Here is a 144,179-nt window from a genome sequence, read left to right as displayed (position 1 = left end):
TTATTTTTTATGAGATGTGCATATTTTCAGTCGCTATTAAGGAAAAGTTGAGGGAGAAAAACCCCCACATAATGTGTTCATCAAGAACAGAAATAGATTGCATGCACAAATTGGATAGTGTGAGACAGATCAGACTTATCCTGTTAAAAAGGGAGTAGCTCAATTAAAATGAGAGGAGTAACACTGCTGAAAACATCATGATCAAGACCAGAAACCCAAATTTTCCTGTCTGAATGTCATTTACTTGCAACTTCCTCTTTTTTTTTTTTCACTCTGCATCGATCATGTTTCCAATTAGTTTTTCTTCATAATACTCCTATGCTCCAGCTCCTTGCTGCTATCCATTAACTGTCATCTGCCTAGATTTTAAATCCAAGATTTCCTTCTTTTTCTTCAACCCAAAATTTCAGTAGTCTTTTTCTATTTATTCATGAACTCAAATTGAGCACCCTGGCTAAATCAAACTCAAAATTCTGCACCTACTCCTAATACAACACATTAACACAAAGCAACCATTGCTCTGTTTGAATCAGGAAAAAAGGTTTTACTAGAAAGTAATGAAACAAAATGCCAACTATGTTTTGATGCCGCACTTTGAAGAGATAATTATACTTATTTCTGATCATTTCAGAGTTAAGCAGCTAGCGCATTCAATCAAAGAGCAATGCAATGCATCTATATTTAGGTTGCAAAAAAAAAAAAAAAAGGATTAAAGAAAGTTACCCATATTGTTTTCATTTGAACAAACCTATGATTAAGTAGATGCACATTATCAATTTTATTCCCACCCACGAGGGATAAGTAGATCAGAAGAAGTGTTTCTTGAAATATTCAGTTTCCAGGTACAAACTGACCTCTCCGCTTTCGAACTCGCCTTGGATTCCCTCCAGACTATCTCACAAATCTTCCCTCCCTCTCCAGTCCCCTTCCCACTCTATCTGCTCATGTAGCACCAGTCTCGTTCAGTCCCTTCCTTTCCCAAAATGTCACCACTACTGGTGCCAAAGCCTTCTCCTCTTTCGCTCTTACCATCTGGCACAATCTTCTTGTAGCTCTCTGTCTAAACAATGCTCCATCCCTTTTCAAAATGTGTCTTAACATATGTCCTTCCTCCCATGCTTTTAGTTCTTAATGTCTCTCCCACTCACTTATTGGCTTGATGAAGACACATTTTAATGGGTTCAAACAGTAGTGCATGAGTTTCCTTTCTCACATTATTCTGATTCAGTGGAGTTACACCTCACACGAACAGAAGTGAGAAGAAAATGCATCGCAGAGCCTTCGTACCACCAGTTTGGTAAATCAATAACAGAGCTTCGTTTGTCTTCACGTTGGAAATGTATTAGCTGCAATGAATCACTGCTCCGAAACGCGTTTCCAAACAGGAATTTTGCTTACTGCAAAATGAGAAATAAACCCTAGAAGCTCAGAAGACCCGTCAGTGTGCTCAGGGGGTTGCAAGAGTGAAAGCTAAGGTTATACTTAATCACATTCCAAGCGAAAAAACTGAAGATTGACAGCGAAACCAAAATATTTATTCTAAAAATACCTAGGAAATGACAAAGCCCCAAGTGTTGTCTCAAGACAACCTGAAAGATGTGGGGGGTATAGAAGCATAAGTCTCCCTGTCTTGGAAAAGAGGAATATTTCTAAATATTGCATATGCTTTAGATAGATGTCTAGAAAAATAAACCTTGAAAAAGCCTCTGTAACACCCAGTTGACCCAAAGAGGTTTCTTTTCAAGAAGCCATGTACAGGCCCTTAGGGGGTTTTTATGTGTAGTGTTTTTTTTTTCTTCAAGCCCAGATCCAGACACAGTTGGTTCCTCCAGCATGTTTCATTGGTGATGATGCCAAAGGACTCTCTGGTAACTAACAGGATCTTGACCCTGACATGTTCCTTTCTGAGTATTTCCCTCCTTTATTGCTTGTATTGTTAAACATTTTAAATGTTAGAACTCTGAGAAACAACTCGGCTCATAGAGAATAATATTTTGATGTGGCTTGATGCAACATTTAGTGAAACAGAAAAATACAACAAATCCTTTCTACTGATATTCATGGGAGCTGGATTATGTCCAAAACCTGAAGATGTTGCAATAAACTATTTTAGCCCCTAGATCCTGGAATGTTAACCTTGCAGTAATGCTTTTCCCCTCCTTTCATCTTCTTGGGCCTTGATCCTCCCTTTCAATTCAATGGGATTTGGATGAAGGAATTAAATAATATTATTTTCCATCAATGAAGAATAGTCCTGTGAGAAATACATGTCCTTCTCTTCTGGCTCTTTTAAAATCCTCCCCTCCCCTCACAGAAGTGAACCTGGGTCATCACCGTCTGAGGACCCTGAGCAGCAATAAAAATAAACAGAGTAACCGCACTGCGTTGGAGCCGTGCTTGTATAAGCAGTTTGAAGAAGTTGTGTTTATGGAAGTCCTTTAGGTCAAGATTCTAGGCCTGAACCCAAAGCAATTACCTACTAAGTTTTAAAAACAAATTGAATATAGAGCATTAATCAATAAATCAACAGGTTCTCAAGTGTTTAGGAGACTCAGTCATCAGAAATCCTTCTCTTAGAAAAATAGTAAACTGATGCTGGATAAAGTGTTACACTGCTGTACTGGTAAGAAAAATGCTGTATTAAATCAGGCTCTAGTTATTAAAACCAAGGAAATAAAACCTACCTCTTCACAGAGTTCAGACTTAAATGAGCAGTGGAATGCTTTGCCTCTTACCTGAAAGACATTCTTTCTGCTGGATTTCTCTGAGGTCCACTCAATGCGAGCACCACACAAATCCACACACTCAGGTTTATATCCCGGTTTCTGGAAAGGAAAAAGAAAAAAAATCAACATGAATATGGCCTGACTTTTCACAAATAGAGACAGTTATCAGATAAAACAAGAATAAATCAAGTTAAGGTGACAGATTGTTGTAGCACAGCTGCTGATATTACTGAAAAGAACTCATTATATACCCTGGTACTGTTAAATAACCACTCTTGGGGTGTCTTAGTAAGAAATAAGGTTCTGAGATCAGAACATAATTTTAAAAAACTAAATGCTTTAAAAAACAGTCTAGTGTAACATATAGTAGATCAAAACACAAATGCAGACACATGGACCAGCTATTTTCAATGCTTACTTTGCCAAACCTCTTGAAGAGTCATTGAGTTTAAAGGAAAAATTTTGTGGGTTTTCCAAATGCAAATTTAAACTGATGCAACTGGAAAGGACAGAAATTAGACAAGAACACATATCGTATCTCTGAGACAAGCTATCTCCTTTCTCCAAACAAATTATCATTTCTTGCTCCTAAAAAAAAAAAAGAAGAAAAGGCTTTGAGGGCATGTGTGACACCCAGAAAGAGCTCAACACGAGGGGTGATACTTCTCTGTGTCAGTCCACGCATCCTGGAGTGACACAGCTCTGCCTCCCCTGCTCCTCCATATGGATGCATGTAATTCAAAGAGCAGATTTGTTTGCCTGTATCATTTACGTTGCTGGGAGTTGGTGTAAAGCACAATAATCCTCATTTGCCATTGAAGCTCCTTCTCCAGGGACTCTCCCTGTGCAGCAGTTCTGGCAAAGCACATGTAGTTCAGAGGAGGCTTTGTAGATTGGGTTGCTGCACATCCCACTCAACAGGAAAAATACTGCTGTTAACAGTACAAAGCACCACTAACTCCCTTTTGGGGAAGAAGTGGAGCGATAGCCACATAATTTAATTAATCAGCTTGATGCAACTATTTTCTCTGCTGCTCTTAAGCCATAGTTACCTTAAAAATATTGCTAGCGATACAGAAAAGAGACTTTGTAGTGTTAAGAGCAGCCAGTCCAGCATCAGCCACAGATTCAGCTTTCCAAAGTCTGTTCACTGAATGTCTCTGATATCGTTATTAAAGGCTAAAGTATGTGTGTTCTCCAGGATGCCTTTGAGATGGGAGGAAAAGAACCTATTTAGGTTAAAAGAAGCAAAGATATCCTGGTCAAGTGATTTGCAGGCATAGTGTCCAGAAGTTTTCAGTACTGGAGTTGTAATTATGTTCTCCATTTGCCAAACCATAAAACCACGATGGCTAAGCTCCACTAAACTGACAGTTCTGTGTGTCTTTGTTCCTTTTTTTTATTATTATTATTAATTTTTTTAATAGAAGAAATGTACTCTTCAAAACAGAAGGATGTTCTTGTGGTTAAACCACTGGAAGAAAAGAGCTTGGATTTCTTTTTCCCCACCTCTGCCTCAAATTTCCTGCCTGGCCTCTGACAGGAGCTTAGTCTTTCCAATTTTTTAATAACGGATCAAAACTGCAGCATTGAGACTTGATTTTACAAAGATGTTGTGAAATTTAGTCAGCTAATATTTGCATGGCAAAAATTAAAACATTGGGAAAAAAACCCATCACTGATATATTAATGTAAAAAATAATTCAAATTGTGGAGGAAATGAATGAGTTTTCAATATTCCAATACTTTGATAGATAGGGCTATGGGGCCTAGATCCTCTCCAGGACTCCATGCAACACCCAGATCTGCACCACACAGGCAGCTCTGCAACCCATCAGGAACACACAACACGGGCTTCTCAAAGTGGGTAATCTGGCTTTCTTTGAAAAAAAATTACCCACAAGGATAGTTTGAGTCTGAAAACACTTTAACAAAGAAGGGAAGCTTTATTCCGCCAGCAGAAAGAGTTGAGAAATTTTGGAAACACATGATGAGATTAAAAGAACATGTAGACAAAGAAACAGAAATAGTTTTTTGATAGAGAACATTACTGGGCTACAGAATATTTTCCTCAGGAAAAGTGTCATGGAACACTGAAGGGAGAAAAAACAATGAAAAGCCTAGAGAGGCTTTGCAGGAAGATGGAATAGTGAACTCTACAGGATTTTACCATTTCTAATTTCTATGACTGTACAAAAATATATGCAACAGCAGAACCTGGACCATTCTGTGCACCCAGTGAGCACACAGTATAATTCTGTTGCTGTTGCAGTACTTTGGAGTTTGTTTACAGCTCTGATTTTGTAATAAGCAGGAGAAAAGTACAAGCATGAGCATCTCCCTCTCCAGAAAGGATGGGATGCTTGTGGTGTTGGAAAGATGAACACATTTCTGCTATGTGCAATAATTATTTGAGTCAGTCTCTTTTTCTCTGGGGGAAATAAATATGAATTGAGCAACCTGGTCTATTGGAAGGTCTCCCTGCTCATTGCAGGGGAGTGGAACAAAATAATCTTTAAGATCCCTTCCAACCTAAACCACTCTATGATTCTATGAAAACTTATCCCTTGGAGAATTTCAGTTCTGATGACAGTGTGTCTACGAACTCACGGGTATGGCATAGAATGTGAAGCTTCTCATGAAAATTCCATGCTAAATCATTCAGATCCATCGAGCCTGAATCTGCCCATCACTCTTCTGCTGCACACCTGGAGAGCACCCACTGAAATCCATCAGAACTCCAGGAAATCTACAGGGGAAATTCATTCTGGCCTAAACATTTCCCTCCTACATAGTTGGCTTTCCAGCTTATGCAACACCCAGAGACACTGGGAGAGAGTAAGTTAAGGTGACTGGGAAGCCTGAGCTCTCCACGTCCTTGCTTTGTGTTTTGCAGTCAGAGCAATTACGTTATATCAATGTTGTTGGAGGGGGTTATGCTGTAAATTGATACAAGTGTCTGCTAAGATGAAGTCTTCCTAAACATGAATATGGATTTCAGCAGCGTTTTCACTCACTAAATTACTTTGCAGATGGGCTAATAACCTGAGGTTAAAATAACCTCTGTTGAATAAACTATCTGAGGGAATAAACTGACTACATTTTCTTGGTCAGAAAGACCAGCTGATAATAGAATTTAATGTTGGCAAGGAAGAACGGAGCTGTGATTCATTTAGATCACAATGTCCTTAATTTAAAATAAAGAGTTAGTCGAATTCATAAGGATAGTGTAAAAAGAAAAGTGTATTAGAGCCAGAACCACGAATGATCAAGGCAGCAGCAAAAGCTAATAATTTAGCTACATGGGATGCAAACCTGCATTTTCAGTAGTATTTGTAAACAATCTCATTTTCTGAATCTCTCCTTGGTGTGCTTTAATTGCTGTGCTCTATTACTTCCAATAACTCCAGATTTTGTCACCAACTTCACCAGAAAGCAAAACAATGGATCCCAGCCCTCTCCATGCAAAGCAACAGCAAAGTTGCCACAGTGAGTCCTGCAACTACAGTCGTACACAGGAACAGCAAAACCTCCTTTTAGCTATTGCCAGTTCTTTGATTAAAACATTATTAAAGATTTAGGCCAATATAATTTTAAATCACTCTAAATGCTGTCCTATAGTCATGAAAAGAGGTGTGATTAGAGGGGCTCTCATTTCCCTCTCTCATGTTGCCTTTGTTTTGTGAAATATCATTCCTCTTATAACGATGCTGTCTTAGTCTAAATTTTTGCTCCAAGTACAGTATTTAATAATTAATAATTAATGAATCAATGTCTTTAGAATACAAAGGAACATTAATCTTTTTGTTAAGTCACATCATTTTCCTGCTAACAATAAAAATGCTTTGTTATAATTCATACTATCTTATACGAACGTCACTTCTCTTACATTATTTAATTAATGGGTGAGTTCCCCCTTTTCCAAAGTAAACTAAAACTGGAAAAATAAAATCAGTAAACAAACAGCTTCTAATGAATCATTTTTTGTATTAGTCCTTTTCCACTACCAAAATTATATCTGGTTAAGTGGTTTACAGAGGAAGTAAGCATTGCATTTACTTTATCAGATGAGATAAACATGCCAGTTTAGCTTTTTTTGATGTGCAAAATTTGGGTTTAGGAAATTGGATTATAGGATTTTGAAAACCGACAGTGCTTGTTGTTTTCAAGCTTTACTCAATTTGTTTATTTACTGTTGCGTTTAAGTTTCATGCAACAGACAGAAAATGTAAGTTTAACAAATTTTTCTCACCTAGTGAACATTGAGTTCACACCTCCCACTGTTCAAATCCAGCATGGAATAAAATAAAAAAACACCACACTTTTATTTTTTTCGCCGATAATGAGGAAAATACGGGTTCAATTTGTCTGTGCTCTTTCAAACACAGGAGGCAGATTTCACCTGACTGATTGTGGGCACTGGTGATCATTGAGGCTTCAGGGATAGGGACTGACCTCTCAGAAGGTCCTGTTTCATAACACACCACTATTTTTTTTAGTTAACCAGTTTGAGAGCTGGGCCGAAATCCCATTCTCCAGGCAGGTCTAGTTTAGTATCCAAAACCCTAAAGAGGATTTTAACCATGTGGAGGAGTCTCAGAACAGAATCTAGCCTCCTGTGCATTAGATTTCCACTAGTTCATTTATCTCCTGGAATTCGAGTGAGAGCTTGCAAAGAGAGGGAAGAGGTAGCAAGGAGAAGTGTAAGACACCTAGTAAATTATAAGACTAGTTCTCATAAGTTCACCTTAGACATTTTTCTTTTTTCTAATAACATATAATTCAACTTTAAGGAAAACAGATGATTCTGAAAAAAATAATAATTCAAGTTTCTCTGTTTTCATGACTGCAGAGTTGTATTTTCCAGCTGGACTAGTGCAAACACAAGCAGAAAGACCCTTTACTTATTTTTATTGTTTCATTTATTAGTTCTGGGGTTCTTTTTCTACAAAGCTCACTTTCTTTCAAAAAATGTAAGGCATGAAAAGGTGCTCCTCAAGGCTGATTTTATGACAGGTGGCATTGATAGATCTAGGATTTATAGAAGAACAGTTTGCATCACCTGCCACAGGAAAAATAACTTATTGTTTGTGACTCCTGCCAAAGAGAGCACCTTTGTGGCCACCCATCACGCCAATGGGATTTGGCAGGTTCGATCAGGCCTTGAGAGCCTTTCACAACAGGGCTTTGTCAAACCTGTCCCTTCACTGCCCACAGTGTCACAGAGCCACCAAATTTCCCTTTTGTTGCCCACGCTGAGGCTCGGCAGTGCCCAGCTCTGAAGGGACACGTGCCGCTACCGCTCGTGCAACAGAGCTGTCACATCTCCCGAGACGAAGATCAGTGGCCTTTCCTTGGGGCACAATAAAAAGGTACTGCAAATTTCACTTTGTAGTAACTACAGGCTACAGAAATTGCATTAGCTGCATTAGATGGAGTCATAGAAATATTCAGGAAGGTTAGCAGGATATGGTGGATGTCACATTTATACTGCGATAAAAAATCACTTTGCTAACTTATAATGTTTTCTGCTTTGGTAACACCCTATATTAAGGTGCCATTTATAAATAATTTATTATTATTTATTAATGTATAAGCCACTTTATAGGATGGTAGATAACAACTTAAATTCATGTATTAAAGATGCACATGCATGGTTTAATACAATTTACGCCTCACAATATCCTTTGCAACAGATTCTCATCGCATCATCTGTTCAGCATTTATTACTAATGCATTTTATAACACACTTTATAATACGTTATTTGAGGAAGTAGCTGCATTTAGCGATCATTTTCATAAATAAGAATAAAGCATTTATAAGTGGCACCTTAATTTAAAGTGTTACCTTCACATTACTGGGTAGTCACTCACCATTTGTCTCACTTTGCAATTACTCTCGAAATGCATCTCTTAATAAAGGACATGCTGTGTCCTATTTCTTCTCATACACTACATCTGATTAAGAGTTTATCAAGGCATTTTTCCTTCAGCTGCTCTCAAACCTTTGAAGTTGCCAGCTCAGTCTAAATTTGTCTTCTCTAAACACCAAACATTTTATATTGAAATAATAGTTGCCAGGAGGCTGAGGATATTGGATGGTTGATTGCCTACCAGGTTGGCCAACGCCGGCTGCTTGGATTCTTTGTAGAATTCCATTTTCCGAGCAGTAAGAACAACCCAGGAGGTGGACCAGTTTTTCCTTATAAATAAGATTAAAAAAAAAAAAGAAAAAGGGAAAAATCTGTGAGGCATTCAAGCAGGAGGTAAAAGATGTTTCATTTGTAGGCTTGACTTTTAATTATGAAAACATAATATATATTAATATATATCTGTCAGAAACAAAAATGGTCTAAAGTCAACATTGTCAATGATCTTCCATCAACACTGATGGCATTGCACCATCCTAATTATATCTGAAATGTAGCCTATCAAAGTTTGAAGGGCTTCTTTCTCCTCATTCATATTTTGAAGCCCATTTGTATTTCTTTTTTGCCATGGTGTCAAATGAAAACTGTGAGATTATTCACACATGCTCAAAGTTCACATGTAGAGGACTCTGAATTAGTTGGTGCCCTTCTGGTACCTAATACTTAAAATAAAGCTGAGAAAGAAAAATGTTGATCTGACTATACTCAGAGCTCAGTAACAGGTCTATTTTGAAAGGTCTCAAATGCTTTATGCTTTTGCTAAATTAAAATTTCACAGGAGAGCAAGGAAGATACGAACAATATCTGAGCAAGGTTTAAGTAACCACTAAACATCAGGAGTTCATGGTACAACCCTAGAGAACTGACAAACTGCTGGGGCTAGGGAGAAGTAAAAATACACATGGACATGTGAAAGAATGTCCCCTGATAGCAGAAGAACACAACATTCAACTCAAGAAAATGCTATTATATATGTTACCTATAACCAGTTTCAAAGCACTACATTATCATAAATCTGATCTGATAAAAAACTATTTTTAGATCAACAGATCAAATCTGACTGTCCAATTTAAGGGTCATAACATCTGATATTTACAGAAATACTCATAACCCCACTATTGACCTGCTTCATATGGTGAATACGAATTGTCTGCTGGTAAGCACAACTTCAGTTCTTTGTTATTTTTCTCTATTTTTTCTTTCCATTTAAAAGAGGTCTTGCAAGTGCACAAAGGTGTAAGTGGTCAAGTGTGCTATGTGCAGATTTAAACATATTTTCCTATGAGTCGGATATGCTGGATGAATACGGATTACCAAAGAATTAAACAGTAATACATCTTGGAATATATCCTAAATCCAGTACCCGATTCATACTAAATGCCATCAGTTGTGGATAGACTGAGGCAGCCACAGCTTCTCTGGGCACTCTGTGCCGGGGCCCACCACCCTCACAGTTCTTCCTAATATCCAATCCAACCCTGCCCTCGGTCAGTTTGAAGCCATTCCCCCTTTTCCTGTCACTCCAGGCCCTTGTCCAAAGTCCCTCTCCAGCTCTCTTGGAGCCCCTTTAGGCTCTGTCACATTCACGTGTTATACCTCAATTTCTTGCCGCCATCTGCTATTTTTGCTTTGAGAAGATAACCTTCTTTCTCCACTACCTGCAAGAAAGAAAAATTAAGGTCATAACCATATTATATATTCAGATGAATAAAACCACTTAGTACATGCAAAGGAGTCTTCATCCAGCTATTCTAGTGTGGGGAATTTTACCACTAATTCCCAGCTTAATCACCTATTTTTTCTGATATACTCAGTTCTTTTAAATATTTGAAAACAACATTTAAAGTCAACTACTATACAAAATTAACCACAATAAAAATTGAATTAAGTTTTATTTTACTTTATTTTATTCTATTTATTTAGAAGAAATTTATTTTAATGCAGGCAAAGTTTCTCGCTACAAGCAAATGAGAATTTTAAATACATTGCAGGTAAATTATGTTAAAATATCATTTTATATATTGAGTTTCATTACTAGCTGTGAGGGACACACCACACTGAGGACTCTGTATGGGAATGTGACACTGGATTGCAGGGTCCCAACACTGTGCTTGAGTTTTGGTGTATTAGAAGCAAGGCCTAGGCTTGCTTTTTTTTTTTTTTTTTTTGCATTGCAGTTTGTGCTCCTACACCTCTCTGAACACCTTCCTTAAGCCAGAGTCCCTTGCAGACACTTGGCTCTCTGATCTGCTGAAATATCCTATTGTACAGCTGGGATACAGCTGGGATAGGGGTTATTTTTGTCTATGTAAATTTATATTAAAAAGCTAAGAAACAAACAAAGCAAGATGACTGTTTTTCAGCCAAACCTTCCATCTCATCAGGTCTCATTTACTAAGGAGGTCTCGACTGTGTCAGTAATGGGAAAAAGAAACAAAACTGTGATTAGGGGTGAGTCTGGTTTCGCTTTCAAGCACTACCAAGCCAGTGCCCAACTTGGATATTAGAAACTCCACGTGGCCTTTGTAGTAAATTGCATCACAAGGAGATTTCATTACAATTTCAATAGAATTTTGCTGTCTGCAAAGCCATTAAATAGCAATAAAACACGCTTTAAGAGGCAATATAAGGATTTTTAAATCAAACATGTCTGTTATTTTGATTGTACAAAATAGCATTATTTTAACCATGTAATATGTTTCACTATTTCCTCAGATTTTGTCTGAGGTTGATATACAACATATAATGAAATATATACTGTGAATACATCTGTTTGTACCTATGGAAAGGCCTGTAGGCCTGTGGACAGTGATTTAGGTGACATTATCAAATGGGTACATGAGGATCAGCGTGTGCTTCATCTGTAATTTGTACTTATCTCATGTAAATTCCTGTCATGCATATCATTGCCATAGTAAACCCAGAGAGAAAGTGTGCAGGGATTATTGTGCAGAGTCATGTCACTATTTATCTAGTGATGGATGGGTGAACTAGAAGAGCTAAAATAAGGTTTAATCCCCATCTCCACTTATTTTTTTTTCCCCTTACTTTACTTTTTTAAATTTTTTTTTCTCCTTCTAATCCTTTATTTTCGTATCATAAAGCTTCTGGTGGTTGACCAGGGCCAGAGATGCCAAATAACATATGAGAAAAGTTATTATTTTTAATATTTCTATCCATCTGGAAACAGAAATTGGGAGGAGCATTGGCTAAGCATTCAAGCTGTTGATTGCTTCTCTGAATCAGACCCTAAATCTCATGCTTTCAAAGTTTACCAACCACTTTCCCAAACTGCTATCTTGACCAATCCAGAACTAAAGGAAAATATTATTTTCCAACATCAGATCTGTATCACCTTTGTTGTCACATTTTGGGAAGTTAAAAACTGGATGTGTTTCCAGGTGAAAATGTTGCTGTTTAGTCATATTCTCCTTATAATTGTCTTCAGCTAGGATATCAAATCCACTAACAAATAGTGGGTATATAAAATATCCTGACTTAAATTACATAGCTCAAATCCACCATTTGCTATAAATTAAGTGGCTCGAAACTGAACAGTAAAAAACTACAAGAGCTGCAGTTAATATGAGCCCTCTCAGTGCTGAGAAAACTCCTTTCATATATATTGCTTTAATTGAATTAGTACAGGTGCTGTCCTTAATTAAAATTAGCATGGCCTCTTCTAATTGATAATGTGCACAGTTTTCTCTGCAATTAATATAAAGGGCATGCACGGAATTATGAAAAAACTACCACAAAGTCAAATAAAAATATATCTAGGATGACCACAATATTTTTATAATTTCTGTTTGAGGTGCTGCATTCCCCTTGCTTAGCTTCTGTTTATAGCCCCTTTTCTATTCTACTTTTTTTCTAAGAAAACACTTCTAGGACAGCTCAGGATCAACTTACAATACTTCTGCAAATGGATGATATTGGATTGAAAAGAATTCCAAATATATCCCAATGATATGTTCTGTTGTTTCTGTCTCAATAAATATCATCATTTGTTGTTAAGCTGCTGCCCTTCCTGCACCTTTCCAACATGTGAAAGGTTGAGAAAATGACCCAAAATGCCCTGAAGAGTTAGCATAGAAATAGAAAAATGGAAGTATTTTGTGGAGTTTATGTTGATTTGTTTTCTAAATTGTTTTTAGAAGAATAGTAAAGATGAGAGCACGTAGTGTAAATATTTGCATTTCTGAATAAGAATCAAAAAAAAAAAAGACTCATTCTCATGAGTTAATATCGTTAGAAACTATGAGGAAACATCACTGTGTCACATACAGGTTTTATAATTTTCTTGAGTAGAACTCAAACGTTCTGAACATACCTAATCCTGAAAAGTTTGTGTAACAGTACTGCTGATACCAAACTTTCTTTAATGAATCTGTATTTGCATATTCATTTTATTTTAGCTGAAAAAACATCTGTTTCTCATTCCCCCTAGATTCTCTTAATGTCAAGAATTTTTTTTTAATTTCATGATAATATTTCTTATACTAATTAATACTGTTATTAAAAACACCTTAATAAGGGCAAAGAGAGGACAAAGACTTCCTTTATACCAAGTATTAATACTGACGAAACTTCAGTTGAGTGCAACAGAACTAACAACAAAGTCAAGCTGTATAAATGACTTTGTAGCTTCTAAAATTATTCCTTTTTTGATTAATCAAAATCCCTTACGTCCCTTAACATCTTGAGGCATCCAAATACTCTCATATTCATTCTTTAGTAAAGCAAGTGCAACGTTTACATTATAAACCTTTAAAATAACCAGAGTGATTTATCAGATCTGTAGAGCAATTTCTCACCGTGGGGTCCTGAGTACTGATGATGTCTGCAAACGTCAGGTTGTGTTGGGAAAGATTTCTTCTGTGACGATTTATCTGAAAAAGAAGAAGAAATATTTGTATTCAGAGAGGGATCAAATAGATGCAGGTAAAGATGGACCAACAAATTTAATTACAGGGCACACACAGCATGAACTGGGTGGGGGTTTGGGGTTTCTTTCTGATGTTCCTCTGAGCCCTGGGTATTTGAAATGTACAGCTGATATACTGTGGTATAAAACTCTGGTATAAATGTGTCTCTTTGTGATGTCACATTGGCAAATTTACCTAAAAATTATTCAACCGATAGTAATAACCTAAATTACGATTATATTTTTTTTCCCCCATTAGGAATCTCGAAAATAGGTTAACTGGTTAGGTGCTCTTAAATCCATTTTAGAGAAATAAGAAAGCTGCTGATTATAACCTCAAGGTCACAATAAGCAAGTCAATGAAGAAACCAGAAAACAATTAGGCACAAGTACAAAACAACCCAGCAAGTTTAAACTGCTTTAAAGGCTGTTTCTAAAGTCTCCATGACTGAAAGGTTACAGCAGTACTGGATTCTGAATCTACAATTGCTCCCAAATCGCAAGTCCTTGATTTCCTCCAATTCTCCCTTTTCTTTGGGGAAGACAATGTAATCATCTGTGACTTAATTCTGAAAAATTATTGCTTTACACCAGAAACTATTAAAACTAAATGAAAGTTGCTTCACAAATCAAACATTTGGCAGAGCTCAATAGCGTTTTACTTCCTTAAAAATCTACCGCAAAGAACAGATCGCTCAAAAGTGTGTGCAAGTGTGTGTATATGTATATACATATAAGTGTGTGTATATATATACATATATATAAAACTTTTACTGTTTAAATTAAATATCAATCAAAAAAATATAATTACGAGTTGAGATCCTGTAAAACTCAGTGATTATTTCTTCTTTTAGCTGAAGCCACAAAGCAAACAACAAAATATAGTCTCAACTAGTTTCCACTGTATTCATCATAATGCATTCTCTTTTCCTCTATTAAAAGAGACTTAACCAAAAGTCATAATATATTCTGTTTATATTCAAGTGTCTGAATATAGAAAATGTTCTTAATTAATCCAGAGGGCCACGCTCAAAAAACAGTTAAACATATTATGATCCCATATTTTTTCTCCACACATTGCTTTCATGTTTATTTGTAAGCACTAAGGTTTTTAAGCCTTGAAATCTATATCCTAGATATTGCTCTACTCTCCTAGTCAGAGCTAATGAGCTTAATGAATTACCAGTTCTAAATTTAATACAAACATTTCAAAGAAAGAGATAAAACATTCTTCACAATTCAAAAGTTTCACTGACCTATTTATGAAGAATATCACTTAACAATTTCATTAAGGGTGAGTAACAGCTGGTGACATGGCTGTGTCCTAAAGTGTTTTTCTCTCTTAATATTCTGCATCTTAAGCAATCGAGCTTTCATAAGAAATACTTTAGTTAGTGGCAGTCCCTCCTTTGGGGAGAAAAAAAATGTCAGACCACATTTTCTGTATTTTGCAATCTTGTTTTCAGGAGTGTCATGTTCCTGTTTTATTAGCATGTAGGGTAAACAAGAATGATTTGCTGATGCTATTGAGAGAACTTCTAAGATTACAGTCTTTCTATTTAGATTTTGGATGGAGCTTAATATTAATGCAGGCAGAGGCATGTATATAAATTCAAAATAAATTAATTCAATTTATCTCTTTCTTTATCTTTACTGTTAGACAACTCTGAAGGTTCTACAGTGCCCAAGACATATAGCTAAACTATTCAGGTCTAGATCACAGAAATTCTTTCTTACCCAGATCCCCCCCATTCTAATTATTCCTTAACATACAACAGAGTGCATTGCCTGGCGATGCTTTCTCAAATATATTCTTCACTCATCCAAATTAAATAACAAGACACACTACCACTCCACAGTGCCTGCTTTAACATTCTGCTGCTCTCTCCAGGAGCCCCATGTGCATGTTGGGGGCCCTGTGTGCAACTTTGTGAAGTGTGGAGCACTGAGCAGAACTCTTGGCTGCTCTTTGGTTCAGTGATCAGAGCATTAGCAAAAGAAATGCTCATGTTTGATACTTGTTAAAAAGAATTTATCCAGAGCCCTAAATCCATCCACAACCCAATGAAGAAATGAGTAAAAAGTCCTGTTTTTGTAGGCTTAGCAAATTATTGGGGTAGTGTAATTAAAAGACAACAGTAAGATTTCCAGGATATATGAAAGGATTAAGGAAAATTAAATTTCAGGTGTGGATGATATTATGTCCTTTAAGAAACTCATTTGTGTATGCAAAGCAAAAATGCTGAGGAAATCTTCATGAAGACAAGGGAAAGAATAGACCTCTTACACAATTATTTAATTGATGTGTTTGCACATTGGTGGGCTACAAAAAAGAAACACCTTTTAAGCAATCTCACACAGAAAAAGTCCTGAAGCTCCGAAGTCTGAACCTAGTTACAGAAATACAACCAAAATCCACAATTATGTAAGCCAAGATCCAGCTCTTCCGGAAAAACCCCCCAAATATTTGGGTCACAAATGGAATTAATGGAAACTTCAATAAATTTCTTTCTGATTTCTACCAGCCTTTTGGTTTAGAAATAGAACTTTAAAGAAAATTAATCAAAACAACTTAAAAAAAAACCCCAAAACCAGTAACAGCAGAGGAAATACATTCTTTTAGACTGATTTGATAAAATTCCAGCAGGTCTGATAGAAATTTGGTCTTAAATATATTTTGCAAATACCATTGAATGAGTTAGTTATATCCCTTAAGATAAATCCAGTTCAAAGTTAAATGTTCTCAGCAGAACCTGGGTGACAGCAGTCAAGATGTCCATGTTTCAATATACTCACAATTCTCAGTGGAGTACCAAAATATTCAAAGGGAGGTGTAGGCTCTGCTATTTTCATTCTTTCATTCAGCTTTTAATAGATAGACCATAAAGGAGAGGGGTTGAGATTTTTTTTTCCTCCATAGCTCCATTTGATTACCCTAATAAACTCCAGAAAAATCTAAATAATATCTGTCACTAGTCCTCTACCTCACCTCCCAGGGTATGATGAAGGCAGAGATGTACAGAAGTTCGTGAGATCCCTTTTTGGGAAAGGCAGCTTATCAGCAGTTTTCTGATTTGATGAACATTCTTCAGTCAGCAACAATGTCACCTGCAGCACTAAAAATCCACTCTGCGAGTGCTTGCAACTCTGTGGGCAAGTCTAGTTTTGTTAAATTCAGCCTGAGCAGCCCCCCCTTCCCTTAGCTAAAGGGGATCCATCTCCTACCAGAGTTATTTCAGCATCTAAGCACTAATCCGTCATCATCCTTCCCACAAAGGCAAAGCCTCCATTCCGTGTGCCTGGTACCCCGGTGTGAAGGGACAACCATCTGACAACTGCTGTTTTAACAGGGAGGTAAAACACAGCAACCTGATCTTTCATTTAATTTCTCTCTGTGTTCCCGTTTGTTCTTTAAATTCTCCCTCTTTTTCTGGGGATTCATCATGGCTAAGTCAGCACTATTCTCTTCACACAGTGTGGCATTGATTTAAAAAGAAACTTGGAGGATCCATTTGTTTTTTATTTCCCATTACAGGCATATTTCTAACCTAATTCATCTCGTCAACGAGAAGCAGCAGTCTTCTTTCTGATTTCAACCAAACCTAAGAAAACCAACCAGCATTACTCAAAATGCTGCTCCAGTGCAAAATACAGACAATTAATTATTTCCTGAAATGCCATTCTGAATTCACTTGTATCCCTAAGTAATTAAGATAATTGTATGACCTTTCTAGGTGGCTTTCAAGATTGTCAAATAAGTTATTCACCACAGATTATTTATCCACAAACACCACCTACAAGTAGCCTGGGAAAACCATGGTTTTCTCTAACGAGCAGCACCTGGTCAAACAGAGCTCTGCTTTGGATGGGAAACCCTAAACTGGCATCTACCTGCTGTTTTCTCCATCATTCACAGTATTGCTCTGCCAAGGAGAAGGTTCTCATGGAGGGTTTGATAGATTTCTACCAAAAACCTTTCATGCTGTTCATGGTTTGACCTTTTTAGAGCTCCAAGTATTGCTTTTTTCATCCTGCCGACACTGCAATCATGTATGTGGAGATTCCTTTATAAATAACCAAAAAAAAAAAGAGAGAAATCCCCTACTGTTGAGCCCCTACTACTGCCTGATGCTCTGTTCTGGATCCAACCCAGCAAAGCACTCTGCAATGGGCTTAAGTGTTTTTCTGGATCAGGGCCAGAACACTCCATTCTTTACAGGATCGAACTTACTGGTGGCAGCTTGAAAGTTTGCAATAAAAGTACAAACTAGTCACATAAACTTTTGTGGAAACTATTCCCTCAACAGAGAGGGAGGGGTGACACCTGATTTAGTGATGTCTGCGGTCATTTCGTTCCCAGTCACTCCCATACTGCAGTGACAGCTCATAATTGCTTAGATAAAGAAACTTAACAAAAATGTATTGTAACATTTCTTAATGGCCGCGTCCCTTGACAGACACCTATGCAATGGCAATGGCAAGGAGAATCCTGTAACATTTCACTCACTGCCATGCTCGAAGTGACTTGTTTTAAAGATCCAGTCTTGGGCAGTATGGCAAGTCCATGGTTATCTGCAGAAATTATTTGGAAACAGCTGAGCTATGGATATGATTTCATGTCAGCTGTGAAAGGCACTGAGAAAATCCCACAGGCCTCCCCACTCAGAAATACCCCTTTGTCATTTACAAGGGCATTTCATTACATGAAAATTGGGAGAGCCTTCAAAGTGACAGAGGGCAGGGTTAGATTAGATATATGGAAGAAATCCTTTGCTCACCCAAGGGTGGTGAGGCCGTGGCACAGGTTGCCCAGAGAAGCTGTGGCTGCTCCATCCCTGGAAGTGTCGAAGGCCAGGTTGGATGGGGTTTGGAGCAACCTGGGATAGTGGAAGGTGTCCCTGCCCATGGGTGGAGGTGGCACTGGATGACATATAAGGTACCTTCCAAGCCACATGCTATTCTATGATTCTATCAAATTCTATTCATTTCATTTCAGCAGATAAGGCACTTTTGTCCATTCTCAAGATACAGAGGACATCAAGAAACAGCAGGAACTATCCCATTTCTCCCCCACACTGCTGCGGATTCTCCCAGTGCATTTGAGCTGTGCCATCACTCAGCAGAAGATCCCTTTCAGCCCTGGGGAAAGCTCCATGTCCCAGTGGGCTACCTGCCCACAGCCACTGGCACTCCTGACTTGCTCTGGAGCCCTCCTAACTCCATCCTCCTGAGGGTTACATTAGAACCACATGGTTTATATTTTCTTTTTCCCCTTTCCTTGTCTCAAAGAGATTTCTTCAGAAAAAAGGTAATGAGACTAAAGGCAGTATAGTATGGTGCTATATCTCTCTGCCTTTTTTCTAAGGCTTGCAGGAGAGAGAGGCATAAAGTGCAGTTTCAGTCCTGCCCCCACCAGCCCACATTTGCTCCTCACCCTCCATCCCCAGGCTCCTGAAAACTCATTACCACGCAGGTGACCCAACACTTTGCTCAGGAATAGGAACTTGCATGGATGGAGCTTTTGTGCGCTGGCTACAGACCAGATAATCTCTCCATGCATCATTTAATAAGAAAACCACTTCACAGTCCTCACAGGCCTATGTTACATATGACATACTCTCAGCAGAATCTGCAGCCTGAAATCGGTGGGGGGAAGAGAAAAAGCAGCAAGCAGGATTGTGTTGCCTTCGCCCTGCATGCCTCCCTTTGAGCACACTGCCCTCTACACTCAGCTCACATCTCCAGAGCCTCTGAAAATAATGATAATGGTTTTGCTTCCCTTGACCTCTTGCTCCCTTATAAATCAGAATCCTATAGACCTTTCCCACAGTGCGAGGGTCCTCCTTTTTATCCGAGCCTGTGAAGGTGGGTATTTTTTATCAAGGCAATATAACCACGTGGGCGTGCCGCTCCCTGGCTTCAGGACTCGCTGTAGACGAGCACTGCGGTGCCTCTGCTGGGGGAGTATCTCCATTTATCTTCATTCATGAAAGAAGAGCAAAATAATTACTCAGATCCTAGTTTAAATTTCAGCCCAGTGTTAAGATGAGCTCATTCTCTGTGATCAGAGAAACATTAATCATGAGTTTTATTACAAAGCAGAGTCTGTTTGAAACTATGTCGCCTTCTTTCCCCAAATTCTTGGAGGGGTGTTCTGAATTTGGGGTATCCAGTTTGGGCTAATATTTTAAGTCCAAGAATTAGCCTTCACTGGTACTTTTCTCCATTAATGGCTTGCTGTTTCCCAGGAGCAGATTTTTCCCTAGAGTGGGAGCCCTTTTGTTCCTCTCTAGTCACTCAAATGGCCTTTGAAATTTGTCCAATTGATCCTTGCTTTGAGGGAGTCCCAGCTGATGTAGTTGGCTTCATTTTTAACATTTTCAGGAGTAGGAGAAGTGCCAAAAGCCCATGTAGAAGAAGAGACAGCTACAAAAGGTTCTTACCACCCATATGTGTTCAAGAAATCCTAGGGCTGCTCTGAATTTGACTGTGGGTCGCTCGGATTCGTGTACCTGGGGATCCAACTATCACAAAGGAACCAACAGCTGTGCTGCCTCTAATCCGTAGGATTTCCAACTGGAAATCAAACTGGAACCCAGTCCCTAAGCTTCAATATGCTTTAATTGCATTAAATACAATCCTCATTGATTCCAGGAAAGAACATTAAAAGTGGGACTTTTGCTGTATTTCTATTTGCCTTTTCTGTTCCAGCCTGTAATATACAACAAAATGCAGCAACGCACATTGTGACAACATTCATCCAGCCATACATAAAAAGGTATATCATGAAATATATTGATGTTTCCTATTCTGATCTTTCTATTCATCATGCAGTCATTGCTTTTGCTTCACTGTGATATTTGAATATATTTATCTAAAGTATTGCAGGTGATTTGGCAAAATTACAGATGAGTAGTGCAGCAATGGTAGAGGAAATATGGAGTAAGAGCAGCAGGAATAAAAATGCAATAACTATCAGTGCTTTACTGTTCTTTGCCTCTGACATGTATGTCTGCAAAACTGCTCTTTGATGTTATGTCTAAAAAAGTTAAAAATCAAAGTTAATACAGACAGAGAGTAATGATAGATTGTCTTTCCATGTTCCCTTTGGATCTTAGAAAAATAGAGACAATAAATGTGAGAACTCAGCTGTGACTGCAGACTGTGTCAGCAACTCTGACCCGAAATTGCACCCCAGAACTGTAGTCTCAGGGTAAGGGGAAAGCAAAAAAATATCATTAAAACTTACTAAGTAAATGTGCAAAAACCTCTACAAGAATTGCCTTTAAAAATCACATCCAGCACACACACTACAATCAAAATGCTCTCAAAAGCTCTCTCCTGAAAGGACTGTCTTACAGAAAAGCATAATTAACATTGATGTCACACTCCTGCAAGTCATCCGTTGCTGTTTGCCATATAAACACCCTTGTAGAAAATAATATTAATATTCCTAGACAAATGCTCGATCCTCTCTAGCGGGCCCCACGTTAGCACATTGCTTTATCCTGCCTACCTGACTCCTTCTCTCAGATTTAGACAAGCCAAAAACTCACCTTATGCTACTGCAGAAGCAATTTTTATTTTTGAAGGTTAATCCAACTCAGCAGGATTTAGGGATGGCACTTTTGCTTGGTCGTAGGCATGTTGGCTCAGGCCAGACAGCTGTTTGGACATTCTCCACTGGGAATCTTGCCCTCAACACCCACAGTTGATGCACATACATGGTCTACTGGCTGCCTACTTCCATGCCCATCTGTTCAGATGGCATGGTGCCCACTCACAAGTTCGCTGGATCCTTGCCCTTAGTGTGTAGGTGCCAGGCAATGATGGGCTTAGATGGGCAGCCTGCAAAATACTGAAAGTGATCATTTTTTTCCTGTAGGAAGTCCTTCCTCTGCAATAGCACTGAAGCATGGGCACCACATGCTACCCTACACTTAATAGCACCTGTGGACATATACGTGCCAGGAATGGAAAGGGAGGGGGGGAATGTACTCGGGGGGGGGGAATACAAAATGGAATGATACAAAAAATTTGCAAGGATTCCTGTGACACTCTCCATTGCCCATGGCAGTGGAAGAACACCCAGGTTAACTGGACACAAAGTGGCTTAAGCATCAGAGCAGCAGAGCCATGGCCACGTTGGCCAGAGCACTGCCTGGTTTACCCTGATTCCCTCTTCTGATACCCAACTTCCTTTAAAACTACCTTGGGCAATGCACATCACTCAGTGGCCAAAGTGCATAAAAACCCAAACCAAACCGTACCAAAACCAGTGTGAACTAAATTCAGACCTGTCCAAACTTCAATGCACTTTCCATATACACCAGGCAGCACAAAGTATTCCATGGTAAGCCATGGCACCAGTCAAGGTAGATAGTTAACAAGTCATTTTAACAAAGGTCCATTTTAACTTGTGTCATTGCCCTTTGAAACAATAACTGAGAAAACTCTACTTGGTAACAAGAGATTATTTCAGATAATTTAGCGGATAAGACAAGTTTCTCTATTTATTTTTTTTTTTTCCCCAAGTCCAAAAATCAACCTTATTGCAGCTATACTAGGACAAAGCAGCAATTTAAAATTAAAATATAGTTTTCTTCCCTAGTTCGATTAACAGTAAATCAACATGCAGCAATAATTTTATTGATTGAAATAAGCTACTTAAAAAATGAATACTTTGTTAACTATCCCAAAAAGATATATTTTTTTTACACTTTAATCACAATTATTTGAAATTTGTGCCTATAAATCCCAAGGTATTTTCACATGCCATCCATTCTTTAGTTGTTCTTCATACATTGCATGGGAGTCATTAGAAAAGTCACAGAGTTTCTACTTTTTGATTAGATGAGCTAAACTTTTAGAAGAAGGAGGGAGGGGGAACTCAGAGTGATCAAGCAGAGAGTAAACACTTCACTTCCAGTGAAGTCTTTCAGGAATCTTCCCTCCACCAACACTGTTGTGAGCAAACTATTACTCTTACAAACATGCATAGAAAATTAAGAAGCTGAGTTGCGAATACCTATGAAACATATTGATAAAATTATTCCAACAAGTGTTTTTTCTCTTTTTTTCTTCCCCTTCCCTTCACTGAGTGCACCCCAACAATGCTCCAACAATTTCGGACGTGTACGAGCAGGCTGGAAAGAGAGATAAATCCTCAAGGCTGGATCTGCAGCCTGGCTCGGGGCTCTCATCGAGTCAGCAGTGAAAACCAGTGCTTGGAGGCACATTTAAGCTGTGTCTAACTTAGTGTTTACTCTGGGGTGACTGGATTTGAGCACGCTGTCCCTACCCCAGAGAATTGTTTGCTGTGTGGAGACATCAGTCTTGTCTTTGAGCATGCTCCACCGAATCACTCATGTGTGGCTGCTTGATCTGTTTGGGTCTGGACATATTGTCAGATCCTTGTGTCCAAGTTTCACGGGAGCAGTGCCGAAAAAGTCCTGGCTCCAGAATGAAATTAGATTTACACAGAACACAAGCCAAAATAGTCACTATGAACATCCGGTGACAAAAAAATCAAAGAATCGGAATAAAAAGTAGTTTGCTCTGGCTCTCAAGCTTAGTTCAACTTCTTTAATCTGAACGGAAAAGAAACTGCTAAGACCACCTCCTTTCTAGCTTTTAGACTGTTGATATCAGGCAAAGCAGAGGTGAAACATTGGCTTTTACAGTGGAAAGTCCTTTGTTTTTCTCAGTGCAGAAATTTCACAAAGAACCTTTTTGTGCGATTGAAAGGAGTATCTTCTAACACAGGTCACGGCTGAAAACCCCATAGCTAAATCTTATTAAAAACTATCCAGAGACCAAAATTAGAGACTGTAATACAGAACCACTTGGATACCTGTCAGATTGATAATATCTAGATGACCATCTAACTTGCCACCTGCTCTCCCTTCCCTTTGCACTAATAACCTGAATAAGCTTGTGAATACTTTTTCCCCAGTCCTGTTGGCTCATATTAGTCTTTCATACCACCAAGACCTACAATCTCTTAAAAAAAAAGTCAGTTTTGCTTATTAGCATTGTTCAGAGGACCAAATTACAGATGCAGCACAAGAAAGAAGCAAAGTTTTCAAACAGATTTTCCCAGGTGCCATTATAAACATTATTAACATGAAAGAAAGAGTAATCAAGATAATAACTGATCTACTTCAAGTAGCTTTTTAAGCAAATGGGTAATTTTTCAAAGGTCAATTAGCAGGACAACTCCTTCCTATTAGATTTGACACCACGATATTCAGCTAGAAAAAAATGAAAATATTTAAAACCTAATTTTTTTCCTCTCTTCCTTAGAGATTTCTCAGTTTTATATTTAAGCACAACCTTGCAGCAAAGCAGGTAGGACAGCAGTGATTGCTAATGCTGCTACCCAGCTCAGGGATTCTCCACTTACAATTTGCCTTCATTTCACACAAAATTAATATCCCAGCACTTTCATCACAACCTGCTGACACAGTAAAACTATGGTGATGTAAAGGTTAGGGCTTGTTCGGGGTTTTTTTTAAATACCAAAGCTAGTTCTTCAAATTTGTATTGGGCTCTTGATGAGATTCTTTGTCATACACATTAAAAAAAAAAAAAAAAAAGAGAACTTCAATCTATTTGTGTCTTGGCAAAATTAGAACTACAATTGCAAAATGTTATTCTTCATATTGCTTAAGTGCTATTTCATTATTTGCCCTTCAGAGACATAGAAACATTTTAAAAAAATCTACTTCACATGTTGGGCCATGTCCTGAAGAGAACACTGGGGAGAGGGAAGGGCATATTCCTGATCCAAGCACACTGGACCTCCTCGTACAACTGCTGTGGTATTACGCTGACAGCAAACCACATAATGCTAACACAGCAGATAAAGAAAAGAAGAAATGGAATTATCCTGTTTGAAACTTCTGAAGCGTCTAGACAGACTGAAAATTGCCCCCGATTTGATTTTCCTAATTCTGTTCTGATAGAAAAAAGTCACTTATTTTTCAAAACGTTAAAAAATACTCTCAGCAACGCAAAGATCATCCACTGCCATCCAAGATGTGGGCAGTGTATAAAGGCAGCACTTACTCCAGAGAAGTAATTTACCTTATTAAAAACCCCAAATTATATACCTATATAATTCATTAAAAAAAACCCCAATCAACCATCCAACAACTCAAGAAAACAAATGAGCCAAACTTTGTTAGAAGCTTTGGTGGCACGTGAAAACAGGACTTTAACTGCATATTTCAGTCCATATATCATGTTGTACATATATATATACCACACTCTCAGAAAGGCCCAAATATACATCATGTAATGCAGGGAAAAATGTTTTGATTTATCACTTTTGTGCTTGGTTTCTTCCTCTTTCACCCCCAGTTCAACAAAGCCTTTCAAATAGCACCTGCCACTGGATTGCTTTGCTTCTCCACCCCATGACATGGATGAGGAATCAAGATGGCACCATTTATGAAAATATTTATATAAATACTTTACCCAAACTACTCTGGACCTAGCATATGCTGGATATTTCTCTCTAATACCTCCCTGGAAGGGAAATATTTCATGTTTGAAGGCATGAAAACATGATGAATTTACCAATTCTCTTGGTAGTTTCCCACTAGTCTTTTGCAAAATGTGCTGTAATTCTCATTTTATTTTGGGAGGGGTTCCAGCTTCCTGACATTTCATCTTGTATACCCTTTTCCCAGAACATTAAAGAACTCTTCGGTGCCCAATGTTGTCCCATAATGTAGGAAAGAGGGAAATAATTTGCCTTTCAACTTTTTTCAATAATTTAAAAGTGCTGAGGTCTGTAGGTCCTTCATTGTCAAGACAATTTTCCTAACCTCATTTTTTCTTTTTTTTTTGTTTTGCCTCTTCCTTGCATAATCTTCATTATTTTAGAATCACTATTCTGACTTTCTACTCATCAGTGCCATTGATGGCACAAACCTTTGCCATCTCCCTACTTCATTATCACTCACAATGGTCAGCTCAAACTTCTTGACCCCAAAACACCCACAAAAGCTACGTTTTGTAGCAAAATCTCAGAACACAGTTCCAAATTCTGGGTACAGCACAGCCTGTTTCCCATATATACATTTGGATAATTTAAAATGCACTTTCAGCCATTAAGCCATCCGGATCACTCTCCACAAGTGCCTTTACCCAGACCTATTTGCCAGTCCATCAATCTTTGCTTTATTTTCAAATGTTATTAGAACAGTTCTATTTACTTCCATATCATGGATAAAAAGAGTGATTAGTGTCAAGCTTAATACTAGTCCCTGGAGAACAACTCTAAAAATTCACCCAGTTGATGATGATTCCCCAGGGACTACTTTCCAAAATGTGTAAATTAATCAGTTCTTAATCCATTTAATGTGTGCTTCACTGATACAGCACATAACTAATATTTAATCAGAGTGTCATGTACTATTAAGTCAAGTGACTTAAAAACTTTCACTGTGCTTCACAAATATGGCTCTTTTTCCAACCAGACTTACATCAAAAAATAATCCATTTGGTTGCATTTTTGAATATTTGTTGTTTGTTCCATTATGATGATTGACATCAGCAGTATTCCTAACTTTTTTTATAATTGAACCCTGGAACATTTTCCCCTTAATTGACCCAATACTCTTATAGGATAAATTGACTGTAAAATTTTCCAAGTCATACCATCTTCCCTTTCTGAATACTGCATAATGACTGTCCCTTTTTAAATTTTGTAATTTTCCATGACAACGAAATATTTACAATTTAAATGAACAGTCATGGACCACCTCTGAAAACTCTGTAAGGTCCTAGTCAGACATTTATTTAGGTTTTCTAAAATTCTGCCAGATTTTGGTAATTTCTTCTGAAATTAACATTCAACATGTTTTTAGTCATTAATAGGATGGAAAGTTCATCATCAGTTTCTCACAAGTAAGCCAGGTGATTTTAAGAAAACACCAAACAAACCACAAACACAAAACCCCACAAATATTGATTCATTATTCTGTTCTTTCCTGCATCACTGTTATAAGCCTCATCGTCTTAGCAGTGATCCTGTAACAGCACAGAATTAGGCTCTTAAAATTAGAGATAAAACAAGTTTCTTGAAATTGTTCCTGTGCACAGAGTTCAGAACTTAAAGAATTTGGAAACCTTCAGGACACAGGGAATTCATCCCTTTTGTCCAGCACTGCAAGGCTTGCAGGATTCCCCTCAGGGTACAATATCTGGGGTGCAGTTGGTTATAAGGAAGGTTTTATACACACTTTAGCATTTGTCTGCTTTTTACTGTGTAAAGGACCTGTCTATGCCTTAACGAGCGTGGTTACAAAAAACAGTCAATTGGCCAATATAGCCCAATTTGTCAGTACCTGGATTCAGTGACTATAGATTTATAAACTGCTGAACGTACAGTACACCTTATAGATAGAACAAAACTATCTGCACTCTACAGTTTCCACATGCTAAAATAAAGAAGTTGATTTGCAGCGCCCTGCATTTTATACAATCACCTCTTTATCTGTGAGGAAAGTCACCAAATCAAAAATAGGATATTTTCCCTCATTTTATACAAGTGCACATACAACCAGGAAGGCAGAGGCAGGCTGGTGTATTGTGTCATGCTGATTTTTTAAATACCTTGCAGGTTTAAGCATGTGTGTGTGTGTTACAGTGGAGCACAAGGGAAGATTAATCCACCTAAATTATAATTCCTTCAGTCACTTAGTACACATTGCCATAGAAACAAATTCACAAACTATTTTCCATGTGGCTCTAAAAATATCAAAATTTATCTTAAAATGTTCTCCCATTAGTATACAAAGGGCCATTCACTTCCCAGCTCAAATATCCAAAATACTGTAAATGGAGTCTGACCTAAATAAACCCTACTCCAGATTTGAAGATCATCAGATCCATTACGCAAAGCCATTCAGGCACAGATAGAGTGGTGGTTGCAAATGTTCAGGAAAATTAGCATAAAGGCACATGTATCTCTAATAGGTTAATAAGTACAACCAGTGGGAAGTGAAAATGGTTGTTTGCGTATAGACTACTGTGAGAGTTCATCTATTTATGGGGGGAATGCACACAGAAACATGTGATAGTGATTCCTTTTCTCCCCTAAACTTCATTATTTTAATAATTACTGAAAGATTAGGAGGTAGTCAAACGGTGTAGATGGAATTCTCTTGAAATGGTTTGGATCTGCTTTGCAAGTGATATTTTTCCAAGCCTAACACCCCCTGTTTTGTAGGTCACACGGATATCCACAGACTGTGTGGATACTGAAGGCGCTTGTCCTTCAGCCTTCTGCCTCACCACATGATTGAACATCCATATACCTTACAACCATACACCCTGTCGAGTGTTATTCTCTTACATATCACAATTTACCTCGCTTCCTCCACTCAAACATGCAACCAAGCTGAGCAACAAGCTGCTTCAGCTGCCATGTCATTTCAGTTTTTACACATCTTCTCTTTTTATGTGTGCTCTACATCTCCGTGATGTCTCATCTCCCCGTTCCACTGCCATAGGCTACGAGTCAGGAACAAAGCTCAGGCTCAATGTCAAACAGAGTGAAAATGGGAAAATATCATAGAAGAGAAAATTAATGGGCACAAACACAGCTCTGAAACTTCCATCCTTGTGGGCTTTGCAACTTTCCGTCATTTCTTGGCAAAATATGAAGGAGAAAGGAGTAATAGCATTTCTACAGAAAATGCCTCAAAAAGGTATTTAGCTAAGGAAAATACAAGTCCAAAATTTAAAAGTGGAAGAATTGTGCTTGCATATTAAAAAATAAATAATCTTTTAAATGTGGAATCAGCCCCTTTAATTTGAAGAATTAATTTATTTCCATTCTCCACCAGTTTCCTCCTGTCCCTCTTTCCTTGCCTGACCACCATGGTTTACAGAGGCTCATGCTTCCAAAAACGCCTGAGTAATAAATAGTCCCAAGTCTGACACACAGGAACAGACCCTGAGGCTGGAGTCATGGCTCTTATGCATGAACTGAGGTCTTTCTCTCATTTCAAACAGGGAAATTTCAAGGTGAAACACACATGAAATCTCTCTTGTCAACAGATTCGTTAGTTGTGTCATTAAAACAAAAATGTTGCTTTTCATCCCTTCTTATTGATTATTTTCCTGTAATAAAAATGTTGGGGTTCAAGGAAATTATGATGTTTACAACCCACATCATGAAAAACCAAAATTAACCACACAGCCCCCTAAACCCAGTACTTTAAAAAGGGTTGATCCTACCCACACAGACATGGCTGACAAATTCCATTGTACAGAATCAAGGTCTTGAATATCATTAGACATTTGGTGACTGTAAAATCTAACTCATGGCCTAAGAATTTTTTAAAAAATAGGGATTGTATTTTTCTGCAAAAAGTAGGAATCCCAGGGCACAATACTGTAAAGGAAAAAGGGGATGCTTCAGTTTTATTCTTATATTGTAAGATATATAATTCTTATATTATATATAACCTTGTTCTAGAAAATATAATATTGGTCAGAAACCTGTGTCTCTCATTCCCAATTGAGTTTATTTTTTTAAAAGTAACATTCCTCTTTTTGTCAATCCCCAAAATCAAATATTAGTATGTCAAATATTAACATTGGTATTTATTTGGATCCAGGTACTTGATTTATCAGCCAAATTATATATTCAAGTAATAGCACCATAGTTCATGTAACCCCATGTCTTATTGTGTGCAAACCTTACCTGAATATATTACGTGAAAGCTTAATAAACCTTTTCATTTTTCAATTTCAGTCCTTCATCTTTTCACTCTTTGAAACATATAATTATTTTTTGTACTAACATGCTATAACTGAGCTCAATGCAAACTGTATACACAATTTTTAATATATTTCAGATGAGCAAACTAGAGTAAAAAATAAAATATCTTCTTTTTTTTTTGGTGGGGGGTGAATTCATTCATGATGCATTTTCAGTCTGTTTATTAAGTAATCATATCTGGGTACAAGTGTCAACACAATTTACGTTTTGAATAATGTGAAGCAGATAACCTCAATTAACAAGTAATTAGAGTCATTTTCCTATTAAGCAGTTTCCCTAATTGTTTTTGAAACCTGGAACTAAAATTGCAATAAATAATAAGCGGCCAAAACATGTCCCTGCATTAGTTTAATCCAGGCTTTTCCACTAGAGCCTGGGAAAAACCAGCAGAAATAAGGGCTGACTCTCCATGAGATACTGAAAGAGGGAAATATTTTGTAGCTGTGGAGTCTTTATAGTGTACTCTTCTGCTGTTTTGGGGTTTTTATTGGTATTATACCCTTTCCTTTCCCTCTCTCTTTTCACCCCCATGATTCCATATATGAACTTTTAACATACGGAATATTTGATTTAATCATTACTGTGGATTGACTAGATCTTATCAGGGAAGTGCCATCCCTCAGTGAACACAGAGGGGGTGATCTCAGCTGAATTAAATTTTATAGTAATACAAATTAATTTGACCCCTTACATTCTACCTTGTCAGTGCACCATGCCTCTGTTTATGTAAAATAATAAATACCAACCTGTTTTTCCCAAATAGAACAATTTGTGTGTTTGTTGCTGGTCATCAAAAAAAAATGTCCTTCACTTGAATATCAGTCTTTAAATAGATACCTGTCATAGCTCAAGTATATTAAATGAGCTCAGAGAATATAAAAATTTCACGTGTATTTCTCTGCTCATACTGTGTGGTCTCATGGAAAGCACCTAGGTTCCACTCTGTCTGCCACAGCCAAAAATGGGGGAAAATAATTTTCTAGCTGAAAACAAGGAAAGATCCAGCAGCTGCTCCTCACCCTAAGCCAAAACAAACAAGTGAACTAAAAACTAACAGAAAAGCTACAAAAATTCCCAAGGAAAAAAAAAAAAGAGAGAGAGAGAGGAAAAGGAAAAGAGCAAGTGCAACAATGTGCGGCTGCCCCATTCCTGGATGCATCCAGGGCCAGGTTGGATGGAGCTCTGATGGAAGGTGTCCCTGTCCGTGGCTGGGGGTGGAACTGGATGAGCTTTATGGTCCCATCCAACCCAAACCTTTCGCTGGTTTTATGATTCTATTCTTTTCACCCACAAACTCCAGCCTAAGCCAAAGCCTCCTGACCTGCAGTTACATTTATCACAATTTCAGCTGGTAGGAGATACCATTTTCACCTGAAGGTGAGGAAGGAGAAGGAATTTTTATAGGTCATGAAGGAACCAAGGTACCTGAGCCTACTCAAAAAGGCTCTAGGTACATATCTAAAAACTTCAGCCTCCACCCCACAAACACTTGGCTGTTGTCTTTATGTCTACAGGAAATTTTGCCAGCCTTGGAAGAGTACAAGACTTCTATTTACTCCATTTTTTACAAAATTTCAATAAGGCAGTAAATCAAAACCAGACCTCTGAAAATAAAAATTAAAAACCCTAGGAAGATAGCCTGAGAAATTCCAGGAAAAACTGGCAGCTACAGGAGGACATGATCTGTCCAGAAGGAATACAAACATTTAAATAACTTGCTGGAAATTAGACTTTGTGAAAAATACCATTGATTCCTTTTAAGTCATTTTATTAAAAGGTCTATTAACGCTTGGCTTGCACTTTGTGGCCATGAGAGATGTTGGAGCGGAGAGCTATCAAAGGTGGCTATCAAAGTTGGGTTTTTTCCATTTAACTTTTTCTAACTATTAAGCTGCTCATTTTGTGGAGACAATCATTAGTGTCTTTAATGTGAAACAAAGCTTCTGGATAAGAGCTGCTAGCTGAAGATCAATATGAAAGATATCATTTCAGTTACAGCTTTAATAACTGTAACAATAGGGAGCCTGGCATTGCAGGCTTTATGCATTAATGTAATTTAGAATCTACCAGGTACAAATCTTATCAAACATTAGCAGTGGCTGCGTTGGGATTTTCTAGGTAAGAAAACTGTGTGATCAACTGGAAATACTTGAAAGGTAAATTTCATGTAATCAGGCTCATCTGCCATAAAAACATGAAAGAACTTACATGAAGAAAATGAAATAAATAAACCAAAGGAGATTCTGGGAAAAGGGTGGATATTTTTAAGGAACTAGTGGTGCATCTTCTCAGAGCACACTAGGATGTCTCTCTTGTTTATATCAACAAAAAAATGACCCAAAAACTGGAGGATAAGAATTTCAGCCAAATGCAGTACAACTAAAGATTTTCTGCAAACCATCATACATAGAAAAACAAACTTACCTGGACGTGCAGTTAACTAAATCCCAAATAAATAAGAAGCTTTTTTCCTGGCTTCCAACAAAGCACCAGCACTAGAGACCAGGAGCACAACCCTTCCCCCAGCCACAGTTCACAACTGTAGCCAGGTGCAGCAAATTTACCTTTCCCACCCCATTTCTTCCCACCCACCTGTCTCCAAATCCCTCTGCTCCCTACTTGATCCATGCTTTTCACAATGGGCCCCATTGCCCCAGCCTTTTCCAAGCTTTTGAGATTTGCATGATGGTGTCAACCTTATTCTTCTGCAACAGTTTATCTACAATTGAGTTCTTTCTTTTGCTAGCTCTCCAATTTCTTGATTAAAATAAAATTTAAAAAAACCCAAACCACAAAACTTTCCCCACCTCTAAGTTAAAAAAAAAAAAAAAAAAAATCAGGCCTGAAAATGTTAAAACACAAATTTTGAATCTTTCCTGCAAAGTTATTCTTAAAATCTGATGCAACCAACTGGCAGTTCTTTAAACAATTTGTTTAACTTGTGTCCAAATGTCTTCAGGTTTTAGTGCTTACAGGTGGCTACTTTAGATTTACACTTTAATTTTGAGAAAGATCTAAACTGGGAACACTGAATTTTCATTTTATAATTTGCTGATAAAAAATGGAAAGCTCAAAGTTAAAGTAGCCAACTACTGGAAAGAGTTGGCACCTGGCATTTTAATTTTTAAACATTGGGGGGTTTTGTGTAATGAGGTTATAAAGTAAGAGTCTGACTTCAGGATCACAATCAAGAAGAATGAGCTCTTAAGGATGACAGAATCACTGATGGGAAGCTCAGTTGGTCCAAAATCCAGGTTTGGTCCAAATAAACAAACAAAAGTTTGGATGCTCATCTGGGTTTTCTACCTGCCTTGGGGCTAGAGATGTCATGAGAACAGATTCTCTCATCACAGCTGCAGCACTTTCCAGTCCTGGCCATGGATGAAATATCCAGGAGAACAATCTTTCTTACAGAGCTCTGGGGCAGGGGAGGGAAGTAAGGGAAAATGGGATGGGGATTTCACAGTCTTTCAAATTGGATTCCAAAGCTGGGGGAAGATTCAGAGATTAGAAAGGAAAGTACATTTTTTAGTCTACTTGGGTTTTGGCTGTAGTCTTCAATGCTACTTTTTACTGCAACTGGCAGAATATGTGGCAGCTCAGAGAGTCAATAATCACAAAAAGAAAGGTGTAACTGCTTCTAAAGTTTAGACATATTCAGTACTATCCAAAAATAACAAACATGACTTAGTTGCATTGGCTTACGAAACATAAAGTTTAAAAAATTGATTTTTTTTTTTTTTTACATAGGTTGTATATTGAAAAATGAAACTCCTTCTTGCTCTCAAGGTGTTGGGTCCTGGGCCCTTTGGAGGGGGAGGTTTCAATCCAACTGTGCCACAGCTGTGTGTCTATGCAGGCACACCCTTAACTACAAAATCGTGGATGATATGGATGATAAAGACCTATTTCCATTAAGGCTATGAATCTCACCAAACAGAAAATCAAACAGAAAATAAAATATTACCATGTTAACATGACAGGATTGGATTCTGAGAAAAAAAAAATAGGGGTGACTTCAAAGGAAATTTGGTCTGATTTAGGGCAGGAGAATGCTGCCGTCAACTATTTGTCTAAGAATAGGCACATTGCCTAACAACACTCTCTTGTCTGTTTTAAAACCCCTTCTCAGTGCATTAAACAACATTTATTAAGCGTGTGCATACACAGTGCAACAGCACGTGTATTTAGGGCATGCACAAAATAGTTTGATCCCCATTTCATCTCATTGGTACTGCAAATATTTCACGGCAGTAATAAAACAAACAAAAACACCCTGGTTCTTTACCTCTCCTGTCATGTTGCATTGGGTCACTCTGTGCCACATGATGTGATATCATGTAGCTCAATGCAAGGAGACACATGTCCCTTCTCATTGGAAATTTAAGGAAATGGAGCTCAGTTTTCCCCTGTGGGAAACTATGCATGTCAGGTGCCCAAGACTAGCTATGGGAAGTTTGATATAATCTCAGTTTCAGTACCTACATATTTCAAATCTGACGGCATTTTTGAAAGGAAATGTGTTAGATGCCACAATTCAGCTGTAACACAGTACTTAATAAAGATAGCGTAAGAGGAATATAATTCCACAGCTTATGTTCCCTGTCACGGTGTGCACTGACACAGATTGCCAGAGAGACTCCTTTAAACAACACTTTTTAAGCATACTTTTTGAAATATACAGTGTAGAACACGAAGGCCCTCAGAGAAACCTAATGCCGCTGAAAGCACAGGGGTATAGAATCAAGGGAACAGAACTGATTAATGATGAAGCCAAAATAAGGCTTTTTTGGATGAAAAATAGTGAAACAGTTAAGCACAGAGAATATAGATAAGGAAAATGTACAGGACCTGGGGCCAAGTTCTCCTCTCAGTTACACTAGCATAATTGTGGAATAATTCTGTTTCAATTAATAGAGTTAATATGATGAGAATAGAATTATCTACATAGAGAGCATGATTGAAACAAAGCAGTTGAACCAGCTTTGAAGAAGCCTCTTTAATGTGTAGAAAAGAAATACAAATTCTCCACGGTCCCACTTTACAGGTAGAGAAACAGAAAAAAGGACTAAAAATCCCTTTGGCAAGAAAATGTCCAGGCTGGGACCAGGGAAACATGACAAATTCCAGTCCAGATCCTTCTCTCCTTGGTTGCAATAAATAAATACAACTGAAGGCTATCTTGGAAGCCAAGTGAAATGTTATATAAATAAATTATCTTGCTAACATCATGGCATGTTGCTATCTCACTCCTGAATCAAAAAGGTGCAACCTTATAGTGTGATGGTCAGTTTAGCATCATGGTGGTAACTTCAGTGTCATGAACATGTCTGTATATTTGGATGCCACTCTTTACAGGATAAAAGAGTCAAAAAATTGAAGTCTGAGGAGTACAATCAGCAGAGATGCATAAAATAAATTTTTCCTACCGGCAAAAACCCCAAGGATGCGTGGTATGGACTATGAAATTATGATAATACAAGAGCACTGGGATCATTGCAATTTGAATCAGGTGTTAAGGTAGAGAAATTAATATTATTTGGGGGGTTCTGGTTAGTTAAAACCTTGTGTCCAAGTTTTCTTAGTCTGCTCCATTGCCTTACCAGGACAGCTCAAAGGCTACACTCTGCAGAGTTTTGGAGCAAGTTTTGAGCTACAAAGTCCTGGTTAAACTCCGTGATGGTTCTTTGGCTTTGAACAAGATAAGACAAAGGAAAGGAACATTTAGAGTTCTTAGAATTCACCTAATTTCATCATTTTTGCACATTTTTTATAGAAAGAATGAAGACGGGTATCTTTTAGTCCATTTCCTCCTAATCTCCTGTTGGTTCCATAGCCCCAGTCCCCAATTATCAGTAAGAAATTACAACCTCGGTCTGTGCCTGCACTCTGCTCTTAAACAAGACATCACATCTTATGTGATGTGGTCAAAAACCAGCATAAGCATGAACTTCCACTGCCCTTCCATAGGTGACAATAAAATCAATGATTACTGATCAAGAAACTCCTATTTACACCTTGGCTTTCCCTGTGTTCTGTAAAGAGCTACCAACACTACCTTGGAAGATGTTTTTTGAGCATTTCTTTATCTGCTTTCCTATCAGTGTCTCAGAGTTAACAAATGAGGGTGGGAACTCTGCCCAAATATCTTAAAGGGTGAGTTCAGGACTCTTGGTCCTGGCCCAAGCTCTCACAAGGTCCTGCCCGAGCAGTGACAGCCCAAAGCACCAGATCCTTGAGAAGAACCAGTGCTGCCATCACATGTCTCCACAGCTCCTGCCAGCATCAGACACTAAAAGGGCTGTTAAGAGATTAAAAGAAAATATGGAACAAAAGAAGTCAAGCACGGGTTTTAGATGACAAATTAAATAATATTTTCGTGACCAAGTTTTCATTTTTTCCCCTCAAGACATGCACTACAACAGAGAGAAGTGTCTCATCTGAAAAGAAAAAAGAAATCTTTAATTTTTTACCCTTTTTTAAATGTCTTATCAGCTTAAAAATATTTTTATATATATCTACACTGAGCTTTCTATGAAACTCAAAGGTATTCATAGACTTTGAGGAATGCATTGATCTTCTCATAAACCACCCAAATTGTAGAAAACTCCATTAATGATAAAGCAAATGTTGCATTTTTTCACTAGATGCTAGGAAAACGACAGAGGAGTATTCATAAAGAGGATGCAAAACTTCCTAACAGTGCATTCAGTCAGGAGGGTCTTTTACTATTGAGCATCCTTTCAAATAATTCCATTTTCAGGCGGCGGATGATGGGAACGCCAATGCTTTAGAGTCAGCTGCTCTTCTAGCTAGCATCTCCCCAATTTTTAAAGGAAAAAAATAAAAAGGGGAAGGAAAAGCGGGGGGGCGGAAGGCGTTTGGCACGGGGTTGTGGGTCCGTGGCATCAGCTGCTCCAGCTGCAATCCCTGGTGCTGCTCTGCCCCCTGGTGCTGTCGCGGCCGCAGAGCAGCAGCCCGCCGAGCATCCCCCGCTGTCACTTCTCACTTCTCCGCCAAGTTCAAGGTCAGTGCCTAGCTATTTTCAGCTCATCTCTTCTTGATCCATGCAGAGAAATGACAAGGTAACGTGATTTGGGGTCAGCTGTATTACAGGAACCGTTACATAAACGGAGAAAGTGGAAATCAATCCCGGCTGACAGTGTCTTCGGGATAATCAGCGCTCACTCCATGCCGCTGTCAGCTCTCCTGCATCAAACACCATGTTACTTCTGTCACATCTCCTTAACAAAACCAGAGTCTCACTTTTGGCAAAGTAAATAAATATTTCACTCGGGCTTGCATTTAATTCATTGTTTAGAGAACTTTAACACTTTGGACTTGCAAAGAGTCCCCATTTGGAGGAGAAAAGACAGCTTACCCTGTCAGGTCCATTACTGCCTGCAAAAGGCGCTGGCAAAGATACAGTCGGCTCTTATGAAATACCCCATCCCTCATATTTTGTGCTTGGTTTCTTTGTAAGCAGACGATTGTCCTCCAAATCTCCCTTACCGAGCAGACCTCAGCTTCCCAAAGTGCTTCACCTAACCCACGGTCACCCTCGCCCCAGCCACATCACAGCTCTTCCCCTAACGTTCTAGGACACCTTCCTCAATTTGTCTGATTATCATTACTTTATCTGAACCATTTCCTCCCCTAAGTAGACATCTTCCCTAACGCAGAATTATGAACATATCATTTCACAAGATGTGCCGCGTTAGCCGCGTCTCGGTGACAGCACATGGTGTGTCAGTTTAGGGGGAGAGCAGCAATTCCATCCCACCCACCTTGTGCTCCCATGGAACTGCCAAGCCCGCAGAGCTCCGCCGAAGAACCATTTACCATAATATTAGTTGTCAGTAAATTCAAAGACGAAACTCCTAAAGCTATAAAATGGATTAGAAGCAATTTAAAAAAGAATTAACAAACTAGAGTAAGAGTATACTGTCAACAAACAAATGCTTCATCATAGCACTGTAATTTGGAATTTTAATTACCCCTCTGCTTCTGTAACAAAACAATGTCTGAACTGGCAGCCATTTGAATCTCTCACAGGTCATTGAGCATTCTAGTTAATTACTCTATGAATAGCCTGTTTTTCTCCCCTCTGGAAACACGTTTCTAATGGCAGTCAAGGTCTGACAAATGTGTCATCTACATAATTAGCTAGGAAGCAACACAAAACATTAAACATGCTTTGTGCCGACAACTATCAAAACATTTCATTTGTTGTCAATTATTCATTACTTTGTAGGTTCTGAAGGGGTTGTTATTATGAAAATAAGTCCAGATGCTAACAAGGTTAGAGTTTTTTATTCAAATTAGTAATCAGAGGACTAACTTTAAAAAATGTGTCTTGTGTACATTTATGGCAGCGTTCAATCAGCACTAAATTATAAACGAATTGAGCTAAGTTCAAGTTAAATAGCCATGCCAGAGCACATACACTAATTTGTGGAGTTGCAGCTCTCTTTGAAGTTTTAGGATCTAAGCTGAAGTAGCAAACTTTCAGAACCTTTGGCAAGACTAATTTGTGCTTGGTAAATAGAGTAAAGATTTTCACAGCGTGAGATAATGTACGATTGCAAAAAAAAAAAAAAAAGGGAAAAAAAATGGAGGTTTTTGAACCTTTTTTCTACCCTTCTGTCACACTGAGTAAAAGTCAAAATCAGCAATTCTGACTCATATAATAGCTCATCTGAACTTCAGTTTGGCTTAACAAGGAAGTCAAACCAGTTACACTCACCACTCCCTTACTAGAACTGAAATGAATTTATCCTTGCTTTCAAGAAGAAATAGGTGCTGGTTCTTTCCTTTTTCTGTGATCTCATTATGAAGCTGCCTATCAAGCTACGCAGCTGAAATGGTACAGTGAAACTGTGGGGAGGAGAAATAAATGGGGAGTTTAACAATAAAATTAACTTCTTCCTTTTTAGCCAGGATTATTGCAGCTGAAGTGCTACAATGGAAATATGCAATGAACAATACTTTCTCACATGGCATATTTAAGAAAATAGAAATGAAAAAAATATTATCCACTAAAGCAAAAGGCTTGTTTTGAGCCTGAAAACACACCTGCACACAAAATATTGGTCCTGTAAAAGGTTGGGAGGCAAACCTGAGAAAAATCATGTATTGAAGGTAAGCTGAGCTCTAAAATAGGCTCATGCACTAATATTCTACTTTCAGCCTTTAAGTCAGAGGACTTTATGGTATGGAGAACGTACATGAACACGTAGGGGCATATCTGTACAAGGCTGAGGGCCTCTGCCCCGGAGCCAGAGCAGCTCCTCAGGTGCGGAGCAAGAGACACAGGCACTGAAATGGATAAAAAACTGGAGTCAAAGGCCAAAGGAGACAGCCTGTGAGCACGACACTCAGCAGAGAGCAGATCTGGGTTTTCAAAGCACAAAACCAGTCTGAATACAGTAAGGGGACATATGACACCCTTCATTTCTCATTTTCCTGCCCTGGAAAGGAGAATGACTAATGTTACTCAACAGATTTGTTTTCTTTTAGCAATATTCATGTTCAGGAAGTAAAACTGGACTGTGTTTATGGACCCACTGCTTTCATATCTACCCTGAAATACTTAGAGCAAGCAAGGTATAAGCTTGCATTTATTAACAATTCCCACACTTGCCATGGAAAGCTCACATATTTTTCTGTGTCTGTCCCAGTGCTATTACATGATTTGTGTAACACCTTGAAGGGAACACAGTTTTTCCTTATAGAGACAAACTTGGCTGCATCTATAACAGACAAGTGCATGATGATAAAATTTGCAGAGAAATAAGCCTGGGCAGTCATTATTAGAGCACAGTAAAGAGAATATTTTTCAAAACTACATCAGGAGAAGGTTTTCTGCTTTCAGAAATATTTTGTCAAGATTTGCTTTTTCCTCCAAGAAAAAAAGTAAACCGGGGAGAAAAAAAAAAAGAGCCATCCTCAAAAACTTTCCCTAAATAAACTACACTATAAAAGAAGCTCTGATGATCTTGTAGAGATTGAAATAATCCCTTTTTCAGCTAAAACTACCCATAGCAATGAAACTGAAAATACTCTAAAAGAGGGCTGGAGACTGTCTTGCAATTAACATTAAACAGATAACATATTTACGAGGAAGTCAAAATATTTTGGAAGCCGATAATCCTGTAAGCCTTAACGTGGTATAAAAACAACAAATAAATGCAAAGTGTTACTGTTACACATGCCTGCCTGATCAATGGTTTTCACATATTGATCTATAAATGGAGTTGACAGTCTGTGTTGGCTGCACATTTTCCAAGCAGCTCTATTTTTGTACAAAACCAATACGGGCAATTACCTTTGTTTGAGATGCCAAGTCTTATCAATTCAATGTGATTTAGTGTCATTTTAATTAAATATCAGGATCTACTTCAGGACAATCTATACAAACAAAGCCTCAAACTTGACTATAAGCTTGATTTGAAGTAAACATGTACAAGCCCTGCAATTTCAAAATATGGCTCAAAAACTCTGCTAAACAGAAGGCTTATATTTTTAGCAAATTTATTTCTGTCTTTTTGGCTAGCCATAACTTTGGCAAGTGTTCTATGATCACAGGAGTAAGAAACAAAAGAAGATTGCTTCCCATTTCTCTGATAATGTATTAGGGAGATAAATAAACCTACCAGTTTGTTTAACCTAATCAGAGAAAGCTCTAATACATTAACATTTTGGAATGTCTAAATAGGTTCTAATTCTTAATATAGACACCAATAAAAAAGACATTTCATTGTTCGAAGTTGTTCTGAATGAAGCAAAATGCACTTCCCTGGGGTTTAACAGATGAAAATAGCAAATATTCATTTACATTGCTAGTTCAGACGCTACCATTAAGCACAGAAAGAGCCCTCACTTGCCACAGTCTGTGTCCAGCTTCATGATTTGTGCTCTTTAGACTCTACATTAATATCAATTTCAACCTTTGCACAAAGCTCAAGAATTTCCATTGACATAAATAACATAAACCCCCAATAATCTCTTGCGTGTTTAGCTCCTGTCTCCCACATTTGCATCTGCACCACTATAAAATGCACAAGTGCATATGGCCCTACTGATGTATGATGCACATCCCTCCCTGTCATACTACAGAAAATAATCTGTCCACCTTCAAAAGTATAGCCCCCGGTGTGCTTACAAGCACCACAGCAAATGCTTCAGAATACAGCAAATCCCTCAGAGAAAATTAGGCATTTTTCTCCTCCATAAATCACCACTCATCTTTCTACCTCTGTGCCTGGTTTATGCCCTTTATTGTCCAGAGTGGGCATTTCCTCTTTCCAAATAAGTTTTAGAAATCTATATTTCTTTTGATTGCTCAATATGTGCCAAACGCTGATTGCCTTAATCCACTGAAGTCAGTAGGTTTTGCATAAGTTGAGTGAAAAGGATTTGACCTATTTATTAATAGAACAGAGTACATTGCACACACCAAACATGGACAGCAAAAGAGTAGTATGGAATCCTTTATTCAGCTGCTTCTAGTTTTTCAGAAGAAAAATCTCTCCAATAACAGGACAAAAATACTCGGTCAATGTAAAATAGAAAATAAACATAATCAATGGATGCCTCATGGATTATATCCATCATCTAAACAGAGGCAGACTGTGAAAACAGAAAATTTCCAAGTAGAAAGATGAGGATAAATCCTTTTTCTCTTCAAGCACAAAATAATTAGCTTTGATTAATATTCTGGTAATATGTGTCTTTTAGCAAGGATCTGTGTGCCTTTAAATGTAAAAGTGAAGGCTGTGTAGAAAAGTGCAATGGGAAGAGTGTCTTGATTTTTAAAACAATATTATTAAATTTATATATATGTATATATACACATGTGTGTGTCAGCTGGACCCTTCTTTTTGAAGACTCTTGGAAGGATAGAAGATGCTCCCCTGAATTAATTCCCCCAAAATCCTTCGCAAGTCACATGCCCAGATATGTCAGCACACGGCTGATACACACAATTGGTATTTCACTGCTCCTTTAACTCACTGCATTTAAAGCCCGTAGTTGAAAGCATTTAGATCCTTAGGAATTTTGCTTTCACTTTGGGCGTTAGCAAACAACTTTAAGAGGCTTATTTAAGTAAATACGCCCAAACACTTTCAGCCTGTCAATATCTAGTCAGAAAATTCTGCATGGCAAAAAGAGATGAAAAGAATTGAAACAGAAAGGAAATTAGTAGCATGGCAAGCTTTCAATCTATTATGTTGGAGCCAAGTTTGCTTGGTAAAATGACATATACTCGGTAAAATTCCACTTTTATGTAATTAGCTACTAAACAAATGTGACACAAAGCAACTTTCCAGCTCCCAGCCAATGAATGTATATTGTACCTGGTGTGGTTGTTGGGATACAGCAGTGAATATTTATGTCTAATTTAACTTTTTAGAGCCCTTGCTCTATAACAGTCCAACATACTATCCCCCAAACTAAAGTTATGTAACAAGGTAATATCAACAATGAGAAACTGCATGATAAAATCCTGCCCAAAAGTGAAAAATGCTAATTTTGTCTCATTTAGCAGCTGGATACAGAAATGCTCATTAGTTTTAAGAGGGTTAATCCTTTTAACTTTTGCATATTGATATGCCAATTATGCCTAATTGTACAAGAGGCATCAGTCAAGGTAATAGTGCATAAACACATGAAAGTTATTAAGTACATCCCAACATGTAATAAAGTAGGTGTTAATTGGTAGCTGAGTTCTGCAGGCTATTGAGGTGGATAATTCATTGAGAGATGGATCACTTGTAATTTCTCTACATAATTCCTTTTGCAGTCTCATGCTGTGATGTTTTCATGCTTGTCAAAAACAACTGCAGCCTAGTGCCTTTTGTTAAACACAGCCAATAAAATGTTAGGCACCATTAAGTATACTTAACTTTTAAACTTTTTCAAAGGTACAGTTCTTCCTGGTATTACATTACAGTATTCCCAGTAAATTAGTATAAGCGGTGTTCCAAGTTTTTGGTGGAGGAACATTTTGAGTTAGATAAAAGGAGAAAACATATGCAGTGTGTCTGAGGCAAAGAATATAATTTAAATAAATTGTAAATGAGTATCTTATCAGCTGCTAAGATCTAAACAGATTTTTCACTCTAGAAATAAAAGGTGAAATGAGTTAAGTTATACCAGAGAAATTAATCACTAGAATAACATATTTCTAAATAAGTCTAAATGTTGAGGTTTAATTTTGAGTAAAAAGGAAAGGAAATACTGAAGGTCCTGTAGCTTTCCTCCATTTAATAACTTTGTTAAAAAGCTGAATATTTCATAGGACTCCATTACATTAACAGCAAAAAAATAATGGTTGGCATGGTTGTGAGAAGTGGCTGAGACCTGGGACTCTGTCCCCAGCTAACAGAGTTTTCTCCCTCATTTGCATTCTCTGAGAACAAAATGGATCTGGAGTCCAAAAAGTGGCTAACATTGCATAAATAATTTTGTAACATCATATGGCCTCAGCTGCAAGTTGCCACCATTATGGAAGAAAATTAACCAGGGGAGACTCATACCAATCAGTTTGTTTAGTAGCTCACAAGGAGTACAGGGGCAGGGATGCAACTGGCAATAGAGTTCCTCACTAAGTATTTAATTATAAAAAAAATGCTAATGGATAAAAAAATGACTCAACTCCTTTGACTCTGTTAACTATTGAAATAATAACATACGTTCAGTGTCTGATTTTTGTACAATTCATTCAGTCTTACAGCAAGACTTATTTTTGTTACAGAGTTGTTCTTTATTTGCAGAGTTTGAAATTTCCATTTGTTTTCTTTTTTCTGCTTTTAAAGTTTGCCTTTTGAGAAACTGTGACATGCATCTGAAACTGGAAGTGCTATTCTCTACTTACTTTAGCCTTACTTAAGTGCTGTTACAACTGAGAGTTGAAATGTTGAGTAGATGTTACGATTACGGCTACCAAAGCCAAATTCTGTCTTTCGTGAAGGGAAGTTTTTATTCCAACGCCTAGCAATACTCCTAAGAATGTATTAGTGACTTTAAATCCCTCCTTTCAAAGGATGATAATAGAACCAGTATCCCAAAATAATCCCATAGATTTTAAAAAATTGGAAGACTCAGAAATATTGGGAGTGTTTTACTTACGGGCTCGGCGATTTTCACATTCTCAGAGAGAATCATAGATTTGCTTTGGCTCAGCCTGTCGTGGTGACTGTTGGCATTTTTGATCCTCATTTGAACAGCCCCCGTGCTATGGTGGGAAGGATTAGGCTTTTCAGAGGCTGTATCGGAAGTTGAAGACCTCTCCATGGTTGCTGGGTTGACCTGAAGAATGTAAAATAAGAGCATTAATCTAGGGAATCCTCATACAAAAATCTATCAATGCCAGGTCTGTGTCACTGCAGTCAGGAGAAGAAGCTGAGTTATCTTGCTGGCAAGATCTTGATCATCTTTGAACACCAGGATAACTATCAGCTGTGTCAGCCTGTAGTTTTATTATTGTCCTTATCACTCTCCCATCCAAACTGCCTTGGAAGAGTTAGTTTATGTAAAAGATTATCCTTATCTCAAAAGCCATTCTCCTCCATGGTGTAATCTCCCTTCAAACCTCTGCCATGTCCAGCTGGCAGCCTCTCCACTTTGTCTTTGGCCCCGCTCACACAACACATTTTAAATCTTGCAAAGGGAAAGGATGTGCTATGAAGCCAATTAACATATCTTACCTTCACAGTCCCACACGGGAGTGCTACAAGTGCATCACAGGGCCACGCTGTAACCCTGCTAGTGTCTTAAATCCAAACCTGGAGCTATTAAAATATCCCTTAATTTTCACAACTCTACCAGCAGCACAGACGGGATTTTTGTTTCTCTGTCCCTTTTTAAAATCTGAAGTTGAGAAATGGCTGAGCTCTCAAGCCCTTGGATGAGGGGCAGACCTAGAGTGATCACAGTGCTGCTGTTCAACCTCCTGGTTTTTGTATGAGAACAACTCAACAAACTCCCTTCCAGCTATTCAAAGTCCCCAAACATTTTTTGTAGGCAAAATTTGCTTTATATTTCCTGTAGAAAACATCAAGACAGTGATGTACAACACTTGCTCTGTTTTCCTCCCCCCTTGCTCACCCTCATACTACTACATGTAGCTCGTGGGTGCAGTAATCTACTGAGAGTCACAAGAAAACTGGCTCTTTATATTGCTGTGTAACTACATGGGAAAATGTGTAAGGAAGAGATACTACACAAGCTGAAATAGCTGGTTTCCCAACTATGGAGCCAGGGAAATGGAAATCCATTTAAGTGCAGTTGTAGTATAAACTGTTGAAAAATCAGCGTTTTCCAAATGGGTTGGAGAGCACGGCTATTTCTAGCAACATCCCCACAACTTCTGAAGGCTCTGAAAGATTAGATTCCCTGATTTCAAGACAGCCCATTACTCTGAAGACATCAGAGCAGAGAACACATCGTCCTGATGTGAAGGTGGAGAGGGAGAGAGGGAGATGGGGAGCTCTGCTGCACATCTCTGGGCAGGACCACAGCCGAGTGCAGGTGGGAGGACACAACTCCCACAGCTTCAGCCTCCCTTGACACTGATGAAACCATCCCTCCCAGGAAACTGCCCTAGATGTAGAGGAGGATAAAAACAGGTTAGTCAGAATGGCTGAGGGTGGAAGAGACCTTGGTAAGTCTTCCGGTCCAACCTGCTCAAGCAGGACCACCTAGAGGTGGTTGCCCCAGACCATGTCCAGAAGGCTTTTCATAGAATCACAGAATAGTTAGGGTTGGAAGGGACCTTAAAGATCAAATATTTCCAGCACCCCTGGCATAGGCTGGCACTTACACATTCATGACAGCACTCTCGATGAGAGAAAGAAGAAGGAAGTGCTTTAATATCAGCCCGTTACTCACTCAACATGATGTGCCATGATAGAAACACTGAATTTAATGATACCAAAAACAAAGCTTGTGCCCATTGGCTGTTTCCTGCATTGACTCAGTTACTCGAGGATCCCCACAGAAGCTGAACTCCAGGTGATAAAAATTAGATTAAAGTTGTTTCCTGTTGCTTAGGAGCAGGCCTGCCTATGACTGCTGCAGAGCTGGTGTATTGCACTGGAGAAAACTCTTTACATGGATCTTTGGTGGGCAGCACTGTGTATTCTCCCTCCCCGAGACACTTCTCACCACCCTTCAGAGCAGTCAGCACCCAAATCCATGTCACAGGGACACTTTGCCATTTTGGCAGTAAGGACTGCAGCAGCTCCAAGCAGGAAATTATTTTTTTCCTCCTCTTAAACTTGGAGAGTCAAATCATTTTGTATTTCATGTTGGTATCAAATCAAAATTACTTCTCGACAGATTTTCAGTAGGCTCCAGGCTGGAGAGCGGATCAGACTCGAGAGACGAGAGCAATACTGGCTCTGTCACGGATCCAGTGTTTGGCTGGAGCACATCACTCAGATTTTCTTCTGAAATCTCCCACCTATACAACTCTGACATATCCCTTCTTGGGAGCATTATGAGTTTTAGTTAGGTAGTCTCTGTCTGGTGTTGTCAGTACACCATGTGCCATAAAAAAAGTTTAATAGTGTGACAAAGTCATGCCCTGCATCACAAGTAAATGGCAAGGCTGCAAAGACTTCTGAAACTTTTAATTCTAATCTCACTGAACCTTAGTTAATTTTCCTGAAAATTTGAACTGATTTGCATATATCACAGTATTACAAGGAGGCTTTCCAAGGTACTAAAATTACAGGAACTACTATAAAAGAAAACAATAACAAAACTCCAAATGGAACATTTCCACCATCAGATTTGTCTTAGTGTAAAACACAGTGAGATCCTGCAGAATATGAAGGAGGTCTTGCACAATATGGGAGAAAGGTACAAAAGTTGTCCCCTTGGGATTTTCAGGTAGGAATCCTTTGCCGTCCAAACTCCCTTCAGGCTCTTGACAGCGTTACCAGCCCTACGTGCCAGTAGATGGCACCCTGAATATGAGCTCCACAAACGCAACAGCACGACATTTGCATTTGCAAGAAGGATTTGGTAATCCTCACACTCTGCCCTGCCTCTTCTGTTGTTTATTTTTGTTCTAACTTTTTTTTTTAAATAACAGAGGGGAAGACCATCAGGAAACAGATAAAATATTGTCAGAAAACATAAAAAGGATCCTATCTTCTGCATTTATGAGTTGGTGCTTCCAAATTGTTATTAGAAACATCAGGGCCAAGTTTGGGCCGGTTTTGCAGGGGAATTCATTTTGCTTCCTTTGGAAGGCAGAGCTGCCAAGCCCCGTGCAACTGCTTGTGGGACACTCCATGTTCATTATATAATTAGCTAATTTGCCTTTTGGCAAACAGTTAGCATCTGGATATAAATTTTAGTTTTGAAACCTCCTATAGTTGATTTGCTAGAGAAAAGCATTAAACCAAGACAGATTTTCTCCTCCTCTCCACCCTGTTGTTTAGAGTGTTCCTGGAGTAAAGGGGCAGGATAACCTCGAGACATTGACCTAAGAGAAGGGAAACAGGGGAACACACTCAAAATTCCTCTTGGAAGTACCTGCTTTGGGACACTGTGGAACAGAAAGGGGAGGTTGGAAAAGGGTGAGGAATAGTCAGGGGCAAGTATTGCCCTCCTGCAGCACTTCATGGACCTCGAATGAGTTTCATATTGAATTTATCAGTATTTTAATCCATGTTATATATGTTGCTTTGTCCAGAAAGTGATCCAACAAGTGGAATGATTGGCATTAGCCATGGACTTTATTTCCTGAGTTTTGGTGCAGTACTGGTAAAGTCAGTATATACATTTTCTAGGAATCAAAGTATTAATTCCTCAAGAAACCAGAGGATAGCAGTATTTCCAAATTTGGGCTTGAGCTGTGCCTGCATTTCCTACAGCTGCATAGAGCAGAAGACAGAATACAAATGCTAATTCATCAACATCTTGTACCAGAGAAGCCGTGGCTGCCCCATCCCTGGAAGTGTCCAAGGCCAGGTTGTATAGGGTTTGGAGCAACCTGGGATAATGGAAGTGTCTCTCCCCAAGGCAAAGGGGTTGGAACAAGATGGTCTTTAAAGTCCCCTCCAACCCACATCATACCAGGATTTTATGATTAAACAGTTGTAACATGTACTTTTCTCCAAAAAAGGGGGAAAAAAAAGCCTAATTAATATAACTTCTTGAATTTTTTATTCAGGATTATGACTTTAAAATAATGCATATTTTTCAATATTTCTCAAAATAAGCTTTTCTTCTCTCCCACCTTTTCTCCTTATGACTTGCACCACTATCAAGTCAGAAGCATAACGAACAGGAAAGTACTCGACATAGCAGAGTGCAAACACTGCAAAATTGAAGTGCATCTTGTTGCACTGACTAATTTAAGTATTTTGCTCAAGAACACACAGTACTTGAAGAGCATCCGTGAAACCCAATGCAATGATATCACAGAAGGATAAAAATCAGCACTAGGTTCACCATCACACCAGACCTCTGAGCCTGCAAAACCATAAAAATGGAAGCGGAAGTTGCAGTTAACGACTGAAAAAACAAGAGAATGCCAGACACGTGGTGAGTTGGAGCACTCCTGTTAAGGAGAACGTATCACTGTGTCTGTGAAAGTGTTTATCACCAAAATCAACACACCTATGTAAATACTGCTGCTGTTGGGCTTTGCCCTTGGCCTGTGCTACCCTGATATCTCTGCTGAGGCACAGCTGGGGCAGCAGGTGCTTAAACAATGATGGGGAAAAAGGGCATAGATGAGAAAACTACATGTAGAGAGAGAGCATAACAAGTAAATTGTTATATAGATTTTTTTTTTTTTTAATTATTCCTATCTGCACTTTGCTGTGTCTACTTTTTTTCAGCCGTCCCCACTGCACTGCTCTCAGAGCTGACACGTCACACACTGTGCCCAGGGCAGGGACACAAACAGCAAAGGCTGCTGAGGGATACAGGGTCCTGGGCTGGTGCCCAGGAGTGTCCTGAAGCCAGTTTATCTGAGTACTGGAAAACAGAAAAATCCATCTTAATGAAAATACAAAGCAGATGTAACCTTCCTATGCCTTTTCATTTGCAAAAAAATGTCAGGTACTTAGGAAGCAGCATTTATTTCAACCATCAGTTCTATCTTTAATGAATGCAGGAGATCAGGAAGGACACAACACCACCAGTGCCTGGGTCCTTACTCCAGTTTTGTCTGTTTATGTCAGACAGACAATGAAACAGAATTTAGCGCCAGGTTCAGGCTGCAGTAAAATGTTAAATGTCCTAAACTCAGCTCAGTTTCCCTTATCCCCCAAAACTGCAATCTCATCACTAAGTTGACAAACCCTAAGTCCTACAAAAACCATGTTCATTAGCATGAATTATCACACCCTCTTTTAATTTTTTAACCTGTTGCAGCCATATTAGACTTTCAGTGGTGTCTCAGAACAGACAACACACAGAGCGAGGATCATGGAGGTCTTCTAAAATCTGGCTTTGTAATTATTCTTTTCTAGTCCAGTATGTGTGGACTTTCTGCAAATAAAAGCAGATATGTCCCACTCTTATCTATATGTACAGTTACCGTCTCTCTTCTGTGGTCAAAGAGAAGAGCAAATAATCTTTTATGCTTTGTTTGGAGCCATATCTCACTGCCCAGAATTTCTCTGTTGCCACGTGTTACATAAGCTGCCCAAACCATCATTCACAATTTTTTATGTTCTGAGGTACATCATTCAGTCTCTACAAAGGATCCACCTCAAGGCAAATTCCTCAACACAGCTTGGCCCAAATTATAGAATCAGAGAATAATTGAGCTTGGAAAATACCTCTAACATCATTCGTTGACAGGTCCGTCACTAAACCATGTCCCTAAGCATCACACCTACACGTTTGTGAACACTTCCAGGGACTGTGATTCCATCATTTTCCTAGGCAGCCTGTTCCAATGCTTGATCACGCTTTCAGTGAAGGAATTTTCCCTAAAATCCAATCTAAACCTCCCCTGACACAACTTGAAGCCATTTCCTCTTGTCCTATCTCTTAGCAGATCTCCTAGAAAGTAGCTCAATATAAGAGTAAAGCATTAAACAAGACTTTAGGCTTAAAATTTTTTTATCTTTGGGATTTTAACCTGATCCTTGATGACAATTTCAACCTTTTGGATTTGTTCTCTTATATTAAGAGAGGGCTATATTTAACAACAACTCAGTTAGGAAATACATGATTCTCACAACAGAAATCTCATGTACCAGCTCACTATCCAGTAGGAACAAAATGTGTTTTCATATAACACAATTTCTTTCTGGCTTGTGCAATACAAGAAAAGGGGTTCCAGTCAGGCCTTAAAGGCCTGATTCTTATCTTGAGTTCACAGTGAACCAACTGAGGCTGATGGAATTACAGCTGAGCAATGGCAACATCAAGCACCCCTGAGGAGGAGAGACAAAGCATTCACTGCTTTATGGAGCCAGGCAAGGAAATGCACTTTGTAACAAGATGCAAGGGCACAGACTTGCCCCATTGTACAGCAGCAAGGGTTTTGTTTCATTTTGGGTCTAAGAACATACTTAAAGTTTGTTTTGATGACTCACTTCCTAAGAATTAAAGGATTAGAATGGTGGTGCTTCATTTCTCATTCCTGAGGGTTTTCCACACATATTAGGGATATGTTATTCTCTACTTACAGCAGGTCACAGAGCCACGTGAGTACAGCCTGCACCCCACAATACCTCACAGACTCTTACATTTGGTGCTTCAGTGATTTCCTGTCCATTGACACTAAAACTGTGAGTGGCTTACTGATATGAAGATTTACTGCAGGCTCTTTCTATTTTTTCAACAAGTAATAGTACACTACAAAATAAAAAAGAACGTAAAAGGATAAAATAAAATAATAAAAGACTTCTATCAAGTTTTACTTTCTAGCAAGTGGCAGCAAAATATATTATCCAAATATATTCATTGGAAATATTATTAATCTTTACAATTTTTTTCTTTCTTTGTCTCCAGGATTGGATGAAGAGAAACATGAAGAAAGAAAATTTATGCGCCTCTTCTGGACTGGCAATGTTTATCAATGAGGATTTAAAAGGGTCCTAAAGTCCTCCTTTGTGTTATTCTGGAATTTCATAGACAATGACAACCCCAGAGACTGTTCCCTGCTATACATAGATAAACCCTTAAAAAAAGCAGGATAGATGGCAAAGGAAAACAGGGGTATGGAAAAGCTGCTTGGTCTCTGCTCCCTCTGGAAATGATTTCCTATCTGGATGGAAATGGCCTGAGAATTAGAAAGAGAGGAGAATGGGAGACAGTTACTATTCCAAAGTTTTGTGGATACAACAACAAAGTCTTCACATCCACATTTTATGACTACAGACCCAAAAATTCTAATCCTGTAATGCTTCATGACCAGCTATCTCTAGGTCTTCTCTGCACAAATAACACTTGCTAGGAAATATCACTGGGATATTATTGAAAACACCACCACATATAATAGAAAGTCAGCAAGTGACTTCATATGGTCACATCTCCTCTTGCATCACTCAGTTTCCTAATTCTGTTACATGGGAAGGTCTCAGAAGAGGTAGCAGTTGTTTCAAAAGATCTTCTGTCCCAATATATCATATGGGATAGCATAATGGAGTCTATTTTCACCATTCCCATGTCAATTCAGTATCTCAGCTTCCAGTGGAACTTGTAGCTAAAAGGATCCTTTGTGTACGGTTTGGCCTGCATACGTTCTGGGAACAGTTGTCCACAGTAGAAATTCAGTTGAATATGTAAAAGAACATGCCTGGGGAAAAAAAATGCTACTTCTAGGTCTTCCTGCTGGCAGCACCTTTCAGCTCTTTCTGGAGTGCATCTGATCCATGACACCTGCCTCTGTTTTCCATGCTGTGCAAACTAGACTACAATCCTTCAGATGGAGAGTAGTGGTTATATACACACAGTATTGAAAAACTACCTGTGGATATCATCCTGTACACAGCATTTCTAATGCTTCCTATGACCCTCAACAGCAGGACTGGAATGGTTTGGACATTAGACTAGTGGCATCAGGTAATTTACAGCAGCATGAAAGTTCATACCAATTTATAATTTAGTGAATTTAGTTGGTTTAACACTAAATAAGACCTAATAAGTGCTAGAGGAGAATGCTTGGTTATTCCTGACCCATCCTACTCAAGAGGAGAAAAAAATTTCCTTTCTTCTAAATGTTTATATACTGCATATAAGTACAGAATAGAGCCCTGGCTTTCCAAACACCTCAAGACTGACCAGTCTAAACTCATTTCACACCTGTACCTGATGCTTGTTTCATTGTAACTTTTTTAGTTTAAAACTGTCTAATTTGGAATTAAAAAAAAGTAAATTCAATGTTTTCTCTAGGAAGATCACATAAGAATCACAAATTTTCCCCGGTGCTTGAAAGAAATCTGTTCCTATAGCCTAAATGTTCAGAAAAGTGTTGTTACTTTTAGTGTTGCCAGATCTGAAGTGATGAGATACTATGGGAAAGGTTATTCTTGCAGTATTTACAGATACAAGCAGAAGCAGAAGTGACAGAAATTTCAAAGTAAGGCTGCTTGAAATACTTCCAGCTCAATTTTGCAGAACTTCTCCTCACAGAGATTTGGATATTCATCCAAGCTTTCCATGCTTACCTGAACCAGACATGTGGTGATGGTAATTTTGGAACAGCCCAAAATCTCTGGAGAAGTAGAAGAGTTTGTACCACAAGACAAACTGATGTATTAGAAAAATATTTTTTAAACACCTGAAAGCTTGCTGCAAATAGCCAAAGAAAAAAACTTCCTGTAAGTTCTAAATTTCAGAGCTTTGCCACCAGAAATTTTGGGCTCAATTTGACAGGGATGAGACTGTCACAAGGCCTGCTTGGGTAGGGTGTGACAGGCTATTTGTGCCCTGCCACACAGGGTCCACTGGCTGATCCACAGGAAGGAAGCATTTCACATTCATCGCTGAGTAAAAGTCCATAAAAGTTTTTCTCACTCTACCTCTAAATCACTTGGGCACTGCTGAACATGTGGAGCAGTTGTAAGTCAAGCCTCAGTTTGCCCTCTAGTCCTCAGTTCCTGCAGCAGCACCATCCCCTTCACCAGAAAAAATGCCTTCTTGAGTTCTGTAAAGTCTTTGGTGAGGTAGCAACAGTAGTTTTACCCTCTTAGAGCATCTCAGAGTTCCTCAGCTTAGTAGTTTCAATGCACATTTGCTATGTCTTAATCCTTTTTGCAGTTCCATGTACCCATCATCCCACAGAAGACATCTGTCAGACTGAGATACTGAGATTACTGAATATCAAAGGATTTAAATCTTCTCAGACTTTAAAAATAAATTTAAAAATAAATTTATGATAAAATTATTTCTCTTTCTATTTAAAACTTACAATAAAACTCCTTTTTTGCTGACCCTGCCTGCTTCAATAGTGTCTACAAAGAGGAGGCTTGTCCTTTATCTGGACAGTGAGACGCCCTCCCTCCCACTCCCCCGGATGATGTTTGACTTCCCCTGCTGTGCACATGAAGCAGTCCCTCCCACCCTCTCTCCATCTCCCATCATCTATATCTGCAGCAGTTTTTGTGCTGTGATCCTGCAGCTGCTCCCTTGCTTCTTCTCACTGCTCCCACTTCCCATCTGAGGGAAGAAAAAAAAGCCTCCAGACACTTTTCATCTGTTCCCACACTCCATCTCCACTTTCCTTTGCAGAGCTCCTGGTGCTGCACTTCCAAGAGACGCTGCTGTGAAATGCAGCAGACACGGCACCTACAGTTTTAGGAGAAAACTTTTAAGCTGTGGCAGGAACCAGAAGGGGAAATTCTTTGTGGTTTGCTTTGAGCAAGCCCCTCTTCTGCATTTCATGGGGCCCCCAGTTTGCTTTCTTCACCAGCCACCACTGCCACAGAGCATAAGGCAGCAGGAGTGTCTGCCCCACCACGCTGCTCCCCAGCACCACGTGGCAAAGAGAAGACAAAGGCACTTGTTCTGTGTGATAACATCTGATATCACATCGTGTAGCTGAGCTGTCTGCAGAGGGGAAATACCAAGGGTGCTGTGCTGTCAAAAAAGTTAATTTCATAGACTCATATAATGGTTTGGGTTGGAAGGGACTTTAAAGATCATCTATTTCCAACTTCCCTGACATGAATGCATGGATGACGCAAGTAGTTTGAGCATAGGCTCTGTTAATTATATTTAAATTCCTTTGCTGCAACTGAAATTCTTGAGCGAGGGACCAGAAAAAATTATCTCACTAAGGTGGTTCAGGGTGATTCCAGGAAACTTTGTACATGTTTTTTGCAAGCCAGGAGGCCACAGCCACCTTTGTCCCACCACAGATCTGCTACACACAGCCAAAGTCAACATCAAGGGCAGAAGAAACACGGCAGAGGCAGATCCGCCTGCGAGCACCCACACTCATAGTGAGAACAGGCACAGCCATTCATCTGCCCCCAGCATTGTTCAGGGCAAAAATACATAATGACTATTACCTCTCCCACTGCATTCATGAGGCAGCACCCTCAAATCTCTTTTGGGATGAAATAGCTGCATTCTGCTCAAATGAACCTCTGCAGTCCTATGTACCTGAGTTAAAATGTCCTTAGACTGCACCAACACTGTTCCCTGAACACCTGATTTTGGTTCAGGGTACAACTCTGGTAAGAAATGTCTTCATTTAGCTTCTTTCATTCTTTTATTTTATACAATTTCCACTCCACATCTTAATAGATTCCCTCTTTTCAGCTACCCCCACTCTAAAAAAGTTTTTATGAAAGACCCGAACTTTAAAAGAAACTTAAAACTAGAAAAGTTTTTAAATTCAAATTCTGTGCAGCAATTTGGAATGTCTCAGGTGTTTGTGACTGCATCCTACTCAACCTGGAACCAGTGCTGGACTGTCCAAAGGAAATTCAAGAACGGGTTGAAGACATCAATTCCTCCAAGCCTCTGCTAAAACTTCAGGCCCTCCTTGCCTTTTCCAGGGTTTAGGATTAATGAAGGAGGAGGAATTGACATGCTTTCACTTGGGCTGTTTCTGCTTTCTTTGGCACTCCAACGGCAGATGGATTAATGGTGGATGGATTAATCGTAAATGGGTTAATCCTAAATCTAAGAATCATCACAAGAATTTGATTATTCATTACTATACTTTGTTGAGGTTTTTTTCCTAGTAAATTAACCAAGCATGCAATGTACTGCTGATAATGGAAACATTAATTTCTCTGGATCAAACCTCAGCACTACTCAACCCAACACGCAAATGGCAGCATGTGCCAGAGCAGCCCTGACAGCTGCAAAGCCTGATGTGACACTGTCCCAGGTGGAAAACATCAATTCATTCATAGCAAAACTATTTGCTAGAAATACATTTTTGAGAGAGCCCAGGGAGGCTTCTGTTGGTGTTTGCTGTGAGTGTCCATGGTGTGGCCATCTGGCCCTCCTGTGATGTGTGCGTGGGTTTGGCTCCAACCAGCATCACCATGTGGGGGATGTTCCCCAACCAGTGGGACACCATTCCCCCATCATGGACTGCTCAAATGCTCCAACCCTCTGTCCCAAGCAGACAGCTGGGTGTCCCAGCAGCAGGTGCCTCCTGAGCCCCAGCTGCAGCAGAGACACCAGAAAGCTGAGAGTTCCTGCGACCCAGCAGGCTGCGGACAGACCCACCAGCTGTGGAGGTGACAGAACTCTCTTGGAGACAGAACTCCAGAGATTCAACTGCTTTCACAAAATATTTCTGTCATTTCCTTCCTCACCCCGAAAGGAAGAGAGTTTGTAACATCCTGAGTAGCTAATAAACAAGTTCAGGTGCCAAGGGCTGTGTGCTGCCCAAGAGCGCTTTCAGTAACTGGTATCTGATTCAGCTCCAAATACGGCAGTGGTTTTGCTCAAGGTGTGGCAGAAAAAGAAATCCAAAACAAAGAGCAAGCACATATTTGAAGCATGTCTCTTCAGCTCTAAGCCACGTTCACTTCTGTTTTCCCTTCCTCCTTGTCTCCCCTTCCCCTCTTATCAGGTTGCAGGTGTACTGAAAACTGATGGATGTCTTGGAGAAGGAAGCAGATGTCCGTTTAAGTTCATCTGTTCCAGGACTGTGCCTGTTTAGTGTATCAGGCACAAGGTTTGGAAGAAATACTCATGAAAACCACAGTACAAACCCACAATACCCACCTTAACTGCAAGTGAGTGATTGAATACTTGTCAATCTCAAATGGCTGGAAGAGTTATATGGGTCTTAAATAACCTACCACCAACCATAGCACCATCAAACTCACTTATTTAATTTATTGAAGAAATGCTTCAGTAAATATCCAAGCACTGTCTGAGTTAATGCAACTTGCACATACACACAGTAGCTTAGCAGATAATTAGGAGAATACAAATATCTATTTAAACTTCTGTTACCTGGCCTACTTAATTCTCAAAATATTTCTTTCTCATGCTAATTAAGCTGAGTGAAAATACAGACAAATTAAGAGAAAAAGGTCAAATTTTTAAACATATATAAATTTTAGTTCTTGGTTTCTGCAAACAGAACTCAGTTTTAAATATGCCAGACCTCACTATTTCCAGATTACTTTAACATGAACCAATAATGTCCTGAAAATCTTCTCCAGCATGGCCTGGCTGCATCCACTGACAGCTCTTGCATGGGCTAGATTCGCCCCATTGTCAGTTTGAAAAATCTAAGTATCTATGCCCAGAAATTTATTTCCTAACCTTCTTAATGAAAATCCAAGTGCTTTCCTTTTGCTCCTGATTCAGCTGGCCTGGAAGTTTGCAACCCGGGGAGCCTCAAGTTGTGACAAAGATGATGCAAGACTCTGTGACAAGAAGTCTTACTCTTAAAGTAAAAATAGCTCTGCATTGAGGAAGTCCCAGCATAAATGAGGAGCTAGCAGTGTTTGTTTTGTAGTGAGTCTCTAAAACAACCTTTTTATAGTATTCCTCAAAGCAGGGAAGACTGACAGAGGCATGCTGAGTGCATGAGGGCACGATCTTAACATCCAGCACAACAAAGAAACAACCATCTCTGTCCTTCAGGGGCTGGTAAGATTGTTGTCAGTGAAATTAGGATTCACTGAGACCACTGGTTGAAGCAGACCCACCTTGAGAGAAGTTTTCAGACCAGGCAACACCAAAACCTCCTCACTCAGCCCAGGTTCCCAAATGCTGAAGGCAGCAAGGCATTCTGCCTATCCTGAGCCTCAGAGGTCGTGACATCAGTCTGATGGTGACAAAAGCTCTTGGAAGCCACCACAGAATGGAAAATGGGACAGTTTTGTGCAGGTTATGTAACCAGGTGAGGAAATCTGCTGCAGTGCTCTGAATGGCACTTGAATTACCATGGAAAATCTGGGCCAAAAATTGTATTTTAATCTGCTTTCTTCAAGACTAATACCACCAAAAAACGAAACCAGGAAAACCATCTGCATATAAACAGTATCCATCAGCACCACTTTCTGCATTTGTAGCACTGAGAAACAGGTTTCATGCATCCATATGGAACTCTTAGGAGGCAAATGGAATGTAGAGACTTTGGCTGGAGCTCAAGTGATGCTTTGCTTTGCCTTTAGAAGAGATGAGCCTAAACAGCACCAATAGAGGATTAGGATATGTTCTGCACAACAGCCGTGTTTCAGGTTACAAGTGAAGAACACACCTAAGTTCAGACTTCCTCAACAACAAGAGATGTTTTTTAGCCACATGCAGGTTTTAACACCTCATTAAATGGTTAACAACTCACACTGTTTGAGCTGACACAATACTGAGGCATCTAACAAAAAAGTCAAGAAAAATAAGCAAGTACCAGAATTACACATAGTGAGCATCAAAAAATCCAGAAGACTCTGCCTATAACCCACTATCCTTGATGTGATTCAGTAAAACAGACCATAATATAGCAGTTCCCATGGCTCAGAGTCCAGGGGATTCCTTAGCAGAGACCCCAGCTGAAGTCTTTGGGCAGCACAGCCAAAGCCATTCTCACTGCAGCACCAGAGATCACAAAGGGAAATCCATCCCACTGCTGGGATGCTGCTTCTTAAACCCTGGCCTGAAGCTCATCACTGCAAAGAAGTAATAATTTCTGGGACCAGAAACAGACAGGGAAATCCAAAACAGAGCTGTTGGAATTAACCAGCACCATGTTGGAGGTTGTGGCATTTTGCCACCCGAAGATCAGGAGAAAAATTCAAACGTGCCTCTGTCACCATTTTAGTTTCTGATTCCTCCAGGTAGGGAGGAACATGGCCAAGACCAGGATACAGCCCCCTGATGACAGTGACTACCAAGGGTGTCACACACTCAAGCTTGGTTGGAAGAAGATGGATCATCTCTTCCAAGCCAGGATAACTTTGTGTCAAAGCAAAAAGAAGTTTCTACAACAAATGCTGTCCAAAAAAGCAAAGTTGATTTGAAGTTGATTTGGTTTTGGTTTTTTTTTTTTTTTTTTTTTTGCAATTCAATAATAGTGTATAGCAGGAGCTTTAAAATACAGAGTGCTTCAGCTGTTCACTCTATTTGGAAAAGAAAATGAACAAATGTACATCACAAATGTAATTGGATGGAGAGGTAAACTGAACAAGACATGCTGTTTTAAAATGAATTTGCTTTGGACACAAAGGGGAAAGTTGCAGAGAAAGGGAGAAAATGAAGACATAAAACTCTGAGAATTCAAACTACTTCACCAAATCTCACAACTCTTTGGAAAATGCATTTTAAATTACTCAAAGACTCTGCAGCAGAAACATAAAAATCACGACAAACACAGCCCAGGAAGAGAACATGTTCTTTTTATACAATTTCCCTGTCTGTGCTGATTTGTGTATGCAGGCAGGACAGCTTTTTTTTCTCCAAAAAGTACAAAAAATATGAAATGCGATCTTACAACATTACACAAAAATCTGTCTCCAATTAGTATGCAGGATTCCAAAATGAGCTCTGAGCCACATGTGATATCTTTCAACTCTGACCCATACTTCCAAAAGAAACCCAAGTTGCTTATTATGATAAGGCTATCAGCTACAAACAGGAGCACAAGTCACAAAGTTTGCAGCAAGCTACACGTTACTGGGATAAAAAAATCTTCAGCATAAAACAAGCCTTGCTAATTCTGTCTCTCCTTTATGTGGCCCATAATCAAAGTGCTCTATTGTGTTATTTGAGCATCTTCTTGAATTACTATTTCTTTGTAAAACTGTGCAGGTCAGAAAGCTGTTTGCCCACCAACAGCAGTGCAAAGGCATCTATGCTGAGGGAAAACTTTGAAGTGGGGACTCAGGACATCCAACCCTTTTCTGGCCAGCTCCAGAGCAGAGGAGGAATTAGTCCGGGTTTAAACAGCCCATTCAGGAAACACACAGCCATGACATCTCCACTGAACAGCTCCACAAGGAACACCATTGACTGCCCAGGATATTTTATGTGAAATGTCCTTTATTCCCCACTTCCTTTTCCTATCAGTATAACTGATGAGTAATAGAGTGGTATCAAACTTCTTGATACTGAGTAGGGCAAGAAATCCCTCTAGCAACATCTTCAGACTCTAGAAATAACAAAACAACTAGACACCTTCCCTTAGCACCCACTGACTTTTGCAGTATCCATGGCTACTAATCACATCCCTCATGGTCACCAGCACGGGAGCCAGTTAATCAAACAGTGCTAAACTGCGCCCAGGAAAGGCAAATGCTGGGAAAAGTGATCCAATCTCATTTCCCAGCCAGTGCCACAAACTTTTCTACATTTTGGGGAGAGCTAGTTCATTCCAGCCAGGATATGAGAAGGGATTAGTGGTTTGGGTTACTAGACAAGGTCAGATAAAATTGCCTCTTGCATAGGATGCAACAGCTTTCCTAAATTCCGAGACCTTACTTCAAACATTATTCTGCACCTGTATCCTCTACATTTTTCTCATTGCTTCCAAATTCACAAAGACCTATAGAAATAAAGTAATTGTGCAATTAAAATAACCTGATTTGAATGCCTACAAAATAAATGCAGCTGTGATTATTTTAAACACTTTTAGCAACAGGTTTCCCAAATTGTACTAAGGTGGACCAGAGGCTCCTTACCTGCAGCCTCAGGGACGTTGTAGTCTCATCTCAAGCCGCCATCAACGAGCAACAGTTTTAACTATTTCAAAAGAACGGAAAAGATCAAGGTCACATGTCTAGAGACAGCATTTGAGTTAGCTCCACAGCTCATATACAGAGAAAGAAAGCAGGAAAAAAAAGTAAAGTAAAACCACTTCCTGCAAGAGCAAAAGTGAACCATCTCACCAGTGAGCAACTTACATCTAGGGGTTAGTGCAAAATTCTTCTGGATTGGAGAAGAAAACAGATTTTAAAGTATGAAAGAAGTTTCTTTGTGAAAATTGCAGCAAACAGGGAATGTTAGCTTTTGCAGAAGGTAAAGATGAGGTTTAAAAGGAAATGCTGAAAGGAATTACGATTCTTAAGCCTTAAGACAACTTCCCTTTTCTTACCTTGAATGAAACCCTTTGAGTACTGAAATAAATAGCTTGCAACAAATCTGCTCTGCTATTTTGAAATATAGCTTTAGTAAACAGGACACTTACTGTACCGTTTTCTAGATTAATAAGGTAGCAAGTTCTGGACAATCAGAGAGTTTGCTACTAAAAAAAACGTGTAGTAATGTGTACTATTTCCTGGTAGAGGTTAGACAGGCGAACACTTCTGTTTCTTTGATTTTCTGCTTTAAGATTTCACCATGAAGCTGCTGGCCTGCGTCACTTCCCGCTGCATCCCACACCCCAATGGTCCCTCTCAGGCAGGGGCAACCCAGAAAACCACCAGATACAGGCACAGCTCTGCGCCTTCGGGACTCTGGAAAAGCCCCTTCCTTGTAAATGCCTTCATCAGCATCTGCCACATGGCCTTTTTTTCTTTCAGCAAGGAACAGCAATATCTTTCTGGTATTTCTAGGTCAACTTACAAACCAGAGCAGTGGGGATTCCCATGCAGGGCAGGGCTGTGGTGCTGTGGAGACAGTCACAATGCTGGTCAGGCTGAAGAGCTCTCTGGTAATGCTTTGGCAGAATAAGTGGATGTTTTTTGGTTGTCTCCCCCCAAAAAATTCCAAACAGCTGCCATATGACCTGAGAAAATCATGGCCATCCTGATGTTTAGGGATTTGTCCCAACAGTGAGGTAAAATGAGCTTTGTTGACAGGTGGAGCTCCTCAAGAAGCTCTGTCCCATCTGTACAGAGGTCCAACAACAGTCATTGGGTGCCCTAAAAGAGGATCCCACAGAATAACCCATGGTTGTAATAGAGGGAAATAAAGATAATGGAGATAGTAAAACTGTCCTAATGGAGACAGGAAACGAGGGCTGGGGCTGTGCCTGGACTGGATCTTGGGAAGGCCTACAAGGGGATTGTGACGTATTTTACAAGGCTGCAAAGAAAAGACTGATTTGCAGGCAGGTCATTTCCTATTGCAGCAAGAAAAAAGATGCAAGAATATTCCTGTAGAGAGGAGCTTTAGCACATCATGCACTCACTGAATCAGTGGGGAAGCAAGACCTTCAGAGTCTCAAGAAACCCTCAGAGTCCAGCAATAAAACAGAGGGACACAGCCCCGTTGAAGGAATGGCAGAGCTCTTAGGCTACAGAGTGACCCTTTAATTATTATTATGCATTTTCCAGTAACTTCTACAAGATCCATTTCATGGCCAAAGATCCAATTATGCCAAAGCCCACACAAAGCCAGAATCAAGACAGCCCTTGCTTCCAAATACTTCCTGTGTGTGCCGAGAGGCAGCACACAGGGACAGGCAGGAGAGGGAGCTGAACAGCACAACAGCTGCTCTTCACTGTTCTAAACTAAAATATCATTTCTTTGTAGGCCCTGCATTTCAGGGATGTATTTTAAAGTTGGACTTTTGGAATAAAGAAGTGAATGATGTCTATGAGCAGTGATGAGGGATTTCTCCCAGGTTTGAGGAGGTGAAAGAGCAATACAGTAATTTTCTGTAAAATAACCACTGCAGCACTAATTAACTGCTAACTCTTTAAAAAGCAGTATATATTCCAACTTATTTTGTCATATAAAATAAATTTTAATTGAGAAATAAATTGTAGCTTCGTGGATCTCAAGATATTCCTCAAATAAAATCATTGGAAGCATTTTTACGGTCACAAAGTATTTGTGAGCAGTGTGGACAACAGAACTTCACCACCAAAATATGAAAACCCATCATCAAACCTGTAAAATGCTGCAGCAGAAGTTGCCTATGTTACCTGGTCCAAACCCTAGATTACTGGGGACACGACATTTTTCATGAAAATGTCTTTCACTGCACACCTAACATTTCACTCGAGTTGCAGACTGTCTGAGCTCCTTCACATCCATTTGACAGTATGTCAGCAGTGACAAAATTCTATAAAAGGATGGCAGCTTTGCATACAGCTCAAACTTATGCAGCACAAGCTTCCTGTGTGATCTCTGAAAGGCTGAAAATACTTTAGATGTGCAAAAAAAAAAAAAAAAAAGCCACTTTTACAAAATCTAAGCGCTCATCTAACCTAAGTAAAACTAAGCAGGAAACAGAAGCTGCAGAGACGCTACCTGGAGCAGATTGCTGGGCAATAGGTTGGCCCTCGTGTTTGCTGTGCAAGTTAGAGATGGAGCATCATTTCTGAAGTGCTGATTTCTCATCCCTGTTTTAGTGGCTGATGGCGTCATTGCCGACGAGATGTGTCACCAAGCTGGTGAACATCCAGATTGCCTCATCTCATACCTCAGAGTACTGAGAACTAAAGCTAAAAAAGCAGTTTTTAAAAAAAGGCTGAGGGTGCTGAATGCCCATCAAATGTTATCAACTCTGTTATAATAAATTCAAGAGGTATCATATGCTTCCTCAGGTGCTTAAACACTGATTGCAAGACTTATTCTGGACCAGCAGTCTCCTGAGGGGGAAAGAAAACTTGAGTTTTTGTTGTTTTTGCCTAGTTCAGCCTTTACTCCCTCTTGTGATGACTGGCAGGCAGCCTGGTGTCTGGCTTATAGAGCAGACACCCAGCAGCAAAACTAATTCAGTGGTTAAATCAAGCCATAACAGACAATGCAAACCTGACAGCACACAGGCACAGGCCTGGAAGATCCATTGTGGTTGATCAATGCCTGGTCGCAGAAGAAAATTATTTTTTTATTAATAAAAATGGCTAAAGTGCCAAAACTTTGCAAGTCACTGGGAAAAACCCTAGGAAACTAGGAGATGACATGGTGATCATGGAATCATGGAAGGGTTTTGTTTGGAAAGGCCCTTAAAGATCATCAAGTTCCAACCTCTTGCCATGGGCAGGGATACTTTCCACTAACTTATATTGCCCCAAGCCCCATCCAGCCTGGCCTTGGATAGCAAAAAATTGATTTTTTTCCCACATCTTTCACCAGAGAAATGGCATTTTTCATAATCTTAGAATATTTAAAAAGGAGAAAAAATATTTTTGTCCCATGGCCATTAATTCATATTCTTGCTCATAGCAATTTTTTGCTCGTAGCAATTGTTTGCTCAAATGCTGATGTCCGTTCAGCAGCCGTTATTTTTTTTGCTACAAGGGCTTTGAATATTTAATCCCAGCAAAAACATTTCTGGAAGCACATTCCCATGTATGAAGAAGGCCACGCATGTGGCCACGTAACAGATTCCAACAGCTCGTAGCCCAAGTGAACAGCAGCCTCTCATATGTCACCTACTTGGGCTATAAATGCTCATTATGTAGGAGCCTGAATGTAAATGTCAATGTAAATGTACAGTAATGGCTAAATTCACACAACCCTCTCAACCACAACGTGCATTATAAACATCCTGGTACCATCTTCCAAACCCTTCTACCCATAGCTGACTTTCCCCCCAAACAACCCATTTTACCTACCACGGTCTTCAAAGTGCAAGAGACGTTTTAACAAAATGGTCACAGGTGGTAGGAAATAGATCTTTAGAGATTCCCCAGCAGTTTAATGTTGGCTCTATGGAAGGAACATATGTGCTGCTACTTGAGGTCTAAAACCCAGAACATTCACATTTTAGGAGAAAAATGATCTTGCGTTAAATCACTTAATAGCAGAGCCACTGAAGTTTTGATGACAGATATACTTTAGAAAGCAGCAGAGAAGTTTAGGATAGAACTCTCTGAACATTTACTTCCTAATAAACTTCATTTTGTCTTAAAATGAGGTTTGGATTTAGGAATATCCATAGCTAAAAAAATAACATATATTGTTTGGTTTAACCTCATTGTTTTTCAAGCTAAGTTACTGCTATATTTCATTGTTAAAGACAAAAAATAGGACACTCAATTCAACAAAAACTACTGGGTGAGAAAGTTCTACAAAAATCCAAACTGGTCTTTTTCTCTCTCTTTTCCAGGTGTTTTTAGAGATCTTGCCATTTCTTTTAAAAGCCAGCCTTGCCTTGGGCTATATTTAATAACTTAGAAAAGCCACTCCAACCCATTGTATAGCCATACTGTACTAAAAAAAGAGACAAAACCCCAGCATATGTTGATGCATTATGTAAAGACTTTCCTTGACAGGATTTAGTTACATGCAAGCTTGAAATGCAGTGTAAATGTATTTTCTGGAGTGCTAAAAGTACTATAATACCAAACTGCCAAAAAGGTGGTTTTACATCACACAATAAGGGACCTTAAAAGAAAGAGAGTTGTGCGCTCTGGGAGACAATATCTTGATCTATGAACCCATGATCAAGTCAGAGCTACAAAAACAGTCAATATTTTCACAGAGAAGGAAGAGTCTGGAAGGAATATATCAGTCCTTAGCACAAAAATGATGCTCCAGCCAGTGTTGTTTCTGCCTCTACTACAAGAGTTTCAGCTACCTGGTGAATAGTTTCTAGTGAAGAAAGTCCCAAGCCCTGTAAAATCCCATGCTGAGAATTGATGCAGAAGAAAGATAAGATGTTCTGAGATATTTTCTCCTTCTGCTTCAGCCTTTGAGCGAAAAAAGTCTCATTTCTACAGTACCAAAGTTCCCATTCACAATAAATAAATAAATAAATAAATATAAGCAAGCAGTCACAGAAGCTATTCGCAAAAACAATGTGTCCCCATCAAATCTAGTGGAAATAAGAATTGCTCAAGCCATTTTTTGCCTTTTACTAATAGAGGCTTTATCCAAGTGGCAGCTCCGCTCTCACCCTACTCCCTCCCATGCTGCCATCCCAGAGTGCATCAGAACAATCCAGGCACTGGAGCCAGAAAAAAGAAGGCAACAAATGTAGGGGAAAGTCAGTTGCAGGATGGCAAAATCCTCTGCAGACAGATGAATGTCCTCTCTTGTGTCCAGAAGCTCCCAGGGGAGACTGTGCTACCTGGAATGGACTGGGAAACAACAAAATAAATTAGTTTATCAAAGACTTGAAGCAGTTAGCTGAATTAATTAATTCAGTATGTCAGTTCCAATCACTTCCTGTAATTTTATTTGCTCATGTAATACACAGATACTTCTAGTTTATCTGCATGACTCTACCCTATTGCCCTTCTCCCCAGCTCCCTCCTGACAGAGAATTGCTGTATTCTTACAGGATATGGGAGATGTCAGGAAATCAGGTTGTTGGTGAATGGGGGAATCCAGATCTGAGGAAGGAGAAAAGAAAACAAAAAAAAAAGAATAAAGGTATTTGCAGTGCAACTTGTAGCCACCAGGCTGAGTATTAGATATGTTTGGCTGTTTGCACTTCTTGGAAGACTCAGTCACAGCAGCCACCTACAGAAAATAAGCATGTCCTTACTCAGAGCACTTCAGCATATCCGTAGAAACACAGCGAATTTCAGCTTGCTCCAAACAGACAAAAATAGAAAACTGATAGCCCTCATTCTATAGCCCTTGAGCTTGTTCCAGTTTTTCAGTTCCTTTTAATTCTATAGTCTGTGGTCTCTTAAGTCATAGACTTCCTTTTCCCTTGTTTCTCAAGGCCACGCTGCCCTCTTTGCTCAGGTCCATGCCTGTAATATTGCTTTTTTGGGTCTCTTCTTATTTTATTAATCTGCCAAGATTAATCGAGACTCTCCTAAAGCAGGTACAGAACACTGTCATTCCCCAATGCTGCAGTTACCTCCTTAGGTTTTCATGGAAGAATCACCTTCAGGCTACAACAGAAGGAGCCTGGAGCCATGTTTTACATCATCTCCACTCTTGCATGATGTGTGGGTGTGGGTGTTTAGCAAAATTATTGCAATGCTGATTTCTTCTCAGCCAGAATTGGACCTTCTGAGCTGTGAGAAATGTTCATCCACATCCATTTCTGTAAGTCCAGGCAAGCTCTGCGACAGGACAAAGTGTATCATCAGCAGTTCCAAAGGAAAGGGGTATTTAGAGCTAGGTAATAATTTTAGGAGTATTTGGGATGTAGGAAAGCGTGAGAAAGGGAGTCTCTGCTGCAGCCTCTGTATGTTTATTAAGGCTTAATTAATGACAAACCCTTCAGTCCACCTCCCCACCTGTGTTATCAATTCACCTTTATTTCAAGCTGCAGTTACTGTGACCCTCCTCATTCTTCTGAGCACAAAACCATTAAACATTGGGCCTGTTGGGAAAAAATATTCTCCATGAGGCTTTTTAATCCTGGTTTATTCTTCCCTTGTAACAGGGTCTGCAGAACCAACTTGCAGTCATTACTCATTTCTTCACAGAGCCAAGAGTTCTTTTTGATAACCTTTAACAGCGAGAGTCGATGGAGGCACCAGCCCTTCTCCCCTTGTGCATAAGCTTGCAAACCTAAAATAGGGCCTTAATGAAAAAAAATTTAAATATTTTAACCCCACAGTATATGTCATTATGATATATTGAACGCAAAGCAGCTGTTCCTGACAGATTTGGCATATAACAGGGGTAAAGTAATTTTACACAAATCATTATGTTCATTATATTAAATTAATAGATTAAAATTAGTCAGAGATGTTTTGTAAGACCATCTTACCCACAGAGCCCTTTATCCTTATATTCTAAGAGGGGTTTTTTTTTCTCTCCTCAATATTCTGTGCAGAGAGGACATAAATGCCCTGATCACTTGGAGCATAAGCCCCTAAATTCATGGCTGTTGAGCCTTTTCAAATATAAGCATCTGAAGAAAAGGTACTTAAGGGAAATGGAAAACGACATCATTTTTTTCCTGATCTTTTGAAGAATGATTTTTTTTCCCCATCCTACAGGAACAGCTTCTGGACTAATTTTTCCTACCAAAGGCTTTAAAGTCTAAAATTCATCAAACATCTTGTCCTCAGAGACAATGTCATCCAAGTTCAAAGGATCCATAGCCCTGCAAAGCTGATGTCTTATTTCAGAGCTCACGCCTTTGTTTTCATCAAATGTTTGATTTCATCAAATTAAACCACTTCTTATACTCCCCATAAATGTGAAAAAAAAATTAAAGGCAGAACCAAACCTCTTGATTCTCTGGAGAGGAGCACATATATACACACACATAGATGTACATGTGTATCATATACATTAATTTCGTATGTTTTTCTGACTTTTTTCAGGATAGACTTATTATATATACCATCAAGTTTTTCATATGCTTTTGAAGAGGCTTTGAATTGAAAATAGTAGCCTTCCAAGACATTTGTTTTAATGATCATCATTGTAATTAAGAGCATGTTTTTCATAACTAAATATAAGAATTTTTTTCAAGTCAAGTCTGGGTCTGATTACCGATGGAGCAATTTCAAGATCTTTTGTTGAGAAGCATTTCAATATTCATTCAGAAAAATGTCAGGAGAACAGACTTCAACATAGAACTTTGGTGATTCATACTTATTCTGGTATTTTATCACTTCAGCTTTAATATCCAGTTAAAGAGAGAAAGTTTGAATAAAATAAGAATACTAATGAAAATCAAGCAGTCATATGCTGCATCATCTTCCAGAGAATTTAGGATATTCCAAAAATTGACACATAGCTTTATCCTTCATCCATATCTGATACAGAGCAATGCAGAATCTTTCATTTAGTAGTTAAATTTGAGAAGTTGAGAGTAGCTTCTTTTCAAAATTCAGTGTACTTGTCACTGCTGTATTAATGCAGAAGAAATTTATCTTTTCTAATCCAAATTCTTTCAAAATCAAATGAAACTTGAATGTTACAATGAGGTTTATAAACTCATTAAATTAATCTGACAGCAAACAACATTGAAACTAGAAGTTAAACAAAAAAATCAGGGAAATAGTTTAGTGGTGGACTTGGCAGCATCAGGTCTATGGTTGGACTCAGTGACCTCGAAGTATTTTCCAACACAAATGATTCTATGATTCTATAATAAGTGGGATTTTCACATCAGTTTAAAAATAAGGAAAAACCCACACTTTCAGGGTCAATAAAGAGAACTCAGAAGCAGGTGCATACAGACTTTCACTCACAATTCCTCTAAATGAGACCTTCATCTCTTTTCTCTTCAAGTTGGAGCAGTACAGAAAAGTCCAGAAGCATCCTTAAAAAGGAAGGTCCGCATATTTACAAGTTACCCAGTTGCAAGGTGCTTTCTATATAAGAAGGTAAGAATTGGCAGCATGTCTTGTCTCGTGGCCACAATCGTTTAAATTAGATATCACACAAAACATCATCTGAGCATTTCACACCAACTTTCAGCTCAGGGGTTAAAACTGCTTCCATGTCCTGTCTGAAGAATGAATATTTCTGAATATTGCCTTTCACCTCCCTGGTGAAAATTAAAATAACACACTCATTAAGAAGAAGCAGGGTTTTGTATGCTTGACACCCCTCAGTGAGTAAAAGAGAAAATACAGGCAAAAAAATTACAAGCATGTTTCTGTTGAGATCCATTAATGACACTGAGAAGCTCCCAGTTCTTACAGCCTTTTGCTCAGGCACCAATGGGAACCATGCAGATGTCCACTCCCAATTACCTTTGGAACAGCCACCCCAGCCCAGGAAAACTGAGGCACCAGGAATATCCTTGGAGTAGCAAAGTTGCAAGTTGAACTCAAGAGGCTCGATTTGGCCCCTGTTGCCAAAATTATGGGGCAACCTCCACCCCACTACACTTCATGAATATCTTCATATTTGTACCTTGTACAGGGATGATACAGCTGTCACTCACTTTTATTTCAGACTAAGGGGTCTTGGTGCTGTTTGCCCCCACTCTCATTTCAGAAGCCTGTATAAATCTTGCCCCACATGGGAATAATTTTGAACATATTGAATAATGATTTTTCTACGTCTCTCCCACTTTGATGTAGCCTCCGAGGAGAAAGAACTATCCTGGATATACCACTTGGTCGTGTTTTAACAATTTGAGGATTGCTTCAAAATTCTTCAATAAAATGTAAGGTAAAAAAAAAGAACAGCAGAATTAAGTTCAGTTGATAAGAGGCCCCATCCTCCCCCAATTATAATGGAGCAACTTTTTGAATATATACTTTAAATTCACAATTCTTTCTTATTTTTAAAGCTATATTTTATCATTTGATTAATTGCTTAAAACTGTACACAAAGATAAAGGGAACTTTGAAATTCATACCTTGGAGTATTAACATGTACTCAGGACTAGATGTAAATGTCAGAGAGAAAAAAGATCTAATGAACTCTTTATTGGTGAAATACAGTATTGCAGCTGCCCAGAATTTTAAAAGGTTTGTAGCCAGCTCCAAAGCCAAATAACCACAGAAGTTTACTTACAGCAGGACTCTCATTCAGCATTTCCAATCTCTTCTTCCAGGGTTCTTTTAACATTAATAAAATGTCCAGAGAAAAAAATAATAAAAAGAAAAAAAGTGCAACCACAGAAGAATTTTTCTGTCTAGAAAATTACACTGCCATAAGTTTTCTTTTTCCCTGATGTCTTCTCTGCCATAATAATGGTTTCAGGATTTAAATCCTTTGCTGCTATTGTGACTTCAAAGCCTTAAAACTGCAATTGAATGAAATAGTTCATCTGTCATTATTCAAATATGAAGCAATTATGATGAAATAAAGATAGAATTCCATTGAGAAATACTCCAATCAATTCTCACTTATATTTAACTAGAAACATAAAACGATGCTTAGAAGAGTAAGTTTAGGTAATAAAAACTCGGGATATAAAAAGTATGAATTACTGATCTATAACTTACTCATTTCTGAATAAGCTGTCTAAATATATTTCACAAATATTGACAAAAGTTTAAGCTTACGATGCAGAACTGTCTCTCAGCTGGTCTCAGAAAGTGGGTAGCTTTTCAGAAATATATTTGCACCAGTTTGAATGCCCAGAGGTTCAGATGAGGACCTGCAGAGGTTTGGGGGGGGTCTCTGGCCAGGTCAGCTGCCTCTGAAGTGTGTTTTATAGGTGGGTATAGGAAATAGCACACCTACCTCAGCCATGGCTTCATTATAACAGTGATCATGGCAGTGCTGGGTGAGTGGTGGGACTCGATGATCTTGGAGGTCTTTTATAACCTCAGCAATTCTGTGACTCAGGGAGAGGTATTAAAATAAAATATTGATGTTGCTGCTTTGATGCTGACACATCCTGTCAGGGGCTTCTGTGGATTTAGCCCAAAATGCTTATTTTCACCTTTGTGAACCCAACCAAAGCCCATCCCTAGGCCAGGGGCTAGAATTCCACAGGGTTTTCCCACCTGTACCCAGTTCTGTTTGGGAATATCTAACACAGGTTTAAAAGTTAATTATTTTGTTTTAGTATCTTCCATCCTTTCTTGCATCGTTCTTGCTCAATCTACCGATTTATAATAATTTGCTGGTAAAATGAAATCAAGGTGGGTTTTGTAGTTGTCAGACTAGGACATCCAACATTTTGGGGTTAACCTCTTTGAATGAGCCACATTCTCAGTCATGCCACAAGCTCAGATGAAAAAAATTACTATGTCGTGCCTTTTTCTTCACTCTGAGTATACTGTTCTTTTGGAAAACAAAGGCATCCTTTTCTGCTTGTGAAGGAAGACTTTGCCTTCTCTTCGGTGTTCCTGTGGCAAAACAAGGTTAAAAATGCACAGATGGATCCTATAGTATTTTTTCCTCATCTTTTCAACAGTTGCAGTGAGCCTAAGAGTTCTGGACACTTTTAAATTTTATTGTGCTGAAAAAGATCACACACAACCAGGGATCTTCATATTCACATTTACCTTCATTTGTAAGCATTTTCTCACTCTACCTGGGTATCAATTTTCTGTCATCTACAGATCCTCATATTCTGCAGTTCAATTTGAAAAATGTAATTTCTTCAAACAATCCAAGAACAAAATTTTATCACAATTAGAAAGCAGTGGTACTTAATACTGACTTTTAAATCAGAGATGTAACTAGCAAGAAACATTCGGGGTATATACAATTAATTGTTTCACACATAATTATTCCTGCTATTACTCTAACTGTGATAACTTAAAGCACTTGAAAAAGCAGTCTGCAATATTCTTCTTTTTTTTTTCACAGAAGCTCTTTCCCTTGATATTCTTTTGCTAAATAATATGTAAAATACTGACACCTAATGTTAACTTCCAGTATTATTCATTTTGCAAAACTTTTACTTCAAGGAGGGAAAGAGCGTGTGAAACTGGTGCTTATGCTGCAATTTTATTTCAGTAAAATGAGTAAACTGCAATATAGTCTTCCCTTGCTTTTTGGAAATAATTTTCTGAATTTATATATATACACCTATAAATGCAAGGAGCTTTCAGGTTTATCATCACAGCTCACAGGTAAAATGAGAGAGTAACTTTAAAAAGTTGAAATAAGTGGGTTTTGACGCACTGAATTTAACCAAATCCACCAAATGGAACACAAATACTTATTTGTAAAATCAGTATTTGTACCTGTAGCTTGAAATGATACTAAAAGACAAAATACTATCAAATATTTATTATTAATCTGTTAGTCTTCGAAACCTAAACTGCATATATTTAGTACTTTACCTACTATGTGGTTCACTTTCCTCAACCAGAGACACAAAAAATTATTTTCACAGTTTGTGAATTAAAAGCAGATCTCAAACGTCACAAAAATCACTGTTTATCTCCCCATAACTGCCAAGACAGTTCATCTAAACCAGAGGTCTAGATGCTATTTAGAAAGAGATTTTAGGATTCTTACTCCTCTGGGGTTTCTTACAAGAAGGTTCAGCTGATACCAGAATAAGATATTTTATAATACCACCTAGATCCAGATCTGGATTTGTATTAAGCTTGCCTGACTTTATAGGGAAGGCGTGAGTGACTGTTGGCACAGGTGCTGCAAAGGCACTGACACTGAGTTAAACCCCTTTTCAACACTGTGGACCTGCACATTCTTATATTCAGTGCTTTTTCATCAACTGTTACTTTATGTAAAATGGTCCTTTTCTAAGATCCTGTCACTTTGCAGATAAAGTAGCTGAGCTGCAGGTGCAAGGATAAAAATAAACACACAAAAACACAGGTACCTAGTCTGCAACAGAATAATCCAGTCTCAGCTGAACTGAGGAGAGATGACCTCAGTGTAATCAAAACCTCTTGAGTGAGACAGAGCTTCCCAACTGATTAACCCTCCTGTGCTATTCTTTGTAACAATATTCTGGTTAAAGAAGCTCTTCTTACTTTTCACAAGAGCTAAAAATACCAAAAAATGCTGTATTTGCAGTTCTTTTAGCTTCCCCCTGCACATTACAACCAACAAAATAGATGTTACTGCAGCAAGGATTTTAAAACTACCCGTCTTAAGGGAATTTTAGAGAACAGGTAGGTGCTGTGAAGGCCCTTGGGTTTCCTTGTGCAGCAGGAGATGCTCTAAGGGTGTGAAAATTTCCACCCGTAAAAGTGACTGTAAGCAAAACTGGAGAAGACCTCACTTCCCCCCAAAATCCTTCCTCACCCTTGAAGTAGAATAAAAAGTATCACAGAATCAGAGGTGTTTGAGTTGGAAGGGACCTTTTAAGGGTCTTCTAGTCCAAATCCTGTGCCATGGCAGGGACACCTAGAGCAGGTTGCTCAGAGCCCCATCCAGCCTGGCCTTGAATGTTTCCAGAGGTGCATCCACCACTTCTCTGAGCAACCTGTTCCAGTGTTTCACCATCTTCACTGTAAAAAACTGCTCTCTTATATCTAACCTAAATCCACCCTCCTTCACTTTAAAACCATCCCCCCTTGTCCTATCACATCAGTTTGTCCCCGTCTTTATTATAGGCTCCCTTCAGATACTGAAAGCACAACTGGATGCAATTTTCTAAGTGTTTCATACCAAAAATGAGACTCATTGAACATCATCAGAGAGGAAGTTTCAGCTGATTCTTGGAAAACGCTGAGTGAATAGCTACAGACTTTAGGGCTTAATTGCCAATTATGCCAAGGTGTTATTTATGCCTTAAAACAACTTTGGATAAAGAGTTGGTGAAATGTAAGCAGTTTTTCTGCATTGCTTTTGCCTGCCTGGTGCAAATCTCTGTAAAAATTCGGGCCACACGGTGAGTTAACAATGAGATATTTTGATGCTGCTTAAAGAGCTCAGGGCTCATTTTGCCTAATCCAAACTAAGCCTCACTAAAGCTGCAGGGAGTGTTCGTACAGCCCTTCACGCTGCCTTACACAGGTCTACAACTGTTCTCAGCTTTCTTCAGCTCCTCCTCTCCAACATGACTACCTAGAAAGATAAAATGGGTTTTTTGGCCAACTATACCACAACAAAGAAGGTATCAGCAATGTAAATTCATTCTTCAATTACACCAGAATTTCAAAATATTGGGCCCTTTGAAAAACTCAGTGTGCAGCAGTCAGGAGTTTTGAAACAACTAATTGTTCAACTTTTACTTTTCAAGTATACCCTGTACTTTAAATAGAATTACTAAATTAAAAATGTAAATTGAACTATATCTTTTAACAGCTGGTGATTTGTCTATTTTCCACATTTTATTATGCATAATTTTTATAATAAAGAAGGATTTTTTTTCATCCCTGTTCTAGTTGATAGCAATTCTTCCATGCTTCTCAAAGCTAATGTAATAAAACTACATAAAATGTTTAAGAAAAGCCCCATTAAAATATACAAAGCATACTAATTCATGAAGTCAAAGTCAAAGCAGAGTGGAAATATGAGCTTTAATAAAACTATGTCTGTTGTAAATAACTATTCAAGCACAGTCATTTTTTTGCAAATTGCATGGGATATAGCTCGGTCTACTCGAAGCAAAGAATCGCTCAGCAGGATAAATGAATCTTAGTCAGAAATAGATTAAAAGATACAGCTGAGCCATCAATAAGAACCAGATAGCATGGTATTATTTGCTGTTTGTTTTGAAGATGTAATTGCAGATCCCAGGATTTCAATAAATCTGTGCACATCATGGAAAGAATTGTAGAGAGGAACCGGGGCAACACGAAGAGCGTTTGGTTCTCGCATGTCACACTGCAAAACAGAGAGGGAACATTCAGTAAATTCAGGTCATTTCATGTTTATCTGTCAGGCTATATTTTTAAATGCCACAACTTGTCTTCAAGGAAGAATGACTGGACTGACAAAGAGGCACGTGTAAAAGCTTTGGGATCCTCAAGCAACTACAGTGAGGAGCGGGATTGTGAAGAACTTAGTAAGAAGAGTAATGTTTTGCCTAAAAAAAGGATGCAAATCTCAGGATTGGCAGGACTCTATCAGTGCCATTGAGGGCTTCCAACCCGCCATGTAGCCCCAAAATTCACCTTAGTGCCTACAGCAACTCAGAGTTGAAAAGGCACACGGTTGATTAAAAAAAAAAACAACAAACCAAACACAACAAAACCCATTCCAGTATGTGAGAATGTCTTGTTCTAAAAGTAAAAGTGATGGCACAGGCACTGCAGTATTTTTCTTCCCCCTCTGTGATTTTGAACATTTTCCTGAATATAATAATCTCTCATATTTGAAAAATATCACTGCATTGCAAAGGCAAGCCAACAGCGTGAGGCCCCGTGGCCTCTTAAAAGCAGGAGTTCCTGGAATTCCCTGGCAGCATCAAAGCAGCAGCATACGTAGCGTAAAAGAGGTGTCCTTTGGGGAGACAAATCACCAGCAGAAATAAAACTGATATCTCATTTATATGGCATTATGCTATCAGTCTCACCTCCCATCACATCTAAATCACCCAATGTATGGCCCTAAATTTCCCCCTTATTCTTTCGGAGCAGTGCTCGACGGTAGCTGTGCCATTACATGGAAGCACTGCTTAGTGGCTTCTTTTCCTGAGTGCTAAAACACATCTCTAAGGGAATGGCAGCTTTTCCACTGCTCCATCTCGATGCCTCACAAAGCTTTTGGCCATTTGTGGATCAAGAAGGCAACTGATGTAGGTTCAGAGTTCCTTGTCATGTGTCTGTAGGTGTGCCTCCCATCCTAGTGCATCCATGATACAGCTCTAACCTCAGCAGTGACTCCAGAACTACTGGAAATAAGTCAACAGTGAAAGGGCAACATAGAGTGTAACAAATCTATAAAAATAACTCTGTGAATTGGATTGCTTGCACAAGTAAAAATTGAAGATGTAAGAAACTGTCATCAGTCCTAGAGGGTATTTGCCTTATACGAGGTTATATTTGAATAAAAGTAAATTAATACTTTTTTACTTGTTAAGAAGATGAAGTTTGATTTACTCACAGCTACTCCCCTCTTCTCCAGCTCTTTAAACACAGATTTGATTGGAAGGGAAAATGACAGAGTGAGTTGGCATCCTCTGTCCTCAATCCGAGATGGTGTGATTATTCTTACAGAGGGCTTCTCTGGATTTGTTTTATCCTCACTGTAGTAATGTTTTATCAGGTATTCCAAGTAACCAGTGAGCAGAATGGATTTCCTCCTCAATGCTTTCATCGTAGTTTGACTAAAAACCTGTAATGATTTGAAACCATTAGAATGACAACGTGTTGCTGTAGAAAATGAAAAGGAAATAAAGAAAGACTAAAAAGGTGACAGATTTCTCTGCACATTATCACTGGAATTAAGTAGTAATACCAGATAGGCATTTTACATAAACATGTCAGGACTGGGCTTTGGAAAACCCAGGATAATGTTATGCTTTAGATAATGACAGATATTTGTGCTTATTGTTTAAAAGTTTCATACACATCTATGTCTGCATAAATGAGCTTGCATACAAAGCCAATTTGCTAAGAGAGCATTCATCTGCATGTCTGAAAATGATCCATAAATCCTCCATAGATGCAACAGTGCTGCATGAAACTCAATATCACATGAAAATTTTTCCCTTGTGTGTACCTTTACTACAGACCTTATCACTCTCTACAACTCCCTGAGGGAGGGTGTAGTCAGGTGGGGTTTGATCTCTTCTCCCAGATAACAAGTGATGGGAAAAGAGAAAACTGCCTCAAGTTATACCAAGAGATGTTTAGTTTGGATATTAGGAAGAATTTCTTAACTAAAAGGGTGGTCAAGCATTGGAACAGGCTCCCTGGCAGGTATCACAGTCCCTGGAAGTGTTCAAAAAACACATAGATGTGGCACTTGAGGACATGGTTTAGTGGTGGGCCTGGCAGTGCGGGGTTAATAGTTGGACACCATGATCTCAGAGGGCTTTCCCAAACTAAATGATTCTACTAACAAAATCCAAGGGCCAAGACTGAAACATCATGACTGATGTACAAATCCTTGACTTAGAAAGCACAAAATGTGTACTAACGTATTGACTTTGTAGCCTTAAGTCCTGTATAGGCTCCCTCTCTCCTAAACCACATGAAGAAAAAAAAAAATATTCACTGAATTCTTTTTCAGTAGATCTGTGCTCTTGCACAGCTACAAGAACTGGTGAGCTTTACACACTCAAAATATCATGAGAGGTGTAAAAATGACTGCTTGAAAATGGCAGTGCCATTTGACCACACAAACAAGATCAGTGTGGTAGAGGAGTTTGGAAGCAGAAGGTGAGATAGCTTCTTCTTTTACTCTGGAAAGGTTCCATTACAGGGAATGATGGAATAAGCAACCCCAGAAATAATTTACCCCTGCCTTCCTCAAATCTTCCCTTTCTTTCTTCTTATGGAATTGGCTGCAGGGGAAAATGACAAGATACAGACATGCAAGTGCCCAACAGCCACTTCAAATCACATCCTGGCACATCAATGCTCGTGGACAGTTCTCTCTCCACTGACTGCAGCTGCAAATCAGAGGCAAGGCAGTGCCCTGGATGACAGTCCATGATCTTCACTCTCAAGAAATAACTGTTTCACACAAGAGAAGTAACAATTTTAAGATTACTTATATCATAACCTGGAAAAGCATAAAGAGAGGTACCTGAGAAATCCTACTCAAAACACAACAGTCTGGTTTCCAGCAGCATCTGGGAATCATTCTTTTGTAGAACATCCCAAGTCTCACTCCCTGATGCTATCACAGCCACTAGATGCTGCACAAAACCAAGAACCCCTGCATTCGTGTTTGAGAAATGAAATATGGATGCTGTAAGACAGACTTTGCAAGGGAATGAACGTGACAGGGACCAGAGCCACCAGAAGTCAGCACCTGCAGAGGCCAACAAAAAATCTAGAGGTGCTTCCCTCTCCACCCAGGCAGGCAGAGCAGACACAGGCCTATTCAGTGCGTTACTAGAGGGAAAACAGAGACCTGCCTCCTATTCCTCCAGGATTTGCAGGAGTATGAGGGATGGATCTCCTTAGGCTGCATGCAAAAATCTGTTTCCACAGGCTTTGTGCAAGGAATATTTGGTCTCCTGGGTGAAATTTTTGAAAAAGGTCTTTAAAATGTGTCTGTAGAGCGCTCCCCTTTTTTCCATAAAAGGCAGCAGCCAGTGCCATAACAGTCACTTTAAGCATTATTGAGGAATAACATCCATTAACACTTGCAGCTTTCATTGTTTCCATCGGAAACACTGCCTTCTGCTTAATGTGTCCCAGTGAAGGTGGCATGCAATTTCACTAGCCATCTATTGCCAGACATGAAAACTATTTTGTTTCCCACTGTATTAGAGCAATTAGCACTGGGAAATCCTGGCTGTGCCAAAAGGTAATGTGGGCAGGGAAAGGGGAGGCAATGGAAACTGCTCAGCCCTCATTGTTCGAGGCTCCCTGCAGTGGGCTAAATGACACCAGCCCACACAAACCCGAGCACTGACAATCTGGGTCATAGCAGAATAGCTTTCAGCTTATCTCAAAGGTCACATAAAGTTTAAAACAATATATTGGATGTTTAAGGACTAAAAAAATAAATTGTCAGGCGGAACAAGAAGCATGACTGTGCCCTTTGCAGTCCTTCAGCGTTACATGCAGGATGGAGAGAGCATAACTGGCAATTTTCTGACTTTGTTTGCTTAAAATGCTGTTTTTTCAATAAATACTGAAGAGGGATGTGGACACTGCTCTTTGTTCCAGCATCAGCTCAGTCATTTCACTAGAATTAATGGAATGCTAAGCAGAAATAAATTTCTGCCATTTATGCTGGCAGCAAAACCTTGCTACCCAAGGCTGCCTTGAAAACCAGCTTAAGGATGATTTTAGAGCAGAATAATATACTGCATATAGCAGGTAAATCTGAGTAACACCCTTTTGAGCCACAGAGACCCAGAGTCCTGATTTCAGGGGTGAACCATCCTTAAGAGGAATGCTGGAACATCTTGATGTGAAACCCAGGTGTTTGGGGGACAGCTCCATGCCCTCAAAGAGGGATGGGCTGTGCTCTCCAAAGTGGACCAGAGGCTTTCAGCACACGGATCACACCTTTGGAGAAAAGGAGGAATTAGCTCTGTATGGCAGGACTGCTCTTTCCACAGCCTCAGTGTCAGTGATTCATACACAGATAGGTCAGAGATGGGGCTCTGCTCCTTTGACCACCAGAAAACTAATGATTCTATTAAAAAAAGGCTGGAGTTATGCCAAACTCATGAATTCCCCTTTTAGGAAACATTTGCAGAGAGCTTCTATCTCTTCTGTTTGTAACCAAAGGAAAAAGAGGTTCCCTGAGCCACTGGATTGGTTGATCCAGGGCACCCAGGATACATAATTTTCTTTCATAAAGGATGTAAGTCTGCTTTGCTCATGGAGTATAGGAAACAGCAGCTCTGGATGCAACTTTCCAGACCTACATGACTCCTCTGTAGGAAGATGCTGAGCAGAATCCTTCCCATGAGTAGCACTAAGACAAGTCACTGATATACTTGGTGATCTCAGAGATCACTTCCAAATTTTTCTATTATTTCGAGCCCTGAATACTTCCATAGGATAAAGGTGCTGTTTGTACTGAGCCCCTAAAAGCAGGAACAAATGCAATGCCAGAGTTCAGGTTTGGAGGTGCAAACCTCAAATACTCTGCATCCTCCAGCAGTTTGTGAGAGACATGGGGAGGTGAGTATATTCATTAAAGCCCTTGGTCCCTCAGGGCTGTGGGGTTATTTTGTTTGCTTTTCATTACTTCTCCCCTTCAATTTTCAAATATTTCACAGATTTCTTTAAGGGAGACAGCAATAATACAAGTAGCATTCATTAAATATTTTTATACTCCTAAATTCACGCTCAAAGTAAAGCAATTACTTACCTCTAAACTGGCATGCAGAGCACAGACCAGTAAAATTGGAGGATTTGATAACCGGAATCCATTAATTCCTTCACTTAGTTGTAATTCTGGAAAATGAATAACTTATATTAGTGTTTTTGATTTCTTCATTTTAATGGATTGGACCTTATCTTGAAGTCTGTCCTCACACAGTAAAATATTTCCCTAATGTGGCCTGTAGGAACGGGTCATTAAAAGGAAATAGTAATCTATTCCCAGCTAATACTTTCAACTTTGAGAGAAGCCCAATTTTATCCAGCAGAAGACCTCATTAGCAGCTTCATGGGAACCAGAGAACTGCAATTAATTTGTTTAAATGGTGTGTGTTAAAACCACCTTTACACTTGAATCTCTTTTAAGGCTGGCACGAGGCTGAGAAATTCCAAGTCAGCAGAGGCACGCTCACGCGGAGCAAGGAATCACGTTCCTTAACTTTATTGAGCTGACGAGACACATGGGAGGCTGCATATGCAGCTAAGTGTAGCTTCAGGCCACGTAGAGGAGTTGCCTAGACTTTGGGCTGTGAAATTTCACAAAATCTATTTAATAAGTCTACAAAGCCTCACTGTAAGTTCTGTGTCACCGTTCATATTTCACGCTCCAGCACCAGAGCAGGAGGATGAAGCGGAGGAAATGCTTTTCACGCACAGCAGACCAACTAATTTTATAATGCCCAACTTCTCCCCTGTAAACTGCTCATGGAAATGAATAAACAATGTTTTTCTTCTTCTAGCAGTATTTCAAGGCAATTTGTGTCTCCTGCTGGCTTTCCATCGTGCCACTCTCTTGCATTTGGTCGAAAACAAAGAGCAGACTGAGGCTATTAGAGAGGTGCTCTCCAGCCAAAGCCACATCAACAGGCACCGCCACAGAAAATTAAAAATATATTAAAAAAAAAAAACAACCAATCAAACCAAAAAGCTCCTTTCTCATCCTGATCCCTCAGGATATTCTCTCTGCCATAGTTTAAACTGGAACAGTCTAGCTGTCAGATTTGGACAGGAGTCCTCATTATGTATTGGAACAAAAACCACTTCACTATTTCAGAGCAGGTTTGTCTTACAACCCATCCTTCCCTAGTGCAGGAAATTTGGAGATGCTGAAATGTAAGTGAGATTTCACGACTTATGCCAGCTTGCCTTACCTTTATTTATATAATTTCTCATTAATTCCAGTGGAACTAATCCTGAAGAAAGATATTGCCCCAGTGAATGTTAGCAGATCCTTGCTCCTCACAGACTTATGAATTTAATTCACTGAGATATTTTGAAAGTTTCATCCATATTCTATATCTGCATTTTGAAGGTATTTCAGCAGAATATCAAGGAGCAGACAGTCAAACCCTTATGCCCAAACATACATTTATTCCAACATTTATTTTGTTGACTGCACTGCATTACGTATTTGGGATGAGTTTAGCCTAATGCCTTTAACATAAATGAGGAAATGCAAAGTTCTGTCCTTGTCAAACTGCTAAAAAAGTGAAGCTGGTTATACATAAATAAATCAAAAAAGGTAAAATTGAGAGTGTATGAGTACATACTGTTTTCCATGAGGAATCGTGTTTTGAAGTCATGGCCCCACCAGCCGATTAGCCTAAGATTTTTTAAAGAAAATAAATTAATAGAAAACTTAATATCTTTTAATTTAGCTTAGAGTGTTAAGAATTATATAAGATTGAGCAATATATATGTTTATAATAATACATTTTATTTCTAACAATGACATAAAAATGCAATAAATTCTATAAAGAGTTAGCACTAAAAACTTAACATTACCATTTGAGAATTTCTCTTTTACTGCAAATGATAAAACACACCACATCTTTCAATTAACTATTGATTTTAACAATATCCATTCTATGTGAAGTCACTTCACAAAACAAAAAACAGTGCAGAAATATTTCCACTGTTTGGTTCCAAGGCATTAAATTCAAACCATTCTCCCCGTGCTCTTAAACTTAGTTTAATGAATATTGAAAGCTAAAAGGAGTTATAAAATCTGCTTTAGTTTCACCAAGAAAAGCACATTTTGGTGAACAGCAAGCAGACAACAGGACCTTGGAAAGATAATTATGTGGGCATTGCCTCGTCCTTACTGTGAGACCAGTGTGAATTCTGCATACACTTTCATTCTCAATGAAGTAAACTTACTATTCAAAATCTTTCTTTAAAATAAAACCCAAACCAGTTTAATGCAATATTACTTTTTTAAAGATCATCTCCAGAAAAAAAAAAAAAAAATTCAATTATTTAAAAAATAATATGTCTGAGCTTAGACATTAAAATGACACTGCATTATTAACTCATATCTAATGGAAAATATCTCCAAGGACATTGCTGTATACAGTTTTCTAAAGCAGCTGGATATACTGGATCACCTACTGCCAGGGCACTGCAGATAAAACCAGTATTGCAAAATCAAGGAGTCTCTCCCCACCTCCCTTGGGTTCTCCACTTCTTAACTCAGCACACAGTGATATCAGTGATTAATAATGCCAGCTCCACTTGAGATTTCCCATGTATCAATGCCTTTACAGTATCAAGAAGTCACCATCACAGACTCCTTCCAGAACTTCTCAGCTCTGCAGGACTGGACACATTGGACACCATTTCTGCCAAGGCTTTGCTCAGTTTTCCCTATGCCAGATAGCAAAGTCGTTAGGAGTGAAGCCTGGCAGAACTTGTAATGATAAAAAGGTCTCTATGTAAAAGTCATAGTAGATCAGCCTTCCTGGAAGCAAACAGGGAAAAGAAAGTCACGGCCCCTCCCTAAAGCAGGAGCATTTTGCAGTTTGCCTAAAAGAGCTGAGCTCTGCAGGATTAAGACCACATTTGAGTTAGAAACTTGTTATATGAATACTGCAGAGTGTAAAATAAAGTAGTTCGTATTTCTGTATAACAACACAGGTTTTATGTTTACTTCTGTGAGCTGCATCTAAACAGAGGCTCTACAGAAAAGGCATGGTTTTTTCTTTATTGCTGCATGATGTTTTTATTATTCTAAGAGCCATGAAAATTAATAATGCAATATACATCCATTTTAAATGAGATATTACATTGCCAAAATGAATACATCCCAAATAAAGCACAACGGAGCCTCTGCCCGACTGACTCCATTGCTGATGCTTCAAATCATAAAAGATATTTCAGTTATTTTATAAGAACTCTATAACATATAGACAACATTGGACTGTAACCCTGAATATTGTATATTCCTGCAACAATCTACTGATATCAATTGCACACACATTCTATGAATTTCAAAAGTTTTAAGCAGAAAAAAATCCATGGGAAATAAAACATCTGGACTAATAGTCTGTGAGAAGGAGAAAACAACACTATGTTCCACTTGGACCACACCCGAAAATCAAAGACAAAATACAGATCAATCAGATCATTACCCAGATCCGGGCTGATGAAAAGCTCTCTGGTGACACTTTGAATGTTCAAAACTTGCTAATTCTGAAGTTGGCTTCAACCCAGATCTCAGCTGCAGCACCATGGAGGCAACTTGGAAAGTGAAATTTCAAAACTTTTCCAAAATGACAGAGTGAAGGATTTTTTTTTTAAAAGACAGTTTTAGATGTCTTGCCCTTTCCTACCATAATCTGACAATTTGATTTTCCTCTTTTTTATTTTTTCTCTTTTGGCTGTTCTAGAACTTCAGAGGTGTCACTGCAGGATGTGCACTTTGAGGCAGCTCTGGTCCTACACTCTCATTGATCTAATGGTCCATATGGATGTCACGTTATTTGACATTTAAGTTGACAGGCTTCAAAGCATGGAAATTAACAAAATCTTCACAAATTATAGCAATTTGCTGTTTACAATTTTCTGTGAAAATTTTGAAATGAAGGTTGCCACTGCTATGCCAAATTTCAACCTGTTGTGATGGGAAAGAGCTATGGTGTTAAACCCCAAACATAACGCTTTATAAATGCTCACTAAAAATAATAGGCAATAAAACTGCACATTAACTTAGTGCAGTAAAATTTCTTATTAAAGAGTTGTTACTCTGCATGCAAAGTGAGCATTTTGAACCGCAGTCACCATTTCAACTGTTCCTGCTTCAGAAACAAAGGCACCAAGGTCTAAATGGATTCTGAATTCCAAACCATAACTTTTGGCAAAATACATAAGGTGGAAGGCTCTGAGAAGCCATATATGATGTGCTTGTAATTAAAAACACCTTAAACATGTTAGCAATGGGCCTGTCAAGTTACATGCTTTCTATGGCAGAGAAAACCCATTGTGGGAAGCGTGTAAAAAATCAGTGTCTAAGGAGATAAAGGTCTAATTTAGCAAATGTTCCACTATAAATTTAAGAATGCAAATTTATCCGAACTAAGCCCTTGTCTTAACACATCACTAAACAAAATTGTTATCTCAGTGATGGATAGCTTGTGGTTGCAGCATCCTGCTGCCAGTCCCAGGTACCTCCAGCAGCCTCCCAAGGCTGCTCAGCGAACATGTTCCTGGAACACCTCCACAGAGAATCTCTCTCCATCCTGGAGCAAAACATATATGAAATCTGTTGCAAAATCATGCTAAAAAGGAGATTAAATTAGTGCCAAACTAGCTGTGCCTTTTTCTGCAAGGTGAGCATGTTCTTACAAGCCCACTTCTATTAGAAAATAACTTTTAAAGTAGATTGTTCCATTCTATGCCTCAAATAAAACCACTGCCATCATGGAATGGTTTGGGTTGGAAGGGACCTTGAAGAGAACATCTTTCCAACCCCTACCATGGGCAGGGATACCTTCCACTGGACCAGGTTGCTGAAGGACCCATCCAACGTGGTCTAAGTCCTCACAGTTTGATAACTCTGAGCCTTTCCCAGGGAAATCTGCAGTTTCCAGTCTGTACAGAATTTTTACATGTGCCGCATAAAATTTATAGCAAACTGTTACTAGCTCGGCTTCATGAGGCAAGTAAGAGTATAATGAAATATTGCTGAAAGGTTTGCAAATTCCTTATTTTTTTTTTACCCCAAAATGTTCTCTTGTTTTACAAACAAAGGTTTGCTGGGCTGGAAAATGACTGCAGAGAGGAACAGTATCCTCTTATTTAGTCATACTCTCTTTAAGGACATTTACACCAGGGAACGATCCCTTCAATAAGTATTTTTATTTAGCTCATTTTCCTCCTTCCTATCTGTCTGCATTAGACTGAAGCACTGGTTGTTCATAACTTGAGTCATCTCGTTTGTAGTTGCATTAATGATGCAGGAGTGCGGGATATAATGATCATGATGTATGTGCAGTGTAAACATCAAAGAAGATCCAGTTATAGAACACAGAAAAAATACAAAAAAAATTCCTTTGACCTTTGCTTCGGCGTTACAGATGATCATGCTACTCATTTATAATTTACAGCCTGGAGCAACACGGGTCTCATTTTCCTTCTCAGAAAGAAAGAAAGGCAGAAACTCTTGAGTAGTGGTACAGAAAACAGGGAAATACCACTAATGTGGCCCAGCTTTTACAGTCCAGGGCAATGTGCTGGAAGCATCCTGTCATTATATTGTGTGAGATAATCATTTCACATCCAGGAGAAGGCAAGTTGAAAAGCTTCAGGAATACAGTGTGAAATTTGTAATACTTGATTTTACATCTTCCAGCTTCCTTGGGAATGAAGCAGTTTGTCTCCTCTCCCTTATCAGGTCACAAAGCAAGCTGGAAATTTCATAGCCCTTATATAGATTATATTAGGAGCATATACCAGCAAAGCATGTTATGTTTATGAAAGGATGGATTAAGCCAAATCATAAACAGGCAGTTTTGGGGCAGGCTGTGTCTGCAAAGCAGCTGATGTAACTGCTGGGTGGCAGCTAAGCTCTTCATTCACACATTGCTTTAATTTTGCAAAAGCATCCAGGTGTTGCCAAAGATTTGTTTGATTTTTTCATGCTACTGTTCCAGCCATGAGAAAGAATCAGTTCTGAGGAGTTAACGAGACTTGTCACTGCTCCCAAAGTTCATTACACAGAGCTAGGCAGATCTTATGCTATGCCTGCAAAGGCAGCTTCGTGCAGGGAAAAGAATGAAAGGGCCAAAAATAATGATTAAGTGCAGTTTCTTGCAGTCCTTTATGTCCATGGCACAACTGGCTGGTTGAACAGCACATCCAGGTCTGAGGACACCCTAAAGACCTAAGATGGGCAACCAAGAGGCCCAAGTGCAGTGTGACACAAGTTTAGAGGACAGAGGGTAATTGTGACTCAAATACCGCTCTCTTAGCAGGAAATGTGCGACAAAAACACCCATGACATCTTAGAAATTAAATTACAAAAGAACATGGAAAGCCTGTAGGCTGGAGGCAGCCTGGAGCTAGGAACAATCCACATCTGACCATGTTTGACCATCATCCTCTGCCTAGGAGGGAGTGGTGGTACCACAGCACTGGTGCCACATCCAAAGTCCAGCTTGCATATTTTAAATGCCAGGATAAAAAAACAAAAGAAAAAAAAAAAAAGGTACAATCAACTCCCCAAACCCAAAACCATTTCTAAACGTACCTTATATCCATATACGAATCTCCAGCTCAACTGAAAGTTTAATTCCATATTTTGAGGTACATTGCTCCAGTTTCCTGGGCTCCATGCAATGAAATACAGATAGAAAAAGCACCCAGGACTCAGGCTCTGAGCAGGAGCATCTCCAAATGCTGCTGCACTCAGTCAAAGGTCAGTCCCAGAAACCAAAGTCATGGAAAACAGTTCTCTAACCCCCTCAAATCTACCTTACTCTCACCCAGATCTACAAACAACTCTCCACAACCTCTGAGCACAGACCTGGTCCCCAGGTTCAACAGCTGGGCTCAGGTCTTTCCATTCTACTCTGTATTAATTTTATTGCAGTTTTCTAATTGCATTTTTTATACATTTTAATTTAATTTCTATGGCATTAATTTTACTGCAAGCACATGAGCATGATTGTATTTCTTTGAATTCAATGCCAAAATTCAGAATAAATAGAATGACACACACACACATCAACTAAGAAAACAGAAAAACCTGCTCATTGCTTTAAATGGCATATTTTTGGCTCACTGGCTGGAGTTTGAGAAGGAGTTTCAATTTTCTTTGCGATCACAGACTTGTCTGATCATTCATGAGTCATTTGGTCTCTCCATGCCCCAAGCCCTCATCTCTAGAAATTCTGCTCAGGACTGCCCTAACTCTCCAGTGAAGGGTGAGAATATATCTGTTAAAATGTGCTCATATATTTAGCAACGAGGACCATGTAAGGATGAAGAGGAAGATTTATTTGGAGCATCTTATACAGGAGATTTTGATATGCACATAAGGAAAGGATATGTGGAAGTAAAGTTGATGTAATTGGTGTCTTCCCCCTCCAGTCAGCCTTTCCTCAAATTATCACCTTGCCCTCAAAAGTTGTTGCCAGTGCTGTGTTTCTATTCAGTTCAGAATCCTCAAATTATCACCTTGCCCTCAAAAGTTGTTGCCAGTGCTGTGTTTCTATTCAGTTCAGAATCTTATATTTTTCTTGATCTAGATCACTTAAGTGGCATTTCCAATAAGGTAAAAAAAAAAGGTAAATTAAAAAAAAAAAAATCAATATTTCTATTGCTTAATTCCACATGGTATTTTACAGCTATGCTGAAAAAAAAACAAGCCCAAGAGGCTGGACAAGGTTATTCCACTCCACCCTCTCCACACTAAGCACCCCAGCAGGGTCCTGCTCTGACCCAGGGCTCCCCTGCTGACAGCTCACTGGAAGGGAGAAAAGACATTTAAATGATGTTTGGGATGATGAGGGGTCTGTTTAATCAAAACAAAGCATAAAGGAAAAGTAGCTCCTGGTTTCATCACTGAAATCAAGAATTCAATGATTTTAACCTCCTTGTGTAGGTGAAATTCTTCACATACTGAGAAGCTGTCAGTTTTGGAGAAGCCCCACAGTACATACCTACAAGGGCTAGGATTTGCATGGGGGATTAAGGGAGTTATAGCAGCTGTTATAACCCCTGCTAGACTTTAGCAGTATTTCGAACCTAACTCAACCAGTCTCCTTCAGAAAACCTTGCCAAGATTGCCAGAAGTTATATTTAAAGGCTTTTTTTTTTTCCTCCCTTATATCTATTTAGATATCCTTTATCCCAAATGGTAAGCTTGGACTTGTTTCATTATTCTCTTCTGTGCAGCGCCTGTTAATTTTAAGTAGGATCTGTTGTTAGAATTTGAAAAGCTTTTGAAGCCCAGGTAATTATTAGCCTCAGACTTCTGTAGTTTAGGACTTGCACACACTCTGCTGCTTTCCTTACCCTTTTCAACTCATTACAAATGTTTCCTAATTATTAAGCATATGTGACTTGTGAGCAGCGCCATACATTATTAATGGACCAGTCTCTTAGAGCTCAGTGGAAAAAAATCAAAACTCCTTATGAAAAGTTGCTACTGTGAAAGTAGTAACTTTTCATATTTAATATCAATGAGGCTTTACTTTGTCAAAGGACCAAAGTAATGTGATTGTATTAGAGGCTAATAGCATGACATTTTTCTTCTGTTAAGAGGCTTGCATTTTCAGTACCATCTAAAGGGAGACAATTTTTCTCCTCTATTTTGAGGCTTGTCTTGGTTAAAAAATAGCTAAATTCACTTTCTGCCTAGCAGCAAGTTTTAACAGCAAAGACCCAAATCCTGAAAAACAGTCTCATAATTCAAACAATGACACTTAACTATGCAACTGCATGGATGGAATTAAGAAACTTCTAGATTTGAGTAATCACCCTCTTTCCAAAAGTAGCTGGGTAGCTCTCAGCTCCCTGAGCTTTGCTATTCTTCGAGGTGGGAGATTTAACAAAACTGTTTCCACAATTAGAGAGGCTCTTTGGTGAAAAACCTGGGCTGTTTGGTCAGTGGAGTACAAGGTGATTTACAGCTCATGGGTCCTTGAAGACAGAGGGTGCACACGCTCTTCCTGGATTGATTTTTACCTTGTTAGTCTTTTAGGCTCGGCACAAGTGGGAATACACCAATTTCAACACGTCCATACATATTACCCCTCCAGGTCAAAACAAAAGGAGATTGAGTTCACTTCTGTAGCAGGAAACAAGTTGCTGTGGTCAGGGCATGAGGAAGAGGAATGGCTGCAATGCTGCCAATCCAATCAAGGCCCTTTGGAGCCACGCAGAGCTCTCCACCAAACCTCTGAGGCACTTGCGATAAGGGATGATAATTTCATTCGCCATGATCAGGCAAAAGAAAGGTAGGATCCAACAGCAGACAAAATGGGAGCCTAAATTAAATCCCAGGAGAAGATTTCACAAAAAACAAACCCCCTGAGGCTAATGAAGTTGAATTAAAAACTGTTAAATCAGCTTACGAACAACTATTACCACAAAGTGCTCATATAACACTTTCACTGGCCAAATATCAGATATATGAAAAGGGGGAATACAGCCAACAGTATGTTCACACATTTAGTAAGGGGAAATTGAATGTTCTGCCTAACATCAGAAATTAAAAATCAAGCAGGGAGCCAATTTACTCATGGAGATATTAATAAAGCTCTCAGTGATTTTTATAAAGTACTGAATAGCTCTCAAATATTTTATGCTGATAAAAAAAAAGCATGTTACATTCTTTAAGAATTCAGTAATTTTTTTTCAAGGCTGTTTCAAATAGATTAAATTAAACAAGTGAAAGCAACAATCCCTCCTAGAGCTACTTTTAAATGTGAATTCTGACTTAAAGGAGACTTGGATAGTTTTGATTACTATGATGCGTTTACTGAACTATACAGTTTTTACAATCCCTTGAATAAATCTTTCAGGGGAGGATATCTAGATAGATTTCTAAATAATAAATGTATCTGACTGAACTATAACATAAAAATTTTAAGATCTGGGAAGTTGCACTTCCTTGGGTCTTTGTTGTTTTTGAATAGAGTAATCACAATATTAATGCAAGACTTTTATCATACCAGAATCCTAATTAGCTAAAATGTAAGTTATCACCTCTGCTCTTTGCCTGAAACAAGAAGCAAGCCACATTATACAAGATTTTTTTTAATGGCAGTGTCTAGAACTAATTGAATTCATAGTTTCATGTGCAAATTTGCCACAGAATCCAGTAGGTGTGTTACAAAACATTCACTAAATGATACTCAAGGAGGAAAACTTGGATGGGGTCTTTTCAGCTGAAGTCTAAGACATGAAATAATTAGGGGAGAACAGAAATGGGCATCTCTCAGAGTTGTTTTGAAGAGTGTCTCCTCAAAAAGACTAAATTTCATCCATCAATAGAAAACAAGAAAAATGTGACTTAGGGACCTTTCTTTATAGGGCCCAAATTTTCAGTAGCCCATAAACTAACAGTCTTTTGGGGTCTAAAGCAGATCTGACATGAGGCCCAATATAAGCATGTCATGTCTGACATGAGGTCCAACGCTGGTTCCAGGAGCCCCAGGCTCTTCTCACACCAGAAGCAGGTGAGAAGCCATCAGATAAGGACATTTATATGGACTTATTCTCCTGTCAGAAAATAACTGTACCTGCAACTCTGACCTTCAACACACACTGACAAAATCTCCCTGCACTTGCTCACAAAGGGTTGCTAGAAAGTCATCTCAGAAAACTGTCAGTGGAAACAGAAGGATGCCGAAAAACTACATTAGGAAACAATTCAATTTTTGGTCAATAATCTGTAAACAGCTAAAGAATATAATAAATAATTATTCACACTGAGCAGCCATTTTTCATGGCCTGGGACAGAAAGAACCTAACATTTTCCCAAAACAGTTGCACTGGTGTGATTAGATCAGTGAATTGATGTCATGCTGACTGAGAAACTAGGGTCAGGAAAAGGAAAGGGAAGATTCTGTGTTCCTCCCAGCTTCTCTCTGGAAACCACTCCTCAGACCCTTGAGTGAGCTCTCTGTGGCTGCAGCTGCCCTGCAGTTTCCACACAATGGAAGGCAGCAAGAGGCAGCTGCCAGCGAGCACTGAAAATTACTCCGGTGAAAAATGAGGAGTAGTCACTGTGACAGTAAAAATTTACCAGCAGCGACAAAGAGGTGTGAAAGTTTCACAAATGGAAAATGAGAGGAAGGATGGCTTCCAGCGAGTGGGCAAGAATAGACAATATATGTCATGGAGGCCTCTAGGAAACTCCTGATTCAGAGACGTGGAAATGAGTAAGAAATAAAAGATAGCAAGATGTGCATGTCCTTTGCTGGACTTTGCAAGATAAAATAGATTTGATTAAGGAAGATGAAGGAAGAAGACAAATATGAAGGTTTCTGACCTGGTGAGACCTTATCCTGGTTGAGTGCTGGAAAGAAGGTTCAGCCAGGAGAAATAGGGGGTATGAGGGCTAGAAACCCTGCGAACAGGTGGAAACAAATAGGCACAAGTGGTAAACCAAGCAAAAAAAAAAAAAAGAAAAGCCTTTCATTATCCCCCAATGCACAAACCCAGAATGCCAACTTAGCAAAAAGTAACAAGACTGAATTATTTCCTTAACCTGAGCAATGACCTTCCAATGACCTTTGAAAATACTTACCGTTTGAGCCAGGTTCTGGCTGAGACATGAATCACAATATGAGCTGTATTTGTGACCCCAGAGCTGCAGCTAAAGCCAGAGAGGTGTTCAGCCAGGTCAGGGACACGAATAGCTCTGGGAAACATCCCGGGCACAAAACCCCATCTGAACCCATAGCTGACAATTACAGGAACAGACTCCAGGGGACTTAAATGGAGAGAAAACTGGTGACTATAAATGGCACAAAAGCATAAAGGCTCTTGCTGGTGTTTTCAGCTTAGAGCAATTTCAAGCCATACCATGACCTCAGAGCACACTCTATAAGGAGAAATTAGAAACAATTCCCCACTGTGGTCTAATGAACCAATGAAAAAGCATGAGCAAGTCTCATTTTTAAAGGGCATGTGCAGACTGAGAGGTCTGCAGGTTTAACTGAGAATCTTAGGAGGAAAGCTTCATAGAAAGTTATGAAATTTCTGAAGTAGAAAAAGTGAAAAATGATCAAATACTGAAAGTGAGTCAACATCTACTAGGAAATCCCAGATGCAAAATTGCATTAGTTCCAGTACATTTCTGCACAGAGGTAAGCGAGGTCTTAGCAGAAACAGCAGAAGATTTACTTGAGGTTTTTTTGTTAAAAATAAACTCTTTCCTCCCTAAGATAGAAAGGATCTCTGAGGTGGTTACAGAAACACACAGATGAATGGACAAGAATAAGAGGAGAAATAACGTCCCTTTTTGTGACTTATTAAAAAAGCAGGCAAAGAAGGTTTTCTTTCCATTTTCTTAGAGGTGTGTGACACCAGTACGAGTGCAGCATTTCTGGGAATTCATTCAGCAGGAAGGAAGCTTGCTGCTTTGTCTTATTGGGAAAAATCAAGACACAGCAAAGTGCTTTCAAAACTACCTGCCTGGAAGTGGAGAACTGAGGCACAAAGAGCAGGCAGACGATAACACACGGCCTTTGAAGTGCGGGGGAAAATCACAGCAACCATCCAGACTCCAAGGAGAGCCCCAGGATCCCTTCCTTGCTAGTTAACAGGATGCAAGAGTCGCCCTCAGGCTACATTCACCTTTCCATCAGGCTAAGCCTGTTGCTTCCTTTCATGTGTTCAAGCAGTTGTATCTTACGCCATCTGATGAGAAAGTGGGAGGAAAGCAAATCTGCAAGGAACAGAGCCATCTCCCTCTCATTCCCAAGGCTGGGAGTGGGACAGGACCACGGCAGAGCATGCAAAGTGATGTCCCTTCAGTGTGATCCAGGAGGAGAAATGCATGGGGGTGCACTCAGGGAATGAGAACAGCACATTTCTTCCACACTCACCCCAGCTATCCCATAGGTGGTGCAGAGTTCACACACAGCACCTTTACAGTCACCGTAAAATCCAACCAGGGCAAAGATAACAAAACAAAAGGGAAGACCTTGAGGGAGGAAGGAACAAGAAGGTTATTTATAATGAGAAAAGAGGCAAGATTGCTTGAAGGTACAGCTTAATTACAAGGAAGGATTTGAAGGAAGAGAGAGAGAAAATGCTTGACAGAGAACAAGGAGACAATCATGAGAGCCGCATAAAAGGAGCCGAAGAAATCAGAATGGGAATAGATGATGTGAGTGCACATTAACCTCTCTCATTTTTTCTCCCAGAGACTCACTTCAAAGTTAAAAAATGCTCTTGGATATTTGCCATGCAGTTGGTGAATCCGAGAACACACCCCTGCAGGCCCATCATGGGTCTAGATTGGCCTAATAAATCACTTGTCCCAAGACAATGCAATTAAGCCTAATTAGCCGATAGCTTTATTCCTAAACAGTCTCTTCCCAAGGGAGGTTTTAACTTTTGGTTTCTAAATTAACTCAAGGAGCTAAATTGCTCTCATCTCCTTGGCAAAGCAACAGTTCATTCCTACCTTAGCACAGGATACTTCATGCACTCGGGGGACATGTGTTCACCACACGAGTAGTTTATTTACATTAGCCCACAATCTGAGTCCAGTAGGACCAGTGAGAAGCTCTTCTGGAAACAGCAGCATGTTCACTGCCATCTGTCACCACTGACTTTCCCACCTGGCTGCACTCAGCACAGCTTCCCTACAAGTCTCTACATTGCTTCTCCTGATCCTCTCCTTGACCAGGACAAGGTGCTCTGTTCTGATAAAGCTTTCAGCCGTGCTGAGATACTCAGAGGTGACAAATTCAAGGAGTCAGTGAGAAACAGACCATCTTAGCCTACTACCTGAGTAAAATCTGAGTAGAAGATTCAGTTTGAGTAAAGAAATTCTTCCCTGTGAGCATGGGGAGGCCCTGGCACAGGGTGCCCAGAGCAGCTGTGGCTGCCCCATCCCTGGAAGTGTCCAAGGCCAGGTTGGACAGGGCTTGGAACAACCTGGGATAGTGGAAGGTGTCCCTGCCCATGGCAGGGGGTGGAACAAGATGATTTTTAAGGTCCCTTCCAACTCAAACCTTTCTATAACCCCATGATTCTTAGAAGCATTCTCAAGAAGAGCAGCATTAGCTCTTTCCAGTACAGCAGATATAAAACAACCTCCCAAATCCTTTTATGACTGTCCTTTGCTCCCAACTCACAGTCCTCCAAAGTTACACTATTTTCAGCAGTTTTACAGAAGATTCAGCTCTTTATTTTGGGGATTATGTGACTCTAATTCAAAAAAAGACTATATGTCATATCTCCTCATAAATCAAGAAAACTAGTAAAGAAAAACTCAGCAAGAGCTACCAGTCCTCGACGGTGTAGAGTAACCTCTTGCAGAACAGAGTTACTGGAGAGAGAAGGTTTGCCCTGGAGCAGGATGGGGACCCAGAGCACCCAGGAAAAATGGGAAGGCGGAAGTATAAGGAATTGGAGTAGGATATTTCTGTTTATCTGATGCCAGGGTTAAAGCTCACATACAAAGAAAAAGCTGTGCAGGTCTCTAGAAAGAAGTAGCAGGAAGCTATTTGTGCACTGGCATTTTCATTGGCATCAAAATGCTGAAAGGGTAAATGGTCTAAGAAAAAGAGCTGATATCTCACCTCTGTCTATGAAGAAATTGGCTGAAGATGCCTTCTGTTCCTCAAAGGTAATATGAAATAGTTACCTTTTTGCTTCTTGTTCTTTTAAGCTTTTTTTTTTTTTTATGCTATAGTAAAAGCCAATATATTCTTTGGACATCAGCTGCTTCCTGCACATGCAGCATTTCTTCACATCACAGAAACTTTTCACTTTTAAACACTACCTGCTGCTAGTGTGGGCTAAAGTCTTGATAAATCCTTTCATTTTAAACACTGTACAGTTTTCATTTAATCCTCTGCCAGCGTTTATCTATTATTTTCCTGACTGCTTTATATACATTTATTTCCCTTTCATCTGTTTACATTGTGCCTTACTTTTACCTAGCTTACTGTCTTGGGGCTCTGCAGCTTTGTCCTCTCCTGTCCCTTTCACCCCTGACAGCAGAGCTGAGACCACTGACCATCTACAGCTGCAAACTCCCTGCTGGGAACACCTGACTCGTGCAACTTCTCCCCCAGGTGCTCACAAACATTCACATTTCATTACAGCTAAATTGGTTGGTAATTCAAGTTATCCTTTTCATAAATGGAGAATTAGGGAGAGAGAAAAAAATTACAAAAATTAAAACGGGAATTATTCTGGAGCCCAAACAGCTAGACAAGCAAAATTTCAGTATTAGCAGGTCACTTCAGTGCTCTCTGTGTCTTGGAAACCTCCCCTCTGCAACCCTTACATGGAAACCTGGTGGCACAGGCTCAGCCTGCATTGACCTGGTGGTTTCAGTAGTATTTCATAGCTCTGCTCTCTCCAGGTCCTTTTTTTTCATTTGAAACATTCCCATAAAGAAATCACTCTCACACAATTAGCCAGGAATATATTGCATTGTGATATATAGAGCAGGTATTAAAAAAGCTATTTGAGTATTAAGAGAGACTTCAAAGGAGGTGAGATCATGGAAGAATGGGGATATATCGGACCCATATATGCCAGATTGATTCAGTTTACTGCTCTAAGGAGTGAGATGGGGACCAGCAAAGGACTACCCCACATGCTTGAGTAGAGATGTTAATTGGGCTGGTTACAACGTGTCACTTTTAGACCCATGGCCCCTGCAGTGAATTAGAGAACCATCCCAAACTAAGCCAAGCTGCTTGCAGGACATCAGGGTGGTGTTTGCAATGACACAAAATGAGAAGGGGACATAGGAGACTGCATCACCCTCAGCTTCCCTCTGATCTAAGGGTCAAGCCCTGCCCTTAGGCATAAATCCTTTCCCAAGATACTGAATTACCAACTTTATAACTCTTGTGGGAAGTTTGCACTTCCATGAAGAGTGTGACTGGCTTTCCTTTTTGTCTGCTGGGACATGCCATAGTATGTCTAACCAAACCAGGTTTGGGTTGTGGAGGTTTGCAGTGAGGCAGCCCCAAAGCAGAAAACAGCTCTGGCACAGCCTCAGGTACTGATGGTAAAGCTACTAGACACTTTAAATACTTTAACAGCTCTTCCTCAAGCTGCATTTTAAAAGAAAGCAGCAAATAAATATCTTGTTGTTGAGGGGAGCAGCTGCAGGGGAACCCAATTTCTTAAACTGGGCATAAGACAAAGCACACTCACAAAATTAAGGGAAGTTAAACCAAAGCACCTAAATTCCTTTAGTGCTGTGCAGTAGCTGGGTTTGTGGGGTTTAAAAATGAAATTTTGGACCGAGCTGTTTTATTTGCAATAAGTCTTTTTGCCGCAGCCTCAGACAGTAAAAGGCAAATGTTCTGCCTCTCTGAATTACAGTCAGAACATGCATTTTCCTATTAAGACAGAGTAGATTATTCCCATATAAAAATAACTACCTAGTCGATAACTTGCAGGAAATATGAAGGATGAGACAAATTAGAGAAATTTATACAGCTGGGTAAAAAGTGACTCACCTAATATGGGCCGTGAGTTAAAACACTATTTCAGACAGTTCAAACGACAAAAGGGTGTCGGCTGGATTGGAATTTAATTCCCTGCTTATGTGTGGGCTGAGGTGCAAAGAAACAAGTGGTTGGTGTTTCTGTTCTTGACTGAAGTTGTGCGGCCACTGGGTGTCATCCTTGATTCAGATGACAGCCAGAGACTGCAGCTACAGTGCAAAGCCGGCAACTTCCCCAGCAGTTAAATTCCACTCTATTTGATTGTACAACATACAGCAAATTGCTCGGCATTTAAATCAGCTATAAAATTGAATACTTTGACATAGACAAATTCTCCTTTGTCTCAATGCCTTATTTGGAGACCTGAAATGGCTGGTTGATGCAGGAAAGAAAGAAAAGTAATGGAACTGGGGCATAGGAACTACAAACAATTTGATGAGTGATTATCAAATCTCGGGAAATATGAAATAACTATGATTAAATAATGCAGAGGGTCGATGCAGGAAGTTCGGAATTATATCCCTAATTGGTCCCCAGGCTGAAAAAGCCTATTCCATATAGGTAATTGCATTTAAGATATTCAGTATCCAGATTCAGTACACAAATTAATGACTATGTATGAAGGAGCTGGTTCAGGAAAAACTAATTTAAACTCTTACCTACAATACCAAGCTAGTACCCTCAGAAAAGTTCCAAAATGTCACCAAAGAGGTAAAAAGACTGAAAGTCCTTGATATTTTATTCATTCCACCTATAGATATTCTATAATTTTTCACATTTTTCCCACTGTTCAGCATCTTCCCAGCTCCCCACAACCAGCATCCGTGAGAGCCACACAGCCAGGTGTGGCCATGGGAACAACACCTGCACCTGGCTAACAGAGGAGCAGGAAAAAAACTGTCCAGAAGAAATATCCAGATATCTGGAACGTTTTTCCAGTGTTCACATATAAGGATCGAATCAGCTCACAACAGGTCATATGTCATCCTAATGAGTTTTCTGTTATGGGTGACTGAGAAGAACTTATCAGCGTTATTTTGTTATCTCCTAAGAGTCTAGACAGTCTGAAACCAGCACATAGTGCAGCAAAGCTGCTTATTATAATACTATTTGTCTCTGAAACCTGATTTAGTTTGCCTTCTTCAAGCTAAAATAAAAGAAAGTGCCAGAAATTTCTCCAAGTATTACAGCCAGAAATGTTTACATTTGTCAGTGCATTAAAAGTATTAATTCCACTGTTCTTAATATACATAGGTAGAGTACAGCCATATAATGGCTTAAATAACAGGTGTTTGTGTTAATGCAGCTAGCCTCAGCTGATAGCTCAGCTTTCCATGGATTATACAGTCTTTCAGAACAGGTCTCCATGTAATACTTCCTAGCTTTACCTGTGGATATAATTTTAATGAAAACATGCCACTACTAAAGAGCTATTAGGCACAGAGTTGAAAGTGTCTTTGATTTTGCTCCCCAACCAAAGACTTTAATGATTATTTTAAATCCATTTTTAAAAGAAGATGTTAAATATTCTCTTTACATTAAACAGCCTCATAGACATGATGTAGGGTGCTTGTTTTTAATATTATCAACACTTTTATGGTTCTATTTAGTTAAGAACTGATAGCAGGCTTAAAGGAGGAAATGCATTTTAAATGTAAGTATGTGCGTTAACAATTTCAAAATTTACTAAAGTTAGTGTAAAACAACCCATCTGAAGTAACAAAATCAGATAACCAAATTGTCTAAATGTTTACTACTCCTTTCATTGATGCAATAAATCGGTAACAAATATTAGCCCAGTGAGTTTCTCTTGAAACAGGAATTTCCTTCTGTTTCTATAAATATATGCATAGATGCACATGCCCATATTCCGTGGCTAGGAATTTGCACAATTTCACTTTCAGGTCTCAATTCAAAGGGAAGATTCTTTCCCGTTTAAACTTTGCAGCACCTTTTATTTGGGAATTTATTCTTAGAAAAATACTTACGCTGGTTTAATACTCTTGGAATGCTTTTCATGAATGTAGGCACCAGCAAGGCCTCCTGCTCCAGAATTTAAATACTGCAAAGAATAAAACAACGTATTATCTGTAAAGTATCACTTTCCTTCCCTCACTCTGATCTATAAAACAAACCAATTTTAACACTTCTAGTGGTTTCTAGATGGAGATCTTAGCATTTGTCACAAAGTGCTGATGGAGGTAAAAGCAGATATATTTTTTCAGATTAGTTTTAAAAGTATCTCTCTTGGCTTACGTACGGTATTTGAAGTCTAACAGGCCAGAAAATTGAAGTACATCTGAAACAGTTCCATACCATAATATATATAGCAAAGTCATCAAACAATTCATCTGACTATGTCTGTCAAGTCTTAATCTCACTAGGAGTCAAAGGAACTAAAGGTACCTTGCTCTGTGATCTGAAATTATTAAAGTTTAGACAAGAATATTCCCTTATTTAGGGACCACTTCATAAATTATTATATCTGCAAGACCTTCTTGGTGTGAGAAATAAGAGAAGAGCTCCTGATCTCCTGTCCACAGGGCAGATGTTTAACCACCACCAGCATCCATCTCACATTCACAAGACCTTGTCGGTCATTGCCACTATTGTTTTTTGGAACCACTCACAACAAAGGCACCACTCAAGTCAGTGTCCATCTCCTCCTTGTGGCCAATTCAAAGATTCAGCCAAGTCTTGCTCAACGGTTCAGGCGCAGTTCTTATTCACCTGACCTGTTTGCTGACCCGTGAGATAAGAGACATTAGGGAAAACAGTCTCCAACAATGAATCTGCTTTACCTTGTAGGAGCACCAGCAGGCAAAATCTACTCCCCAGTCATGCAAGTGAAGCTCTACATTCCCAACAGCGTGAGCCAGGTCAAATCCAACAAAGCATCCCTGCAGAAAAGAGATGATTATTAGGTCACTTATTAAGATTATCATCACTGTGAAATTTTGAAAAGAAAACCTTCAGAGCTGAATTCCCTCTCTCTATAGGCAGGCCATCTAGTGACTCTTTACAGAGGCAGAGATCGGTAAGTGGGAATGAATTTAAACTGAAAAAGGAGAGATTTAGGTTAGATGTTGGGAAGAAATTCTTTTCTGCAAGGGTAGTGAGACACTGGAACAGGTTACTCAGAGAAAGTGTGGGTGCCTCATCCCTGGAAGTGTCCAAGGCCATGTTGGGTAGGGCTTGGAGCAACCTGGGAGAGTGGAAGGTGTCTGCCCATGGCGGGGCAGTTGAAACAAGCTGATCCTTAAGGTCCCTTCCAACCCAAACCCTTCCATGATGAATCTATCAAGCCCCATATGTTCTGAGTTATTACTAGAAACAAGTTTTCTATGCTGTAGATACACAGAGAAATCATCAATTGTTCTGTGCTTTCCTTCAAGGGTGCTTGGACAGGGTGTAGATTGCTGAGGATTTGATTGTGCAGTGAAGTGGAATCACTTGAAACAAGTATCCAGAACAAGTGTATAAATACAAACACTTGTCTGGCACAACAAACCTGTTCCAGTTTGGGCAAATTTAGAAATATATCCTCTGAGAGAAGGCACAACCACCCCTCCCCCACCAGGTTCGGGAAAAAATAAATTTTCCTCGAAGGAAAGTGAAGAAGATAAAACTATTTATTTAACAAACACATGGGAAGGAAAACAATGTTAGATGGTAAAATCTTTCGCGGTAGAGGAAAAAAACCTGGGAAAGTGTTCGAGTCCTCCCTTTGGTCTCCTCGGAGCTGGGGCTTGGGCCGGGGCCAGGCCCTCTGTGCCCGGTGGAAAGTCCTCCCGATGTGCTCTGATGTTACAGCAATCAAGCAGGCCAGTAGAAAAGGGGAAAAATCCGGAATTCCAGAGAAGGAAATCCAAAGTCCAACTCTCAGTCTCTCTCCAGAGAACAAGAAGAAGAAAAAACTGGCCAAAAACTGACTGGAAAAAAAACAAGCCGGGTGCTTCCTCCCTCCCCTGCCCCAGCTAGGGAAAAAAAAAAAACCTGCTATCTTTTTGTAACCTTGAACGAGCTGCAAACTGCTTTGAGAAAGTTTTGCTCAGTTTTTTCCTTCCCCCTTTCAGGCTCAGTTTAGAGGCATAGAAAGGCACAAAAATTAATTTCTGGGCATAGGCAGCAATATGGGATACACATCATAAGGTCACCCCAAGACAAAACCCCAGGCAGACAAAAAGCAGTAAGGGACATAATGATGCCAGTTACCCATGAACAATTACATTCCAATATGTATTTATGCTCAAGATGCCCCTGGTATTTAAACGAGGAGGACCTTGCTCTGTGAGAATCCAAATGGATGAGATAGCAATTTATGCAATGCCTTGATCTTTAAGGACTTTTATTCTTGTCCTTCAAAAGAAGGATTCTGTCATTTCTCTGTGAAAAATCTTGTATTTGCCATAACCACAGTTTGCACAGGACACTGGGAAAAGGGGGGGGGGGGGGGGGGGGGGGGTGGAACTCAACATCGAAGGACAAGAGATTTCTAGATCTAAAAGTAACAGTTTTACACATGAAATAACCACTGGATGGCAGCATTTTTAAACTAAAAAATTCTTCCAAGCTTTGCTATTTATTTAAGAGCAGAGAAATAAAACTGTGTTTTGTGCCTGGACTACAAATTAAAATGCTATTTTGCATTTTGCTTTTAAAACACAAACAGCTTGCTTGCAAAGCAGCAGGGTAGGAATAAGAGTGAGAGCACAGGCTTCAGAAAAATCAACATCCAATAATAAAACAAAGGGGGTTTTTTTTAAGAATCTCCTGCTGTTTCTTGCATGGAGGGAGTCTTAGCTAAATTATTTAAGCAGTACTTTGGTATATTTAATCTTCAGTATAAACTAGATAACAATTTGAACAAAGCAGCATTTCAAGAAGATGTGACACGTTAATTCTAATGGAGACATTTGTGAAGTTATCAGCTTGAGAAGTTGCTCCAAAACGATGGGAAGAAAACTCACTGCCACAGCATTTGCATGATCTAAACGTTGGAATCAGAGTCCCAATAAATAGCTGTGGTGGCTTGATTTCACAGGGACACACAGAACTGAGTTAAGACAAATCAAATGAAATGGTGAAGGTAATGCAAAGAGGCTGGGGCACACTGAATTCCAATGGGAATGCCCTCATTCAGGGGTAAAATGGCTTTGGATCAGAGAAATAAGCTATAGCACACTAAAGCAAATTGCCAGTGAATGAGGAGGTTCTTGCTGGGTTTTAAAGCATTTACTTCAAAACTTCTGTTGACTGGATTTAAACCTTAACAGGTACATACATCCCACACAAACTTGTGGAAGCAATTCTATAACAGATTCACTGGTTTCAGTGGAAACCAGGAATAATACAGTGAGAGTCTTGCAGAATGTGTGTGTCTGGCCATATATTAACAGAATTGAAACAAATTAAAAAAAAAAAATGGAAGTTGCTCATAAAGAAAAAGCATTTAAGAAATTTAATTCTCTAAATCGTGTGCCTAAAACAGTTGTCTTTTCCCTGTCAGTACATCTATAAAAAGATATGTTCAACCACACAATGTCAGATTATGAAAATACAGTAGATGGGAGGTAGGAGGAGACACCCTGGGACAGTGGCAGGTTGGATGTCCTCACAGTAGTGAGGCTCCATAACCACATTTACATGTGTGACCTTGACGTGGACAAACTTTCTTGGGCACTGACAGTGGCTGCAATAGATCAGCTCCAACCTGCAGTTCAAGCTCAGAGCCCACAAAAAGGAAGGTCATTGACGTAACACCCATGGGTCCTCCTCCTGAACTCCTTTAGCTGCTCCCTACCACTTTGAAATTGGTTGGCAAATCCTACTGGGCATTGATTAACTGAGTATTGAGGCACAGCCTGGAAATTCGGGTTCGGTGCTGGCAGGGTTCCTGCATCGTCTCAGAAACGCCCACTCGCTCCAGTTTGTTCGAGTCATCATCTGCAAGATGGGTTGTGCTGGTTTGCTTTCACAGGGAGGTGTCTGGCACTTGAGTCACACAAACAGCAAATGTTTAGCCACACAGATTGCATGGAAAAAGTAAAACAAACTGAAGCAGCTCTCCCTGCACAAGCCACGCAGAACCAGGACTGCGTGGGAACGGCACTTCCCCAGACTGGGGGGAAAACAGAGCTCTCCATCTGCTCTGGGCAAAGGAGAGGACATGTGCTCTCCCCTGCCTCTTCCATTTTATTCCAACATCTAAAAGTCATTTCTGCAAAGTGTCTGGGTAGCTGCTGATAACCAGCAGGTAACAACTCAGCATGGACAATGACATTTGGAGAGAGGGAGAGAAATGACAGCTTCACGCCAGCAAAGCTGGGACATTTAGAAAGAGACAGGAAAAGAAATGAAGATGAAGGATCTTAAAGCTCTTCCTACTGGGACTCAAGAGATTAAAATATTTTACATAACGGTACAGAGTCAGTGGAAAGTACAATTTAACTTATGAAATGAAAATTGTGTTTGAAAGGTAGAGTCTCCTAAAAGTCAGCCATTTCTTCACCTGTAGAAAAAACAACTCAGCCTCCTCCATCCTCTAGAGCAAGCTTGAAAGTATGAAACAAGGAAAACTGTTACATCCTCCTCAGCCTGCTGATGAGTCTCTTGCACAATATGTAGTAATTTTGATTTATCTGAGAGACCTTAGATGGAAAAATAGCCTGAGGTAATTTTTCAAGCTTAATTTAGTTCATTTAATATTTAATGACTTAATGAAGCTGTCTATGTGCAGAGCTTTCACTCTGGGAGGAATCTTAATGTACGCAGAGAACTTAGGAAATTGGCTTAAAAAATGTAAAAGGAAATCAGTAACTTAATTCATAAATGATTGACCTCAAGAATCCTAGGACATTTTCCAGGCCTCCAGAGCTCACAGCTCGAATCTCTAGCCAAGCCCTGATAGGGCACAACATCACGGGATTTTATTTCAATTGTACATTAAAAGAATTATCAAGACCTTCTGTGTAGGACTTCTCTCTGACATACTGGCTGACAGGTGATTTTTTTCCCTCTCTTCTCAAATGACATTTTCACCTTGTATTTTCCCCTTCTGACTCATTTGCTTGTCAGCTCTCCCCACCCTATTTTCTGTTCAGGAGCACAGGGTCATTTCACTACCCTTCATCCTTGGGAAGGAGAACCTTGTATTTTTGCTACAAACATGACTTTTCAGTCTTACCTGTTTTTAAAAGGACTTTCAGCCTATCTGTGACAATATGTTGTCTATAAAACAATGCTGGTTTCATCAGGTCCAGAAGTTCTTGAAGGAGATATGGTCTGTAAGTCCAATTAAACCTACAGATGTATAGATGCTAATGACTGCTTCAGCAGTTGCTTTGGTTCTCCTCTAATCCAACAGCAGTTCCTAACCCCAGCTCTGGCCTGGGAAAAGAGAAGAGGATCCAATTGCTTTTGAAGACCCCACATTTTGGGCATTTTGATAACCAGAAGCTCTGAGTCCAAGAGAAGCAGCAGAGAGCAGAAATGCCTCTTACCAATATTAAAACAGAAGCTCTTCATGAATCAACGATTTTGTGGCTGTTCAAGTAAATATTTGTCATACGCAGATGCTGAAGTGTGGTGTAACAGTTTGTTACAAAGAGGATTTGTATAAACATATAAACATCACTTAACCCGGGGGCAGAATCTGTAAGGACACTGAGCTGAGTGTATCTGACAGGAGAGAAATAAAAACACGGCTGGCTCATGCTTTTCAAGCCTTAAGGGTACTCAAATGGTTCTTCAGGTTGAATTAATTTTGCTTTTTCAGTTTACTAATGATATTTTAGTTCACGAATCTACCTGGATCTCAATCCTGCACACTCAAACCACAAAGACACTAGCAATTCAATTTGGTGGGGTTTTTTTTTCTCTCCCTTGAAAAATCTGTGGAAGAAGAGATTCATGTCTACATTATGTCATTTCTAACAGGCATTCAGGTGGAAACAGGCCTTTGACATCTACGTGTTCCTACTGGAATGCTGAATTGCTGTCACAAATTGCTCTGCTCTTTAGGAACATGATATAGTCTCTGTGTAAAGTGTGTGGTGTTTCTGTGTGTATCCCTGTGGAAGCCCATACCCCTGAGTTAATATTATTATTATTATTATTATTTTCACTCCCTTACAGAAATTTTAATCTTTCTCCACCAAGTCCTGGTTATCTCCTCAGATTTTATAAACATCAAATCCATTTTCACTCCATGTAATAAGCTGTGAGTGTCTACTCTCTCCCAGAACACCACTTTGGGGCAGTTTAGAGCTGTCAGTGAAACTGCATCTCTTCCACATATCCAAGTGTGCAGCCCACAGTCCAGAGAGTATCTTTAGAGAGGTGGTAAAGTGATAGGCTTTTCCCAGGTTGTTCATCTTTCTGGAAAGGCAGAAAGATTTCTCTCTCTCTTTCTCAGACACCTTTCAGACACATCAAGGAGCAGATTTCTGGGAAGCAGCACTGAAGACATGTAGGTGTTGGCAGCTGAACGAAAGCTCTGCTGCCACCAGGAGAGAGCGAGAGTAGAGCAGTGGGTGGCATCATCCTGTTAATAACCTGTCTTCCCTTTCTAACATTCCAGCATGGTGTAATTGTGATGTTTTGTGGTCAGCAAAGTACTGGCAGACACTCCAGGAAAGCACCATGACAGTGTTGCTTTTGGAGCTCCTACGCAAACCCACTTCCCTTGCAGCTGACTCCCCACCTTTCTTTTCACCCTGCTTTTCTTCATGTGTGTCAGAAGTTGGTTTTGTTTTGTACTGTTTTTAACACCAGGTGCTGCTCTGTGAGAACATTCCCTTTTTATATCCCATGGGCCCTGCGCTAGTTCTCACACCTGCTCTGCTCTCCCAGGGGGGACTTTACCATTGCTTGCCACCAGCATAACTTACGCCCAGACGTCCAGAAAAAATTCCACTGCCAAACCTACAGCTACAGAAGATGTATAGTGTGTTGTGAGGTAGGAACCTCTCCAGGGAGTTAAACCATTAAATATAAAGAGTTAGCTGGTTTGTCAAAACTCCTGTGATACTAAATAAGTTTACCCTTCAGTGGTTTAATCTTGTGTGAGATAAGGTGCATCCAGTAAAAGGCTGCCACTATGGAAAGTCTGGTGACCTCCTGTTGATAAGACAATTTAATTAAAAACTATTTTCTCCTGGATTCCTAAGGCAATTGAGATGGTTAAAGAGTTTTACAGCTATGTCCACAGAACACACTGCCTGCAAGCTCTGAAGGCTGAGTCATCACTAAAATACACTCATCTTGTGATGTTGATGTGCTCCACATTGTGCCTGCCTCTGGAAAACTCATCAGTGGAGTCTGAGTGGTGCTGGCTCCACAGGGAGCTCACCCCCCTGCTCATGGGGGCAAAAACTGCCATGGTATGGCTGCAGGAAAGGAGTGAAATCATAAAAGTCTGTCAAAAAAGCTCAGAAATCTTACACAAACTAACTTTCAAAGAGAGATTAGAGCTGTGATTGCCACCTCCTCCTTCTGCACTGAGGCTCTTGGTATTCTATCCTTCAAGACAAGCCATGTCAAAGTTAATAGCCATGAATTACCTTTTCCAAATAATTTAGGACTTTTCTGCCTGAAATATTGTTCCCACAGGGGTATTTCTTCATGCAGCACACAGTCCCCAAAGGGTCTGGGCACAGAGTGCTTTTACATTTTACCAGAGCCCCACAGATTTCAGTGTTTTGTTCTTAAAAAAAAAAAAAAAAAACAAAAAAAACTGACATTAAAAATATTTCACACAGAAAACTGATCTAAAATTGTATGAAAAGGACACACCTGGTGAACTCCTACCTTTTTTTGGCCAGCCTTTGTTATTCTAGGGATGTCAAACAACTGTCCTGTGTAGTACTGCACCCCACTGAACAGAATGACAGCAATAGAGTCCCCTTCCTTCTCAATTACAGCCAGGATATCTTCAGTCCTCAAGGTCTCCTCCCCCTAAAACAAAGTTAAAGCAGGTATTTTACATCAACTCTGGCAGTAATGAAACTGTCATTCCTTGTTTCATAATCTATATTTTCCCATGAGCCAGGCTGCTTGCATAAGGAGATCAAAAGCAAATCCTTAGCATGGTAATGATATACAAAGGTGTATGAAGTAGCCTATGAGTAGAAACCTAAAAAAAAAAAAATCATTAGCAAGTGAATCTTGGAGGTGTCAGTTATAAAAAGTGTATTCGCTTCATACTCTAACACACTTCATACTCTTTAATATTTCTGACAGTTTTAATCTACAGTCAAAAATTCCTGGTGCAGACAGAACATCTAATGATTTTTAAGTGGCATCTGAAATTTGTGACACCCACAAGACTTGAAAGTTGTCTATCAGTTTCACTCTGTACTTTTCTGTCAAACTTGGTATCCCACAGGAAGCTATTATAAACCTGCCATATTTATATTTCAAAAACAATATGTCTCACATCATCAAAAGTACAAAAATCCCCAAATCTGTGGTCATTAAATATAGAAGAATTTCAACCACAAAGAAAAAAAAAAATCAACCTCATTTTTGATTCTTTATAGGAAAATTACTGCCCCATCCTCCTCCTGTCTTCCTAGCAAGGGATCTTGTAAAACACACCACCACCTAGGGATCAATTAGGCAGTGAAACCCTAGAATTAAATTAGACTTGTTACTGAAAAAAGCTTGGGCAAGATGGTTGAATTGCAAGGGACTGTTATTATCTCAACAATCTCTGCAAATCTATCAAGCATTCAGGAGTGGGCTCTTTACTCACAAGATGACTCAGATTTCAGAAGCAAAAGGTCACCCCCGGTTTATAGTTAGGTGACAAAGTTCTTAATGCTGCAGAAGTGAAGCGAGGCAGCCTTTCAAATTAATCTGAATTGCATATTACTGAGAGCAGACCTTTCCCTCAGCCTGTGCTGATGCAGACACAGTGGTGCTCGTGTCATGGCAATCTCTTACCTCAGGACATTCAAAGGACATTGGGCATTCTCAGTGAGTTACTGTATTTTGTAGGTGACTCAAGAGTCTGCCAGTTTTTTTGGAAATGGGAAAAATCGAGAAAATAGCTTTGTTGTTGTTGTTGTTCTTCCAGGAAAACTAGCTATTGAATCAGCAATTATAAAATGGGGTTTAATGTCAAAAATGTATGCTGAAACACACCTGTTTATGATTCATAAACTTTATCTAAGTTTTAATAAACACTGATAACAACTTCTACGCTACAATATTTCAGAATATATGCCTGCTTTCACATGAAATATGTTTCTGCCCTTGGTGGCAGCAAACAGAAGTGACAGATTCCTCACCAACCTGCTGTGGCTGCAGCAGGACCATGCTTTTCTCCACATCCAGCCCATGCAGTTGGAGCTGGGACTCGACAGCATACTGGAAGAGAATTCCATGCAGACAACATTAACACAAATACATGATAAACAACTACAAAAACAAAAAGAAAGGACAAACACATCAGAACTTCAAAAAGATGCTCAGATGCCTTGCCTTTCACTAGAAGTAATGCTTGAAAGCATAATCCAACTCCACTGAGAAATTTACAGATTTCCTTTGGATTAAAAAAGATCTGAATTTAATCCATCTCAGACTGCAAGGAAAAAGTCAAAGCCTAAACCCCACAGGATAAATCCATGGAGCAGAATGAGGGTGGAGATGGGGCCCTGAGCAACCTGATCCAGTGGGTGGCATGGCAGGGGGCTTGGAACAGGATGACCTTGAAGTCCTTCCCAACCTAAACCATTCCATGGTTCTGTGATGTGATGGATGCACTTCACCAGAGGCCAGAAAGCCAAAAATGCAGGGATAACAGCCAAGGAGAAGAGCTTTCCTTCTCTAGGAGCCCTGGGTACCCACATGCCCTGCTGCCAATACAAACAAGGTTTGGCCAGCACAGACATCCTCCCCTGTGACATCCTCACCTCTTCTATTTGCTGCACAGCTGGGAGGAATTAAGAGCTTTAAGCTCTCAAGCTATTTCAAAAATCCTATCTGCTGATTTTATTGATAAATAATGGTCCTGGAGATCAAATAACAATCATCAAATAACAGTATAAAAGAGTTTAAAATTTCACAACAGGAACTGAAGCGATGGCAGTTGCAGAGATTATTACTGAAGTGCCATGGAAATTTAAGAGGATGGATTGTAAGTGTACAAGTACACATGGAACAAATGTGGGATTAATCTGAACATTACTTAGAATAAAACCAATTTGAGGTGTACACATCTGTGCCAGCATCTTCATTACAAATAAACCTGTTAGTGGCCCGAGTTGCTTTTATCACACCTTAGAGATCAAATTTGTTATCAGTTTCCAGGGGTTTACGGTGCTGCTGATAAAGTAGCAGTGGGCCACAAACCCAAAGATTAATTTGCTCGAAGCTCTGATGCACGGGCTATTGTCTCCTATTTTATAGCAGACAAATTATGTTTGAACTAGTAATCTAAAGTGCTAAGAACAAACATTTCCATCTCTGTCTGGGGATATATAAGTGTTAATGTTGTGAGTTGGTATTGATTTGGTTTCATAAAGTAAAACAGCAACAAGAATTAATAAAACATTTACAATTTTAGTTGATTTAGGCCAGTAGTTTGCTCAATGTCTTTAAAAAGACTAATAAATCAATGCATCCATTCAATCTTTTCCTCTTGCAACACTTCTTATTTGAACAAAAGGAATAAAGCTACATTCTGTAAAATATGCTGAGCTCAAAAGCTTCTAACAGATTTTTTTATTATAATGTTACTTGGACAAGATGAGCTAATAAATATTCAAATCATACTACTGATATTCTTTGGAAAAATATGATTAATAATACAAATATGGTGAAATATTAATTTCTTACATGGTCAGAGGGAAAGGCTCTTGCTTCTAGAAGAATTTTATAGCGTCTTGGAGTAGGCTTAAAGAAAGATAGCTGTTAAGGAAAAAAAAAGGAAAGAAATATTGAAATTTATCTAAGCAGAGATGAGAAAGATGCTCCCAGCATATTACTTAATAAAGGCTGCTTTACTTTTATGCCAGCTACAGAGAATCCCCCAGAAATTACAAATATTTCTTTGTCCATATAACATTTACCAAAGTAGGAGAGCGTTATAATACTGTATTTCATATATCCATAACAAAGGCCACCAAAACCCAGCAGTGAAAACTTGCACTTAAGGGAATCAATGGCAAAGCTTTGACTGCAGCCAGGGAAGCTGGGATTTCACCCAGCTCCATCCAGCAAGCAAAAGCAGCTGCTGAAGAGCAGCAGGCAGTGAAAAAGAATTGGATTTACATTCCCGCCCTAAAACTTCAGTTATGGAATCATTCCTCACTCCGAAACAAGGCTGACCAAAGACCTGATCTCAGCATCTTCAGGTGGGTGGTCTTTTCTTCTCAGTTTCTGGCATGCTGGGCTGGCCACCGTGCCAGGAGGACCAGGAAGACTTACAAACCTGCTTACAATTAAGACTTACAGTTCTCCTGCTCAAGCTAGCTTGGGTTACACAACCTCCTGCTCGGTCTATGTACTCAAGAATTTCACACCTAATTCAGGGCAGAGTAGCCCTGTGAATTGGTTTGTACTGAGCCCCATCCTGCCCTGCTCCAGGTTCATTAATTTAACAAAGGTAAGAGACACGATAAACCTTTCTGTGTGAACCACACAAAGTGAAGCTTCACATCTACACTCGGTTGAACCAAATCTTTGGAAATACTGGAGAACCAGAGACAGGCTTTATGTAGCCTCAGGGACACCTGAGCATAAATAAGACACATTTATGGCTGCTATGTCATGCAAATCAAAATGCTTTAGCACATTTTAGGCACGTATAAAATAGCATAATTCTAAGTTTCATCTCTTGTATGCAACTACATTTTAAGCTCGATTGATATTACAGCTTTGTCTTGCTCACAGCTGAGCTCCTGTTTCCTTGAAATTTGGAGTGGAATTGAAATTTGAGAAGTTACCTGCAAATGTTTCTTAAATAATAAGGTTTTTCCCTGGTAACTGACATACAACGCATGTGAGAACAGCTCAAACAGCTGTCCCTACAGAGTCCTTGAAAATATTTCTCTGTCCATCTTTCCTCCTTAGTACTGAGTCAGGCCAGGTCTTGCACATACATTATTCAAGATACAACTCCCGAGGCTTAAAAAGTTAATCTGTCACGCAGTGCTGTCTCTGTGAGGTCCTCAGAAAGCACTTTGCTTGCACACACAAAGAAAGGAGAAAAATACCTGTCAACACAACATCAAACATACATCATAAGGACATACCATCTGAAGGTGCAAGTTAACAGTCAGCCCATTCATTAAGGCTATTTCTTGTCTTTTGGCCCCTGAATAATAAAAAGATAAAAAGTTTAAAAAATGGTTTTCCATTTAAAGGAGTTTTCCTTTAAAATTTCAGAGACACATAAAACAGTGGTGGGAAAGCAAAAGCATGAGTTCAGTCAATGTCTCTCCAAAGACTGGAAAGGAAACGAACATTTGAGGTGTCATCAGAGTGAAATAAAAAGATTTCTTGTCTGACTCTCTACACTGCACTGGCAGGCAAATATTTATTTTTTCAGGTCAGACGCAGAAAACAAAAAAACAGTGAAGTATCTCCATTTCCCAGAAAACAACCAGTGGATTTACTATCTTGAATACCTCAGACAAGTCAGGTCACAAAGACTATGCGTAAAGCAAGGCTTGAAGACTTATTTTTGTCAGAAGTTCATATGTAACATAAGCGAGAAAATATATTAAGATAATCATCTATTTTAAGTAGTTACTGTAATTTAAAGATATGTCTCATCCCTAATTAAAAAATGAAATAAGCAAGACTGACCTATTGGATATAACAGACCATTATTAATGTAGCAGCTTCACAAGAAGCCATTCCCACAGTGCTCCAAGGAGGATAATAACAGATGCATTCGGACTACAGCTAATCACAGGCAGAGCTAATTAGTAACAACTAATTGTTGTTAGCAAGTATTTAGTAACAAGTTCTCCAGCACTTATCAACCTCTGGTGAAAGGTTTTAGGCAGGACAGGGTGGCACAAAGATATGGAGAAAATCAATTCCTGTTTCCTTCTGGTTTGCTTGATGTCCATTGTTGAAGAGCAGAAATTCACCCTTGAGACAAATCAACTTCTGAGAGTCTTCCTCAGGTGAGAGATGGGCTCATGCACCTTGTCCTGGCCATCACTCAGCCACGGATTCACCAAATGTGGAGAGAGGTTGCAGACAGGGAGGGATGGAAACAAGTGTAAGCAGGCAGGGAGGGCAGCAGCCACCCTTGAAATCGGTAATGAGGAAAGAAAACATGATTTGGGGTGAAAAAAAAAAGGTAAGGAGAGCCACAAGAAAAGGAAAGCTGAATTCTGAATTTCTCCTGTCCCTGCCTTGGGGGACACCTGACACACTCCCACCACATCCTAAACAGTTTAAATTCACAGGGCGAGTGCTTTATCAGCATAGGAAAGTCATAACCATGGGTTCAACACAATACAGGCAAATATAGCCCAAAAACATGGAAATCTATAATTATATTCATTAATAAATTCCTTCTGAGCAGGCCTCAGCTTCTGCCAGCACAGGAAAAGCCAAGCACCATTCTCATTGAGGTGTTCAAGGACATTTCCATGTGTTGCTGAAATCCCCAAGTTTTGAACAGAAGGATTTGGCAAATAATGCCAGTGGCTTTGAATGATCATTCCAGGGGATGAGCCACAACAAAAACGAGATGCCATGAATAAGCTCCCTCCTCCTTCAGACACCAGGAACATCATCAAGTTTGTGGAAAGAAATAAATGAGGGACTAGTCCTTCGTAGGAAAAAATAAGCTTTTTTCCCTTAAACTCCTCTCCTTTGCTTTCTTTTCTTCCCTCAGATAGCATTGCATCTGCAGGCTCCATGCTGCTGGCAGAGGTCACCTTGGGGCTGTTCTATTGCAGATACAGGAGACAGCTAGAGAGAGAGTGATTGCAGCTCCAAACAGTATTATTTGCAGTTTTAATATTTCTATGGAACTCTTGAGGCTGAAAAAAGGGACAGGATCAAGAAATGGTATTGTTCTTATTTGTCCCTCTGCTCCTTCTGTGAAATCTGGGGCTTTCACAGCAAATTCTGCACGAGCAATCCTCTGCCTGCTGTACTGATTCTGTATAAAACAAATGGTTAATCTGTAGATCATTTTTAGCTGCATGCTAGCATCCCAAATTAAATATGACACTACATTTGTCATGTAAGTCTTGGTCTTCTGTAAATTATATATTTATTAAAAGCCTTCCATTATTGAATTTCATGCCCACAAAACAAACCTCATCCATGTCATTGGAAAACTGTTATCCTTTATAACCTGCACTGCATTTCGGAAAACAACCTTTCCGTGATCCAATTAACCTATTACAATATTCAAAGACCCAGCACACGGGAGACAAAATTATGTTTGCCTTCCTTATTTCCTAACTTTATACCATATCTCCAGGACAGGCTAAAAGCTGTATGTTCTGCGTGATAAATCTCCTCTTTAGTAAAAGGAAGCAGCGTTTGCAAAGTACAACTTCAGAGACAATTATGATCGCGTTAGGCAGACGCTGCCATCCTTCTCCTCTCTGACTGCTGGGGAAGTCTGATCCTCGATGGATTAAGTAAAAAGCATTTTGTAAAATGATTGGAAAAAGGCTAAGGGCCCCAATTTCGAAAAACATTTTGGTTATTTCAAACAATCCTTATCACTCAAAGTCACTCCAAATCTGCTCAGCATTCAGTCTTCCCTCAACAGAGACCTGCCCGAGCACATCGTACAGCCGCAGCCACACAGTTAATCTTGTTCCATCAGAAGGTGATCCTGCCAAGGTTGTAATGTTTTAATAAAGTCTGGTAGGAGAAGCAGAGATTGCCTTCACTGTGTTCTGCCACTTGGTGTGAGCGCAGAAAAAAAGCTGTGGCCTCCACTGACCTTGACTCTTCATTTCACAACGTATTTACTACTGTAACTTTCATTGAACAAGAAAATGTGACTGCATTTAATAAGCAAGGTGTTCGTGCACTATAAACCATTAAACAGACAAAGGTGTTTTACAGTCTTTGGTCCACTCCTGAATAAATCTCACCAAAGAATTTTACTTCCTACCACTACTTAGGGTGAGAAATGACAATTCTCCCTCCTCCATAACATGTTCAATACTGAATAAAAAGCACAGTAAAATTCTGTTACTGTTCTTACATTAAAGTCAATAAGAAAGTAAATTCAGAATTCATTCAACTACATATTCATGCATAATCAATATTATTTTTTGTTGCAAAATGGTACTTAAACATAAATTGTGAGGGTTGGAACTTTGAGATCCCTTCCAACCCAAACCATTTAATGATTCTGTGAAATACCACATTCAAAGAGAGCATTTTAACATAACTTTTTTTCCCGCATTTATTCTTTTAGCCTCTTCATGATTGCCTAAAATTTAAAAATTGGAATTTACTACAATGCATCCATTATTTATAATAATGAAATATTAATTCATCTGCATGCTAAGAAACATTCACTTATGTCCTGTAAAAAGTCATGAGGATATTTTCTAAACAAAGCCCTGCACATAAATTTGAGGGGCAGATGTGTGCCCATACCGCATTTTACAATTCAATCAGACAAAGCCCTGAAAATTCTGGAGAAGAGAACACCAATCATGCCCTTTATCTTTGAGGAAAGCAACAGGACTAGAAAACTCTTCCCAGGAAATAATCTTAAAAACAAAAGTTAGGTTAGTGGTAGGGTGAGTTCAGTCTTAATTTTCATTGAAAATTTTAAAATATTTGTTTACCATGAAGAAAATTGTAATAAGTTCATTGTGGTTAAGCCATTGTGATGTAAAAGCACCGGTGTCACATGGAGTTCGGTAAGTAAAAGGAAACTAAGGAGATGGACAAGCAATTAGATGAAATTTAAGCAAAGCTCTCATTTCTAACTCCTTATACCTACAATGCATCTTTTAGTTAAATTAATATTAAAGCAGAAACATAGTTGGCAGCCTCTACAAGACAGATGGTTAAAGGAAAAAGGGTCCCAGCCTCGTTCTCTGCTTTCTGCAGTGACTCTTAACCCACAGCTGAGGCCAGAGGGACCCTGGCAGTGGCAGTGGCAGGAGGTCAGGGCTCAGCCTGCCATGGGGGTCCACATTTTGCAAACAAAGCAGAGGCAAACAGTCACAGAAGGTGATGCAGAGAAAGATGATAACTCAGGAGTTTCCAGCTGTCCTTTAGGGAATCTTAGTGCTCTCTCCTGGTTATGTGAACAACATCAGTGGTCTTACCTTGATTACTAATTTAGGTGCCTGGGAGTATGACCTAAGAGAAATTCTTGACTGCCTGCTTAGTTAAATTCAAGATTTTCAATTGAAAATTCCAAGTCACCTTTCCCCACCTGTCCACAGCTTCCTAGTTGTACCTACCAGAACAAGAATATCCACTGGCCAAGGGAGATGGGTCATACTGGAGAAATCCCTAAATCAGCTGCATTCAGCATTTCAACACCCTCCAACCCTTTATATTTCCACATTTTTATGTTCTATGGTGCTTAACGGATGAGGGTGCTGAGCTTGCCCTTGAATGTAATGAAAGCAAGAGAAGTAACTTCTTAACCTCCTGAGCAATACCAGGTACAACAATGGCAACTTACAAAATCAGAACCCTCAATCTGCATTTTGGGTTACTTTATTTCATTCTGCAGATGGGATTTTTCTACATAACCCAGTGATGCCCAGTGTAACCACACTCATATTTATATTATCTCAGTGTTTACATCATGGATAGACTAACTACAACAATAATTTATTGCATTTGTTCTCCTCCAATAATAACACCCACTATTTTAGCTATTTGGAAACATCATAAAGAATTCAGAGAGGGATTTTATTTATAAGTTTATAAATAAATTTGTCATGAAACATTCTTTAATGTCCCTGCTTCCAATTGTTCCAACCCCATTTGCTTTTCTTGAAGGAGAAAAACCATAATTTTCTCATTGAGCACTTGTCTGCAGTTGGAGGAGAAATTACGATACAATATCTGGAATACAGTAGGTCAACATAAGGGTAATATTTTCCCTTAGTGATGGCACAAATGAATGCCTGATAATTCAGTCCTGACAGTTGCTATTGAGAGTTGCCTTCAACACCTACATTGAAATATGGGCCAAATCTCCCCAAAATCTACTAACCTAGCCTTGACAACAGCTGGGATGGTTAGGGAGAAAAAGACCCTGCCAAGATAATTTGTCTTCCCCCTCCAGAGACAACTCTGAAGGAAATCCCAGTGACTATTTCAGCAACTACACGGAGAAAGAAGTGATAGAGGAAATTTGCATTCCTGATCAGCTGGCTGCTTTCATGGCAAATTCACCAAGAGGAGTCTCCAGAGGGCTCCTCAATCTCTGGAATAACCAGAAGCGCTTCCTGCCAAAGTCCTGCAGCACTGCAGGCTCCTCAAGGGGCACAGAAGGGTAATGGGAACTCATTGATAGCAGGTCCTGCCCCAATTATCTGCTCCATTGACATAAGCAGCTCTCAAATATGAGTCTGGATTTAGTGGCAGGGAAAAGAGGAAAAAAGCAGAAAATGCCTAGATAGAAATAATTTTTCAAAGGGGAAAGTTCATAATTTTACTTCTGGTAGAGCGACTGAGATTCTCCAATACCAAGTGCCCCTTAAAAGGGATTCACATGTTAGTCCAAGTGGTTTATGATGTTCCAAGAAGCCCTCTGCTGCAATTACTTTCATGATCTGCATATGGCCATACATTATCACATACATCCATCTCCTAAATCACTCGCAGCCTTAAAATAAAGTGTTAGTCCACTCACACGAAAACCTACTTTCAAATACAAGAATAAAAAGAACGAAATTCTGCCTACAGAATTTCAGGGTTTTGAGTCTTAAAAGAAACCAAAGTTGATTTTATTTCTGGAGAAAGATTTTCCACTGCAGTTCACACCTACCAACCAGCTCAGCCATCAGGTCCAGGATGCACTCGTCTGCCAAAGCCCATGGGCGCTGGCCATTGAAATGGCCATGGACACCTCTGAAAAGGAATGGAAAAATGATGAAAATGTGTGGTATTCTATTTGGATCAGTCCTAAGAGTCATACCTGATTTGGAGACTACACATTTGGAGGATGGATGAGCAGGATGAGACTTGCCTAAGCTGAGCACAACACTGTTCTCATACCATTAAACTGCAGAGAAAAGGCAATTTATTGGTATCTGACAGGATTTCACTTGCTTGAAAATTATTTATTTTGGCCCACAAAATTCCTCTAGAAATTCCTCAGAATTAAAGCTGATAGCTTTTTCACAAGGCCCCTGGAAGTGGCTGCATGGGTTCTGGAAGCCTCTGGGGACAGGAAAGCTGGGACAGAGCATCCCAGTGTGGGATGGCACCTGCTAACCCCGGCTCACACCACTGCACAGAGAGCAGAGCTCACCCCACAGACTTCCCCAACATGCATCTCTGGCTGAACATTATATGGTGCAGAGGATGATAGACTTAAACACTGCCTTACTCCCAGGAATATTTCTTGTCAGAAACAATTTCCATCCTCCTGTATCTCCTGTCTGAGCTCACCCTTCTGCATAAACCAGAGGGTACTTCATGCAGGGGCAGGTGCTTCCCTGCATCAACAGAGCTGTTTGCTAATTTTCATTGTTTCTCTTTTCCCTGAAAATTTTTTCTAGCTCCAAGTGTGCATAAAGCTTTTTGGGTTGACAAAGGCTATTTTAAAACTTTATATTGCAAACAGCTCCTGTCTACAGGGGATCATATGGTCACCTTAAACCCAAGTGTGCTGCTACTCTGAAGTGACAGATATATAAATTAAATTCTGGATTATGTGCTTTGAACTAAATTTTCCTTCAATTATGATGGAGAAGAAAACTTCTAACCATGCATATATAAATAAAAAGTTGCCCAGTTTCTTAAACATGCAGGGTGTAGAGTACAGATTTAAATGCAAATGGAGGCAGATTGAGAAAAGTAATAATGGTGCTAATCCAGGGGAACATTGCTCTGGGCTCCCATCTCACACTGGATGATTTTCATATTTGCTGAGCACCACGGGGTACTTGTGGAGTTGGAAACACCAGGCTGCATGCGGCTGAGTATAAAGCTGTTTCAAAATAAGGACAAAGCTGGTAGGAAGCCGGGTAGAGAGCAAAAGAAGCCCTAAAAGCTTTGATGTGAGAAAACAAGAAGAAAAAAGTAATAAACCCTTTAAAGAAGAACCGGCCCACAACATTCACTCAAAATCATGGGAGGACAGCTGGCAGATTAAGACATGAGAAAGGAGGGTGCCTGAGACACTACCCCATTCTCAAGGCTATTTTAAAGATTGGTTTTCCCTATCCACCTCATACTTTCCCTTCTCAGGTAGAGTTTCATTCTGTCTCCCACAAAAATTACCTGGGTGTTTTACAGTCAGACCCTTTTTGATTGACTTGGGTCTAATTCACACCTCCTAGGGATATTTCCAAAAAAGAATAGGGGAGCTGCTGCAAAAAAGCACAGCTGTATTAACCATTTCAAGCCTCTCATCCTTGCAAAACACCATTTAATTTTGGACTAGATTAGGTCAACATCTGAAGGAGTGCACAGGTACAACTGCACATCTCTTACAGATAAAATAACATCCCTCTGTTCAACAAATCCAACCCCACACAGACAAGGAGGAGCCTGCTCCTCAGTTTGGATAAGGTCATGGTACAGCACCTGACTGCTTTTCTCCATTTTAGAATTGCTCTCTGATGAGTCCTCGACAGCAGAGAGCGGGCAGTGTGAAATAACCCTCATTTACAGGAACATTTCCTAGATGAGGAGAAAAGGCAGTGGGTGGGGAGGCCAGAAAATGCTGCGAGGGGCAGGATTAGTGCTAAAATGTCTTCCCTTCTATCAGCCCACAATGCAGCTGCATTCCCTGCAGACAGGGGTATATGTTTCACAAACAGCAAGACATTTACTGGTAATTTCCTGTCTTATTCTTAACTGTAATATAGCAATCAAGGGACTTTAGGATAATACAGACTGTTAAAATAAAACCCCCAAAGATTTTCAGTGGCTCCCAGCCTGAGGGAATCTGTATTTCTGAAAGAGGATAGCAAACATAATAAGATGGGAAAAATAAGTTCTAACTACCTATGGGATTCTCTTTCATTAGCTTTCCCTGATTTTATAGCCATTAGTGTCATCCTAATGGGAATTTACTAATGAAAGTTCTCTCTATCAGCACACAGGACTATCAAAACCTCAGAATAAATTTCCAAGTTATCATGAAAACAGTTGTGAGATTTTGGGCATGAGAATGTTTTATTTTGAGAGGAAAACATGGACATTTAACCATATTGAAAGAAGGGAGCAGCAGCATTTATTATTATTCATATTATTATTATTATGGCACAGCTTACAGCTTGCCTCCCTCTTGATGGCCAATATAAATGCCAAGAGACAAAAATTATTGCTGCTAAAATGGTAGTTAAAAGCATATTCTTGGACCCTTTTTTTATTTTAATCACATGCAACTCTGTAGACTTTGCTGATGGCACAATACATCCTATTACACTCAGGTTGTAAAATTCTATGCTCTGCCTCAGAGAATTTATATATCTGTATATTATGCCACCCCTCTCTCAGCTCTGGTAGGCACTGGGGGTAATAATCTTTAAGGACACAAGTGCAGTGCTCCTGGCATTCCCCTCAGACATGGAGAGCCTACATCCCTTTTTTTCTCCCACTGCACCCTAGGCAGCAAAAGAGATTTAAACAAATTAATGAATACAAAACTTCATCCATCAAATCACAGACCATCAGACAAGTAGATATTTCTTCAACTTCCATGAGAGTTTCTCATTGTGCAAATTAATTTTTAGTCGGTTACCATTTTATTTTCAATTTGGCAGGAAATCACAATGCCACGTTTTATTCGCTGAGGTCTGGTTGATTTAAAGCTTGCTAAGGGAGCTAGAAACACATTTTCTGAGATGATCCCAGGGTTTCAAAGGCGGTGAGAAAAGGAATTTAAATTAATTGCCATCTTCAGGAATCTTCTGTGCTCATCCAAATCTTGTTCAAGTGCAAATTTCCTTCTTGCTCCTTTGCCAAAAATGATGCAAGGTATTTAATGAGCCAGTACAGACTCTTAAGTTGGACCATGGTTTCAAGCAAAGAAACAGCCAAGAAAAGGAAGACATATCGAAAGAAAAAGAACTGTATGGGCCAGTAGATTAAAGAGAAAACTAAAAAACCCAGGGCATTGCAACAGGCATTTGCAGCTTTACTGTACAACCTGCTGAAAGGCAGAGTGCTGAGATGAGTCCTGAGAGTGGCAGGAGAGGTGGATCTGTCAAACAGGGATTGGTCAAGCTGCACTCTTGTTTGCAAGGCTCTCACATCCTGCAGGATTAGTTCAGCACACAGACCCAAAGATACCTTCTGACTTGCTGAAAATAATCTTTGCTAGTGCAAGTGCTATATTACAAAGCCTTCCTCAAACTAGGAGGTTGTTAATCTACTCTGTTCATGTCAGCCTCTTGCCAGACTGCTTCAATGCTTAGAAATATATATATATTTTATTTCTAGACTCAATTTATTAATTCCTTGTTTATATTTACTGTGCCAACATTGATGAATCCACAGAGAACAAGTTTTCCTTTCAGTCTTAATTTTACTCAACTTGGGTCCTCAAGACTTGCATGCAGCAGGGTCCCCAATCCCCAGTCGCCCTGTCAGCCCTTCACAAGAGCACAACTGGCTACAGCAGGCTCCCTTCTGTCTTAATTGTTCCACTTTAATGAGTTATTCAGATGAGAGAGACATTGCCTGCTGCAATGAGTATGCTCACACGCAGTAATGATTCTATAAAATATTTTAATTACTTAACCAGTTCTGGCAGGGCAAAGGGGAAAACAAGGCACTGCAAAGCACCTCTTGGCCTTCCTCCAACCAAAAACGTCCCTTGAAATTCAGACTTTTAAAATATTATGTTATTGACTACTCTTGGCTAAGCACAAGGGAACAACTCTTCATCCCTTTTTGCCCCTCATTCAATAAGTCTTGGATTTAGCTGAAATCATAACTGAAAGATGAAGTCTCAAAGACTCCTTTTAAATCCATACTGAGAATGTCAGTGGCTTGGATTTGTAATCTTCACACATTAGCATAAAACCAGAGGAATGAAGGATATGGAGAGGAAGAATACAAAACCAGAGGAGGTGTGTGGGAGGCAGATGTATGAAGAAAGTGATAACCCACCAGTTAAAGTGGAGGTGGGGGAAAGGAACAAAGCCCTAAGATGGAGCACAACAAGAAAAGAGGATTTTCCATGCTTTTCTCTCCCAGCTTTGCCCTAATGAGTCACCATCACCACTTGGAGACAAAGCTACAGCTTCCCTGCCTTTGACCAGCAGTAGGTAATCTTCCTTTTCACTCTTGCCAGTAACTACAAGCAGTGAAAGCCATTTAAATAGACTTGCAGCTCTTTGAGAGGGGTCCCAAGACACAACAAACAGAAAATGCAATAAACCAATTTATAAGAAAGCCAGAATCTATACCACTGCTGACTTGATAGATGTACCTAATTTGCATGGCATTTCTTAGATTTTTGCTACTTATTTATCTAAGCCAGAGCCACTACATCCCACACTGCCAGCACACCAGCCATTGAGCAGGCTTCAGCTGGGAACAGCTACCACCTTAGACTGGGCTTTGCTAAGCTGTCCTTGACTGGAATAAAAGTACCCATTTCTGTACCTTCAGCCACCTATTCCTTTGCATTCCATTCACCACCTTCTCCAAGCATACACTGTTCTCAAAATCAGCTTGATCTTACCCCAGCTGTCTCAGTTGCTTTAGGTGCAGGATTTTATTCTGTTTCTTTGCTGATCTTGAGCTTTTCTGTTTGGTTGGTTCTTTGGGTTTTTTTTTTTTTTTTTTTTTTGGTTTTAATTTGTTTTTAAACTTTATGATTTATTCTGGGTAAGGCTTTTGAGGCCAAGATGTGTTTTTGCAGACAGACTTTCTAGTTTTGCTCCCTCTCTTCCAGTGGCTTGAAATCAATGTTCAGGCATATTTCCCCCTTAGTGACAGTTCCTGAAGGCACTTTTGATCTGAAGAAACACATTGCCTACCCTTTTCTTCCAGGTTTTTATAGTCACTGAGGAAAACCTCATCCTTCACTGCAGCAAAGACAAACACAAGAATAGAAGTGAGCCAGTGAAAAGATACAGTGGAGGAGCTGAAATAAGTTTGCGGTCCCAGTGCGTCACTCTGAGAATGTTATCTGGCTTCTGCCTTTTGAAGGAGCTCAGCTGTTTCCCTGATAAAGTGGGATAACAGCCCAGAAACGGACAGGGTTGCAATTTTTTCAAACAACTGGAGAAACTGCATTGCTGTGCTGACTGAACACCCAGAAGGAACGAGCGCCTCCCAAAGTTCCACTCATTCTCAGCCTTCTTACCTATGAGAATACAGGTGATAAATAGGAAACAATAAACCATGTTGATGAACTCCCAGCATTCATACATTCTCAAGTGGAAGAGCAGCTACAGAGTTTTCACATTTGCATTGAGAAGCCTCCATCTCGACTGTTCCTGCTGAAACAAGGCTGCCCACTTAGCAGAATTCATGTTTCCTCTTCTGCCTCTCCATATTTCCTCTGCTCTTTCACCATGAAATCACATCTGTTCCACTCATATCCCGCACCCTATAAAAGAGTTCATCTCTCACCCAGCTCACTCACTCATCTGGATGTTATTTTCCTTTCCCACCTTCAGTTCCCTGTTTTTTACTCATCATTTTCCTTACTCATCCCTGCTCCAGCTGCTCAGGCAGGTGCTGGAGATCTCAAAGCACAGACTCTTAATGGAAACAGAACATAATATTAAAAAAAACCTAAATAAAGAGTAAAAAAAGCTTTTTCTTTCCCCTGTGTATATTAAAAAGTTCCCCATTTGTTATGATAACAGTGTCCCTTTCCTGCAATGTGTCCTTCTTTTATCCTGTCTCTTTTACATCAGGTTCATTCAGCAAAGCTCATTGCAATCCACACTCAGCTCCTTGCTGAGATGATACTGAGAAGACAGGAACATTTCTTTCTAAATAAAATGAACTTGTCAGGCAGAGACTTGGTTTAAGAGGAGCCAAAAACCTGCCAGCGCTGGCAGGAGCATCACCTGCATTCAGTGCTATTTCAAGGGGAACTGCCTGTTGCAAGGCCTGCAGGGTGAATCACACAGTTAAAAACACTAACTAGAACATCGCAGGGCCTGGAACACCACCACATTCATCAGCAAGCAGCACTGACCAAATAGGTTTGTGTGCCTTGTGTAGAAACACTGTTTATAAATGCTGCTGGGTGGGGAGGGTTAAACTGCACAGGTCCTGCAGCTGAGCCAAGCAGAGCCACCACACACAGCATGGGTTAGCACAGCTGGAAGGGTCTATTTGCCTGTTTTAGCTCCTGCCTTTAAAAGAGATATAAACAGTGCTAGGGAAACACTGAACATGTTTTACTCCTGGGCTGCAGTACTTTTAACATGCTATTCTGCTGTTCAAGCAGTACCAAGGAAGATCCCAAAATAAAGTGCTCCTCTGAAGCACAGGTGAGCATCTGGCACACCCTGCAGGGTACTCACGTTCGAGCCCACTTGTCCAGTTCCTCATCCAAGTAAGTTTTAACTTTTCTTGGCTGGAGCCCAAGAGAATTCCCAACGAAGTATATGCAGCTCTCCTCTCCATTCACCAGGCTCAGGTCAGCTGTGGAGGGAAAGCACAGAAACAAAACGCACGTGGGAGTGAGCACAGGAGGGCACCGGGGCTCTGTCCATTGCCCATCCCCTGGGACATCACGGTCCCCATACGAGAACAGCGGTGTCACATCCTGACCTCTCTCCCAGAGCACCACCCAGTAACCCTGCAAAGGATCTAAGGAGGACAGCAGGCAATTTGCAAGCAATTATTCACCTTTTCCTCCTACAATTTTTGGGGCTAATGTGAGTTCAGGCATCACTAAATCCACAGGTCTCAGGGGCTGTGTGAGAAGCAGTCACTGGCACTGATTTTATCAGGTCTGTAACCAGCAGTGAGTAAACAGGGAGCGTTTTCCCAACCAGGCTGTCCACTTTTCTTCCAATACATGCCTACTCTGAGTCATGAAGCTACTGGAATCATGCATTTAATAAAAGTTAGGACTAGGTAAATCTGTGTTTTTCATGTAAGTTCTCCCTGCACAATTAAACCTCTATTTAGAAAAATGTAGTCATTGTGCAGAATACTTTAAGGCAGTCTCAAAAGTTCTTGTCTTGTCAGCAAATACTGTGGGCTGCACTTCACGTCATCATCTGAGGAGGAGGAGGAAATCTATGTTGACAAATCCTTTCAGTGATTAGGAGAAAAGCAAGGCAGTAGAAATTTATAAATAATAGCTCTAGTGAGGTTCTGAACAATCTAATTACCCTGTGTCATCATCTATCAATCCAAACACAGCCTTCTTCTGTTATTTCTCATGTTAGAGATTGTTGGAGGGACAAGTGATGGTGACCTTCTGGAAGCAGTAATTTGCATTCTTCTACACCCAATACTTACAATATCCCAAAAGCTAATACCACATATAATTTTGGTAAATATAATCAATATGCCTCAGAATAAAGATAAAATGAATGAGCATGTTAAGATACATGCTAAAAATGAACCATAAGATCGCAATTCAGTCTGTGAAAATTTTATAAGACCTGTAGAAAAACAGCTTGGAAAAAGTATCTTACTACCTTTTGCACTAACAGTTACCAATTTCATTGTGCTTGCCCAGAAACACATTTTTCAGGAGTATAGACAACTTGGGTAATTTCTTAATTAAAGTTTTAGAGGCTTTTAAAAAGCATAAGTCAGGGAGCAATCTCAGCCTAATCTGTTTTGCAGACACAACGTCTGTTTTTCATCTCCATTCTAATATGAATGAAAACAGAGAGGCATAAATATTATCCATGCCCCCAAATTGATTCTATTAACAGTTCTTTTCCTACCAAGAAACACAATAACACTTTTCCACTGGGATTAGAGAGAAGGATCTTTGCTCAAGAATTTGGAGCTCAGTCTGACTAATAGTCACCAAGCAGTAAAACAGGTGAGGAAATATTAGCAAGCCAGCTTTTCTTACACCACAGTCCTTTCTAAATAAAAACATCTCTTGTTCACTGTTGGATATATAGGGCATTACCTTTTTGATAAAGTGTATTTTTGCACTTCTATACCTGTTTCTTTGGATATTCTTTTTGTGGTGTGTTATCAAATCTGAATCTGGATGAACTTTTTTTCCTTTTGACAAAAAAAGCTATTTACGTCCTCCTCTCTGACATCACTAAAAGACTCCTTTTGGACATTGCTGCCTTTTTTTTTCTACCATCTTTGTAATTTCTCCTGATCACCACCCCCTCGTGCTCCAACAACTCCACATTCACTGTGATATTCTTAAGAATGATACAGTTTTTTTCCCCTAAGCCTAGCACCTGTCTTTCCCCAAATTACATTTATTTCTCCTGGTATTGGCCCTTTTAATTTCTGGAGGAGCTGTGGTTGATTTGAAACACATATTGAAATATTCCAACAGGAAATAAACACAATTGAGGAAATAAAGGCAAAGAAAAAAAATATTGAAATATGTTCTTAGAGTAGCCTGGATCAAAAAATACATTTACATTAAGATTACTTAAATATATTATATACTCACACACCTACTCAGATTCATGCAAACTGGTCAAATCTAATCACATACATTATTTTGCATACTAATTATCCTCATTCATCTGTATTAAAGATGCACTTCTTTTAAACCTAAAAGGAAAAGCAAGTTTATTGTCAGAAATATAAAAGGGAAAAATATAATGGGTTTATTAATCAGAAAGGAAGGACTAAATCTGCTTATACTTATCTGAGCTCTGTCCTTAGCTGAATGATAAAAGATTGTCTTTCACACTTGCCTGTACACCAGCCCTCCAAAGAGCCAGATTTTTATGATTAACCACTACCTTTAACCATTTCTTCCGGGAAGTACAACTCAGCGCTTTCACTCCGGGGCATCTTTTTATTCCCAAGAAACCCAAATGATGCCCTACTCCTTCACAAGGTGACAAAGCACAAGCCATAGCCTTAATCAGATGGGTGATTAGGTGCCCAACTGCAATCCAGTCATTCCTGCCTGCTCCCTGTGGTGTGAGAAGAGAGCGTTAAAGAGACTTTGTTGTCAGCTGGGAGAAGGGCGAGGAGATGCAAGCATTTCTCTAAATCTTCTGCTGTCATTTTCTCCTCATTTGCTCACCTGAGCCTCGTCCCTCATGCTTGCACATAAAGCCTCTGAGCTTTGCAGGGAGTTAGGCTGCTAGTGGTTTCCTCTTGATTGATACAACAAATAAACAGCTCTGACAGGTTATAACTTGATAACTAAATTAAACTATTATAATGACTTCCTAAATATTTTCCTGTACGTCATCTTACAGTTGTCTCCTATGGATGTTCTCATCTGCTTCTTGTAAGGTTTCATTTTAAAGCCTCATTGTAATGTTTTATGTAAATATATAAAGAATATTTGATGGCTAATATCTGTAATGACATTTATCTTCAGGAACGCGTTATCTGGCATCCGCTCCTGGGCGCAGATAAATGTCACGGCAGATCTGTCTCTATGGTATAGACACACAATGCAAATATATATATCTTTACACCCCCGCTGTTCTTCAGCAGGGAAGCTGTTCATGATGACAGCTGAAGCACAGAAAAGAAGGACAGGAAAAAAAAAAGGAGAGGGAAAAACCCCTCAATTTAGGAACACCAGAATGGTGGGTTCTTTGTGCTTTTCAACTGGTACTACTTTGTACATTGTTTATCTTCACTAAAACATATAGGTCTCCACAGTCTCAGGACTAAATATTATTGTAGTGACAGGGGAAAAACCCCACATCAGCAGTCCACGGGTCTAAATATTGCGGTAATTGAAAACCAAACAATAAAGGAGTTTGGAAGGGAAGAAACCAAAACTGTCACGTGGGTATCAAAACCTCTGCCTACTTCTCAGAAGATTCTTTGATCTGAAGCTGCTACAACAGTACACTGAAAAGTGACCTTTGATATTGTGGAGAGACATTTGACTTTCTGCAGTCAAAGATGCAGCTGCTGCTCATGTGTCCTACTTGGGCTGGATTCCAGCAGCACCACTTCCATGGGGTCTGTGTTCCAGCATCTTTCCAGCTCTCATGGCACATCTTGCAGCACCATGGTGGCAGCTGAAGGAGCTTTGAGTACAGAAGAGTCAACTATCCAAACAGAAGGGTTTAGCAAACTCTCTTAAGTGACCAGGGTAAAAAAAATGAAAATGAAAAATTAAGGAGGCAGGGAGGAAGCACAATAGTTTAAATATTTGCAAAGTGTCCAGTCCTGCTCTGAATAATAGAAACAGCATAACTCAAGGATTTGAATGTGGAGAAAAAAAAGCCAATGTCCCCAGAACATAAAAAACTGAGATTTATCATCCCTGTATCCTAAGGGCAGGAGCAGACAGCATTCCCAACACATCTTTGCTTGGCAGGAAGATACTGAAGACAGAGACAGTTTCAAAAGATTCCCTGGAATTCTGACTATTGACACCATTTTCTGTCACAGTTTCTTACTGGACACAGTTTGGTGAATGCACCTGTAATTTCTCATTTACCATCAGTACTGTTCCTTTCAGAAAATCTGTGGAAAATTCTATCTGAATTTACTGGGGAAAAAAAAAAACAAACAAACAAACAAGAAAGTTCTATCATATTTTTTCCTTTGATTTTCAATAGGTGCATTTTGCCAAGGCAGGAAAGGAGGAGAGTGACTATGCCTATATGTGTTCACTATCTAAGGAAATAATCTGCCATTTCTCCAGTGGCCAGCGTTCAGGGACCAGAGCCTGCAGAGCCAGCACAGCTTTTGCTCTCCATGTAACTGAGATGAAAATAAACCCAAACAGGACCTGGGAAGCATGAGAAGAGACCAGGACCTTGCTGCCTCCACAGGTGGCTGCTCCTACCATGTTTCTCTGCATGAATGTGGCTATTGCAGGTATCAAAAAGAATGTGAAGTTGGTTTTTAGTTTTGGTGGGCTGGGAGTACTAGCCTGAAGCAAATGCTTCCCTCTCAGTCTGCCATCCCTCTTTCTACCCCTCCTGCCTCCACACCAAGCCCTCCCCATGCCCAGACATCCCACAGGCTCCTCAAAACAATCTATGGAACAGGAAAGAAGGAGAAAAATGTCCAGAACAATTTTACATAGCTACACTGAAGTCAGGTGCTATCTATTTTTAGGCAATTCATGAGGAAAGTGGAAAATATCTTCAAATAAAAGACTTCATTATGAATTATTTGCTCAGATCAATTATTTGTTCTGAGGCACAGTCTTCCATTTGGCCTCAGTGAGAAAATAGCTCCAACACTAGCAATAAGACATAAATGTTCACATAATATCTATACTGTCTCTTTCATTAACTAAAATAATTGTAACTAGACAGATAATACCAAACTGAATCACACCAAGGAAGCAACTGCTCTGAACTATCCCAAGCGACGCTGCTGTTTCAAGCCATTAGACAGAAAAGCTACTGCCTATAATTTTCAATCAGTCACTACATTGTTCAAAGCTGCTGACTGACAGCATAAGCACCGTGTAAGTACTGTATCCTCACATTTGATTCAGGATGGGAACGAGAACATAGCGCTTTTGGTGCTAGAATAAGCTGGTGGATTGATTTAGCAACAGCAGGGACATTCTGTGCTCAGATATGACTACAATTGCTCAATTATCTCATAAGTGACGATGATTTCCAAAGACTTGTGATAAACACATGCAGAAGATGTGAAGCCCAGCCCTTTCCCCCTCCCTCTCCCTCACAGTAATTATAATTCTCACTTGGAGGCAGATCCTTGACTTTGGGGATACAGAAACATTCCCGAAGATGCTTTAACTCATCTTTTTCATCTAAGTGGAAAGCGAGTTTTTTGTCTGTGGGACTGCACCCGAGCTGCAAGGCAGTTTGTTCCAAAATGCTTGCTGGGAGCACAGGAGAAGATAGATCCATTTTCAGGTCATTCAATTTCACCTGAAAGTCAGAAATGACAGTTTAGCTTCTGCAGTTTGCATAGTCACGAGTGGCTGATAAGCAGTCACTAAAGCTGCATCATTCAGGACCCAAAGTTACTTGAGTTAAAGCTTTTAAAAAGTGAAGTGTCTGAATAGACTGGTAAGCCCGATCAAATATTTCCAAGGCAACATATTGTTGTAACCCCCAAAGGCTTTTTTCTTTCCCTTCTATAGATACAAAGCTCTTCCCTTTTTAAGCTTTATCAGACTCCAAATTCTCCTGCCAGACTGACAGGAGTTCCAAATGCTGGAGTGTCACTCACAGTTTGGAGATGTCAAAGCCAGAGGCAGCATTATTGTTTCTGCAGTCTGAGCTCCTCAGAATAGCAGGTGCACAGATACACTGAAGTTGTTTCCAGGCTGTGCAATGTTCAGCCCCTTGCAGCATTTTTTGCCTCAAAAATTGGAGGGGGTGTTTGTATATGGCCATGCTCATGTGCAAGGGGAGAGCAGGCAGGATGCGGGTGTCAGGCAAACACAGCTTTCAGGATCAGAGCCTTGAATTAATATTTCCTTTCAGCTACACCACGTATCCTGCTGGTTTAGTTCTGTTTCTTCTGGGAGAGGAGAGAAGCCCAAGTGAAATCAGAAATATGACAGACCATGGACTCTACGAGAACATCCAAAACTAACTGCAAAATTTACAAGCTCGTTGATCTTGATATGAAAACAGTCCTGTAACTGTAATGCTCAGAGACACCACTGTCTTCCAGACAGCACTTGTGCACTTGGCTTTACAGTTGGCAAAGAAGGTTTGCAACACATACTCTGCACTTTAGGGCACGACTTCACTGCTGTGTTTTTGTGGCAGCAGGCAGCCAAGAGGCTCAGTGAGATGCTTGGTGGCTGCCCCAGTTGAGAGAAATGTGTAGTTACACCACACAATGTTCTCTGCCTTTTTAACATCCCCAGGAGTCTTGCTGCAAAGGAACACTCGAGGGGATAGGCTGAAATAGGATGGATTAGCACATGACATGCAGCACAGAGCCACTAGAGAATATCACTTTTTCTCTCTGTTTGAGAAAGAGAGCTCTTTAAGCACGTATCTTCCATAAGCTCTCATTTCTCAAAGCCAAAATATCCTCCATACAGTTATCCAGAAACAAGCTGTGGGTAGAACAGATGACTGTTGAGAAGAGCTTTGTCAACACATACGAAAGACAACAGTTGGCATTTAAATATAAACCCCTAAACAGCACAGCCTCCTTAGTGCCAATTAACCCAAACCTGTTTATACTCTGGCCAAATGGCCAGCATGATGCTACTTACCTGCTTTAATCTGCTATCATTTGGTTTATGATGAGAACATAATCTTTTTCCCCTCCAGACTTGATACCTTACACTAACAATTTTTTCCCTCCCACCAGCATGCAGAGTTCAAAAAAAAAAAAAACAATACCAGCAGAGTTCTTTAAAACAACAGGTTTCATTTAGCTAATGTTCACCCTCCCCTGGGAGTTATTGGAGACATCCTATTTTTATGCTGTCTCCACACAGGTTGTTCATACCTCCTCATTGTCGCCAAATTTATCATTCCCACTCATTCTCTCTAATCATCCTTTACATTGTAAAAAGGAAAATAAAATGGCAAAAATGTTTTGGGAGGAAAAAAAAAAAGATATTTCAGCATCTTGGTTTTCAGAGTGCTTTTCAAGATTTCTAGGAGGCAGAGGGCTACATCAAGACTGGTAGTTGAGTGTGATGCTCAAGTGGCCAAGCTGGTTGGGGTCAGTACACCCCATGTCACAAAGGGCTGCCACCCCACTGAAAGCCCTGAAGAAGGTGTGACGAGGCTCCCTGTGCCCCAGGGAACTGCTCCTCAGTTCCTCCACAGCTGAGCAGCACATCCGAGAGTCCATTCCCTGCTGGGATCTCAGTAACAGATGTGCTTTTCTGCAGGTCAGAAGAGCATCGACCTTCTGCACCTGATTTGGCAGACACCAGGAAGGATGGCTCAGGGATCTTTATTGCCTCCAGGATGTGGTGGCTGCTGAACACACACTACAAAGGACAGAGAGTTCTCAGTAAGACAAGTCCCTAGAACCACAGGAACCACTTTATGTTAGGGTGACCAGAAAGGCTTCTCCCAGGATGCTTGTTCTGTTCATCTATCCCAGTTTGGATTCCCCGGTTGCCTGTCAGCCTCCACCCCTCCTCACTCCCCCAGAGCTTCCCCATTGGCCCCCATTCCCTGGTCCCACCTTTTCCCCCAGGTAAAACTGTGAGTTCTGGGCTCATGTTGGTATTTGCCTCTGCACCCCTGGACAGTGTAGCAGCAATAAATGCTCCTGCCAGGATGCACCCAAACGCCCTTCTGGACTCTTTGGTATTGACTGTGACACTGAACCCACCCGTGCGTCTGTGGGGGCACGCGGGGCCCCACGGAGCCGGGCAGAGACAGTGTTACCAGGAGATGTTGTGAACCACGAGAAAAGCAAGTCATGTTCACAGAAACCATGGCCATCATAATACAGGCGCTTCATTATAATCTACAGACACTGCAAGGTAACTTAAGTTTCACTTCCACAAATTACAGATGTTAAGAACCCATGGGCGTAACCAGTAAATGAGCGCTAATTTCCAAGCAATACTTGGATCAGCACTTGGAAGGAAGAATTAGTTTTTGTTTCCAGAGGCTTGTTTATCTGATTTACAACTTCAGCATGGATGTCCTGATCCCATTATCAAAGCATGTCCAGCACATACATAATAAAGATATAGTCCTCTATTTTTAATGAGTACTTAATGCAAATTATGTTAAAAAATCCTTAGATGAGGAGCTGAAAACCGTGTCTCCCTGACTGTCTCCTCCTAGGTAAAGGACCACGCAGTTGCCTATGCAATATTTTCTGTACAATCTCCTTCCCACTCAAGTTAATGCCTGGATTTTTTATTTTTTATTGTTTTTATTTTGCTCCCTGGTGACATACCTCCTGAAGTAAGGTAAGGAGCCTTTTCAGCTCTCTAAACAGGTGAACTGTGAGTTAAGAATATTTGTTCAGTGATGCTCAGCCCCCATGGTCCCTAGGAAGGAGACCATAGAGCTTTAGTGTTGCCAACACCTGTGTCCTCTCCTGAAAACAGCCTGAAGGTGGTTTGGGAGCCTCCAGCATTCATCTCCTGGGACCACTGAGGTAATTGCTCTGAAATTTGTGATCAGGAGGTGGATGATAAGGGTGCTTGAAGGACTATTTGGTATTATAACCGTATTCTTCTCATCTAGCCTGTAGCTTCCCTGCTCTACACCTCATGAACACAGCACAGCATCCCAATATTTATCTTACCAGTCACCATTTTTCAGCAAGGTCACCCAGTAATTACAGTGGATTAATGGCCATCATCCACTGACCTGCCTGGCAAGCACAGATGGGTTTTGTTTCCATTTGAGGCCTGACCCAAACCCCACTGAAGTCAATAAGTGTCTCTATTACAGACAGCAACACCTCGATCAGGCTTTTTGTTCCCTGTCATTGCTGTATCTGATCAATGACTTGCATTTATTGGGATTCTCATTGATATAAGATTTTGACAGCAAATATAATATTAGATACAAAGATCTAGAAGTTAAAAATGATTAAGTGCTCAGAGATATCTGATTTAATACAAGCACGATGAAATAAGATAAAACTACTTAAATGAAATCAATCAAAATCCTATTGAGGAACGAAATCCCAGAGATCCAGTTCTGAGACCAGCACAAGAAAGTACTCATGTCCTCTGAGTAGGAATTAGGCTCCATAGAGAGGAATCCCAGAATTGTTAGGGGTTGGGTTTTTCCCCCTCGCTTTACTCTGACTGGCATTTTTGTTGGGTTTTTTTTTTTTTATTTGCAGAATAGAGTCCTGTGCAATTATTTTATAATAATTCATGGGTAATTTGTTTTTTCCTACATGTAGAGCAAACACATTTGTATAAGAACAGCACATCTTTATCTCCTTGTAACTGAAAACAATATTCAGTAACCTCTTCAAACTACAATTCAGACCCATCAGTGAAAAATGCATTTCCCACTTTGGTAAACATGGCTCTTTACCAGGATTTTTTTTTCATACAGCTTAGAGAAAAAAAATATTTTGAGAGAAACAATTTGTCCCCACCACCTACTCTAAAAAAAACAAAGCATTCAGGTGTTCTCATATAACCCCAAAATGGTTTGGGTTGGAAGAGACCTTAAAGACCGTTTTGTTCCAACCCCTGCCATGGGCAGGGACACGTTCCACTAGACCAGGTTTCCTTCTTTTCCTTGAAACTTTATTACACTTTTTGACTTAACAGATGACATGAAGTCAGTATATTTTTACTTTTTTCTTCTTCCATTGCTCTTTTGACTCTTCCACGGGGCTTGCTTGTACTACACCCTGATTCCATGTAAAAACTCAGCTATGACTGTAGGCAATCTTTCATCTTCAAAAAGATAACATACAACTTAAATCAAGAAAACAGTCATTTTTTCCATGCTTTTACAGCACAGACACTGGCCCCTACTACTTATTTCCCATTTTAAAACTATGAAAGACAATGGATGAGAATTAGTCAGGCACAAGTGACACGAATGTCTGGGTGATTATTTCAGTTTTGTCCTTTATGCATAATTTACTGACTAAATAAAAAAAAAAAAAGTGTGAATATTAGCAAGTCATCTTATCAAACCTTCTCAGGAAGGTCCATTAGGCTTAATTATAAGAATGATAATTCATCCTGTTTTAGATCCGCTTGTGTCTTTATGGATCTCCCCTCTGTCTTGATGTCTTTGTCAAAAAAAAAAGTTCCCTCAACCCTCCCCTTAAGCATTTCCTTTAAATATTCCAAGATGTTACTCACAGTCTTCCTACCCAGCACAGTGCTGACAGGCACACAATGAATCCCTACTTTACGCTGTATCAATATCCTCAGAGGAAAAGGGTTTGTCATGGAAATAGCCCGTCCTGCACTTTCTGCCCTCCAATAGCTGTTCTCCAGGTTGCTAAACACAGCTCAGCCCACAGACCTTTGATACGTTGAGGCTGGTGTCCAAATGCGCCCTTTGGGAATGAAAACTGGGGGTGTGCACACATGTGAGCGGGGAAGTTTGCAGCACAGGTCCAGGCTGTCAAAATACACCCACTGAAAGCACCAATAGCACCGTAATTGAGGCTGGTTTAGAAAACAAACAAAAGAGGAACTCCAGAACTGCATGGCGTGTAAGGGCTTATTCTTTTCCCATCTTTACACCAAAGAAATTGCTTTGGTTGACTATGATTTTGCAGAAGGAAGTTTCTAAAACAGCACAGCCCAAGGCAGCATGCAGCCTAGATTACTTCAGGTTAAATACACTTCAGTGAATTTGTTTAAATTACGGAACTGGAGAGAAAGAAAAATCTAAATATTCATAGCATCCCCAACAACAGACACGCAGCAGCAACCACCACTGTATAATTAAATAAGTTATACAGCACAGTGTCACAGCAGCAGCAAGGGAATGTGACAGAGAGGAATTATAATAAACTCAGTTACTTAGAGTAATTTAGGCACTTATTGACCTTCATGTCAAGAAGCGCTATGGTGCTAAAAGTAATTTTACATAGAAAATTCATCTTTTCTCCTCTGCAGTGAAACCACATTACCCTGTGGTCAGCAGCTGCTCCTGGGAGAGGGTGATGAAACTCCTGAGCAAATACTCGTTGTTGCATGAAGAAACAGCCACAGTCACGTGCCTGGTTCCCCAGACTCTGACCCCACCAGCCACATAACCTCCGAGTTAACCAAAAACCAGCTATGTATGGAATTATTTCTTTTATTATTATCTTTTCCTTTGTCAGCATGGCAAAATTTAAAGCTCTGGTTAAATTCAGAAGGCACCCCTCTTCCGTATGGGCATGGGAAAATAAACACAGTTGTGATGAAAGTGGTTTTAGACCAAACTCTTTCACTTTCGTGAAGGAGACAATCGATAGCAGAACAGCAAGAAGCCAGTTGTGTTTGCAACCACATGGCAGAGGGAGTGGTGGGAATTTACATGGAATGCAGATTTGCCAGGGTGGAAAACAGAAGAAGAATTAAAGGTGAAATTAGGAAAGAACAGAGTTGATATCTCTCTTTGCTCTCTATAAACATTATCTCAAACCAGCCACGTGTTTACTCAATCCCCTCCATTCAAGCTTGAGTAACACCCATTCCTACACACAGCTAGAATGCAGGAATGTGGATAAGAAAAATTGTTTCTATCCAGCCTCTGAAGCTTCAGAGCAGGGTTAAAAAAAAGAAAACCACAAAAAAATACAACACAACAGTGAGGAGAGATACAGGGGCAGGAGGGTCAGAGTTGTGGACTAACAATGTAATTCAGAGATACCTCTCCATCCTAGAGTTCTGTGTGCCCAGACCCCTGCAGTAATGCTTGTTTATTATCTGGATTTCCATTTTCAGTAAGCACCAATAGATGCCACACTCTTGAACTGTAACATTTCATCTTCTTTGTGAGAAAAAAGCCCAACAAAACAACCACACAGAGCACTTAATATTGACCCAAAACAGAGCTGACCTCTATCCATCAGCTCCTGCAGTACCATTGCCCTCTTTCACACTCTCAAATGACTTTTTCTGGGGCTTCCCACTAACTCGTCTTGTTTACTCCACCAGCAAGACAATGGGACTGCTGCTCAAGAAACTTTATCCCACCAGGAATATGGTCTGAGAAAGAAGCAGGAGATTGGGGCACTTCAGCTACTGAAGCAAAAGGGATCCAAAGTCAAACAGTCTCAACTCAAAGTCAAAAGGGTATTTATTTCTTGTTTGGTTGGCCATTTAGGTCAAACCAAGCTGAAATACACGGCAGCTTTTCAATTTGCCTTTAGAAATAAAACTACATAAACAGTGGAGTGAAAATTTTCCCACTGTATTTCCCTTTGAATGAGCATCATGCGTTTTAACCTTGATTGTCGGTGGTGGTGAAAGCAGCTGTGCTGGCAAAGGCCATATGTTTGCAGACTTTTATGAGAATTGGAATAAATTCTCAACTTCTCCTTCCCAGCTATTCTTCTCAACCCTTCTGATGGAATGAAAGAAAAACAGAGACAAAAACCTTTGCCCCCAAATTCAAGGCTCAAACATCAGCAAACATATAGCCTAGATACGTTTTTGTAGCTGCAGAACAAGTAAAATGGTCTGGATTTTTTTTTCCTGTGTTGCTGTGAAGCAGCCAGAGGACAGGAAGAGAAGAAGGAGCTGCTGTAAGTTACAGCAAGATCAATGTACAAGGGAGTGAGGCTGCACGAGATGGCCAAAGTCCCAGTGGGCACAGGTTGATGTGGCAGAGAGCAGGCCGAGAATGCAACCGAGGGCAGCTCAGCCCTCCTGCTCTCAGAGGCGCTGTTAGGAGAGTGATGGGAAAGCAGGGAGATCTGACAGACACTTTAGAGAAGGAAAAAGAAGAAAAAAAGGAGCTCTCCGTGTCCGTAACTAAGGGCTGTGTGGGACAGGTGGGGCAGAGAAGGGATTGAGGGGTGGGCAGGAAAATGCATTTCCCATACCAACAGCTTCCTTGTGTCATAACTACACTGAGCCACACACTGCCAGCCACATCCACAAGTGTGCTGCTGACACTGCTTCATCTCAGCCTTCACCCCAATTATTTGCTGTGCCCATCTGCCTTCTATCACTGCCACTCCCAGACTGACCAGAGACCACTCAAGCCCCAGCCACGGGAGCCTTGTCCCTTGACTGGAAGAAACTGTGGGAGTTTTTCCACAGAAGTACCAGTAAAGGCTGTAACAAATTAATTTGACAAAACATATGCCTTCTTCTGGAGGCATGTGACAACAACAAATAACCAAGGGCACCCTAAAGCAAACTCACCCCGTGCCAGATGGGATGCCAGGACACTGGGTCCATCGGGTCATGGAAGCTTGCCTTGGCACTGCTAGCCCTGAGCCTTCTTGCTGTCAAGAGGGTAAAATGACCCAGCAAACAAAGAAGTATTCTCTTTAACAGGAATAGGCAGGTCTTACCCAGAATGAGATGGCCTGGAAGGCCCTCAGGCAGGAAAACTGTGGCTCTTACAGTCAGAAGAGGAGCAGCAAAGCAGTGATGTGTCCAAGCAGCACACACTGCACCTGCAGCACAGAACTCTGCTCAGGCACAGATGCTCAGAAAAACCAAGATTGTCTGTATTTACAAGGCCAGCCCCCCAGCTATTTTTTAAAGCATGCCATCTGCACCTTGTGATGGCACGATGCATTTCACCTCAGGCTTCACAGCAATCGCTGGGTAAACAACAGCATAAAACCTTTGGTCTCCTCCCTACTGAGCTTGCTATAACAACTTTCTTACCACTTTTGTTTTCTCTCTGCTCCATCAACACCCCTGCTCTGCCTGAAAACTCCTCTCTTACCTCAGGTCCCGTTTAAACCCTGTGTGATGAGGGTGCCCTACACCTGCCCTCGCTTAAGTGGTTCCCCTCCCTCTCCCTCAGGTCTCAGGGAGCTGCTTTTTCCTTCTGAAGTTATTTGAAAAGAACATGTATATTTGGCCTATTTGTGGGAGTGGATTGCTCTGGTTGTCTGATTTTAACTTTTGGTCTTCTGATTAAGACTGAAAAACCCTCACTCAGTCCGTTAAACTTTATAGAAACTTAACTCCCTATAATGATGATCCAGTGTTTATTTCTTTGTTTATTTATGATGCAGTCATTAGTAGCTCCTGCTAAATAATTAACTGCCCTTTAAGTAGCCAAAACGAGCTCCTGAAATCTTCCTCCTTGTCTGAATGGATTTTCCCTATTTTCTTTTAGGTCAGACTGTTAGGCACATCTCCCTAAATACATATGGGTTTTTCCTGTTATGTGACCTGCTCCTAATATTGTTTATCTTCAGGCTCTGTATCAGTTATCATTTTCATTTCTTTCTGATTCATTAAACACAATATTTGTCCTCTAAAATCTATTGTCAATGTAGTGCCTCTATGAAAAGAAAATAGAATCACAGAAATAAGAAATTATTCAGTTTTCTGCAGTAACTTTTAAGGAGAGCTATTGCACCACTGCACCAATAATAGTAATACCAAGAGAGGGACAATAAGGCAATGAGAGTCAAGTGATTTCCACGTAAAGAAAACGAGCAGTAACTCCCCACGGCTCTGATAACTCCATGGTAGCTGCAACAGCAGGAGGAACACATTTTGAATAGATGAAATTTCCTTGTGTCTCTCCAAGTTAGCTGCTACTAACCAAAGATGGCTGCTGTACCTCGGGTGCCCTCACCTGTATGTCCAAGCTGGATGCACAGATATAAATATTTTTTTAAAAGCCTCTTGCTCTACGGAATGGATTATCACTGTTGTTGATCTTAATGTTTTGCAAAGAATAAGAGATTTCCCCTGCCTATGGTCAAATATTTGGTCTCAGTGTTCGCTCCGGACAGCAAGGATATTTCGAGTGGTTTTTACCAAAGGCAGGGATGGGAGGGGGAGTGTGCCTGTCCCTACCTGAGAGATCAGAACTGGGATGGCCACAGGGGCATTTGAGAGACTGAAAGTAAAATGGGGGACGTGGCACTCCCTTTTCTCATTACACCCCCTTTTGTCATGGCAGCAGCTTGCTGTGTTTTATAAAGTCTTAAAAATCAAAGTGAGCGCCTTGGGGATGGATTTCCAGCAAACATCCTAATTACTCTTTCTGCAAGGTCATCTCAAAGGTGTCTGTGTATCAGATGTAACCTCTTTCTATCTAGCCACGGTGTCCTCGCCCGCCAGTGACCAGCTGTGTGTCCAGATCTCACAGAAAAACACAACCGCCCACTTCTCCATCTGCTTGTAGCACATTTCCTGCCTGTGGTCACAGAGCTTCTGAGAAAGGGGAAATCAGACACCAGCAGCAAGCCAGATGCAATGGGATAACAACAACAATACCTCACTGAGAGGCTTCCCACAGCACCAGAACTTTCCTTTTGTCCTAAATGTTTGTGTACCATGTCTTTTACGATGCTCTTCACACCACTGCAGGCTTACAAATAGCTGACATGAACGGAACTGAGGCAGACAAACAATCCCGGTGCCTTTTCCCTCCTTCCCCTGCCCCTTGTTTGCAGCTCCATAAAAGTGAATGCACCTCACACTTTTCACTCTTGTTTTTAAGCTCTTGCAGCAGTTACCGCCTGGAACAAGGCTCAGGGAGGGGAAAAGGAAGAAAGGGCAGGACAGAAAATAACAAGCTGAGCTTTTACTTCGCGTGGGCTGTAAGAAAAGTAAAACGAAATGAAATGAAATGAAATGAAATGAAATGAAATGAAATGAAAAAAATAAAATAAAATAAAATAAAATAAAATAAAATAAAATAAAATAAAATACACATAGCACATACGGGTTAATGAAGCATCATGTGGATCTGGACCCTCCAAAAGCTGAAACTGCAAGGCCGGGCTCTGGCTGATTTAAATAGCACGCTACGGTTCTGAATGAGCGTAAATGCACGGAGGAACCCACAGCAGGTAAAGGATGGTGACAGGCAGCAAAGTGGCGTGTGACACCCGAGGGAGGCCAGCGGTGGCTTAGGAAGGGGATAGAGTCACACACATCCTGTCATAAGCAACTCATTCTGCAGCTTTCTCTCCGAGCGGGTTTAACAGCACACACACACAAACAGGGGCAGATCTCCTTGGCAAAGCTGAAACCACTCCAATGCCAAATAACCCGAGAAAAGCAACAAGCTTTAAGGCCACCAGGGCACAGCACGACCCTTGCAAGGGGCCAGAGGTGAGGAGAAAAGCTTGTGCTTTATTCACAAAGCCAGCGGGTTGCACGGGAGCGACACATCGGCACCAAACTCTGCCTAGAAGAACAAACACAGGTCCTTGTGCTGCTCGGAGGAGGTTTTTGCTATCCACACACTCTGACTCCTCCTTTCCCCAGCCCCAGAGTCGAACCTCCCAGCCCTCCCTAAGCACAGATTTTATCTTTGTTTGATTCACTAATAAACTGATTAAGCAGCAAATCAGACCACAAACCGGCCAAGGTCTAAACGAAGCTTTAGCCAATGCTTAACTTCCTATTGATATTTATAATCCCCAAATAACCCTTTGTTTGCCCTCTCCCTGGTTCCAGGAGGTGACTCAGCCGTCACAGGGCTCCATTAGTATTCCCAGAGCGTTTCTTTTCCACTGACTGTCTCCCTTGTGCTGGGATCAGACCTATCAGGATGTGGTGAATTGCTCCGAGGAAGGTTACAGGTCTCCATAGGGACTGCTCATGATCTTTGAAAAGTGCATTTCCCTCTAGCAAGCTATAAATGCTTAGGAGAGTTGCTAAAGATCACTCAAAATAGATTATTGAACACTTTGATGCCGTACTCTCATTTTGTGTCATCATATACTTAAAGTATATTAAAAGATTCCCTAAATACCAAGTGCATTTGCCTGGAAGAGGTATGTGTTTTCCAAAGCCAGAAGAAAATACCTTTGTATCATTCCAGAATATGTAATGCTTTTTGTGCTATTCTGCAGAATGGATTACAAGAGTTTGACAGTGGTTTGTTTGGTTTTTTTTCATTCTTTTTTCCCTTTCCCCAGCACCACTGACTGTTGAGATAGACTTTAGTTAACTTCTTTGGATTGTTTTTTGCCTTGCTAACCGTCCGCAGTCAAAATGAAAAATAGGAACCTTCTGGATCCTGCCTTGATAAGGTCAGACTGCAGAATTTTTCTTTCCAGCAATTTAGCCAGGCTCTCTCCTTCCAGAATACATTTTCTTGGTAATAAACATCTCCAGACAGCCGGGCTGTACAGACTGGAAACAATTAAGCCAAAATTGGGGAAAGAAGCACATGAATAAGTATTTCACTTTTAATAAAATTAGACTGAAAATTTCAGGAGCAAAGGAAATAACAATATTTTCAAATTGTATTAATTAGACATTTGTAAAAACCTGTGCTCATGCAAGTACCTTATGCATATTTTAATATCAAACTATAAAGAAAATGTGCTGGGTAATCACAAGCCTTTGGTGCTGTTGTGCTCTGGTCAAGCACCAGATACATAAATATTTGGGGCATATAATTCAATAACTAGTAGGAAAAACAAAGAATTTTAGCCATATTTCTTTGACCTTACAAAAGGAAGTCTGCTAAGCAACAGGTTAGAAGGATTTGTCTAACTAAAGCAGAATAAGATTAAAACACAGCTTATTCCAGAAATGAATTAACAATTTATGAAAAGCCTCATCTCTCAGGTACACAGTAAAATAAATGTTTAGCTGTCCCATCTTGTTAGAGATCCAAGTAAAATTCCTTTGTAACAACACAGAGTTCTTCTACCATCACAAACACTTCACCAGATCCTAAATTCCACAGTTTTCCTATTTTTGCATAAAGGCACTTACCACTCAGGCATCGTGCACTTAATTGCAAATCCACCACCTGTTTACGTGCAGTAAGAGAACAAAAAGCATCTGTTCTGTTATTTTTAATTAGGTTATCCTCCTACACCTCCTCTGTCCAACATCCTTAAATAGTTTAGTTGTAAATTCTTAAATAATTTAGAACTGAAAAATTACCCATCATGTTTGTGACATCATTTGCTGTGGTTTTCTCAACAGTCTCAAAACTGATAAAACTGATACAAAACTAAACTTGGTTTTAGAAAGAACTATTTTTTTTTTTTTCAGCTTGGAAAGTTCACAGCATTTTCCAGAGGAATTAATGAACATTGCTAATAGCTTGATCTGAGTTATAAGGCATTAGGAGGACACAAGCAGGAGGAAAGGCAATATATAACCTTTAGATGGGACAATTAGAGATCAATTATTAGAGCCAGAGAAGAGCATTTGAAAGCAGCTTCTTCATTAATCAAAGATTATCTCAAATTAGAATGTTTAATTATTTGCCACAGTTCCTTGTATATTCTTCTGCACCAAAAAAAAAAAGAAAGAAAGGGCAGGGGCCTTTTGAAGGTTGCTGGGTTTTGAACACTTAATTTTAACATGATTTTAAAGCTAAAATACCAAAGATTTTTTGGAAAGAATAGGTAACATAGTGATATTGCATAATTCAGGAGATTACATTGAAGATGCACAACTGATTATTTTTTTATATGCTAAATCTGTTGGGTATTGTTAATGATTTGGATGTCCAGATACCTGGAAAAAATATTTTAATACAAATGGTAATAAAGGAAAAGGTGGGAGTGTCCTATGCACTGCAGTGACTTGGGGCAGGATCCAAGGGTTTGATGTTAGATTTAGATTGAATTTGTAGGTATCTGTGTTTTAGATTCTCAAACAACTGAGCACATCCAAAATCTAAAGTGGGAGGCAGCATCATGAGCAGGCACAGAAAGGGTGATTAGAGCAGCTGGTGGGCAGAAAATGCTGGGCACCAGGGTGTGCTCCGTGTCGGAGGCAATCCTCCAAATGGGAGCTGCAAAACCTGCTGGAGGCTGGTTCAGCTTTACCTTCCCTGGGCTGGTGGCCACCACTGACCAAATGACACACGCATTTGTATATGCTGACAGCTGAGATGAGAGCTGGGAGGAGATGCACCTGGAGAACAGGAAAGGCCTTTTGCAAACACGGATTTTGGACTAACACAGGGGAAAGAGAGCTTTGCTGAGACCACTCTGCAGTTCAGGCAGGTGCCCAGTGTGGCTCAGGAGGAACAATAACTGCTGCTCATCATTAGAAGAGCTGGAGCAGATCAGGTCCCCATTAAAAAACCCCTAAAACATCCTATCCCCAAGGAGCACATCTCCAGCCACCCCAGGGCTCCGAGGGAATGCCATCTGCTGGTTGTTCCTGAGGGACAGACTGGTCAGCCTGTGCTTGCCACCCTCACCATTCATCTCCTGAGAGGGAGATAAATGCTTGGTGGCCACAGCACGGGCTGTCCACGGGGCTGTGCCCACCTGATTCCTGCTCATGGATCTTCTCAGGAAGCGTGTCCCAGCACGATGCCTCGGCAGTTATTCTTCAGTGACAGCCAGACACAGATGTAGAGGCAGGCTGGGGGACCAAGCTGTTCCCTTTATGAGATAACTTTTCTTACACAAATACTTTTTTCCTCTTGGCCAAGCCCACACTCAGGCCACTATGAAGCTATTTTATGTCTTTATTCCTTTGTAAGGTGTATCCTGAACTTGGATACAGACCTTCTTCTCCTGGATGACTCTCTCTCCTTGCAAGGCCCCATCCTTTGTTGGCCAGGTCAGGATGACCCCAGGCATGTCCAGAGTCATTCAGACTAGGCTTTTAGAATTACTGAATCATTTAGGTTGAAAAGACCTCAAGATCATCAAGTCCAGCTTCTCCCCCAGCAGTGCCAAGTCCACCATTAACCCATGTCCCCAAGTGCCACATCCACACACCTTAAACACCTCCAGGGATGGTGACTCAAGCACTGCCTTGAGCAGCCTGTTCCAGTGTTTGAGAGCCCTTTCAGGGAAGAGATGTTCCCTAAAATCCAGTATAAATCTTCCTTGGTGCAACTTGAGGCCATTTCCTCTCCTCCTGTCCCTGTTCCCTGGGAGCAGAGCCCGACCTCCCCTGGCTGCCCCCTCCTGTCAGGGACTTGTGCAGAGCCACGAGGTCCCCCTGAGCCTCCTTTGCTCCAGGCTAAGCATCCCCAGCTCCCTCAGTCAGGTCCAGTGAAGATGCTGCTCTCCAAGCAGTCATACCATCTTTGGCACAAGAGGTAGTGGAAGATACTCTTTGCTAAAACATGAAAAAACGAAAGCCCCTTTCATTGCCCCCCTAATTTTTGCCTCAGAAAGGTTATTCTACAATCTTCCTTTAATGAAGTAAAGGCAAAATGTGGTTCCCACTGGCATAAGATGAAGTTTATACCAGCCAAAGATTTTGAGAGACAGAGCCTGTAAAAATGGTTTACTGACATATGTGCACAGGCTGCACATTTCTGGCAGAAAGCAAATTCCACTTGACCTTGGAGGAAGGAGTTTCCAACAATTTAAAACCAAGGACTCATCCACGTCTGTGTTTCCACCAGCTTTACCTGTCTGTGAACTCTCCACCATCCTTCTCTCATATAAGTGTCAAAAAAATGAGGCCGTGACTTCACATTCACTTTCAGAATCAAGTTTAAGACAAACTTTTTGCAGCAGGGTGCACCTTTTCATTATGGAAGTTCAGACCCTAAAGGACCCCAATATCTTTCCACAAGCATTATGAGCTTTGACAAAAAAATAAAAGATAATGATTACGTGAACAAAAGGCACTGAAGCTCTGATCAGGATTTCAAGTTGTCCCACTCTGGTATATATATTAACCTACCTTTGAAAATAAAATACCTGGCTGGTTCAATTCTCAATGCATTTCTCATTTAAGAAAAAAAAGAAAAGAAAAAACAACAAACAAGAAGACCAAAAACCACAGTTCAGCTATTTGAAAACAAGCGGCATACATGTTGAGGTATTTCTACAGTATATCAGCCTTAACCCCAAAATGCCCTCAGATGTTCCTCTGCACTCCATTAAAAAAGCCTGAAACCAGAGTTTATTACAGCTTTACTAAAGACAGCACCATAATTTTGATGTCTCAGGGGCGATTGGAAAAACACCTCCCTGCAGGTTATCCCTAACTGCTATTAATCAATACCTAATCCTGTTCTGTACCACATGTAAGTATTGCTATTTTCAAGCCTCTCAGAGCAGAGCTAAGATGCAGCATCCGCCAGGTAAGAGCCAGTCCTCCCAGCCAAGCTCTCAGCCTCACCACAGGCTTTTTCTACAGTTCCTCTAGTGCAAAAGATCTATAAATACCACCAATAAAACCTCTTACATGTCCTCCCAGTGTAAGTCTTAGGGATTTCACTGCTGGAGTTATACCCTACCTCCTCTAGAAGGTTATTTTTACAGGAAAAAAAATTATACATATATATATGTTGAGCTAAAAAACCTCAGTGCAACAGCAGGCACTACTCATGAAATCAGTCAGAAACTACTGAGAGCTGCAGTGATACCATTCATGATTGTGCTGGGAGTGGAGTGGCTGCTCAGCGCTCAGCACAGCACAGCTACAAACCCAGGTTTTCCTGCTCCTGCAGGAGATATTGCCCTGCAGAGGAGAAAGTTCCCATCAGGAAGCAACAGTGACCCCATGCACAAAGATATTGAGTCATGGGGTCCACAGGATAATAAGCTCTGAATTAAAATCCTACTAATAAGTAAAGAAATTGTATTATGGAAGAATATTCATGATGGAAACAGCCCACATATATGTGCATAAAAATGGAATTTTATATTTAAATATAAACGTTTTAACACCAACTAAGTAATGAAGGGAGTTTTGGTTTTAAAAGTCTGCTATCAGATGCTGGAGCAATTAACAACAAGTTGTGAAAATCCCATTCTCTAATCCTCCCTTTCCCCTGACTAAAGAAGGACGAATGTGATTAGCAGAGAACACACACCTGCATAGGGACATTTTCTAATTATTCATGTGGCTATAAGTGATCCCTGGCAGTTCATAGCCTGATGAAAACTGAAGATGAGCAGTACTTGCCCCTGGGAAAAGGGTGCAAATCCTTCCCCATTTCCCTTGAAATGAAACTTTTGGCCTTGCTACGGCAAAGAAATAAAATCGAACACACAGTTTAATGAAGGTTTAAGATCTCTTGTGTTGGCCACATACTTCCAGCACCTCTCTTGTGCCAATACCAATAATCAAGCTGTTTAAAAATTGTTTAAA

At 39.9% G+C, this 144,179-nt stretch overlaps 2 protein-coding genes across 9 annotated transcripts in view; both read right to left on the bottom strand.

The window, feature by feature from the left end:
- Window positions 1-59,900, bottom strand: part of ARHGAP15 (Rho GTPase activating protein 15) — a 320,969-nt gene extending 261,069 nt beyond the window's left edge. The window contains exons 1-7 of one of the 3 annotated variants that reach the window (XM_032114884.1): window positions 59,882-59,900; window positions 59,469-59,529; window positions 43,519-43,698; window positions 13,474-13,548; window positions 10,253-10,314; window positions 8,841-8,928; window positions 2,736-2,825 (exon numbers count right to left, since the gene is read on the bottom strand). In XM_032114884.1, the coding sequence (XP_031970775.1) occupies window positions 2,736-2,825; window positions 8,841-8,928; window positions 10,253-10,314; window positions 13,474-13,548; window positions 43,519-43,683 (480 nt within the window). In that variant the 5' untranslated portion in view covers window positions 43,684-43,698; window positions 59,469-59,529; window positions 59,882-59,900. Of the gene's footprint in view, window positions 1-2,735; window positions 2,826-8,840; window positions 8,929-10,252; window positions 10,315-13,473; window positions 13,549-43,518; window positions 43,699-59,468; window positions 59,668-59,690; window positions 59,802-59,881 lie in introns of those variants that run through there. The other 2 variants (XM_032114883.1, XM_032114882.1) reach the window with 2 other exon arrangements.
- A 13,538-nt stretch (window positions 59,901-73,438) lies between these two features.
- On the bottom strand, window positions 73,439-132,524 carry KYNU (kynureninase). 6 transcript variants are annotated; one of them, XM_032115173.1, is made up of 14 exons: window positions 132,505-132,524; window positions 127,287-127,476; window positions 121,996-122,116; window positions 115,314-115,396; window positions 109,606-109,667; window positions 108,188-108,259; window positions 106,643-106,717; window positions 105,155-105,301; window positions 98,146-98,244; window positions 97,333-97,406; window positions 80,456-80,508; window positions 78,895-78,980; window positions 74,992-75,222; window positions 73,439-73,770 (listed from the first exon to the last, which is right to left on the bottom strand). In XM_032115173.1, exons 2-14 carry the CDS (start codon window positions 127,453-127,455, stop codon window positions 73,618-73,620), a joined length of 1,425 nt encoding a protein of 474 aa, XP_031971064.1. In that variant the 5' UTR covers window positions 127,456-127,476; window positions 132,505-132,524; the 3' UTR covers window positions 73,439-73,617. The 6 variants fall into 6 exon arrangements, with proteins under 6 accessions (XP_031971064.1, XP_031971058.1, XP_031971061.1 ...); XM_032115167.1 differs by lacking the exon at window positions 132,505-132,524 and adding an exon at window positions 132,339-132,468; XM_032115170.1 differs by lacking the exon at window positions 132,505-132,524 and adding an exon at window positions 132,350-132,370.
- Between the last annotated feature and the right edge of the window lie 11,655 nt (window positions 132,525-144,179).

The sequence above is a fragment of the Corvus moneduloides genome, chromosome 7 (assembly GCF_009650955.1).
Source record: "Corvus moneduloides isolate bCorMon1 chromosome 7, bCorMon1.pri, whole genome shotgun sequence".
Taxonomy (NCBI): domain Eukaryota; kingdom Metazoa; phylum Chordata; class Aves; order Passeriformes; family Corvidae; genus Corvus; species Corvus moneduloides.
Note: the sequence above shows the minus strand (reverse complement) of the source record. Positions and strands in the feature narration are given on the sequence as shown.

What these genes read in the sequence shown, in the direction of transcription:
- KYNU (XM_032115167.1), bottom strand. Translation starts at nt 132,428, where the DNA reads ATGACAAACCCTTTTCCTCTGAGGATATTGATACAGCGTAAAGTAGGG. An exon ending in CTGGACAAGTGGGCTCGAAC is followed by an intron (nt 115,397 to 121,995) that starts GTGAGTACCCTG and finishes ATTCCTTTTCAG; the next exon opens with AGGTGTCCATGGCCATTTCA. An exon ending in TCCAAGAGTATTAAACCAGC is followed by an intron (nt 80,509 to 97,332) that starts GTAAGTATTTTT and finishes AAAAAATCTTAG; the next exon opens with GCTAATCGGCTGGTGGGGCC.